This window comes from Vombatus ursinus, unplaced genomic scaffold (genome assembly GCF_900497805.2).
Source record: "Vombatus ursinus unplaced genomic scaffold, bare-nosed wombat genome assembly UNPS02014825.1, whole genome shotgun sequence".
Classification (NCBI taxonomy): Eukaryota; Metazoa; Chordata; class Mammalia; order Diprotodontia; family Vombatidae; genus Vombatus; species Vombatus ursinus.
Genome location: NW_020954603.1, coordinates 4,914,703 through 5,037,600, shown reverse-complemented (window position 1 = coordinate 5,037,600; position 122,898 = coordinate 4,914,703). Strand labels below are relative to the sequence as shown.

General features: G+C 41.2%; 2 protein-coding genes across 5 annotated transcripts in view; one reads left to right on the top strand and one right to left on the bottom strand.

Moving 5' to 3' along the window:
- Positions 1-3,557, top strand: part of TTC39A (tetratricopeptide repeat domain 39A) — a 73,428-nt gene extending 69,871 nt beyond the window's left edge. For 3 of the 4 annotated variants that reach the window (XM_027838138.1, XM_027838142.1, XM_027838140.1), the window contains one exon: positions 2,485-3,557. In XM_027838138.1, coding sequence (XP_027693939.1) covers positions 2,485-2,605 — 121 coding nt within the window. In that variant the 3' untranslated portion in view covers positions 2,606-3,557. The other variant, XM_027838141.1, reaches the window with a different exon arrangement.
- A 21,886-nt stretch (positions 3,558-25,443) lies between these two features.
- On the bottom strand, positions 25,444-102,596 carry RNF11 (ring finger protein 11). Its single transcript, XM_027838090.1, has 3 exons — positions 102,374-102,596; positions 30,785-30,954; positions 25,444-28,065 (listed from the first exon to the last, which is right to left on the bottom strand). Exons 1-3 carry the CDS (start codon positions 102,494-102,496, stop codon positions 27,894-27,896), a joined length of 465 nt encoding a protein of 154 aa, XP_027693891.1. The 5' UTR covers positions 102,497-102,596; the 3' UTR covers positions 25,444-27,893.
- Between the last annotated feature and the right edge of the window lie 20,302 nt (positions 102,597-122,898).

Here is a 122,898-nt window from a genome sequence, read left to right as displayed (position 1 = left end):
CAGGGCTGGGAGGGGCCTGAGGACAGGGGATGTCAGAGCTGGGTGGGACAACCTAGAACCTCAGGGTTGGGCAGGGCTTTACAATCAGAATCTCAGAGTCCTGGAGCTTCAGTTGGGGGGGATGTGGGCAGGCACGGAGCCCAGGTCATATCTGACCAAACAGCCCCCAGAGTGGACGCCCAGCACCCAGCGTCGCTCTGGGAAGGGCCCTCCCTTTGGGAAGGTTTTCCAGACATCTGTTGTGTGCCGCCCCCTCGCTCCTGGTTGGGCTCTCCTGGGCCATGCTGAACGCACTTCGTCCCCTTCTAGGCTGCGGCTCTTCTCATACTTTGAGTCTACATCCTGACCAAACAGTCTCAGTTCTTTCAGTTGGTTTGCATCAGGCACGGGTTCCAGGTGCTTCCCCACCCCAGCCTCCCTCTCCTAGAAGCTCCTCCTCGATGTCCTTCCTTCAGGCGGGGTGTGACCGGGGCTGAGGACAAGAGGGACTCCCGCCCCTCCTTCCTGGGGCAGCCCGAGAGCACGTGAGCTCTCGGCCACATCATGCTGTAGACGCCTGCTGGGCTTGCGGTCCATCAAGCATCAAGACTCCCTCCCTTTGATCTTTTTCAGATGAATTGCTGTCTAGTCATACCTTGGCCACCTTATACTTAGGACAAAACACTTTGAACCCACATATTCCTATTCAATTTCATTTTATTCTACTTGGCCAACATTCTACCCCAATCTTTGGTGTGTTAGCTGTGCCTCAGCTCTGTGTCACTGGCAGATTTGATGAGCCTTGACCTGAGTGACTGGTACAATGTTAGAGGCGGGGTTGGCGACAGATCCCTGGGGCACGCCACTGTAGACCTTCCAGTTGTCATTGAACCAGTGACGACCTTTGTTCTGATTCCACCCAAGGCTTCAGCTTCAGCTCTTTATCTCCTCCACAAGAACATCACGAGTGTCCCCCCCTGCCCCCGCTCTCCAGTGCTCTGCCTCAAGTCCAGATAAACAGTTTGGTAGCCCCCGCAACCAAGGAAACAGTGCCAGCCTGGCTCCCGGCGCTCACTGCTTCCTTCCCTGGTCACAAGCATCCCTTTAATGTGCTGTTCTAGAATTTTGCCAGGAGTCGAAGTCAAGTGCCCTGCCTGGTCTGAAGACTGTTCTCTTCTCTCCTTTGAAAATTGGGACATTTGCCTTGTGCCAACCCTGTAGTATGGCGACCTCCCCTCCGCCATCCTTGGATGCCCTCACCTAAGCGTCACCCCTCCCTGCTTCCATCCACTCCGCTCTCCGCCCCACCCCGACTTTATGCATTTCGCTGATTCTGAATGAAGGCTCCCCCTCCCCTGGCCACGAGCCACATTCCAGGCCCTGGTCTCCTTCCCGCACTGGGAGGTCTGCCTTGCCTGCTGGCATCAGGTGAGCTGGAGCAGACGCTGCTGGCTCCCCCCAGGTTCTAAGCTCGGGTGCAGACACGAGAGGCCTGGGATGGTTCTCATTCCTGGCCACTTCCTGTGCGTCTCCAGTGAATCACCGAGGGTCTCTAGGGTCAGTTTTCCTCTTGCATCTATTGATTGTCTAACCCATGGGTGTGTCTGGAGGTGATTCTCCTCCCTGTGCCACGATCATGTTAAAGATGAGATCTGTACAAGTCCAGGCAAATAGGATTTTCGCCAAGCCCTCCTAACGTTCCCTCCATCCCTGACAAAGAACCTCTCCCTTCTGTAGGGTCCAGAACCCCCAAGCCCCTCCTCAGACGCCACCTTCTGTCCAGATGCCTTTGCATCTGAGGGCCAGAGAAGAGGGAGATGCCACCCATGCCCAAGACTTCCTCATCCTTAGCAATCCCTTCAGAATTCCTCTCGGTGACATCATCTGTTCCCGGGACTCACCTGTGAGTGGGTGTGAACCTCGGGGCCTCTGCCGGGGTAGGCCCAGACCTCTCTGTTGTGGTCCCTGGCAGGTGGAACGGGTGATGCTCTGTGAGTCATTACCCCTCTCTCTGGGGGCTGGACTTCAGTGACCTCTGAGGCTGACCTCCTGCTGAAAGTTCGGATTCTGTGATCTTTTCCATCATACACAGCTCTAACATGACCCACTCCTTTTCTCAGGACCTTTCTCCTGAGATCATCCATTGTGGAAATGGGGGAGGTGGGGCTGGGATGGTATCATCTAACCGCAGACTTTCTCTCGCCTGAATTACTCCCGTCCACCAACATTTCTGTGAGATGACGTATATGTAAAGCACTTTTCCACCATAAGGAGCTGTGTAAGTGCCAGCTATGATGACGACTGCAGCTCGGGCACAGGAAGGGGCATTGGGAGGCCTGGGCGGATCACTGACTCAGGCCCTGCCCTCAGACAGTTCCCAGGGCAGGGGCAGCCACGTGAGGAGGGGAGGCCCCTGACAGCTGCCCTCCCTTTGCCCGAACCCACACGCCCTCGTGCCCAGGGGATCTCGCCATTGACCTGGTCTTCTTCTCTGTTTGGTCCCAGACAAAACTACAAGAATTATTCCATGGAGTCCAGGACACACTTCCGGATCCAAGCAGCTGTGCTTCAGGCCAGGGCAGCCCCTGAGAATGGGGGCAGCCCCGAAGTGTCTGGGGGGCTCTAGCTGTGGGGCTTGGGGCTGACCCTGGGATGACCAGAAGGCAGGAAGACGGAACATTTCAGGACAATCAGCTCCTACCCCCTGCCCTCCTGAACCAAGCCCATGGGAAGATGGCCAGGGTGGGGTGGCGTGGATGGTGAAGCACAGCTGGAATTGAGTTAGGCCAGGTAGCTCCCCCTTCTCCTCCTGGTCCAGAGCCTGTGGTCACCCCCAACGGGTCATCACTCTCCACTGTAATGTTTAACAGAATATTTAAAGTTTACATTTTCCTTAGAAATTCAGTGACCGTCTCATGGGGGTCACTCAGCGGCTTAGCCCACATGCCTCTGCCTTGAATCCAAATTAATCGGAAGTGTTGCTCCCTCATCATACGAGGCTGGAGAGGGAGACACTTCTCAGGTTTCCAGTCTCCATTTTCTGTAGCTGGACATGGGTGCCTGTGGCTGGGCGATGGATGTCCCCCCATGTCCACAAAGGGCCTACCTCTTCATGAGACCATCTGTGGTCTTTCACCTTGACAAGCCTCTGGGGAGCAGGATGGCCCAGGGGGCTCAGAGTAGATGCTAGAAACCTCAAGGGGCCTTGGGGCCCTCTCTTGCCTTCAAAACTTCATACTTGACCCCAAGCCCCTGGTGCCTCTGCGACCTCAGAAGCAGAGCAGAAGGCACCAGGCGCTCCGGGAACCTGTCCCTGGGCCCGACGAGGACCAGCGTACCGTCCCGCCCCATCCCATCCCTGGCACCGTGTTTAAAACCAAAGGAATCTGTGAAAGCAGACGCCTTCTTGACTTTGTTCTAAGACACCCAGTTTATTTAATGATGACAGTCTGTTTCCTTGAAAGTCATGGCTGTCCATGGCCTGTTCAGTACATTTGTGATTTTTCATGGTTGAGAGAGAAGATATATTTCAGTAATAAAAACTGACCCATTTAAGAAATAATACAATGGTAATTTCAATAAAAGATGTGTCTTGTCTTCTTTCTCATTCCTTGGCCGGAGAGTGGGGGTGGGGGAGCAGTCTGTCTGCCATCAGCCTCATGGGTGACATTTGGGCTAGGGGAGTGAAGCTGCTTCCATTTTCTGAAAGTCTCTTTGGGGAGAAAAATTGGTCAGATAGTTCTTGGAGAACTTGTTTGCTCCCTGCTCCCATCCCATGGCAGTTGACAAGCATTTATTAAGTACTTACTGTATGCCCAGCACTGCCAGGGATACAGAGACAAAAGGGAAGCAGGCCTTGCCCAAAGGAGCTTGCATTTTATTTTATTTTTTTTAGGCAATTGAGGTTAAGTGACTTGCCCAGGGTCACACAGCTAGTAAGTGTCAAGTGTTTGGCTGGATTTGAACTCAGGTCCTCCTGACTTCAGGGCCAGTGCTGTATCCACTGCACCACCCAGCTGCTCTCGGAGCTTGCATTTTAAAGGTAGAAGGCCATGTGCACAGATCATTCACCGTGAGGGAAGGATAGCCCAGTGGGCATTCCTGCCCACCTCCTTCAAGACAAAGGAAGCCCCCTGGCTCCTTCATGTCAGTGAAAATGGGAAGCCATCAGATCCTCCCCCTTTGGGAGCTGTCCGGGAGTTGTGTTCCGCAGGCAGCATTGCGTCCTGATGTCATGTCTCCTTCCTAATCCGGCTGATAGGAGGGCTTTCTGTAGGGGGCTTGCCCTGGGGTGGCATTCCTATTGTGGCTTCCTCACAAAAAACCCTGTGACATAAATAACGGGCAGAACCAGGAGGGATCCGTGTGAGGGGAGAAAAGAGGTGGTCTGAGAGGGAGGCGGTGGGGGCAGAGGTTAGGAGACCTGGAGAAAGTATTGTCTGACACATTCCCACCTAGACACAGACAAATCTCTCCAGCCCTGACCTCTCCCTAACTGCCTGTAGCTAGAGGTGCCACCAGCCCCTCAATCTCAACATGTCCCAGAATAAAGCTTCCCCTCCTCCAGCTTCACTCCTCCTTTGGAAGTCACCCTTTCTGTCTCTGCCTCCACCATTCCCCCTTGGGCTGCCATGTTTGTGACCCTGGACTTAGGCTGGACCCTTCCCTTTGCATCCCTGTGGATACTATGTCTGTGACATAGAGTCTCCAAGTCATGTATCTAGAAAGGAACTCAGAGGGCATCAATCCCAATCTCTTTATTTCATCTGGGGGTGCTGAATCACCTAAGGCCATACATGTAAGTCTATGAGAGAGGCAGGATTTGAACTCAGGTCTCCTCTGACTTCAAAGCCAAACAACGTCAAATAAGTCCTTTTGCCTCCACTCACGCTCTTTTTTTAGGCAGCTGGGGTTAAGTGACTATCCCAGGGTCACACAGCTAGTACCTGTCAAGTGTTTGGTCTGAGGCCGGTTTTGAACTCGGGTGCTCCTGACTTCAGAGCTGGTGCTCTATCCACTGCGCCACCTAGCTGCCCCCCACTCTCCTATTACCAACATGTTCATCATATCACTGCCAGAATTATCCTTCTTATGCTGAAATTGGAGCCTGTTCTGTTTTGAACAAGACAAAATTACCTTCATTTGCTCCCAATTACCCACTGAGTAGAATTTCAGTCACTACGTGTGGCATTCAGTGCCTTCCACAATTGCAGGTCTGTTCTCATCTCTGTGACGCTGCTCAGGCTGCTGGATGGGATTTCATTCTTGGAATACCTTCTGTCTCTTTCCGCTGACATGCTGTGTGATGCTGGGCAAATTACTTAACCTCTCTGGGCTCCAATTTCCTGGTCTGTAAAATGAGGGCAATGGACAGTATCTGAGGTCTCTTCTAGTTTTAACCTGGGATCTGTTGCCTGTTAAATTCCTGCTCGTTCTTTAAAACCCAAACACTGCCTCCTCCAGGAAGGCCTCTGGCACAGCATGGTCCTAGTCTGTCCTGATCTTCCCCTCAGACTCACGTACAATGCTGTGCACAGTAGGAAGGATGCTTGTGTCTCGTCACCTATTGCTCTGGGAGCTCCAGGTGGGCAGGACCGTCTCTCCCTGCCCCGAGCACAGGGCTCTGTCCAGAGCAGGCACCAAGGAGACATCTGCTGCTCAAAATGAAATGTCCCTCACCCCAGTGTGGCCTGGAAGTGCTTCTCATTGGGGCCAAGGTTGACCTGAGGACATCGAGCCCAACCCTTTCACTTTAACAGAGAAGGAAACTGAGGCCCAGGAGGGGACTCGCCCAGGTTTGCTCAGGTGTAGTGTCAGAGATAGAACTCAGAGACAGTGTCTCTGCAGCCACAGACTCAGCTGGCCTGGGCTGGCGCCCTTTGGGGAGAGCCCTGATTCAGGAGCCCAACCAGCAGATGCCTGGGCCCCACCCAGGGGCCACTGACCTGTCCAGGTGAGGCCAGGGAGCTGCTGTGTGCACGTGGCATCATCCAGGATGTGGCAGAGGGAGGGTGGTTAGACCAGATCAACGAGTCTGAGGTCATTCTAATTCCAGGATTCTGTGAGAAGGAAGAAGGGAGGAAGAAATGTCTCCTAGGGTAGCTGGGTGGTGCAGTGGTTAGAGAATGTGCATTGGACGCAGGGAGGATTGAGTTCAAATCAGACACTGCTAGCCCTGTGACCCTGGGCAAGTCCCTTAACCTCTCTGTCTCAGTTTCCTCATCTGTAAAGTGGTGATACCAGCACATACCTCCCGGGATGGTTGTGAAGATTAAATGAGTTAACATCTGTAAAGTGTTTTGCCAACCTTAAATTTATAATGATCATAATTAGCTAGCGTAATAACCATCTGTGATGATGATAAGCTACATGACATGTAGCTTAGTGTTATTACTAATTATTCTATGTCCAACCTCCAACTGTTTGTCTCCGGGTGAAGGACGGTGACCTAGTTTCAGGAAACAAACAGAAGACCCGGAGTCAGGGAGGTCTCGGGGTTTGAGTCTGAACTTTGCTAACCACAAGTTGAATGCCCCAGGATAAGTCAATTCCCCCTCTTGGGGTCTCAGTTTTCTCCTCTAGAAAGTAGAAACTAGACCGGATGGTCTCTAAGGTGATTGGAATTGAACTAGATAAGATGGTGTCTGAGGCCAAATTTGAACTCGGGTCTTCTTGAGTCCAGACCCAGCACTCTAGGAACTGTGGAGCCATGGAGCTTCCTGTTCTGACATTATTTTCCAACACAACTCCCTCAACACCCTCCTCTCAGCTCTGCCATCCCCTGTTCTAAGGCCCCTCCCAGCCCTGCTATCCCCTGTTCTAAGGCACCCCCACTCCCCACCCCAGCTCTAACATTCCATGATTTTGCAGGGGTGGAGTCAGGCTGCTCTCTCTGGCCTTTCACTCTCTCCATTTTACCGCCCACTTTTCTGTGGCACCCCTCGGTGCTTGGCCCGATGGCTGCAGCCCTGGCCGTCCCCGATAAGGGGCATGTGCCAGGGTTGTCTCCTGGGTCACAGCTGGCGGCTGCAGATAGCTTATCAGAAGCGGGCCGGCATCTGGCCTCAGAGAGGATGGAGAATTAGCTGGATGGGACTGGATATGCAGAGCCTGACGTGGTTAATCATTTTTTGCTCAACTCTTTTTTTGTTCTATGGGAAGATTTTACTCTGCAGTTAAGGGTGGGGATTATACCCAGAAAAAATCTGTAGTTGAAAGCTATCAATTAAACTTATTTGAAGACAGCCTCCTGTGCATGTTTAAGGTCATGCGAGATCCCTGGACAAATGCAGCCCAGAGAGAATTCAGCTTCAAGGCATAAATCAGGGACATAAGGTCCAACGACCAAAGCTGTCCGTGATCGTCAGGGCTCACAGGCTTGGAGCTCAGAAGGACCTAAGAGGCCCTCCAGTGATGGACGAGGAGGGTGGCACCCAGAGAGGGTGACTTGGGAAGGTCGCCCATTCACTCTGCCATGATGTGCGCGTAGAGGCCTAAAGAGAAGGAAAGGTTCCCCGTGGACAGCGTGGCCCTCCAGACTCTCCTGACTGTGAATGACACTGGCCACTGCAAGGCTTCATCAGGGACATCTATGATCGCTCCCCCAGCTGAGCCATCCAAACAGGAAAACCCACCGGGATGACAAAGCTTGCCTGGCTGCCTCTAGGGAGAGGGTGAAACTCAGAGCAAGGCTGGAGGCTGCAGACGCATGCGGGTGTGAGCCTGACACATGGAAAAACGTGCCCCCTGACCCCGATCCCTGATCCCACTTAGCAGGCTTACAGACCTCCCCGGGGGCCACTGTGGCCGAGGGACCAGCAAATGAAAACGAAGCTGCAAAGATTTAGATGGGTGACCCCCTTGGACCACGAGGAACACCCAAGATGGGAGGGGTGGTGCAGCGGCCAGCGCTGCAGCTGGAGTCAGAGGACCTGGGTTCAAATCCTAGCTCTGCCACTTAGCGCCTGAGTGACTATGGCCAAGTTCCTTAAACTTCCTGGACCTCAGCGTTCTTAGCTATTTAAAAAAAGAGGGGGATTAAGCAGTCTGTTCTCGATCTCAGGTGAATTTGCTAGAACAGGAGTCCCTCAGGAAGGAGAACGCCTCTCTTGTGTCTTCCTATCTATCCCCTGAACCGGGCACCGAGCGGGCTCTTAACACGTTTGCTGATCGACTAACCTAGTCTGACAAGCCTCATTTTACAGATGAGAAAAGTGAGGCCCAGAGAGAAGTGAGCCGCTCCAGGTGGCACAAGTAACAGGTATCAGAGCTGGGGTGTGGCTCCAGCTTCTCTTCCTTCATGCTGTGAGGAATGCTAACAGTTTGGTTCCCACAGAATTGATAAGAAAAGAGGACAGGGGGAGATTATGTTATTGATTAATTGACTTCTTGGTTTATTGGTTTATACAAATATGTAAACAAGATAAGGGACTGAATGGGATAATATAGGGTGAAGACCCCTCAGGGGAATGAACTAACCCCAACCTCAGCTACTTTTCATACTTAGAACTGTTGTGAGACTGCACCCAGATGCCTTGCAGCACATTCTGGCTAAACCAGATGTTCCATGTGGCTAAACTGGATGTTCTGGTTGTGCAAAGAGACCACTCCCCTCTAACTTGTTTTGAACTTCCTTCTGTAGAAGTTAGAAATCCGCGAATAGATTGTGCCCCTAATATACCCAGCCAATGGGTTGAGGGGAAGGGGGTTAGGCCGGGGACATTGCGGATAGGGTCTATATATTCTGCTTTACAAGACACTCAGACGCACACCCTGGCTGGAGCCATCTTGAGCGAATGCTGGGTGTGTCCTTTCTCATGAGAAAGCAATAAAACTCCTTTTTGCCTTTCTTAAGAAAAAGTCTCTGATTTGATTATTTTGGGGGTCACAAACACCCCACACAGTTATGGGTGATTGTCCGGGATCCCCCCTTTTTAGGAGAGATCTCCCACATCAATCCCAGGGCTGGCACCCACCGGTGAATTTCTGGTGGCCCGAGGATTCGGTGTCTGAGATTCCCCTCCTGAGTAGGCAAGGACCCGAAGAGAGCCGATCTCGAGAGGCAAAAACAAATTAATGGAGCTCCGCCGCGCTCGCAAAGGAACCATCAAAGCCACCGAGAAAGTGAAACGGAAGCGGTCAGGTAAGTTTGTGCCCGCAGACCCAGATAAGCAAGATCCAGGAGTCCTTTGTGCCCCTAGGTGGTTAGAGTCCGTAAGGTAGCCAAGGCCAAGACCGGTGAGCCCTGGGTGACCAGGTTCCCCAGAGCCTAGGCAGTTAGAGTCTGTAAGGTGGCTGTGGGAACAAAGCCTTGCTGGGCCCCTAGGTGGTTCCAGTCTGTAAGGCACTTGGTCGGGCGGAAAGGGAAGCTCTAAGCAGTTCAAATCTGTAAGAGTGGTCCCACATTTTCCAGAAAGCTCAGGGTGGCAGAGATCAAGATCCTTTATCAAATATTCCGGAAGATAGCCCCTTAAGGGCTAGGTTTAGCGATCGGGATGAATTACCAAAAATATAGGGAACAGATTGAGTAATTAAGTGCCCTATCAAAATGTAAAAGGATAAAAATACAGCCAGCAAAAGTAGCTTCTAAGAGCTGCAGCTGGATTTATTGCTTGGAAACGGTTTTCTCTTTATCTTCCCTCTCTCTCCCTCCTTGATTACAACAACCTTAGAGGAGAGAGTGGATGAGAGAAAGTAAGAGAAAAGAAATGCTTTGTTTAGGTTATATGATTGGAAAAAGCCAGCTGAGGAGGGTAAGAGAAGTGTCAGGTTAGACTTAGAAAGAAATAAGATGTGCAGTTTTAAAGGGACTTTAATCAAGTCCATCAGAAGGAAAGGTAAGAAAGTTTAAGCATGTAGGAATGAAAGGAGTCTGGGTAGAAAGAAAAGTATAAGCTATTTGCACAAACACTGTGAACAGAGGGTTTGAGAGTAAAAGGGCTGCAAACTTTTGGAAAATTCCTTGGAAAAAAAAATTCTCTCTCTCTCTTTACATTCTAACTCTGGCCAAGTTTTTGAATGTGAAGGGAAAGACAAGAAAGAAAAGGAGAAGTTAGAGCAGGAATTGTCACCACGTGTCTTTTTAAGGGAATATATAAATTTGTGGAAAATATTTCCTTTTAAAGGGCCAAGAGTATTGGATTTAAAACAAAAATGTTTAAAAATGTTTATCATTAGTGATTATAAATTCAGATCTGATTGGATTTAAGTTTACTGTTCTATAAAAAAAATAATGGTTGTTATGAGATGTGGCATTATTAGTTAATGTTAAAAGTTAAAAGTGCTAAGAGTAGTAAGAGCAATCATTTCTATATGTGATAATATGGAAATGCAATTGATGTTATTTGAAGTTTTTTGTTTATTACTGTATTTCTAAATTGTATTGTATTTCTAAAACTCTTAGATTGTAAAATTTGAGGGACCATTATGAGGTAGAAATGGTGTTAAGGTAACTCTTGACCTGCAGTGAGTCTTTTAGTGATAAAGATGAGGTAATTTGAAAACTGTTAAATACCTATTGAGGTGTATTTGGTTATAAGACTATGATAGCAGATTTTATTTAAAATCTTGACTATTATAAAAGTGTATGGTGGTTTAAAGTTATAGTATCAACATATTAATGATGAGATGAATGATTTTCTGTACAAAGTGACTTAGAAGTACATCCATCTAAATTGATAATGGGTCGTTTCAAAGTTTATTGCAATTGTGGAAATAATTTTATAATGTATGCCCTGAGGTAATGATGGGGTTTGGAATCTGGGCCCCAGAAAGGAAAAACCCTAGACTTTCCCATGTGACCAAATCTCTGGCGTTCCCCTGAGGCTATAACCCCATCAACTGGCTTGGTCCCACCTAGGCTCCATTTCCCACCCTTGGTAATTCTATTCCCACATGGCCAGATCTCTGGATAATCCCATCAACTGGCCTTTCATTGTGGCTACCAGTAAAAAGACAATGATGGGCTAGCATAGATAATAGGAAAAAAGCCAGTCTATAGGGGTGGGAATGGTCCCTGGAGGCTGTTGGACCAGGTGAAAGGGTTCAGAAAGAAAAAGATTTTTATTGGGTCTGTTTCAAGTTTTAATATACTGCTTAATTGTTTCTGAATTTTCTTACATGATGTGATCTGGTAAGCAACTGTATTAGTTATGTTGCTGGAAGAGCAATTTCTTTTATAATCTAGAATGTTGTTAATTAATTGTGCCTTCAGAGAAAAGAGAAAAAGGAATGAATCGAGGCTGTTGGGGCATTCTATATGGTCCTGTTTTGTAACATTTCCTTTTAAATATTGTAATTTAAGAAATGAGAACTTCCAAGTTTTGTCTATGTTTAAAGGGAAGTTTTAGCTGGCATTATCTTTCACTTAGGAAGTTTAAAATTGTTAACTAAGCTATTTGGAGTTATTGTTAAGTCAAGCACTGGTAAAAATATTTTGTGTGTGCATGTGAAAAGAAATCTGGTAATTATGCAAAAAAAAAGATTTTGTAAAATCTCATTCTTATAGGCACCTTTTGAATACAGAATTTAGGTAATTAGGAATTTTAGGGTAATTAGGAAATTGTAAGCTGTTTTTGAGAAAGGGAGATACTTTCATAAAAAAAGTTTCGATAAAATCTTTGATATTCTTTTAGACAGCCTACTAAATTTCTATTTGCAAGAAAATTATGTCCAAACCTACTACGAACTTAGAGTTTCATTCCTGGGTTTGTTGTGCCCTTGAACTGGACTTAATTGGGTGCTTTTAGAGAAATAGTCTCAATGGAAGCAGCATCAGAGATCTAAGGCTAGTGATTAATACTAAAGCATATAAGCTGTAAGTAGCAAAGATCTTACTGTTTTGATCTGAATTCATTCCATGGCCTAGCAAGAGTTAAAATCACTGAACTTATCATATATATAGGATTCAAGTCCTAAAAGTGTTTCATTCTTTCAGGCTAAGAATGGTTAGAAAGGAATAAATATGCTTGAGAAACAGAGGAAAATTTATTTAGAATAGCAACTTATGATCTTAATGGAAACTTTGTTTTACTCAGGATGTTATTAGGAATCAGAACCTGTGTAGGAAGTTATGCAAACTACTTAGACCTCACTTTGGAGATGTTCCTGAATTAAATTATATTCCCACCTGAAACACTGATAAGGGGAATTTGCTATCTAAGACCTTGGACTGTTAATGAACTATTATTCTGAGTCTAACTCCAGGTATGGCTAACAAGGAACCCATTGAGCTACTGAGCCATGACGTCAGCAACCTGCAAAGAGGTTTGTGAGCTGCATCTATGAGCTGGCAAGAGGGTGTTCTCACGGGAAGGTCGGTGAACCGACTTTTCTGTGTGGCTGAGGTAGGATTCTCCTGACTCAATTTCCCCACTATGACACCTGGCAGACTTTAAGCCTGGCTCAATGCAGTTGGTCATATATATGTAACTTCTGCCTGGAGTTGACATGACTCTAGGGAAGCATTGTTCCCTTACTTTAGTTATGTTCTTTCATGGCAAATTCCTACAATCATAAGTTTGTAAGCATAAATATCGAATCTAGTAAACAATAGATTGAGGCAGGAACATCTGAGACTATAGGAAGATGTAAGTATGAGATTGAATTATTTGGCCTAGAACTTCAGAATTAAGTATTCAGTCTTGACATCTGTTACTAGTATATTCCTGTATAAGTCAGGATCCTTTAATTTCTCATAATGGTTACGATGAGGTCTGGAGGTTTGGAGGTGCTGGGACTCCAGGGTCACAGCACAAGGGTTCCTCCTGAAGGTCAGCCCAGGTCTTTTGTTGGAAGTTTGTTGGAGATAAACCATATAGGCCAGGTGACACCCATAAGGACAAGCAGGCAGAAGAAAGTCTCACCGTTCAAATGGGGGCCAGGATGATCTTACATACACTAAAGTAACTTTGAGTGGAAGTAGGATATTATTCTGTTACTTAGTTAATGTTAAAGTTGTCTCAGTTTGTTACAAATTAATGTTAAAAGAGGAATAGCTTGTGACTTACCTTGTAAATGCCTTAAAAGAAGCATCCATTTTAATTAAGGATTATTTATTTGTACATGACCAGAAGTTGGGACTGTTTTAGTATTTGATATGTAATGGTTTTAAATTAACTACTATATATTGGAGTGTGTTAGTAGTTTCTTAGTGGAATCTCATCCTCCTGATGGGGAATATGAATAGGAATGAATAATGAACTAGTGCAAGGTATGAAACTAGAAGTAATTCACAGTGTAAGGCTAGGTTCTAATTTTTCTAATTTGAGTTTCTTAAAACATGATGATCAGCCAAGGTTCCAATTTTGACCTTGTAATAGTGGAGACATGGGGGTTGAGTTAACTTTCATTATTTGCCCTGGTTATTGGCAAGATAATTTAAAATTGTGTTAAGATCAATCTTGTAGGAGAGAGAGGACACAAGAAGGAGGATCTCTGCAGGAGGAGAGACAGACACTGTTTGAACGGCACTTGGACTAGAGGACTTCACCAGATGATGTCCAGAATGTCAGACAGCTGTGTGAGAAGAGACTTCTGAAGCTTCAAATGGACAATTTATCGTTACTTTTGGGTCTCTGTATCTGTACTTAATAAGGGGACTGACCCCTTTTTAATCTGTCAATGCATCGTTCACTTTCTCCCATATTATTTTAAGTCCCCAAAATCCCCTGATGCAATGCTGCCCAGTAGCACAGCCCCAGATAGAACCATCACTAAGGCATTGCAAGGTTTAACCACTTTAGCTGAGGAGTTGGCAGAGAACTCTAGGATAGATAATTAATTAAAGGGATTGTTAGAATATTAACTGCTGTAGGATGTTGTATAGTTCCATGCAATAAGGGACTAGTAGAACGATTGATAACCTCACTAAAGATTATTCCAGTAGGACCCACAGTGGGAGTTCAGAGGGCAGGCTCTGGCAATATAAAGATGATGATTCAAAGTACCAATGAGACTTTCCACAATGATGGAGAATTTGAAATCATGTTAAGGAAATTAGAGGATAAGGAAATTGGGAAGGTGTGGGAACCAAATCCTTATTAAAGAAAAAATGGGGGAATTGTGAGGAATGCTAACAGTTTGGTTCCCACAGAATTGATAAGAAAAGAGGACAGGGGGAGATTAGGTTATTGATTAATTGATTTCTTGGTTTATTGGTTTACACAAATATGTAAACAAGATAACGGAGTGAATGGGATAATATAGGGTGAAGACCCCTCAGGGGAATGAACCCCAACCTCAGTTACTTTTCATACTTAGAACTGTTGTGAGACTGCACCCAGATGCCTTGCAGCACATTCTGGCTAAACCAGATGTTCCATGTGGCTAAACTGGATGTTCTGGTTGTGCAAAGAGACCACTCCCCTCTAACTTGTTTTGAACTTCCTTCTGTAGAAGTTAGAATTCCGCCAATAGATTGTGCCCCTAATATACCCAGCCAATGGGTTGAGGGGAAGGGGGTTAGTGCGGGGACATTGCGGATAGGGTCTATATATTCTGCTTTACAAGACACTCAGATGCACACCCTGGCTGGAGTCATCTTGAGTGAATGCTGGGTGTGTCCTTTCTCATGAGAAAGCAATAAAACTCCTTTTTGCCTTTCTTAAGAAAAAGTCTCTGATTTGATTATTTTGGGGGTCACAAACACCCCACACACTGCCAATTTAGCAGCTGGCACGCACCACCGGCAGGCACTAAAGCTCAGCCTTCTACAGTCAGCACACGCTGTAGCCTAATTCTAGACCCTGAAAAGACACCAGAAGCCCATTTCACCAGTCCTGTCTACAGAAGCGCTCCCAGTTTGTCTCCAGGGTACTGGATTTTCTTTTTTAACCACTGACTCAAAGGAGGCAGTTAATCCTGAAGGTACCCCCAGAAACAGCACATATAGGACAGACTGCAGACTCTCTCTGCTCTAGCAGATTCAGGGCTGATCAGTGATTCTGTTTGTCAGTCAACAAACCTTTATTTCTCATTTATTGCTATGTGCCAGGCACTGTGCTAAATGATTGATAGGGATGCAACCAAAGGAAAAGAACCGTCATCCCTGCAGGGGATGACAGTAAATAAGTACTGGTAGAGTGGGTGGAGGGTTGTCTTCAGAGGGAAGGCATAGGCAGGGGGAGCCCAGGAGGGGCAGGTGAGCAGACAGAGCATTCCAGGTGTGGAAGACAGTCAGTCAGGAGAAGGGCAAACAGGTCAGGGAGAAGACTGCCCAGGCAGGAAGGGGCTTGAAATGTCAAATGGGACCGGATTTGATTCTGGAAGCGGCGGGGTCCATCTGTTGTCAAAGAGGACCAATGACATCCTGGGGTGATGTCCTGACTCGTGAGTGAACTGGATTAAAGTAAGGCAGAGCTGCACAAGTTCTCAGCCTCCCTCTCTCCCAGAGTCATCAAAGTCCAGGGGTAAGATGAAAGTCAGGATGACTGGCCACGGCCTGGGATGCAGTGGATGTCCTCGGGGTTGTCGATGTCTGACCAAGCTCTAAGTGCCCCGGAGTGCCTGTGTCAGCCGCCTTCATGGCCACTGAAACATGCTGTCCTTATCTGCCCATTCTGCCGGGGAAAGTCCTCACATGCTTGGTGTAGACACCCCCCTAACTCACCGACAGGTTTGGGACCTGGTGGTTACCCTCACCCTGGCTGAGCCTGTCTGCCAAGACAGTTTTACTGGGGTGTGGTCACTGTGCATGCTCCAGCTTCTTGGAGACACAGGTGAGAAATGGGTGACCAGCGGACACCAAGTGGATGAGCACCCCTGAAAAGGGCTTGACAGCCCTCACCCCAGAGGTGCCAGTTCTCTCTAAGCACCCCATACACCTCCTATAATCTAGAGGCAACGGAGCCATTGGAGTTAGAGTAGTGCGGCGCTATGACCAAACATCAATTAGGCAGCTGTCTGGTGAGTGGAGAGAAGGTGACAGATGGGTGCTGGGGCTGTTGTGGAGGTAAGAAGCAATGAGATTCTGCAACTAAGCCTCCTCAGGCCACAGGACTTCTGGTCTGACTCTGCAAAGGAATCTGGGATTTAGCTCCAGGAAGACTCGGCCTCAGGGTAGGGAAGGAGGAAACAAGATCCTGAATCACTTCATCAAGCGGGCAGGGTAGCCAGATATGGTGTCTTCACAGTAATCCTGAATATCAAGGCCACGAGACAGAAGAGCAGACATGAAGAACATGCCATGTGTTACGGGTGGGGGAAGGGGAGGGTGGAGAATCTATAGGCTACAGACAGTGGGCAGTATAAAGAAAGTAAACATTTAGGGGAAAATTAAAATGTAACCACCCCATGTTAATGAAAACCTCTGTACAAAATAGTCCATATTGGTCACCAGAGTATAATCCTTGACAAGTTAAATGGTCATGATACTATGTTTGGGATCTGAGATCTCATCGAGGTGGACATACCCCTCCAGGCTATATCAGGTACAGTAGTTCTTCTCATCTTCTCATAAGGCCTTCTTAGACGGTCCTCAAGAATGTACTAAAGGAGTGCCTAGAACATGTATTAATATGGAGCAACTGTTTGCAGATGTTTCTGCAAATCTGCATTTTGGTGAAATGAAACTCTACACCTGAGTTCAAGGTTGTCAGCAACATCTGTACTGGACAGACATTCATTCAGTCCATTCTCAGCTACCCAGAGTAACAGGGACAATAGGCAGAAAGTCTGATTTAACAAGTGTCAGCATTGAGACTTTACAGGATAAAATTCACGAATGGAGCGGGGATTTGGACAAGTATACAGTCAATCCTCAACTTCTGCAACCTCAAGCATTCTCATGATTTTATTAGTAACCTCATTTTCACTCTTGGGTGGACAACCACAAACATTTGTACAGTAAAGAAAAGAAACCAAGAGCCCTAAGCAAGTTTGTGGAGCAGCTGGTACCCTACTGGGTGCTTCCCTGGTCCTGTTCACCCAACAGTTGCAGAGAGCTCCGCATACCTGTGCAGCTTATTTTCACTGTTTGCCTTTAAAATTCAAGCTGTGTTGTGGCAAATAGGCCGTCAAAACGTAGTGTGAGTGGGTTCCAACCCCAAGTATGCAAAGTCAGTGAGCTGGCTTGGTGAGAAAAGAAAGGTGTTAGATACACCTCGGGCCAGGATGTCCACAACCACTCTGGGCAGCAAGGTTGGTGTTAACGGATCTGGCACACGTCACTGACAGGTTATTTCAAGCTAGTGCATTCTTCACAATCTCCAACACCACCCACCAGTCATGAAGGACAGAATGTTGGAGGTGGGTCAAGACCTAGCTGGTCTCAGCATCTTCCGATAGCAGCAACGAAGGTCTCAGCAACGTCTGCCTTGGTCTTCAGAGGGCAGTCAAGGTTGAGAGGTTATAGAGAGGAGAGTTTACAGTACAACGCACTCACACCACCATCTGACACAGTGGAAGGTTAAGATTCAGATTAAAAAATGTTTGTTTTAAGAACTTTATTTGCTGTACAGTATTTATGGTACTATAGATTTTATGTGTTACAAAAAGTCAACACTGTCTGAAAACTGTTTTGTTTTGTTTTTTGTTTTTTTTTTACATGTTAGTACAAAAAGGTCACAATTCTAGGGAATTACTAGTGAGAAAAATGTTTTGCATGTTACCAATTTTATTTTGTGAGTTGCATTTTATGGGTTATTTCATGCTTACTGTGTTAGGAAAAGTGCGTATTATCAGATTTAATGTTTTGCTATAAAGAACTGCATGAAGAAAAGTATATTTTCAGTATTCTCTAGGGAAAGACTACAGCTTTGGGGGTCACAAGAACCTAACCTCCTACCATAGGTTTAATGTATCAGTCTTTGTGTTTTTTACTTTCTCACTGTTTTCTAGGAACGTTACCCCTGTGAAAGCTGAGGACTGACTTTATTGTATTCAAAAGAAAAAGGATAGGTAAAAGGGATGGAGAGATGGGGTAGCACTGTAAGTTAAAAAGGTATAATCACAAAGAACAAGAAACAAAGTTGATGCCTATCAGCTGGGGAATGGCTAAACAAACCGGAGTATATCAATGTAATAAAATACTACCGTGGTGTAAGAGATGATAAGTGATGAATACAGAGAATCTTGGGAAGACTTATGTGGACTGATGCAACAAGAAGCAAGCAGAACCAAGAAAACAATATACACAATATACACAAAGACTACAACGACGCAAGCGCGAAGAATCGCCGCCATAAAACACGCTGCAGAATTACAAAGAACAAGCTTGGCCCCAAAGAGAGACATGAGCAGAGATGGCAGTGGGGGGAGGAGGGATGTCAGAGGTCCTTGCATTTATTGTCAGATTTTTTTTCAACATTTTGATCAGTTCTGCTGGTATTTTTCTCTTCTTCTTTTTAAAAAAAAAACTAGCTCTCTGGGAGAGGGGAAGGGAAGAGATACAGGAGACTTAGGTGATAGAAACAAAAGATAAAAGTAAAAAAAATTATTCTTTAAAGAGAAAGTAAACTCCAGTGAGGAAACCAAGGAAACAGAGGGTTGGGAAGCATGAGAGACTATGTAGGTTAAAGTCAAAGAAGGGAGAAAAGAAACTGATTTTATTATTGAAGTATATCAGAGACCACCCAGACAAAAAGAGGAAACAGATGAAGAACTTTGGAAGAGATCACATGCCTGGCACAGAGGCATCACTTAGTAGTGTGGTGGCGTACTTCAACTACCTAGAATTTACTGAAGTGCTTGCTCTCTCTTCCTCCTTCCCTCCCTCCCTCTCTGTCTCTCTCCCGAGCCACACCCTCCCCCTTTCTCTGTTTGCTGAAAGCACAGCAGCTAACTCATTGACTTACCTTAATGCTATATGCAAGACCAGGTAACAGAACACCACTAAGGGTGTGGCACTGTCACAGAAAACCAGTGTCAGGAATAAGAAAGCTCACAATGAGCTAAGGCTGGTGAGGGAAGCTAAGGACAACAAAGTGAGCTTCTAGTAAGCTACACTTCGAGGAAAAGGAAGATCAAAGGGACAGGACCTTGGCTTGGGCTGATCAAAGACATGATCAAAGACAGGAGAGAAGGCAGGGCTCCTCTCTCCTTATTTTGCTTCTGTTTTCTCTGTCAAGGAGAATGATGTTTGCACCGGAGACGATGGAACAAAAATGGGAAGCTGATACCCCAGATAAGGAAGGTGACAGTAAGAGTACCTCGTTTCCTTGTTGAATTCAGGTCACTTGGCCCAGGTGGGTCCTGAAAGAACTGACAAATGAGACTGCTGAGCCACTGTCAGTGATATCTAATGGACCATGGAAAATGCAAGAGGTACAAGCCTGGAGAAGGGCAAATGTCCTGACTTTCTTAAAAAGGAGAAGAGAACAGCCTGCCAATTCCAGGCCGGCGAGCCTCACTTCAATTCCTAGGAAAATTCTCGAAAGGACCATTGCAGAGATGGTTGGTGACCATAAAGACAAGGGAGTGACAATGATCAAGAGCAAGTCATGCCTGACTCACTTCATTTCCCTCTTTTGGGTCAGGGTCACCAAACTGATAAATGAAGGGAAGCCTATACATAGCTATGGCATGTGTACCTAGATTTTAGCAATGCTGTTTGATACTACTCTTGGGGAGAAGATGGAGATGTGGACAAGGGGAGAAGACAAGATGGATTCAGAAATCGTAGGCTAGTCAGCCTCAACGAGCAGCGGTTAATGGCTCAGCATCAACTAGGCAAGGTCTCAGGGGAATGTCCCAGGGACTGGACTTGTCCCTCTGGAGTCCAACTTCCTTTCCCCCCAAGGACTTCAGCTGCTGTGTCTGGGCCACAAAAACCACAAAGCCCTGGCGCTTCTGTGGAGGCTGACAAGAGCCATGACTTCATCTCATTTTCATCCACATTGAGATTGCCGGTTGTAACACTGCTGGCTTTGGGACGTCTGTGGCCACTTGTGCTTGGAGAGATGTATCAACATCTGTTCTGCAGTCGGGGCCATCTTCCAGATCTACACGTTTTTAATTTCATTTTTATTCCTGCTGGGACAGTAAACGGGTCTCAAGAACATCAGAGTTTAGGAGGTCCTGGGTGTCTTTTACCTGTCCTGTCATCAAAAATAGAAACTGAACTGTCTCACTGTCACACCCTGCAGATACTTGAGCTCTGGTGGGCTAGGCTGCTGGCTGTGATCTTTCCAAAGGAATAACAATCCACACCTATGAGAGGGGGATGTCATCTAGAACACTGTGGGTAGTACTGAGCTGCTCAAGCTGCACACGGACCGTCTTCATCCAAGTGAAGTCTGTTGTCTTTTTCGGTGTCAGGCTGAGGCCATGGCCTGGCCTAAGTTGATCAGGAAGCAGCCCTGGATTTACTAACTTCAGGGGTCATGTCCACTGTTTCAGCAACAGTCATCCAGAGTGTGTAGCATCCTCATATTCCACAGACCCAGGGCTACATCAGTTGTGTCGGCCAGGCTACCAGGAAAATGTTTCCTTCCCCTCAACACTGTGTTTTACGTGATGGAACAAAGGCCCACCTTTAAGTTACTGGCACGGTCATCGACGTACTGCTAGAAGCTTGCTGCCTCCTCAACCTTTTAAACGTCTGTCAGTGTCTGTACAAGAGTGCAATATGGAGGCACCACCTAAGATTCAGCGTGCTCTCACAAGGTCTACACAACCTGTGGTCCTGCTGTCCCATTGTTTCCTGGTGTCTCTGACAAGTTCTGCCTGCCACGTGGGAAAAATCACCAACTTGTGGAGAAAGAGAAAATACAATTCAGACAGAATGAGGTCAACTGTAAAGTCTAGTGGGTCCAAAGCTTTAATGTCCTCTAGGTCATTCGTGTCTACTGTTAGGTCAAGTGAACCTTTGAGAAGATTCAGGAACTCCTGCCTTAAGATCAAGCATGGGAACTGTCTGACACCTGCTGTGACTCATAAGCGTATCTGCTGTGACTGGGGTTTCACCCAATACCCCCTGCTAGTGACACAGAATGAGCGATGGGTCGGACAAGTTCTACAACTATTGGCCAAAAAGATAAGTAGCGCCCCATAGGGAACATCAGGCACGACTCCGAGCAGGAGCCTTTGACACAAACGACCGACATCTCAGCCATGATTAGAAGGAAGCACTCACCATCGGGGAGCGGTCCAAGCAGTCGATCCATTCTCTTGTCTGACAGACGGACATCAAGAACAGCACCAGGTTATCCACAGGAACAGGAATATTGTTCGTCTCCAGGTACAGAATGCTGCCGTAGGCCCATCAATCTCAAACTTGTCTTGGGCATCACTCAGATCTCGACCCACCATTCAGCTGACTGGAGCTGGGGGCAAGGGGCCAACGAGTTGCTTCTCTGGGGCAAGATCTTGGGCATTTCTCCAAGTATCTCATTAATAGAGCTGCCCAAAGTTGCTGTGTTCAGGGATCTATTCTAGTCCACACTTGCCTTTAAATGGCCTGCCCAACCATTTTTCTTAAGCTGAGTGAGCAAAATTGCATTAACTTTTCTAGGTCACTTCTTAGTGTTAATGAGTTTTTGGTGTACTCTCTTGGTCCCACAACCCACATATAAAGAACGTTATCAAGTACAAATCCTTTGTTTGAGGCAGAGAGCACGCTCTACAGCAGGGGCGTCAGACTCAATAGAAACAGGGGGCCCCTAAACTGCACATAAGGATCCCTGCAACCACACGTTGACTTAGGCTTAAAATGTAATCTTATCTATGTTTTATTGTATTTTATTTATTTTGTGAAACACTTCCCCACCACATTTTCATCTGGTTCTACTCACATTTCTGGCGTGTTGTGGGCAGCTAGGGGCACTATGTTTGCACCTCTGCTGAGTGGGGTACTGCTGCCTACAGTGCTTAAACAGTGCTTACCACTAAGGACCAAAGGACCAATGGAGTTCTTTGCTCGAAGAAAGACATGGTTAGACCCATGTTACACCACGGCACATCTTTACCAAAATCTGGAAGATTATTTTGGCATCTACATTGAGAGGAGAGAGACTGGAGGCAGGGAGACCAACTGAGAGGCTACTGAAATAGTCCAAGGAAACACTGATGACAGTCTGAAAGATGGTGGTAGTTTTGAATGGTGAGAAGGAAACAGATTTGCAGGTAGAATTAATACAACCTGACAACTAACTGGAAGAGCCCTTGGAGTCTAAGTACCCAGAACTGTCACGTGGGAAAAGGCTGTGAACACTCTTAGCTTCAGGTTTCAGCATCTACAAAACTAAAGTCTGGACTAAATGATTCCTGAGGTCCTTTCCTGATTCCAATGAAATTCCTCTTTCGAGGCTCAGGGCTGCAGACTACCAGCTAAGAACGATTTTTATATTTTTAAGTATAATTAAATTTCATTTAAAAATGTAAAAACCACTCTTAGCTCATAGGCACACAGTAATGGGGAGCTTGTTGATTCTTGATCTAGACCAATTCACATAGTTCTCTTTTCAGGTGAGTATTTCTTAAATTGTTCTGGGCCATAAAACACTGGAGTTAAAAAGAGATGGATGGAACTTGGAAGCGTATGGTACATCCACTCCTAGAATAACAGAGAGCAGAGGACACTGGGAAGCAAAATGAGGGGAATGAAACCTATTGCTATACTGAAAAAAACTGCCAGTTACATGTTATTGATACATTTCACACTGAATATCTGATAGGGAAAAAATATCCTTAGCATTGACGTTCTTGAAGGAACGCACACATTTCAACTCACTATCAGGAAAACTTTCTAATAATTAGAGCTAGCTGAAGATGGACTGCGATGCCTCTGGAAGAAGTGGGTTTCCTCTGCTCGAAGGGTTCCAAGCAGAGAATGACTGACCACTGGCTGGCCCTGCTTCAGAATCTTGGTCACTAAGGTCTTTTCTGACTCTGGGATTTGGTCATTCCTATTCAGAGCAGGATCCTAAAGAAGTCTGATTCTTTAGATGAACATCCTTTCTCAACAGACACTCTAGAATATAGAGTAAATATATTCATCTTGATGAACAAAGAGGACATAATCAAGGGACACTTTTATGTCAGAAACTTTGTTCCTAGAGGTAGGAAAAATGCACAGTGCCTAGCACATAGTAGGTACTGTATGTTTGACTGACTGATGGATCCAAGTCATCTTGTACTTGTTTTCCCAGACCTTAAATGTAGTACCAAACATCTAGTTAGGTACTTAATAAATGCTTATAGATTGATAACATCAGAAAATGGGGTTTGAAGTACAATCCTATTAAATATTAATGAGAATGGTGGCGAAAGGTATGAATCCTTGGGCAGAGAATTAGGAGGAGAGAAGTTTCAACTGACTGCAGGTAGAGGCTCAAAATTAGCGTCAAGTTGTGCACTATGCCATCAGGAAAGCTCAGGCGACTTGAGGTTGCACTGAGGAACAGTACATGTGTGTATGTACAAGAAAAAGGTGGTGAGAGCTGCGTGCCCCGCTTACTCCACACGGAGAATTGCGCTCCGTTCTGGGCTTCATGTTTCAAGAAGAGAATGGATAAGGTGGGAAGAGAGCAGTGGGTTGACCAGACAGGCGGAAGGTCTCAAGTTCACACTAGATGAAGAGAGGGTGAAGAAACACTGGATTTTCGGTCTATAGGATATAAGATGTGGAAAACAGAATCACTGAATTTACTTATTTGAAGGATGTTCAGGCATTTACTCTGTTTGGGGGGAGGGACAGAAGCAGGATAACAATGGAGCAGGCCGCCAAGAGGCAAATTTACTCTTGCTATCACTTTCTCCTGACAGGCTCACCTCTGCGTGGAATGGACCACTTCAGGGGTAAGAGGTTCATCTTCCTAGAGGTGTTCGAGCAGAGGCTGATGCCCCACTTGGACAGTGGACCGGCCAGCTGGCCCCTCAGGTTTCTTCCAAGTCTCAAGCTCTGTGATTCTGAGCTGGGGTAAGAGAGGGAAGAGCTCTTCAGGACTGATTTGAGTACAGAGCTGCAGAAAACAGCCTCCCACCAGTGAAGCAGTTAAGACAAGTCTTCAGGTCCTCCTGTATGTAGCTAGGGAGCAGGGTTGGGATCCTCAAACCGTTCTTGGGAACTAGCCTATCTATCTTAGGGGAAAATAGGTGTTCAGGAGGTCAGAAGAAAAGGAGAGAACTCTCAGACTTTACCGTCACACAGAATTATAGGATATTTACCAGCAAGGGTTAGCTGAGGGTAATTTTAGGTGCCCTGTTCTCTAAACACCATCTAGATTAGTGTAACAAAAATCAAGGTTTAAAATGCAAATATTGCGCGAGGTAGCAAAATGACTGAAATATTCAAGTGTGTCAGTCAAGAAGTATAAATCACCGATACCAAAATCCTTACTTGTTTTGATGAGGGGCAAAGGGGTGCTTGAATGAAGGTAGAGGCCATCACTACATTCTGTAGATTTCACAATTTGCCCAGGGTCAGTCTTTGCCCTTCACAGGGATTCACATGGATGCTGTATGGTGCTACTTTTGTCAGGTTACTGTACATTTCTGTAAAGGCATTTTGTTCCTAGAGGATTCACTAATTGACATATCCCTATATTCTATAGTCACTTTCTTATACTCAAGGACACCAAAGGCAAGGATAGAAAGTACTGTTATTATTAAGCTGATGACCAACAGAGACTTCATTAGTACACAGTAAGTGGCATGGTGGAGAGAACAGTGAACTGGGAGAAAACCTATGGCTTCCTAGGCTGATTTCATGTTTGGATTCTCCACCATTCTAACTGGCCTCTTTGTTGTTTCCCATAGATGGCATCACCTCTCCCACCTCCATGCCTCTACACAAGTTATCCCTGAGGGACGCCTGGAATGGCCTCTGCTCACCTGGGCCGCTCAGGATGCCACCTCTTCCACCAGACCTTTTCTAATCCTCCCATTCCTAACCTACTTTGTACAGATTTATCTGTGTACATATTATTCTCCCCAAGGGCTGTTTTGTTGTTGTCTTTGTATCTGTATACTTCCTGGCACACAGTAGGCACTGTATCATTGCAGTAGGAGGTCCTGCCATTTCCAATGCCTGTCTCACCAGAAAAGTAGGGAGGAAGGCACTTTGTAAGCAATACAATAAATGTGATGTTATTATAGCAAGAACATTTGGAGTCATTTGAATTCTAGCCCTAGTTCAAACAGTAGCTAACTATGAGTCCCCTGGGCAATTCATTTTGCTGGATCTGAATTTCCTCTTCTATAAAATGAGTGTGAATGGACTGGCTATATGACCTCTGCAATCCCCACCAAGTCCAGCCTGTTCAAAACCAGATTTATTTACAAGACAGAGGAAGGTATATATGGCCCAAATTATAGGTACCTAAAGCATTTCTGGGTTTAATCACAGATCTGGAGGGGCTCTCAGCCTCAGGAGTCCTCTGAGTCCCATCTCCCACATAGGACCCTTCCAGATTAAGTTTCATTCCATGAAAATGCTGGCTTATTGGCCTGGATTAAGTATCTGCTGATTTTACTGTCATGTATCAAGCTTTTTTTTTTCCCCTCCCAAGACCTTTTTAAATGCAACAGTTCATATGGAGTTAATTTTAATTAAGTTTCTCAAATATATCAAAGATAACAACAATTTAGATTTGGCTACAGAAATCTACACCTATCTATAGGTTCTACATTCTGGAGACATCCAGTGGCCCCATAATCCACGCCACATAAATGGAATGGCTACTATACAACAGCATTTCACCTAGGGTTTCGAAAGCAATTAATTTATTTGTTAAATTGACATACCACTGTTTGAAATTGAAGGTTGCTTTTTTTGAGGGGGAGGGAGATATTCTTATGGAATCAATTCTAACTTTAGCCCTTTATAACTGTTATAACTTTATTTAACAACTTAGTAAAAGCAGAGATTTATGGTTCTTAACATGGTATAAGGAGACCAAAATAAAGTTTAACAATACAAAGTGCCTAAAAAAAAAAAAAAAGCATTCAACTCAGGAATCAGTCACTTCAATAGGACTTCCAAACTTTTTCTAATCAAGCCTTAGAATAAATAAAGACTAAGAGCAACATAAAAGACGTTTAAAAAAATGAGAGTTCATTTTTGCCAATTTTAACAATCAAGAAAAAGAAAGTCTGGCTATAATACTTAATGACATGGGTATCACGTTTATATAGAAAAACACACAATGACAAAAAAAAAGTAACATCACTGAAAATATTGCACAACTTCAGCTGTTTCTTCTCAGATTTGCTTTAGGTAATTGGGTGTATTTGAATTAATAAATAAAAAATTCGACCTAGAGACACGGCTAACAATTTAAATGGACCTGATACTAGAATTTCCTTTAAATTTTTCTCAAATTCATCATCATGTCTTTCCATTATGGATTAATAGGAAAAAAAATAATCACGTGGAGACCCTCCTGCATTCAAATGACAAACCCTTTAAAAAACTACTTATGATATATTTCACTCCTCTAATAAGCACAGAGGCTCCTTCAAGTCTGTGTGTTTGACAATATAAAAATGTTAGCTAAAGGACTCAATTCCAAACAAAATAGTCAGAAATACTTCCTGATTCCTTTGGGTTAAGTTGAGACTGCATCTCTTTCTGCTCATCTAGGATGGGTAACTGCAGGGCCAGCGTGGAGCCGAACGTCTAAAAGTCACAGTAGCGTACAATAAGGAAAAACAAACACATGCTAACTGGAGCAAAAGATGACGACCACATCTTTACGAGACTGTCTCTACTAGAAACACTTCAGGAGCTCAGAGATTTCTTGCATTCTTACATCAGCTGCAAGAAACAGATGAAGGAGAAATTCCTTCTTTCTTGAGATCACAACTATGAAGTCATGTGGTTATACAAACTCGGCATTGGTGTGCAAAAAAACATGAGAAACATCTACCTTATTATTTCCACCTGCTGGTCGGCCAGCAGGACTAAACAGATACCTTCCAAAAAGAGATCCAGATACGGTTTATTTAACTTCAATAACCTCAGAACTACAGTAATTCGAGATGCAGTATCCTTTTGCTAAAGTCCAAGACACAAGTCTTTGTGGGAGAAGGAGGAAGCAATGACTCAAGTCACAATTGGGAATCTTTTTTCTTTTTAATACTCATCCCTATGGGGTCTCCTTTCATGTTTGCACAGTGGTCTAATCTGAGCTCAAAAGCCTTAACATTTTAAGTCTGCTCAAAATTTTAATTCTTACCATGCAAATAGTCATACGAACTAAGCAAAACCCTGGACTGAGTAAATATTAAAATCATTTTCCTTGGGTTGATGTCTGTCTTCATAGTAAGTCACTTTCTTTTTTCAAAAAATACAAAAGGGATAGTGCATCTCAGTTTGCTTAAGAGCTAGGAGATCACTTTTAAGTTCTGCATAATCCTAACTGCAAACAGAACATAGCACTTTTAACAGGTTATAAATAAACTGGTTTTCAAGCATAGAGGCAGCCCCAACAATAACAATACACTATTTAAAAAGACCTAAGGCAATGGATTCCATCTCCAATGGAAAAAAGAACTGTGCAAACAAGCTTCAAACTACTTCTTTGTGCCAGTGTTATAAAATGTAGCTTTTAAGAAAACCTTGACCCAAATGCTAGCAACTTGTGAAAAGAATGGGGGGAGGGAATGAAAGTTATTTCATTTAGGAAAAATAACCCCTACCTTGCTCCTAATAAAATCTTCAACACACAATTTAAACATCTACAGCTGCTGTAACACTTTACACAATTCCTATGCACTGGAATAATAACAAGACTAAGTACAATTATAGTTTAAACACTGGGTCAAGGCTTTATGTAAAAATACCTTCCTACTTGTTCCTCTGGACTCTAAAATATCATGGACTTTTTCCAACATCTGCAGCCATTCAGGAATTTTTAGGAAATGACTTTTGTGCATGATCTTAATTCCTGCTCCCTGGCTCTGTGGGCTCAGTGACAAAAGATCAAAACCATCCAAAGCCGTGGCTCCCTTGACGCGTCAGAAGAGAAAGCCGAGGCTCAGTTAGTCTCATAAGAGGAGAGCAGTGCTGCATCCACTGGCTCCATGCAGGACGGGCACGTGAAGGACCTCATCAGCCAGTTGTCTATACAGTCCAGGTGATAAATGTGCATGCACGGCAGAAACCGGATCGGGTCTCCATAAACAAAGTCCATCATACAGATCACACACCTAGCAGGAAAAATAAGAAAGAAGGTTGGAGAATGAAGCTAATTTAGGATGCTCTTCATGTGTCTGCAGATGAAAATGACGACATTTAATGACAGAATCTTAAAAGTTGGCACAGTCCCTCTAAGGCTCAGTTTCCTCATCTCTAAAATATTACATGCGATAACCTACTTCACAGAGGAACTATGGCACTCAAATGAGATAATGGGTTTAAAGTACTTAAAATTCTATGCAAATGATCTTCAGTTACAGGGAACTTACTGCCTTCCAAGATAGCCAATTTCATTTCTGGACAGCTCTAACAATTATTATTATTTACAATATTGAGCCTACTTCGTCTCTTTGTTATATCCATCCAATATTGCTATCTATGGGGTTACTTATCTCTATGGACTTTAATTTCCTTATTTCTAAGAGGATTCTTCCAGTTCTAAAATTTGTTAAGTCATAAAATCATTTCCTGTCCCTGTGGATTTCTGAATGATCACACATCAAGCTATTTTTCTAATGTCAACACATTACTATTTTTCAGCCAATCTGTCACTCAAGAGGTGGGTCAGAAGGACCCCTTAAACAAACTAAACTAAGTTAAGCAGCAACCATATGAAAAGAGAACTGAGAACACTGAAAGACTTAAAGGAATATCTTAATTCAGTAATTTGATTAAATTTAACCAACAACACTCACTAGTAAATTAAACTCTGTAAGATAACTAAAGCACAGCATAAAGAGCACTAGACAAAACCAATAGAGGGCAGGATTCAAATTTGCCTCCAAAATTTATTAGCTGTGACCACAGTGAACTTGCTTCTTCTCTTTGATTTCCAATCAAATGAAGATAATATCACCTTTGGTGCCTATTTCAGAGTTCATATGAGAATCCAATGAGCTATGGTGCATAAAAGTGCTTCATGAACCTTAAAATATCAAATGAGACAGTATTTTTTAAAAAGCACTGAGCATAATGCTTGGTATATAGTAGGTACCATGTAAATGTTTACTCCCTTCCCTTCCCTCCCCCTTAAAATACTAGAAACACATTTGTTACTATTATTTATCTTACTGTATCGAGCCTAAGGCAAAAAGGAAGGGCTAGACTGGAAGAAAACCTAAGTCTTACTCAGCTGCGTGACTGTGTAAGAATCATTTTTAAAAATGATCCGTAAAAACAGGGCTGCTAATTTTAACCTACTTACCTGGGGGGTACTTTATGGATTAAATCCGTCAAGCCCCACTAACCTTCTGAGTCTTTACTTTCTAGGCCTGATTAATGAAGCAGTGCATATAACCCCAGTGTATCTGAGGAACATGAGAAGAGGAGAATTTTCTTGGATTAGAGACACCCAAAAGTCCTCTGGTAAATAAATGGACAAAGGGTTGGGCTAGGTGTACTATAGGACACACAGACCAGCTGGTCCATGAAGATCCTCTCTGACCTGACAGTCCTATATTCTCAGTACATTTTTTAAAAATAGGTTTCACGTGGCTCAAGTAAATAGACCAATGTCCTGCTTCAGAAACCAATGACATTAGGCCTCTGCTGACAAATGTGTTCTCAACAAATCTGTCTAGTCAAGTCAAGCCAAGCCAAGTCAAGTCAAGTCAAGTCTATTGAATAGATTCTGGTAGCTGTCCTTATTAGGAGCTCCTAGATTAAAGCAAAAGGGTTTTTGAGGGTATATGGTGGTTCATTTTCTTTTTTTAATCAACCTTGAGAACAAAAAAAAAAAAAAAACTCCAGCAAGTATAACTTATTAATGATTTGCCTTATCTATAAATTTTTCCATCATTGAAAGTATCAGATAAAGCTCTCTTCTTTAAGGGATTCCAGGACTATGATACAGCAGATCCCAAACCCATTTCTTAATCTGAAAATAACCTGAGTTCCTTTTTTTCCCCCTGACAATACTATGACTCTCATTTCTTCCACAAGAACTATAGTAGTCATAGCAATGGGGAAAAGAAATTAATAAGGAATTAAATATCAACAAGTATTTATTAAACACCTGGTATGTGCCAGGCACCAGGTATGTAAGCACTGAGAATGAAACAATCCCTACTTTCAAGCACCTTCCATTCTAGGATGGAAACGTGTGTGTGTGTGCATGTGCGTACATTCTCTATGTATCTGTATGTATATCTCTTCATCTATTTATCTACTAAGTAAAAGGTAATTAGGAAAGAAGAACACTAGGAGTTGGAGGGCTCTGATAAGATGAGGAAGCAGTACCCTACTTTAAGTAGGGGGTCAACCAATACAAAGTCACGAGGACAGGAGATAAAACACTATTCTCGGTCTTGTCTTTATGTAAGGTTTGTGAGGCAGCGTGCCACAACAGATAGCATTAAATCTGGTGTCAGAAGACCTGGGTTCAAATCCAATCTCTAATACTTACTAGCTGTATGCCTATGGCCAAGTCACTGAAGCTTTCTAAGCCTCAGTATCCTGACCTATAGAATGGGAATAATACCCATGATACTTTGTTCTGAGGTTCAAATGGGATACATGTAAAATGCTACATAAATTCTAGTCATTTTTATAAAAGATTTTAAGCACCCAATCCACGTACCCTTATACAAGGAATACTTTTTAGTGTGACAATCCATACCTGACTTTCCAAAACATGTGAGAGTCTGTACAAGCTAGACCATTCCTGGAAACCAGGAGCTGAAGGGAGAGCTTTCCCATTCATCTACTCTAGAAAAACAAACAACAACTCACTCCCGGATCTTTTTCTCTGACCCATCTCTCCCAGGGTCATACACTCCTTTAGGCAGATGCTGGATCAGGCCTATCCTCTGGGCTATCCGGATTTGCTCTTCTTCTGTCAGCTGGGTTGCCAGCCGGCTTTGGCTTGGAGTTGGATGATAAACCGGCACAGGGACTTGCTCCTGAATTTAAAGAGAAAAAGGACTAGTCATTTGCCTATGATAAGTCATTATTTTTGCTGAGGTAGTACTCTTCCCTCCAACCTAAACCTGAAAGCCAGGAAATGATTCCCTGGTCAGATCTCTGACCTACTTATGAAGCACAAAACAAACTCCTAACAAAAACTGGCAAGGATTTTTACTGAAGTAATTCCCTATAAGAACCATCTCTGTAACTCAGACATTTGTTTCTGGGGCTCAAACAAATCAATGATAAAAATGAATTAATACCTAGAGCTTACACGAACCTAATTAGCAGGTCTGCATTCCATTTAAATTAGTTTACTATTCTACAAATTCTCAGGTGCTTGAAAATTGCAGAAGCCCATCACGTACACCACCAATCCTTCTGGTGATGTTACCTATGTGCAAATGAAACACAGACCCCTCAGAAGAGTTACAATCCCAAACTAAAAAAGCACCAGAAAAAGCAGGGATATTTCAATCTACAAACAAAAAAGGGGCCTGCACATAAAGCTTCAAACCTGTGTTGTATACAGCATTTAAAAAAAAATAAAGATGTTTAAAAGGCAACAGAAAGCTACATCAGTGTATGAAGGAGAGGAAGAGAGACCATTCCCTTGAATCCAGGCCCCAGCTGGACAGACTGAACACAAATTCCCTGGACAACACCCCTGAAAGGGGCGGTGGGGAAGGTTTCTACTCCCACCAGGGAGGAGGATTCATCACTTCCTGAGGAAACCCAGTCTACTTTGGGATTGTTAAGTCATTTCAGTCGTGTCTTATTCCTCCTGACCCCATTTGGGGTTTTCTTGGCAAAGGTACTAGAGTGATTCTCCAGCTCATTTTACAGATGAGGAAACTGAGGCAAACAGGGTGAAGTGATTTGTCCAGAGTCACACAGCTAATCAGTGTCTGAGGTCAGATCTGAACTCAGGAAGATGAGTCTTCCTGCCTCCAGGCTCAGAACTCTGTCCACTGAGCCACCTAGCTGCCCCCACTTTGGGGGTTCTCCTTGAAATCAAGCCCAAATTTGCCTCTCTGTGGCTTCCAAAACCACTGTCCATAGTTTTTTCCTGTGGGGCCAAGCAGAACAAGTCTCAGGGCAGACTTCTGAATACAAGAAAACTGCTATGGTGCTAACGAAGTCTTCACTCCCTCAGGCTAAAACAACAGTTCTGACCACTGATAATATAAGCGATGACCTTGTTTGCCCCTGAGTGTTCTCCAGCTTACCACTGTCCTTCCTAAAATGTGCCACACAGTACCCCAGATGTGTTCTGATCAGGGGGCAGAACAGAGCAAAGGGATTACCACTTGTTCAGTCCTGTTAAGCCTCTTAATGCAGTTTAATACTGCACTACCTCTTTTGGTTTCCATAAAACCCCAAGACCCCAAACCCAAAGTCTAGCCACACCTCCCATTCTACAGTTGTGAAGCTGATATTTTCTATATAAGGGTAAGACCTGAAGTTTGATGTGGGAGATAGATGTAAAAGACATACAATATCTTTTCATACCATGACCCTGTCATTCAACGTGTCATACATCTCCCCTTTGTGTCATCTCCAAGTATGCCATCTAGGTTTTATTCAATTGATAAAACATTTTGACAAAAATGTTCAATAGCTTGGAGCCAAGCACAGACCTCTGTGGCACTTTAGCTCCAAAGACCTCCTTTCAAGTTAACAATAGACAAGTAATGAAAAATCTTTTGGGTCTGGCCATTCAACAAGGTCTCAATCCACCTAACTGTCCTATCTGTATAGCCTACATCTCTTCACCTTATTCACAAAAATAATGTAAAATTTTTCCAAATTCTTTGATAAATTTAGGTAGGTAGGTGGATAGAGCGTAGGCCTTGGAGTGAGAAAGATCAAACCAGGTGTTCAAATTCTGTCTCAGATACTTATTACCTTGCATGGTTGTTGTCCAGATCAAATGAGATAACCTGGAAGGTACTTTGTAAAGCTAAAAGCAGGAAAAACTGCCTTCAAAGATGGCCGATTATAGGCAACCCAGCTGAACTCTCTCAACATTCCATTTCAGACAACTTTAAAAATAACACCTCAAATCAAATTTTGGAGCAGCAGAGCCAACAAAAAGTTAGGATGAGACATTTTTCTGGCCTAAGAAAACTTAGGAGGTCGGCAGGAGAAGTTTGTGATGCCAGAGTGGAAGCTTGTCTGTAGCCTACACATGCAAGCAGAAGCAATAGCGGCCACAGCAGCTTCAGGAGCTTTCAGCCCAGTACAGTAAAGGAACAGGACAACCAGTCAGCAAGAAATGACAAGGGAACTTCTGCTGGCACTGGGTACAACTGGTGCTGACTGGCAACTCTATTGCCCAAGTGCAGATCTGGGTCTTAGTTCTAGGGCGGAGAGGAGTGCTAAAGGTCAATCACAAGGGAGCAGGGACCCTTCCTGGGTAATGACCAGAGTGCAGACTATGAGATCGGTGACCATATCTCTTGAAGGATCACATCACCTCGGATGCACGAAAAACTTGTGGACCCTAGAACTAGCTCTGAAAACAGTAGCAAGAAAAAGCCTGGGAAAGTGCACCTCCAAGTGCAAGAGCTCAACTTTAACATAAAATCCAAAGTCAAGAAATAGGCTGGAAAAATGAGCAAACAACAACAACAAAAAAAAAGAATGACCATAAAAAGCTACTACAGTGGCAGGAAAGACCAAGACATAAACTCAAAAGAAGATAATAATATGAAAACAGCCACAAAAGAAAAGCCTCAAAGAAAAATGCTAATTGGATCGAAGCTCAACAAGAATTCCTGGGATGAGTTAAAGAAAGAGGTAAGAGTGGTAGAGGAAAAATTGGAAAAAGAAACGAGTGATGCAAAAAAATTATGAACAGAAAATTAACAGTTTGGTAAATGAAGCACACCAAAAATACTGAAGAAAATAACTCCTTAAAAAACAAAATTGGTCTAATGGTAAAAGAGGTGTTAAAAAAAATCAAAAGAACTCCTTAAAAAAGGAGAATAGGTCAAATGGTAAAGGAGGTACAAAAATTCACTGAAGAAAAGAACTACTTGAAAAACAGAAATGGCCAAATGGAAAAAGAGGTGCAAAATCTCACTGAAAAAAACAATTCCTTAAAAATTAGAATTGGGCAAGTGGAAGCTAATGACTCCATGAGACATCAAGAAACAATAAAACAAAGTCAAAAGAACAAAAAAAAAAAATAGAAAAAAATATGAAATATCTCATTGGAAAAACAACCAACCTGGAAAACAGATCAAGGAGAGATAATTTAAGAATACTAGACTACCTGAAAGCCAAGATCAAAGGAAGTACCTAAACATCATATTTCAAGAAATTGTTAAGGAAAACTGCCTTGATATCTTAGATCTAGAGGGTAAATAGAAATTGAAAGAATCCAGCGATCACCTCCTGAAAGAGATCCCAGAATGAAAACTTCCAGGAATATTATAGCCAAATTCCAGAGCTCCAAGGCCAAAAAGATTTCAAACACCCAAAAAGAAACAATTCAAATATTGTGGAGCCACAGTCAGGATCATATAAGATTTAACAGCTACCACATTAAAGGAGCAGAGGGTTTAGGATATGATATTCCAGAAGGCAAAGGTGCTAGAATTATAATCATAAATAACCTACCCAGCAAAACTGAGTATAATCTTTTAAGGGGAAAAACAGATATTTAGTGAAAGAGCATTTTCAGGCATTCCTGATGAAAAGACCAGAGCTGAAGAGAAAATCTGATATTCAAACACAAGATTCAAGAGAAGCATAAAAAGGTAAACACGAAAGAGTAATCATAAGGGTCTCAATAAAGTCAAACCGTTTATATTCTTATATGGGAAGATAGATGATACATAGAACTCCTCAGAACTTTATCATTACTAGGGCAGTTAAAAGGATTTTACTTTGACAGAGAGCACGGATATAAGTTATGTTGGAATGATCTTTAAAAAAAATAAATAAAGAGGTGAGAAAGAGGTATGCACTGGGAGAAGAGGGAAGGAAGAGGCAGAATGGAGAAAATTTTCTTACATAAAAGAGGGGTGCAAGGAAGAGCTTTTACAGTGGAGGGGAAAACGGAGGGAGGGTGGCAGACAACGCCTGAACCTCCTCAGAACTGGTTCAAAGAGGTAAGAATATAGAAGTACACGCAACTCAAGTTGTGTATAAAAATATAACTTACCCAATAGGGAAAAAGGAAAGAAAGGGGATAAAAGAAAGGGGGGGTAGTGATAAAAGGGAGGACAGAGTAAAAGAGGCAGTGGTTAGATGTTAAATAGATGTTTAAGGAGGAACAGGATGAAAAGAGAGAGAAAGAAGAAGAAACAGAAGAAAAAGACGGAGGGAAAAACATAGTAATCATCAATGTGAATGCAAATGGAATGAGCTCACACATAAAATGGAAAGATAACAGAATAGATTAGAAATTAGATCCAACAATATGTTATTTACAAGAGACATGCTTGAAACAGAAAGACACATACACAGAGTTGAATAAAAGGCTGGAACAGAATCTAATAATGCTTCAGCTAAACTAAAAAAAAAAAGGCAGAGTTAGCAATCATGATCTCAGACAAAGCAAAAGTAAAAACAGACTTAATTAAAAGTGATAATCAAGGAAACTACAATTTGCCAAAAGGTACCACAGACAATGAAATAGTATCAAAATTTTTTACAGCAAGTTTCTCTAAGAGCCTCATTTCTAAAATACAAACTGAATATAGAACCAAGTCAAATTTATAAAAATAAGAGCCATTCTCCAATTAATAAATGATCAAAGGATATAAACAGGCAATTTTCCGAAGAAGAAATCAAAGCTATCTATAGTCATATGAAAAAATACTCTATATCACTAATGATTAGAGAAATGCAAATTAAAACAACTCTGTACCATCTCATGTTTATCAGAAATGACAAATGCTGGAGGGGATGACAGAAAAATAGGTACACTAATGAACTGCAGGAGTAGTGAAATGGTCCAACTGTTCTGAAGAACAATTTGGAACTGTGACCAAAGGCCTATAAAACTGTACATACCCTTTGACCCAGCAATACCACTACTAGGTCCACATCCCAAAGAGATTAAAGAAAAAGGAAAAGGACCTATGTGTACAAAAATATTTATAGCAGCTCTTTCTGTGGTGGCATATGATTCTTATGTGCTATGAGAAGTGAAGAGGAGGGCGGTTTCAGAAAACCATGGCAAGCCTTACATGAACTGATGCATACAGCAATGTTGTAATGATGATCAGCTTTGAACTACTTGGTTACTCTGGTCAATACAATGACCCAAGAAAATTCCAAAGGACTCAAAATGAAAAAATACTATCTACCTCCAGAGAGAAAAGTGATGAACCAAATACAAAGTGAAGTATAACTTTTTTACTTTAAAAAAAAAAAAAGGCTAATATGGAAACATGTTTTGCATGATTTCACATGTATAATTGATATCATGTTGCTCTTCTTCAGTAGGTAGGAGGAAGAGTTTGGAATTCAAAAATTTTAAAGGAAAAAATGCTAAAAATAAATTATAAATTTAAAAGCAGTTTTTGAAAAGCTTATAGTATCATATAAATGCTAATTATTGAGGTGGTGGTGGAAGTAAATAGTAAACTACATAGATAGCATTTTCTTGATTTGCTAGTCTAGTAACTTGTCAAAAGAAGAAACTGAGTTCTTTCAAGCCATGTTGGATCTTTATAATCACTGTTTCCTTTCCGTGGTGTTCACAACACCCATTTAATACTATGTTCTGAAATTTGACCAGGAATCAGAATTCAGCTCACTGCCCTAGGGTGGGGTCAGGGGAAGGTATGATGGGAGTGGGGAGAAGACTGGGATAACTTGGGCCCTCTCCAGGTCTGTGGTACTTCTCCCACTGTCCTCCCACCGAGTGCCTGGGATCCCTCCTGGCTTCTCCAGGTTGACTGCCCCCACTATTCATCTTCACTCACTTTTTCCTACCTGCTTGCTATCACCCTATATCTCTCCTCCTTTTTCAACTAAACTTGAGAGGGTTCTATTTGTTTTTTCCACCACTTCCTCTCACTTTGTTCTAAACCTCTGGCAATATGGTTTCCAACCTCATCATTCAACTGAAATTGCTTTCTCTTAATAGCAAAATACAATTAATGGACTTTTTCTCAATCCTCCCATAGCACTTGACACTGATGGGATGACCTTCTCATTGACACTCTCCTTTCTGGTTTTTTGTGATAGTGTTCCTCCTGATTCTCTTCTCATCTGTTGGACTGCTATTTCTCAGTCTTCTTGGACGGAGGCACTGTATTGGGCCCTCTTTTCTCTCTATACTATCTCCCCAGCTCCCACTGGTTAAATTCTCTATGCAAATGATTCTCAGATGTACATATAACCAGTCCAAGCTTCTCTCTCGAACTACATAGTCATGCATCACAAACTGCCTCTTGGATATCTAAAACTATCTCACATGAATCTCAAACTCAACATGCTCAAAATGGAATTCACTACCTTTCACCCAAAACTCCCCTCTTCCAAGTTTCCCTATTACTATTAAGAGCTTCCAGTCACAAATCCTCCATTCCAACATTGGATTCTTCATTCTCACTCACCTTACATATTCAATCAGTTATCAAATCTTGTCATTTCTACCTCCATAACATCTCTTTTTATTAAGTCCTTTTGTTTCCACTCACACAATCACTACCCTAATTACGGGCTCTCAGGATCGCTTCTCTCCGCACTATTTTTGTTGTTTTTCATTTTTAAATAAAATTCTGAACTTAACAAATATCAAATAAAGTGTGCATTTTCATAAACAAAGGAGGTCAGAAAAAAGGACTGCACAAGAAATTATGAATCATTACATACAATTTGCCTGTTTTTAAGTATACAGTAAATTCAACATGTAACTTTTAAGGCTAGCTTACTTGCGTTTCTTTCTGACTTCATTCAGTCTTCACTTTATTCCCAACCTGAGTATCTACAGCAATCCTAACTCTTTCTTTGTCTTCTATGCATTTAAAAAAATGCTTCAGTGATCCTCTTTTCTGTTTTTTATGGGCAACCCTACTGCTAACCAACTCCTCTCTTTTCTCCACTCAGCCTTGCCCCCAGAAACAAAAGGAAAAACAAAACTTTTTTTTTTAAACAAATAAACAAAGTCAAGCAAAATAAATCCCCACATTATCCACGTTTGAAAACGTATGTCTCATTCTGCCAAATAACTCCATCACTTTCTTCAGGAGGTAGGAAGCATGCTTCATCACGGATCCTTTGGAATTATGGCTGTTCACAGATAAAGTTGTAAAGTTTTTTTTTTTAAGTTTCTTTTCTGTACAAAATTGTTATTAACTGTTCTCTGGCTTCTGCTCACTTCATTCTGCATTAGTTCACAGAAGTCTTTCTTGGTTTCTCTGAAGCCATCCCTTTCATTATTTCTTACAGCACAATAATATTCCATTGCACTCATATACCATACCGTGTTCAGTCATTTTCCAGTTGATGGACCCTCCTTTAGTTTCTAGTTCTTTACTATAACCAAAAACAAACAAAAAAGCCCTGCTATAAATATTTCTGTACACGTGGGTATTTTTCTTCTGGGTGACTCTGGGCAAGTCACTTTCCCTTGTTTGCCTCAGTTTCCTCATCTGTAACTGAAGAAGGTAATGGCAAACCATTCCAGTATCTCTGCCAAGAAAAGCCCAAATGGGGTCATGAAGAGTTGGACACAACTGAACAACAATAACAATAAAAATAAGTGTGGCCCTGTGCTATTTCAGATTTTTATCAATGACTTTGAAAAAGGCATAGACAGCCTGCTCAACAAATCTGCAGGTGACACAAATATGGGAGGGATATCAAAAGCAGTGGGTGACAAAGTGAGGATCCAGAAAGATACTGACAGTCTAACTGGCTTGAATCCAGTAAGATTAAATTAAATAGATGTTAAATGTAAAGTTTTAAATTTTGGTTCAAAAAACGCAACTTCAGAAACAGAAGAAGGGAAAGGCTTGTTTAGATAGTAGTTTGCAAAAGAGCTGAGGGCCTTGGTGGACTGCAATGTGTCCCCAGGTGAAGTTCAGCCCCAAAAGCTGGTTCAACCTTAGGCTGAAAGGAGAGGCAGTTTCCAGGAATAAGCAAGTGACAGTCTCTCTGTACTCTGCACTCAACAGACCATACAAAATGTATTGTTAAGAGAATTGGAAGGGGCAGGTAGGTGGCGCAGTGGATAGAGCACCGGCCCTAGAGTCAGGAGGACCTGAGATCAAATCCAGCCTCAGACCAAACACTTGACACTTACTAGCTGTGTGACCCTGGGCAAGTCACTTAACCCCGATTGCCTCACCAAAAAAAAAAAAGAGAGAGAGAGAGAGAGAATGGGAAGCCATAACTTAATAAAGACATTAATAAGCTGGAAATGATAAAAGGATTACATCCTAGAGTAATGCATAGAATTGAAAAGAGACAAACTGAGGCTTGATGTCAAGTACCTTCTATGGAGAGCTGCCTAAAAGTGGAATGTGGTAGGTTCCACATCCTTAGAAATCTTCAAATAGTGTCTGGATGATTTGTCAGGTACCTTATAGAAGAAACTTTTTTAGAACTTGGTTGGTCTAGATGGCCACTGAGGTCCCTTCCAACTCTCAAATTCTGTAATTTCACTTTTTATAGTTCAATGAGTTCATGGCCTCAGACATGGCACTCTATTCAATGGTACAGATCACAAGCCACCGATGCCTTCTCGTCTTGTGCACCTCTTATCCACATCTTCCTAAAAATCTTCTGCAGAGAAGAATGCATCCAATGTACATCTCAATCGCTTGACATTGTAGAATGACCAATGCAGCAAATGAGTTTTTGATCTTTCATCTCAGTTTACTCTTGTCACATGACCAGCCCATCTCCTTTTCTGGTCATGCGTCTCTGTAAATATATTTTTTAATGCTGCTTTGTGCATATGAATCACATTCATAATATACTGTAGGGTATTTTATGCCTACCATGTCTTTGCCCTTTGAGTAATCTGCAATTTTAATTCCTTACAGTATTCATTGCCATTATTCACTGCCCTGATGGGAGAAAAAATGGTATTAAAAGCTGCAGTTTTGTTTCAGAGAAAGTTAAAAGTCACAAAAAATGCTATGACTTTGTGTGTCATTTAGGAAACAGTGCAATGTTCCCAGGCTTGATGCAAATAAAAGCATCTACAGGACTTTAACATCTATAAGAAACCTCCCTTCCATCTGGACTCTCCATTGATCAGCTATCCATCAGGACAGCTGGAATTCCTAACTCTCAGTTCTTTGTGTTTGCTACTACATCTTGCTTGGGTTCTAGATTATAACCAGGAGACCCAGAAAGAAAGCATTCAGGTTTTGTCCATTTGTATTTTGGAGGAAACAGTGAATTAAAAATAATCAGCAAAAAGAGTCACAAAATATGTCAATAAATATCAAGTTGTCTTGATATAAATTATAGACTGTATCTAGAACTTTAAATGAATTAATTTCATTTGAATTCAATTAACCTACTTTTACTAAGTGACCACTATGTTATTTGGTAGAGCAAAACACAACATTAGGGGTTACCCTCCAACAATGACAATCACGCATATAATGAAAACCATACAAGATGTCTTAAAAGGTGCAACAGAGATAACTTTATTTGATACCTTCTGCTTATTTCTATCAAGTGAGGCAACAAAATATAGTGGTTACCTGCACCATGTATAAAAAGACATAGGTGACCCTGGTTAAGATCAAAAAGGCAGATCACTCTACCTAAAAATACAGGCATGGGCAGAGCCTGGCTTTGGGACAAAATTCCAATTTAGGAACTAAGGCTTGAGAAATGAACAAATTGAAAAAGACGATGACCACTATAAAGAGTTATTATAAAGAGATGTAGAACTGGAAAGAAGGTGGGTTGGTCAAAACTCCAATCTAAAAGGAGAGTTATTCCATCACAACTGAAAGCAGAAACTCAAAGGAAAAAAATGGATTTTCCATAAGGACTTCAAGAATATCTATAAAGGGATTTAAAAAAAAGCTCTGTGGAAAAAATTGGAAAAATAGCTTTAAAGAGAAAGTGGTTCACTTTACCCAAATAATGAAATCCTTAAAAATCAATGACGCCATATAACAAACAATAAGAAATACTATAATGAAACCAAAAGATTAAATCATGATTAAAAAAAAAACCAACAAAACATAAAACAACGGACACTGTATTTCAAGATACATGAAGATTATTAAATGTGATCTATTTAATGTGAAGATAAAGTAAAGACAGAATCTACTGAATGATTCTAGAAAGAAACCCCAAACTGAAGACACCCAGGAATGTTACAGCTAAATTACTGCCCTTGTGACTAGAGGTTGAGACTTTAGATGGTCACAAAAGGCCCTCAGAGTTATAAACTGAAGAGGGATTTCCCAACAGATGACAAGTTACTACAGCTGCAAGCATCTGGAGGCACAGTGGGTAGAGAAATGGACTTGCAGTAACGAAGACCTGAGTTTGAATGCTGCCCAAGTCCTTTCTTGGTTGTGTGATGGTGAGCAAGTCACTTAACCTCTATCAACTTCAGTTTCCTCATCTGTAAAATGGGGATAATAATAACAGCTACCTTACGTGTTTGTTGTGAGGATCAAATTTGAACACACGCAAAGCAATGTGTAAACCTTCAGGTGCTAAATAAATGCTGGGTATTACTGTTCTGGACTGCCATGCTAACTGAATCAAGCTTTAAATGATTCCAAATTTCTTTCTTAAACAAAGATCACCTTTATAAAAATAACAATAATAACCCAAAACCAATCAATATTCTTACAGTGAGGCTATACGGCTATGAGTCATGGAATATCAAAGACTCTAAGGAATTAAAACTGAGGGTCATTCAAAGAACAATGGAAAGGTAGATGGGAGGCATTTTCTAAATTAAACTAAAATTTATACAGAAGAAGTATAAATAAGTCCTTGGAGAGAGGCAGAACTGGACAGAAGGTGGGCGAGTCACATGACAAGTTCGAGGGGTAACTGGCAGACAGCCTGCCCGCTTCCCTGGCAATCCATGAAGTGGCAGAAGCCAGCTGGAAGGTTCACAGCACAGCCTGCGATGTGCCCTCGAGGGACGGAGGGGAAGAGGCAGATCAGAGCTACACGGACTGGCTGCAAAGTGTGTCATGGACAGAGCGCCTGAATAGGTGAAATCATTCATTCAAACAGACTCTTGTTAAGCATTCGCTGCATGCCAAAGAAATAATATAGACCCTGTTCTTAGCTTACATTCTAAACATTTCATCATCTAAAACTCAGTAATTCAACAAATATTTAACACTAAAAAGACTGGAATTTAAGAATACCTTGAAAATGAAGCAGCATTAATAGACATAGTGCAAGGAGAAAAAAAAAGACAGCAAGATGAACATTGTTATTTCAAAGAAAATATGAAATTACTTTCTTTGCATCAACTGACATGCCTGCTCCTTGCAGTGTTAATGCGACTCAAATCACATAGCTACTGTTTATATTATGTTTTAGAAAGAAATGAGACGAGTTGTTGTTACTGTATAAACTACCCTGGTTCTGTTTATTTCATTCTGTTCAAACAAGTCTACTCAGGTTTCTCTGAAACCATTTCTTTTGTTATTTTTCCTGATACTGTAAATAGTACTCTATCACATGCATATACCGTAATTTGTGCAGCCAAGGTGGGAATTTGTTTTGTTTAACCGTGAATATTTTTTACAAGGCCCCCCTCCTCCATGGGGGAAGGTAAGAGGAAAAGAAAATAAGTACTTAATCGAAATTAAAAAAAAATTTTTTAAAGACTAAAATTTTAAAAAGTAATCCCAGATCCTCTGCCTCTGCTCTAGCAGGATTAAAACCAGCTTCTTAGATGCCTTCTTCCCCAGTGCTTCTTTTTTTTGGCTAGGCAATGGGGTTAAGTGACTTACCCAGGGTCACACAGCTAGTAAGTGTTATGAGTCTCAGGCCACATTTGAACTCAGGACCTCCTGAATCCAGGGCCGGTGCTCTAATCACTTCAGTGCTGACTTTTCCACCTCCACACAGCTGTGGGACCAAAGTTACCCACACTCAAGAGGAAGTCTAAGAGGCCACAAGGAAATACAAACAGGCCCCATCCCAATTGGATAGAGAGTGAGCCTTTATTTTACTATTTCTGTTCTCTGATGCCACTATTTCTAACTACCTGATCTCAATTCTGGACCTCTGAGAGAGATTCCAAAGTTGAATGCGCTGCCCCAGAGGACTATGGGTTCCCCTCTTTCAAGGTCTTAAAGTAAATGAGAGATGACCATTTGCTGGAAATGTCATAGAGGGGACACGGGTTCAAGTAGGGAATCACAGGATTACAGCTGGAAGATACTTCGGAGGTTATTATAATTCCCTAATTTTACAGATAAGGAAGCTGAGGCCCATGGAGGTTATGTGACTTGTCCAAACTCATGCAGTCAGCAAGCATCAGAGGTGGAATTAAAATCCAGGGCTTCTAATTCCAGGGACAGTACTCAGTTCCATTGTACCACACAACCTCCCAGCCAGTCCCTTCCAATTCAAAATAGATAGTGATCTATTTTCACTATCAGTTTCAAGGCTGAATCTCTGGCTTTTAAACTGTTTGCCGTGACCACTGAGAAAATAAAACAAAACGACCATCTTGATACTGTGGTTTCTGGGCCCCAGCTGGCCTCTCACTACCAAACAAAGTCAAATTCCCTGGTCTCTTGTTCTGACTTCTTCCACTTTAGACCACCAAAGGTCATGGTTATCCTGACTTCTACCTCCACTGGTGGAATATGATGGTGGATGTAACATATTCAAGTCTTAATTAGCCTGTAATTTTCCAGTCCTATCACCTGGCTTTTTTCAGTCTCATCTTGACTAACTAGTCCACCCTACTAAAGGGCTGGCTGACACCCCAAAAAGACACATTAAAAAGTCACACTGGTAATGGAACTTAGGAAAGACTTTTTTTTTTTGCTTTTTGGTGAGGCAATTGGGGTTAAGTGACTTGCCCAGGGTCACACAGCTAGTAAGTGTCTGGGGCTGGATTTGAACTCAGGTCCTCCTGACTCCAAAGCCGGAGCTCTAAACACTGTGCCACCTAGCTTGCCCCTGAAAGAAACAATTTCTAATCCTTCAAATGTGTCTACCTAATAGTCCTCCTCCCAAAAGAAAACTAAACTGATAGTAAATAGCATATCAAAAATGGCTTTATTAGAAATGATGGCAAGTCAATTAAATTTTAAAAGCTAAAACTGAAAGTCTAGAAAAAGAGGTCCTCTTTAAAAATGTCTTTATTGATGTCTTGTGTGTTTTTACACCACCAGTTTCCTTCCCCTAGCAAGTCATCCCACCTAACAAAGTGTGTTTAAGACAAAAAAAAAGTGAGAAAAATCAACGTAACTGATCAGTATATCAAAAAGTCTAAAAATATATGCAATATGCAACATTTGTGGCCATGTACGCAAATAGGGAGAGTGTGAATGTCTTCTCACATCTTTTCTTTCGATCCCTGCTTGCTATAACAGGGATTCTTAACCTTTTTTTAATATATCATGGACCCCCTTTGACAGTCTGGTGAAGTTTATGGATCTTTTCTCAGAATGTTTTTAAATATAGACAATACATAGGACTACAAAGAAAATCAATTATAATGACAGTTATTTTTAAAACATGTATGACCCCCAGACTAAAAACCTCCAGTCTAGAATGAAGGAACTGAGAGTTCTACTTTATTCTCCTCTACTCTGACCACATCTAGAATATTGTGGTTTAGTTGTGGGAGAACAATGGGACAAAGAGGAAGCCGGGCCACAAAAGGACTGGATGAAGGAGTTGAGAGCGGCCTGGGGGGCACAAACCATAGTGTCTGGCATATGGCAGGACACATGACACAATACCTGTTGGTTAATTCAGGTATATGACTGGCTGTCGTATTAATGAGTATCTAAACTTGGTCCGCTTGAACCCAAGGACAGAAGGAGGAACAACAGTGGGAGTTGAAGAAAGGTGGATTTTGTCTCAATATAATGAAAAACTCCCTAACAATTGGAGCTATTCAAAAGTAGAGTGGGCCCTTAGTAGGTAGAGTTTCTTTATCTCAAACGGTTTTCTACAATCAGGTAACAAGGCCTTATTAAACATCTATGATGTGCTGGACTCTGAGGATGTATTAGGGATATATTAAGACAAAAAAAGAAACTCTTGTAAACCTCTGTGTCCCTCTCTCATTGGAGAACTCTGTCTCATGTTTTACAGAAAAAAATCGAGGCTGTTTGTTGTGAGATCCCTCTTCTTCCCTTTCTCATCCTCCATCATTCAGATGTGGCGCTCTCCTCCTTCACCCCACTCTCTTGTGAAAAGGAGGCCTTTTCCCTTGCCAAGACAAGTCCCTTTCTCTGCACAAGTGACCTCATGCTATCCTGTCTCCTCCAGCAGACCGCCCCCTCTGTCATCTCCACTCTTTCCCCTAATGTCAATCTCTCCCTATCTACTGGCTCCTTCCCTACTGCTCACAAACATGTCCAAGTCTCCTCTATCCTGAAAAAACCCTCATTTATTCCTTCCATCCTTAACTATTGTCCTATATGTTTTCTGTCCCCTGTAGCGAAAATCCTTGAAAAAAAAATCTATAATAGATGACTTCACTGCCTCTTCTCTCCCTTTCTTCTTAAAATTTTTTTTTGTGAATAGTACTTTTTTTTCCCCAATTACATGTAAATACAGTTTTCATCATTTTTAAAATAAGATTTTGAGTTCCAAATTTTTTGTGGGGGGGGGTAGGCAATGGGGTTAAGTGACTTGCCCAGGGTCACATAGCTACTAAGTGTCAAGTGTGTGAGGCCAGATTTAAACTCAGGTCCTCCTGACTCCAGGGTTGGTGCTCTATCTACTGTGCCATCTAGCTGCCCCATCTAGCTGCCCCGAGTTCCAAATTTTTTCTTCCTCGCTCCCATCCTCCCTCCCCAAGACGGCAAGCAATCTGATATAAGTTGTATACGTGCAATCTTGTAAAATACAAGTCATGTTGTGAAAGAAGAAACAGAACAAAAGGGAAAAGCCACAAAAAAAACAAACAAAAAAAAGTGAAAACAGTATGCTTCAATTTGCATTAAGACTGCATAGTTCTTTCTCTGGAGGTGGTTAGCATTTTCCATGATGAGTTTTTTGGAATTGTCTTGCATCACTGTACCACTGAGAAGAACTAAGTCAATCATAGCTGATCATCGCACAATGTTTCTGTTACTGTATACAATGTTCTCCTGCTTCTGCTCACTTCACTCAGCATCAGTTCATATAAGTCTTTCCAGGTTTTTCAGAAGTCTGCCTGTTCATCATTTCTTAAAGCACAATAATATTATTTAATCACATTTATATACCACACAACTTGTTCAGCCATTCCTCAATTGATGGGCATTCCCTCAATTTCCAATTCTTCACCACCACAAAAAGAGTTGCTATAAATATTTTTGTACATGTGGGTCCTTTTCCCTAAAAGATCATCAAAGATCTCTTTGGGATACAGACCTAGTAGTGTTATTGCTGGGTCAAAGAGTATGCACAGTTTTATAGCCCTGTGGGCACAGTTCCAAACTGCTCTCCACAATGGTTGGATCAGTTCACAACTCTACCAACAATGTATTAGTGTTCCAATTTTCCCACATCTTCTCCAACAGCTATCATTTTCCTTTTCTGTCATATTAGCCAATTGGTTAGGTGTGAAGTGGTACATCTCAGAGTTGTACTGATTTGCATTTTTCTAACCAACCGTGATTTACAGCATTTTTTCATATGACTATAGATAGCTTTTAATTTCTTCATCTGAAAACTGCCTGTTCATATCCTTTGACCATTTAACAAATCTCTCTTTCTTCTTAACTCCTTTTAAATGCAGCTTCTGACGTTATCGTTCCCCACAATGGCTCTGCCTAAAGTTTCCAATGCTCTCTTAACTGCTAAATCCAATGGGCTTTTCTCAATCCTCATTCTCCTTGACCTCTCCGCAGCCTCTGACACTATTAATCACTCTCTCCTCTCTTCAGGTTTTTAGGATACCTCTCCCCACCCCTGCCCTGGTTCTCCTCCTCCTCCCTCTCTGCTCATTCTCTCTCCCCTCTGCTGGAGCTCTTCCAGATCACGGCCTCTAACCACAGGTGTCCCTCAGGGCTCTGTCCTGGGCCCTCCTCTTTTCTCCCTCTATACCACTTCCCTTGGGATCTCATTAGCTCCCATGGATTTAATCACCATCTCTGCTGACAACTCTCAAATCTCCGAATCCTGCCCCAAGTTCTCTGGTGACATCTAATCTTACATTTTCAATTGCCTTTCAGACATCTCAAACTGGATGTCCAGTAGACATCTTAAACTCCGCATGTTCAAAACCTTATTCGTTACCTTTCCCCTAAATCCTCTCCACTTCCTACCTGCAGTATTACGGTAGAGGGCAACACCATCTTTCCAGGCCTTCAGGTTCACAACCTAAGAGCTATCCTGGATTCCTCCAAGCTGCTGCCAACACCCGTCGACGTCACCTTGCAGCATCTCTGAATACACCCCCTTTTCTCGTCTGACACTGCCCCCACCCTGGTGCAGGAATCTCCTCACCTCACACCTGGACTATTCCAACAGCTTGCTGGTGGGTCTGCCTGACTCAGGTCATTCTTCACTCCAATCCATCCCACACACACACACACACACACACACACACACACACACACACTCCATCCCCCCTCCCCAGCCCCCTTATTCAGTAAGTTCCAGTGGCTCCCTATTACCTCCAGGAGCAAATATAAAATGCTCTGTTTGGCATTCAAAGCCCTTCATAAGTTAGTCCCTCCTATCTGTCCAGTCTTCTTACACCTTACCCCCGACAGGCCTCCGATCTATTCCATGAACAAGACACCGTCTTTCAGGTCTGAGTATTTTCTCCTCCATATTCTTCCTCCTCTGCTCAGACTACTAACTTCCCTGGCTTCTTTAAAGTCCCAAGTAAAATCCTACCTTCTACAGAAAGCCTTTCCCAAACCCTCTTAATTCCAGTGCTTTTTTCTTTCTTTTCTTTTTTTTTTTTTGGTGAGGCAATCAGGGTTAAGTGACTTGCCCAGGGTCACACAGCTAGTGAGTATCATGTGTCTGAGGCCAGATTTGAACTCAGGTCCTCCTGACTTCAGGGCCGGTGCTCCATCTACTGCCCCTGCTTTCCTTCTTTGAATTATTTCCTATTTATCTTATATATAGCTTACTTGCCCGTATTTGTTTGCATGTTATCTCCCTCATAAGACTGCATTACGTTCCTTGAAGGCAAAACTGTCTTTTGTCTCTTTTTGTAACTCCAATGGATGGCACATTGCCTGGCACATAGTAGTACTTGATAAGTGTTGATTTTCTTTTTTTGGTCCACAACTGTGATTTTATCAGAATGCCAAAATCTTAATACCCAAGTTCCCCTTGCTGATGTAGTAGATAGGCAATACACCTGTAACTTGAAGAGTTACATTGGCTAAATCTAGAGTTGCCTGCTCAAAGTATCACCTTGATTTTATAAGTGAGTAAAGTATGGACAAATAGGTGAAGTGACCTGCCTGGTATCACACAGCTAGCAACACACCCTGGATTTGAAACCAGATTTCTTGACTACAAGTCCAGTGCTCTTTCTATTGTGCTATATCACTATAATTTGGAATCTTTAGCCTTGAATATAAGTTAAGATATAAGAAATGTAGGAAATACTACCTAAGATATAAGATACACCTAATCAAGGAACAAACATTTATTAAGTGCCTACTATGTGTCAGATATTGTGCTAAGCCCTAAAGACCCCCCTCAAAAAAATCCCTACTCTGAAGGAACTTATATCTGGGGAGACAATGTATATATATTAAGTATATACAGAATAAAATTAATAAAGTATGAAACAAAATAGTTTAAGTTAAGGAGAGAGGTTTCTAATAGTTGGGTCAGATTAGGAAAGGCTTTGTGCAGAATAAGGGTTTTAAATTTTTTCATGTGTCATGGACCTCTTTGGCATTCTAGAGATGCCTCTTTTCAAGAAGTTCAAAAAAAAAATCCTAATTGAATTCATTTCAGTAAGAAGTCGGTAAAAAAATAAATATATACTTTTCCTACCCAAGTTTATAGACTGCCCCTGCCCCTTAAGATCTATCCTTAGACTTTAGTCTAAGGATACAGGAGGTGGTGTTGAGCTGAATCTTGAAGATTCTTTGAGTCTACGTAGAGCCAGGTGTGAGGAACACAGAGAAATTCAGTTAAGCCAGACAAGAGTTTTTTATCGTTGTTTGGTTATTTCAGTTGTGTCCAACTCTTGGTGACCCCATCTGGGGTTTTCCTCACAAAGATACTGCAGAGGTTAGCCATTTCCTTCTCCAGCTCACTTTACAGATGAGGTAACTGAGGCACATGGACAAAAGTACAGGAAGAAGAGTAATGTATAATGAGGCTGAGGTCAGGTTGTGAGGGGCTTTTAATAGGCAAACAGAGGCACTTTGAGTTGAGCCTAGAAGCAATAGGGACCTACTGGAATTTATAGAGTAAAGAAATAAAATAACATGGTCAGATCTGCATTTTAGATAAATCACCTTGCAGGTTGAGTAGAGGATAGAATGGAGTGAGGAGTTAATGAATGTCTGAACTAGGATGGTGGCTGTCTGAGTACAGAAAAGAGGTCAGATGTGACATGTTATGGAGGAAGAAAAGGCAAAATTTGGTAACTAAATGGATATGTGGGGTGAAAAAGAGTTAAAGATAGTGTTGAGGTTACAAACTTGGGAACCTGGAATAATGACTGTGCCTTCAACAGCAAAGTTTGAAAGAGAAATAGATTTTGGGATAAAGATAATGAGTTCTGTTTTAGACATGGTGAATTTCAGATGACTCTGAGATACCCAACTGGAAATGTCTACTAGGCAGCTGGTGGTACATGACTAAAGATCTGGTGGAGAAACATCAGTAAGTCATCTGCATGGAGATAATTAAACCCAAAGAAGCTATTAAGGTCCTAAATAGAGAAAAGAGAAGAAAGCCTAGAACAGAGCCTTGGGGAACCCCCACAGTTAGGAGGTAGATGGATGATGAGGCAGCAAAGAAATTCAGACCTATATAGATACATCTTAGGTATCCATCTAGACACCCTGCTCATATAACAAAGTAAGAACATGAGACTCCCCAAAACATAAACAGTCACATATTTTAATGGCAAAATCGGGACAAGAACCAATGTAATCTGACTTCTCCTTACCCTTTTCCCCTTATTTATAGAAATCTAAACATTATCATTTCCTAACAAGCAGTAACAACTTAGGAAGTCAAAATGTCCTTTTTTTTTTTTTTTTGTAAAGTGCTTAGCACTGCGCTCAGCATGTTGTTATTATTTTATTAAGTTAGAATTAATTTATAATTAAATATATTTATTAATACATAGTAGGCGTTTTATAATGCTTGTTTATTTCTTCCTTCTTTCTTCCCCCTCCCTTCTTCCTTCCTTCCTCCCCCCTTCTTCCTTCCTTCCTTCCTTCCTTCCCCCCTCCCTTCATCTCTGCCTTTCCCCGGATTGTCCTCAGGTTGTGAAACACACTCCACAAAATCACAGAATTTGAGCACTAGAAGGGACCTTAAGGTCCAGCTAGTCTAACAGATACACCAAAGGAATCCCCACTATAACATGTCAAAAAACTGATCATTCAGCCTCTGCTTAAAGACCTCCAAGGACGGAGAACTCCCTGCCTCTGCAAGTAGCCTCTCTCTGTGTAGGGCAGCTTCTACTGTTAGGAAATTCTTTTTTCTTTTTTTCTTTTTAACATGTGTTTTTAAAACCTTGGGTTACAAATTTTCTCCCTTCCTCCCTCCCCACCCACCCTCATTGAGAAGGCAAGCATCTCAATACAGGTTACAGATGTGTAGTCGTGCAAAACACTTCCACAGTAGTCCTGTTGTGAAAAACTAAGTATATTTCCCTTCATCCTATCCTATCCCCCATTTATTCTATTCTCTCTTTTGACCCTGTCCCTCCTCAGAAGTGTTTGCTTTTGATTATCCCCTCCTCCAATCTGCCCTCCCCTCTGTCAACCCCCTGCTTTCTTCTCCCCTTCCCTCCTATTTTCCTGTAGGGTAAGACAGATTTCCACACCATTTGTGTATGTTATTCCCTCCTTAAGCCAAATCCTATGAGAATAAGATTCACTCATTCCCTCTCACCTTCCCCCATTTCCCCTGCACTGTAAAAGCCTTTTCTTGTCTGTTTCATGTGAGATAATTTACCCCATTCTACTTCTCCCTTTCTCCTTCTCCTAGTATAATCCTCTCTCACCCCTTAATTTTATTTTCCAGATATCACCCCTTCACCTTCAACTCACCCTGTGCAATCTATCTATCTATCTATCTATCTATCTATACATATAATTTTTTTCCCTCCCACTAGTCTAATACTAACAAAGGACTCATGAGTTACAAATATCATCTTTCCCTGCAGGAATGTAAACAGTTCAACCTCAATAAGTCTCTTATGATTTCTCTTTCCTGTTTACCTCTTCCATGTTTCACTTGAGTCATGTATTTGAAAGTCAAATTTTATATTCAGCTCTGGTGTTATCCTCAGGAATGCTTGAAAGTTCCCTATTTCATTGAATGACCATTTTTGACCCTGAAGGATTATACTCAGTTTTTCGGGGTAGGTGATTCTTGGTTGTAATCCCATCTCCTTTGCCCTCTGGAATATCATACTCCATGCCCTCCGGTCCCTTAATGTAGAAGCTGCTAAATCTTGTGTTATCCTGATTGTGTTTTCACAATACTTGAATTGTTTCTTTCTGGCTGCCTGCAATATTTTCTCCTTGACCTGGGAACTCTGGAATTTGGCTACAATATTCCTAGGAGTTTTCCTTTGGAGATCTCTTTCAGGAGGTGATCGGTGGATTCTTTCAATTTCTATTTTGCGCTCTGGTTCTAAAATATCAGGGCAGTTTTCCTTGATAATTTCTTGAAAGATGATGTCCAGGCTCTTTTTGAGATCATGGCTTTCAGACAGTCCAATAATTTTTAAGTTCTCTCTCCTGGATCTATTTTCCAAGTCAGTTGTTTTTCCAATGAGATATTTCACATTCTCTTGGATTAGTTTTACAGTACCTTGATTTCTCAAATTGTCCGTAGCTTCCAATTGCTCCATTCTAATTTTTAAGGAAGTATTTTCTTCAGTAAGCTTTTGGACTTCCTTTTTCATTTGGCCAATTTTGCTTTTTAGGGCATTCTTCTCCTCATTGGCTTTTTGGACCTCTTTTGCCATTTGGGTTAGGCTATTTTTTAAGGTGTTATTTTCTTCAGTATTTTTTGGGGTCTCCTTTAGCATCACTCTCAGTTTTTCCTCTACTTCTCTTACTTGCTTCTCAAAATCCTTTCTGAGCTCTTCCATGGCCTGGGACCAATTCAAATTTTTCTTGGAGGCTTTGGAAGTAGGAGCTTTGGCTTCGTTGTCTTCTTCTGGTTGTGTGTTTTGATCATCTTTGTCACCAAAGTAAGATATTATAGTCTGACTCTTTGCGCTGCTTGCTCATGATCCTGGCCAATTACCTGAGTTATAAACTCTTTGTTAAGGTAGGGGTCTGTTTCCAGTGTGGAGAATGTACTGTCCCAAGCTTCAGGGGTTTTGTGCAGCTGTTTTCAGAGATATCTCTAGGGAACTGTAAATTTTCAGTTCTTCCAAGGTGCTATGATTAAAGGTGAGGTGTTAACACCTTTCCTGGCCTGTGCTCTGGTCTATGAGTGATCACAAGCACTCTTTTCCGTCTTGGAACTGTGAGGAGGATTTCCTCTCCACAGATACTACAAGCTCCACCACGCCAGCGCTCCTCCTGGCCCCAGGACTGCCACCCAGAACTGTGACCCAGATCCAAGCGCAGGCAAAGCAAGAGAATTCTGCACCAGCAGAAAAATCCCTGCAATCCCCCTCTGATCGGCTACTCGATTCCCCTCAGTCTGTGAGCTGGAAGCTCAGGAAGCAGCCTCCACCCCAGGGCGAGCTTGGGGAATAGGGCTGGGACCCTGCGCTTCTCTCTCACTGAGGTCACAGACTTTTCCCACTGACCTTCTAAACTGTCTTTGGCGTTCATGGGTTGATAAGTCTGGAAACAGCCACAGCTGCCTGTGATTCCGTCCTCTGAGGCCTGCACACCACGCCGAACTGCATTCCTCTCCCAGCCTGGCATGATATACTTTTCTCATCAACCATCCAGGTTGTCTTGGGCTGGAAATTGTTTCACTCTGTCTTTTTGTGGGTTCTGCTGCTTTAGAATTTGTTTAGAGCCATTTTTATAGGTATTTGGAGGGGTTTGGGGGAGAGCTCAAGCAAGTCACTGATTTTACTCTGCCATCTTGGCTCAAAATGTAGTATTTTAAACTGACTGAAATTGATCACAAAAGCACAGTACAGGGAATTTTAAAAATGTTCTTCCTTAGGTAATTTTAAGAGTTTAGAGTTACAAAATAGCCATAAATATGAGAAAAAATTTCCCCTTAGAAAGTTATGAAAAATGAATTGAAATCTCTTAGTATTCATAAGTAATTACTATATAAACCACCTGAGTTCTAAAATTTTGGAAAATATTTCATGCCATACGTACTCAGCGCCATTCTGGCTGAATCAATTTGGATGAAATTCACTGATCAAACTTAATTGTGGTCCACAACAAACAATTTAGAATATCACTTCATGTGAAATGCCAAGACTAGAATGCACACTCAGATTTATTGATCATAATGAATTTTGGTTGAACAAGGGAGCATGCCCTATGGCATGCTGGACATTGTAACTTGCCAAGAGTGGTACGCACCTGCCAAGATTTGTCATCTTTACCTAGCCTCTACAAATAATTTATTCTCAGATTTCTGTGAAGCATTTTCCCTTCTTGGAACTGGCCTATGAGAGAATGTGACCAGTATCAATCCAGACACTATAGTTTGGAAAATAAACCTGAAGAAGCTGCCTAGATAAAGTCTATGGCAGTCTACTTTCCACCTCTTATATTTATTTTAAATGAATCTACAATATATCATTCTAATTCAGTTCAACAAACATCAAGGGTGGGTTTATTTTGTATAAAGCACTTCACTAGGGATACAACACCTAAACAAGACAGATTGCTGACAATCTAGTAGGGGTTAATGGAGAAAGAAAATGAGATACACACAAATGGTATAAGAGATCATAATGACTTTAAAGATTAAAGGATGCAGGTGCAACTTCTAACTTCAGGAAAGGAGGAAAATGGGTTAGAAGAAGTATTAGTATTATGGACAGGCTGCACTTGAGCTAGGAGATAAACACAAGAAGCTCATCAGGCAGAGACTGAATCCATTCCAGTGATGTTGAATTATGTGTGTAATTGTACCTTATCTAATGATAAAGACTTTGTTGTAATATTAACTCTTGTCCTCAACAAAACTGGAATTCCCTATCATGTCTTAGGGTGCCCCACAATGAGGAAATTTTTTTCCTTTTTAAGATTACAAAAAAAAACCTTAGCAGATATAATTGTTGAGGGACTATTAATAATCTTTGCAAAACTGAAGAAAAAAGGAGGTACTGCAGGAGGGGAGGGAGAGTGAAGGGGGAGAGAAGGAAAGGGAAAAGAGAAGGGGTGGGAAGAGTGGAGGAAGAAAAGCAGGGAGGGAGAATACAAACTACAGGGCAGGAAGCTTGATGTCAATACCTGGCAAAATTCTAGAACATAATATTAAAGCAACGGTGAGTAAATATTTAGAAAAGAAAATGGTGCTAAGAAAGGGCTAGAATGTCTTTATCACAAACAAGTCATTCTAGCCTAGGAACTTTGTCAAAAAAAGAAATTAAGGTTTGAATGAAAGACTAAGGGAATGCTATAGATATAGTTTACCTGATTTTAGCAAATCTTTAATGAAGTATCTTATATTCTTTTTTTTTTTTGTGGAAAAGAGGGAGAGACATGGGTTATACCATCGTACATATGGGAATTTGGAACTGGTTGAATGGTTGGAACTAAAGAGATCATCACCACTCATTGTCAATCTGGAAGAGGTCTCCAACAAAATGCCCCAGGGATCTTCTTGGCCTTACATTGTTTAACATTTTTATCAGATTTGGTATAAAGGCACAGAAGGTATGCTTATTAAAGTTTCAAATGACACAAGCTGGGAAGGATAGTCAAAGAGAAGGTCAAGATTCAGAAAAAATCTTAACAGGCTAAGACACTGAAGAGAATCTAATGAAGTAAAATTTGAGAAAGAGAAATAATCTTACATTTGGGTCTAGTCAGCCCTTTGTCCTAAAGAAATTTCAGCAAAGAACATGACTAGTAATTGAGAAGAGGGCAGTGACCTTGATGTGAAAGCATCTGGTGTGCTTACCCAGCCTACTGGATCTGCAGACAAGAGAATCCAGGTTTAAATCCCAGCCCTGACACTTACTATCTGTATGACCCTTGGCAAGAGAGCTCCAGGAAAGAGCAGTGGCATAGAAGCTAAGGAAAAGGAAAGCTTTCAGAGTGATGGGTCTTCAACAGTATTAATGCTACAGAATAGTCAAAAGAAGGGGAGGAAACCACTAGATTTGTCAAGTAAGAGATCCCCTAGAGTCCTTGAAGGGGACAGTTTCCGAAATGGTGGTGGGAAGAGAAGCCATATTGGATGCAGGATTGTGAAAAGTGACTGAGCGGTTACTTTCATAAGTGAAAGGTGTATTTTGTTTTTAATTTAGAAAATTAAGAAAGTTTATAGCGTTTGACAAGAAGTGATAAAATATTTTGTTCACCTTATTTCCAATATTTTTTTCCTTCTTTAAACAGATCTTATCCAACTGGATATAAAACGTAAATATAAAAGGTCACATCATAGAAAAATTAGAGAAAAATGGAAGGAGGTATACTTTTCACAACTATGGCTAGAGGGGAACTTTTTAATGAAGCAATGAACAGAGGTGAACACATAAGAGAAGAAAGACAATTTCTTCTATCTTAAATTAAAAAATGTTTTGTACAAACAAAATAAATGCAGATAGTTATAATAAAAATCTGATATCCAAGATCTACAGGTAGCTGACACAAATAAATAAGCTGCCATTCATTCCTAATAAGCAAAGGATATGAACAGTTTTCAAACGAACTACAAATGATCCAACCATATGAAAACTGTTCCCCAAATGACTAGAGAGAAAAATGAAAATGAAAATAACACTTAAGTTTTGCCTCAAGGAAAGCAAATTCACAGAAATAGTTAATGTTGAAGAGGCAGAAAGGCAGACACGTTAATATGTTGGCAGAACTGTGAACTAGAATTATGTAAAAAGTGACTAAATTATTCATACCTTTTGACTCAAAGATTCATTCCATAACTGGGCTTATTTACATGCCAAAATGTTCATAGCAACACTTTCTATGGTAGCAAACAACTAGAAACAAAATTGTTGTCTATTAATTGGGAAGTGGCTAAACAAATTGTGGTATATGAATTATAATGGAATATTACTGTGCCCAAAGAAATAACAAACATGAAGAACTGAGAAAAATATGGCAAAGTTTGTAGAAATTGATGCAGAGCTATGCAGAAACAGGAAAATATATGTAATGATTACAATGGTTAATGAAAAGAACTTTAAAACAAAGTCTAATCCTATGTAATTTTTATGGTCCATCTTGGTCCCACAGAAGAGAGGGAAAAATAGACCTTTTTTTCCCTTGGAAAGGTGAGGTAGTACGGGTGCAGAGTAGTAAATACTACATACTATCAGATATTGTTTCTGTGTTATTTGTTTTTGCTTAACTGTTATAACCAAAGACTCAGCACTTTAGGAGAGAGGAATCTGTGGGGCATAATAAAAAATGGCTAAATTAAAAGTAAAAGCATCAATAAATTTTAAAATACAACAGACTTCTGATCATCCGGGAATATCTAAAGACAATAGCCCTTCAATCAAAAACAGAAGGCATCAAGCTAAGAAAACAAATGTCAACACTGGCAGAACCTGACTGGCTGGCTGCTGAAAGACATCAGATCCCATATATGTCATGGCTCAAGTACATGAACCAAACACAGTGTTGGTCTAGAATTTCTTGAGGGATCAGTCATCAGCTAAAGTTGACTGCCAAAATGTAGCCTCTTATCAACTAGCTACAGCCAGTCTTTTAATTTAAAATAGTCAACTCTGCCAAAGTCTTGATTATTATTAAGCAATACACCCCACATATGAAAACTTATAGAAGAAAGTACTTGTAGAAATGACAAAAAAATCACCTCCATCACCATAACTGACATCTACAAAACTCACTAAAGCTAATGTTCTGAAACACACTGAACTTAAGGGCACTAAATGTTCAATGCAAAGCAAAACACCAGAAAATTGTACCTTCCATTTCAGTGATTATCTTCAACGACTGACCTGGGAAGACAAACAGCTCACATTTATAAAGTGAGTGTTGTCCTCACAACAACCCCCAACGCCATGAAATAGGTGGCACAACTATTATTAAATCCATTTTACAGATAAGAGGATTGAGACCTAAGCAGATGATAAAAAAACATAAATGACCTCTAAGGTTCTCACAGATCTGAATTCTATATCCCTGTGACATTCCATGGCCACACAAACCCTGTAGTTTTAGAACCAGGTTAGGGTCCACTGTGATCGTGCCTGAAGGCAGGGAGACTAGTGCTCCAGCTTACCCAGTCTCTCAGAACTAATTATACTCCCAAAGAGCCCCTTATTGAATCCAACTCTGTTGGTCTGGCTATGATACAAATTCAGACATGTTGCTGGGTAATGAAATCAAAAGCAAAGACCCTGCACTGGCAGCCCACTGAGCAGAAATCCCCTTCCAACAGAGGCCAGGCCTGTAGGATGTATCATCTTTTCCAAGGAGCTAGTGAGATCCACGGCAGATGATTTGTTATGTAACAGGGAAAGTCAGACAAGCAGCTTCCAGGAAAAACATTCCTTCACCTGCTAATAAGCTCTGAAGTCTTTGGAGATTACCCAAAGTCTAAATGAACACAATTAACTTCCTAACCTAATGCCAAAAGTACAATCGTTTTTATTTTTTTGGTAAGTTAAAATTTTTTCACAATCTTTCAAACACAGATCCTTAGGACATATTAAGATTTTCTTTTTTAAAAAGTGAACTAGTACCACTTCAGAAGCTGGCTCAGTTTTTAAAATATCTAGTTTAACTCTCCTTACCACACCTCTTTGTAGAGTCATTCCTAGCTGCCTTCAAAGCTCAGGCCACATGTGCTCTTTCCTCATTTTCCCTGTTGTTAATACTTTCCCCTACTCCTTAAAATTACTTTATACCTACTGTATATGATATATGTATGTGTTTATCTGCATTTTTCAGATAAATGGGCTATTTTCCCCCAGTAAAATGTAAGCTCTTTTTAGGATAGGTGCTATCTCATTTTTGCATATTTTTCCCTGCACCTAGCTCACAGTAGGTGCTCAATAAATGCTTGTGAATTCAGCTGTTTAACATGAGGGGTTATTTTTGAGAGGGAGAAAAACACTATCTCAGCTTAAACATAAACATTAGGTGAAACAAATTTCTTATGACAATCTCTGGGCTTGGGAATAAGAAAAGATCCTTGTCAATAGAAGGGAATTTCTCCGAAGGGAATTTCTCTAGTGCCAAAGTCAGCCCTCAACTGCCAGCCTTGTGTTCTTCAGTAACAGGTAAATCCCTCTGGGAACAATCACAGGCAGCAGCTATGAGTCTATGTTTCTCCTCAAAGAGAAGGACTTGGTGAGCTGTTTTTTTTACATGGCTTATTTTCACAGCATTTTACAGCTTACAATGTGCTTTCCTCACCAACAACCTTGAAGTGTAGTGGGTAATAGAAGTATGGCCCCATTTTACTGAAGAAGACTCAGAAGGACAGGAGGGCAAGGACTCAGATTCAAATATAATTCTAAATCCAGTCTCTTTTCACTAAAGCACGTTGGCTCTTCTAGATGACTAAGCCTGGTAAAAGGCCAAGTCAAAAGAAGTGCCAGGGCTTCAGATTTCTGTTTTGAGAAAAGCAAAGCCTCCATACTCCTTCAATTCAGATTCAGTTGACATAGAGCCATAGACTGAAAGCTGGAAGGGATCTCAGAGAGCCAGTCCAACCTGCCCTCACTTTACAGATGAGAAAACTGAGGCCCAGAGAGGGGAAGAGACTTGGCCAAGGTCATATGTATGGGAGCCAGGATTCAAAACTAAGCCCCACACAGACTTTTCAGTCCTTGCCACTACTCTTTTTGCAACAACACATCAGAACAGCACTTGTAGAACACACGTAGGTTTGTGAGCACTTTACAACAACCCAAAGTAGAATCCTGCCAGGTGTGACTATCCCACTTTTACAGATGAAGACATATACTGAGGCTCAAACAAGTGTTGAGAATGACTTGCCCCAACTCACAGAGCTTACAATTGTCAGAGGCAAGAATTGAACCCAGGGCTCACTCCTTCTATCCAATGTTCTTTTCCACTACACCACGCTGATTTTGGCCAAGGATGTGCTAAGATTTTCAGGGCTTAAAATAAAATTTTAAAAATGTTAATTCATATTTCAGGCTGCCATTTTCTCCAGCATCCCAAAGAACAACAGCACACCCAGAGAAAGTTGGTTATATCCTGACATCCTTCAATGGGAAGTAAGTGACATCCTTCAAAGTGAAGTAAGAAAGAATGATTCTTCTCTCAAATATGACTTTACCATCATTTCCACTCACGGGCCAAATCGTGTACCATTATTAAACTACACTTGCCAAGTGTCTCCAGAAGCTTGAAAATATTACATATTAGACAACTATTTTCTGAGGAAGATGGAGTTGAGACAAGAGACTGAGTTACTTAGAATGAATGGCAAAATTATATTTTCTTATATTTTATATATACCTGGTTCAGAAACAGGTACATATGCAACTGTACATACAGGTGTACCTTATGGAAGACATCTGTTCCCGAAAAGTTGTAAAGCAAAATGTTTGTAAACCGAAACCTTTCTAAATGCACTAAATATAGGCTAGATGTGACCTTAGATATTATGTAATTTTACCACCACAATTTACTGATGATGACACTGAAGTCCAGAAAAGTTAAATAACTTGCCTAAGATCACCCAGTTAGGGACAGAACCAAAGCAAACACCTAGGTTCCATCTCCAAGTCGGTATTCTTTCCATTATACCAACTTTTCCCTTTATAAACACTTCACAGAATTACAGAATTTCATAGGTAGAATAAGCCACAGTGGTCATTTAGTTGAATACCCAAAATGGAATATTCCCTACAGCAAACTGGACAACTGGTCATCCAATCTTTGCTTTAAGTCCTTCCATGAGGAAGAACTCTCTACCTCTCCAAGGAGCCCACCCCCCTTCCTGTCTTCTAATGTCTTGCTAGCCCACCATTTTGCCTAATTTGTATCCCCAGAATTCAGCACAGTACCTGGCACATCCTGGGTGCTTAAATGTTTCCTGACTGATCCACCTCTATAGTTGGTGATCCAGTGACACTTATCTCCCTACTTTCTCACAAAGGTCACTCTATCTCCTGACTCCAGGTATTTGCCCTGGTTGGTTGTCCCTCATGACTTCCTTCTTGTGTCCCAGCTAAAACTCCACCTTTTGCGAGACTTTCCCTACCCCTCTTAGTTCTCATGTCTTCCCTCTGTCTCTGTCTTTGAGACCCACTTGTCTGCACGTTGTCTCCCCCATCAGACTGAGAGCTCCTTGAGAGCAGGCACTAACTGATTGTCTTTTTCTTTTCTGTCTCCTTATCACCTGTGCAAAAGCACAGACACAGAAGCAGAACGATATTTATGAGGAATGTCAAGTTGCTCGATTCAATTGGAATACAGTGTGTGTGAAGGAATAATGTGTAGTCAGCCTGGAAACATAGGCTTGATGAGAATGGCTTTCCAGGCTGAACAAGAGAGTGTCTATTCTGTCACAGATGTGATGAGGAGCACTGAAGTTTTTGAAGAGGGGAGTGACATAGTCATTCCTGCATATGATTAGGAAAATAGTTCTGACAACTGTGCAGATAAAGCACCGAAAGAAGAGACTTGGGATCTCAGGGCACAAATGAGGAGGCTATGGCAATTGTCAAAGAAAGAGCGTGGGAATGAGGAGCAGAACTGGGATGAGAGGGATGGTCTTGGGAGGGGGAAATACATCGTGGAGATAGAATTAGTAAGACTTGGAGACTGACTAGAATATGGGAAGGTAAGGAAGAGTGAGCAATCCAGAGGGACTCCAAAGTCAGTCAGCTGGGTGACTGGAAGGATGGTTATGCCCTCAACAGAAAAGGGTTAGGGGACAGGCCGAGGAGGAAAGGTACTTTGTTCTGGTTTGGAAATAATGAGTTTGAGGTGCCTATAGGATAGCTACTTGGAAAAGTTCAGTCTCACAATGAAACAGAAATGGGAAATTCTATATAAACTATCTCTTCTCCTCCAGTCAGTGATTAAGTAGCCTAGTGTGCTAATGGCTTAGGGTAAGAGTTTCTAAATTTTATTTTTATTAACAGTATTGCTTTTTTCTCCTGTATACCAAATCAATAACACATTTACTGCTCCGGAAGAGGCCCTAACATAGCAAAGGAAGAAAGGACTTAGTTGTTTTGTTTTTTTTTTTAATTGCAAGAACTAGAAGCAGAAGGAAACTGAAAGCAAGGATAATACCCCAAACATAAAGAGTATTTAATAAACAAAATAAACCACAAGCAAATGAGTAAGCAAAACATTAATGTTAAATGAACATTAAGAACAGAATTATAATTCTGTTGGACTTTCTGTAAATATAGTTTGATGGAGAGAAAAACAATATAAAGATTGTGACCCTCCAAGATAATAAGATGACTGTCATGCCTCCAAGCAGCAAAATGCTTCTCTCCATTTTCATATCATCTATTACATAATGACTGAGCAGGAAAACTTAAGTGAGGGTTATGGGTTGGGAGTTGGAAGGGACTTGAGTCCAATCTCTTTCTTTTACTGAGAAAGAAAAGACCCAGGAAGGCTGAATCACTTGTCCAATGTTATGTGGATAGTAAATAGAACTGGCTAACGCCAGGAACTGCTTGCCTTCCCTAAACTTCATCAGGGCCTCCTGGGCACCAGGCTGACTAAAATCTTTGAGAAGGATCTTCCAAATGCAATTGCAGAGCTATCATATGGAAAATACAACTAAGGGAGCTGAGTTAGTGATTGGCTTGTACCTGGAAAGTGGGTTTTTCTTCTAATTAGGGATTGGGATAGGGATTAGACCTGTGATTTCATCAAACTCTCCCTACCAATACAAGCAGGTATCTTCTCTGAAAGTCATAGTCTTAAATAAGTGCCTGGGGATAATGACAGGTCAAGTGACTTGCACAGGGTCACACAACCAGTAGATGTCAGAAGCAGGACTTGAACCCAAGTGTTCCTGGCTCCAAGGCCAGCTCTCTAGGCCTTATACCACACTGCCTCAAAATTGAAATTTCTATTACCTAGCTAGCTTCTCTTAAGTTGGTAAGTGAAATGTTGGGTTCCTCTATTTTGAGAAATTCTGCAACATCTCTGAGGGGGAGAAAAATGAATCCCCTATTTGATTTACACAAAATTGTCCATGTTAGAGAGCTCTTGTTTTGAATCTCAGCTCCAACACTCCTTAAAATGATGACTGTGAGCAAGTCCTTTACCTTTCTGATGGTTTTCCATTTATAAAAAATGGAGAATATAATATTAGCACTATCTACACCACAGAGTTGTTATGAGAAAAGCACCTGATAAACCCTAATTAGGTAAATAAAAGAATTATTTAAAGGGAGGAAAATCAACATAGTGTTCCCAATACAGTAGTTCCACTAAACTAGCTTGCGGAGAGATTTCTAGTCCAGTTTTATAGAAAAGGAAGGTACAGAGAAAATAGTTCCAAAGTGGTGAATTGAAGGTGATCAAATCCAGGCATGAAATTTAATCCACTCCTCTACTGGTAGGTATGCAGGCAGATCCAATGGAGCACAACAAGAAAATCAAAACTTCAACTTCTAATTTTTTTCATCTTAAAAAATAAGAAATGAAGCTTAACTAATCTTGATTAGTCAGAAGGGCTCTTGCACTGAGGCTGGATGCATGTCAGAGCCCCAGTGTCTCATTCAGTAAGAGCAAAGGTATGCAACCCCCAAATTGTGGAAATTACTGTACCAGGCCACACTGCCTGAACCTAATAGTGAAAGCTTTAGAGTTGGAAAATCTATTCTCATTGGGTAATTTTCATAATAACCTTAAATTAGCATTTAGAAGACAGGCAATGAAAACTCAAAACCACAAGAGTTCAGATCCATTACAAGTATACATTCAGAGTCTTGCCAAAACAATTACTCATTCTGTAATTAATCTAACCACTGTAAATGTGACAAGTCCATATATAAGATACCAAGGTCCTTGCACTATGAAATTGAATTTTAGGAGGAGGGAGGGAATTGACACAGCAGGAAAACAAATCTCACACACGAATCAAACTGCTTTTCGTTCACATTAACCTGCCTCCATTTTTCAGACCCTATTTTTTCTTTCCCCATTCACAACTTCACAGGATCCCAGTGCTTAAAGCTGGAAGGATGTAGATCAGCTAGTCTAAGCCCTCATTTTGCAGATGATGAAATAGCCTCACAGAAGAGAAGGGAAGAACCCAAAGCTACTAGGGCAGTTAAGTAACAGGTCCAGGTCTACTGATTCTAAATCTAAGACTTGCCACTATATTAGAATGGAAGACTTCTCAAGAAGCTGAGTAGGAGGGCAGCTAGGTGGCACAGTGGATAAAGCTCTCACCTTAGAGTCAAGAGGACCTGAGCTCAAATCTGGTCTCAGACACTTGACACTTACTAGCTGTGTCACCTTGGGCAAGTCACTTAACCCTGATAGCCACACCAAAAAAAAAAAAAAAAAAAAAAAAGTTGAGTAGGGAACTCACAGGAAACACAGGGCTTGAAAGTGAAAAAAAAAAGTCTAAAATTAAAATTTTCCAATGAAAAAACTTTCTGCATCCTAGAAAGGTGGTGAAGTAGGAAGGAAACAAAGAGAACTAAGAGCTATGCTGAGGCAGCTTAATGAAGGAAAAAAAGAGATAGCCAAAGGAAAAGAAAAGCTAAATTCTGGCCTTCTGCCAATCTACTTAACATCAATTAAGCCCCTATCAAGTAATAGGCAATATGAGTACAGGCAGAAGAATCTCAAGAAAAAAAATGAAGCAGTAAAAAAACTCCATGTCAAAGGGCTCTGCAGTCACAGTTGAATATAATTTCAGAAAGAGGATAGTACCATTTCAGAATTACAATACGAAACATTGGAAGAATCTTAATAATGAGCTGAGGTCCTAATTGTGGTATAGGAAAGCTCAAGCCTGTCACTTTGAAAAACTGATTGTTGCCTCCCTTAACTGGCAATCGTCTACTCTTCCTACACCCTTCCCTGTAGTTTCTCCAGTCCTTCTCAACTACCCTTCCCATGGTTTAAGTTGCTTGGAATCATACCATCTTCATTTCACCAAAATAAATATTAAAACTGAAATTCAAAGCATGTAAGGAAGGAAGGAATTGTGGGGGATGAAGATCAGTAGCAGTCCTGTTGCATTAAGTAGCATTTAATTACACCAGATGTAAATCTATGGCCATCCCATCACCTTTATATCCAGTAACGGAATAAAATGATGTTACAATTCATTGAAAAACATAAAAATCAAAGGGGAGTCCCACAATACATAACGGGGAGTGGAGCCTGCTGATTCTGTAGAAAAAAATCTGGTTCTCAGGTTGTATTAGCTCTAGTGACCTCAGGAAGACAAGAGAACATGGAAGAGAAAATTTTGAATTCAATTCAATGTCTGTGGTACTGAATTTTTGAAGCAACATGATGGGGTTTCATTTCAGATATTCAAGACATCTTGCAGAAGCCTCAGGCAACTCCAGCCCTGCAGGATCTAGAGCCACCTCCAGACAATCCAAGGAACTCATGTTCTAGCTCTCTCTCCCAAGGTTGGCCAAACAGCTCCAGCCTTCATCCCTCATTCCAATGTTCCTGCAGTAGTAGAGGTTGGCCCAGGGTGCCTCTGAGATCCTTCTAACTGAGATTTTGTAATTCTGTCAGGGTGGGTTGTCTGCATGTGTACATGGTCAGTGCTAAAAACCTATTATTAACCCTCGGAACATGATTTTACATTAATAGAACGATAAAAAGCTGAGGAGGCAATGGGGTGGGCAGGAGACCTTCCTTTAGGTCAAGGTAACCTTTTTCCTCATGTGTCTAGCTCCAGCTGCTTTGAGCAGCCCTGACACTTCCCCTCCCCCAGATCCTGAGACTTCTCAGTGAAAGGAGACACAAAACCTGAACAGGTGGTGTTTTGGCAAGTTGAGCATCTACTCAGACTCGGTGAATTCAGCTGCTTCTCAGGGCAACTGAAGATCTTTATAAAACAAGTTAAACCGGCCTTAAAGGTCAACAGGATGTTAAATGTTGTAACAGACTTCTGGAGGGGCTCCTGGTAAACTGCTCCAAAGCTAACACCTGGAGACTTCTAGCATTCACAGCACCTGGAATGGGTGTGACCTCAGGGCAGCTCTAGTCCTCAGGTGCACCTGAAGAGTCATTTCTAAAACACTTCCAATTCTGGTCATTCAGCCTCTCACCACCTCTGGGTGGTCAAAGCCCATCCATCACTTGGGCAGGCAGGTCTCATTGTAAAGAAGCTTTCCCTTAGGGTAAACCAAAATCTGCCCCTTTGCAACTTGTACCTACTGCTCTAGTTCTGCCTTCTGAAGCAAAACCGAACATTTTTTGTTGTTGTTTAGTTGTGTCCTGCTCTCCATCTGCTGTTTTCTTGGCAAAGATACTGGAGTGGTTTGACATTTCCTTCTCCAGCTCATTTTACAGAAGAGGAAATTGAGGCAAACAGGGTTCAGTGACCTGCCCAGGGTCACAAAGCTACTAAGGGTCTGAGGCCAGATTTGAATCAGGAAGATGAGTCTTCCTGACTCCAGGCCCAGCAATCTAATCCCTAGCAAATATGATCTCATTTAGCTAAGTGATAATATTTGTAAAGCACTTAGCACAGTGCCTAGCACATAGTAAGTACTTAATAAATGCTTGTTCCCTTTTCTGGCACATAGTAGGCTTGCTGACTTAATAAATACTTGCTGACATGAATGGATTCTTGCCTGTGATAGTCCTTCATATCATCAAGACAGTTATCATTTCACCCTGTCTTTGTTTCTAGTCTAAGTAGAGGACCGTAGACTTCCAGCTGGAAGGGCTGTTACAAGTTACCTGCTTGTTTGCACATAGCTGTTTGCATGTTGTTCCTCATGAGACAGTGAGCTCCTGGAGAGCAGAGACCACAGCATCTAGGAACAGGGCCTGGTGGGTGTCTAATGACTGAATGGATACCTCATTTTGTTGATGAGAAAAAGGAACTACAGACAGGTGAAATGCTTTGCCCAAAATCACGTAAGTTGTAAGAGGCAGGAGAGGATTTGAACTCAGGTCCTCTTATTCCCTTGCTAGTGTTCTTCCCCCTGCACTATGTTGCCCTTTATCATCCTGAATACCTTCCTCTGGCCCCTATCCAGCATTTCAATGTCCTTCCAAAAATCTGGCACCCAGAACTAAATGAAACGAAGACAGATGTTGTCTGATCAAAATAGCCCCTAACAAAAAATGTGACAGGTGCTTACAAATGTTTTAATAAATGAACTTAACACTGGAATGTCACTCTGGACCCACTAAAGAGAAAACCCAATACATGAGTGCAACTTTACACTGTACATAATGAAGTATCTCATTTGGATTATCCCCATTTTATAGATAGAAAAACTGAGGCTCAGAAGTTAAATGACTTACCTATGGTCACACAGGTAACAGTACCAAAATGTTAGACAAGATTTGCTCCAAGTTTAGCATTTTTTTTTTAAATTTTTTTCTAGCATTCTTTCCATACAGAAGAGTTTCTCAATATATTTAAGAACTCTCTTCTTAAATGAGAAAAGTACATATTGATGAAATTATGAAACTGATGGATTTTGGAAACAATAATTCACATTTCTCTATAGCTTTAAAGTTTACCAAATATTCTCATCACAAGCCTGTGAAGGAGGCAGTGGAAGTATTGTTATCCTTATTTTACAAACAAGGAAACTGAGGCTCAGACTGTCTTGCTCTGGTCACCTAGCTATTAAGGGTGAGAGACAGGATTTGGACTGGGAACTACTGACTTGTAAGTTCAAAGTTCTTTCCATGATATCTCGCTGTCTGCCTCCCTGAAAGATAAGGATCTGACTCATTTAAAGTTACCTAAGGAAAGGACATCACCTCTCTTCTTTCATTCCCTAACCCAGGTACCACTCACTACCTGCACAATCCTTGATTCCTGTTTCCCTACCCCCTAAAGTGAACCTAAAATTCTCTTATTTTCCCTTATATACTTCCCTCTATTATACTGTAACCTCTTCAAAGGGAAAGGCTAGTGTGTTAAGGACAATGCCTTGGCATCTGGTAGGCACTTGATAAATATTTCAATGGAATCAGCAATTCCTACGAAAGCACAGGAAGTTGACACCCTCCTGGCAATACTAAAGTAGAGCAGTAATGATTGACAGGAGGGGAGTTATAAAAAGGTGACTTTCTCACATAGTGCCAAGTACCTAATTCTTCTAAAAGTCCATGAGGGTTAGAGAAGCAAAGTAGACTGGAATAAACTGTCTGTCACTTGTTTTTATTCCTACCAATGAGACTGAACTATCAACAAGCATTTGTTAAATGCTCAGGTGCCAGCACTGTGCTCAACACACTGAAGGACCACATTATAACACAAACTTTATGGCATGGTGGGGTTCAACAGTGAAATGGAGAAATGATTTCCCCTTTCAGCAGAAGAGCTCTGTTTCATTCAACAAGTTAATTCTTCTCTATCTTTACCCATATGTCGCCTTCTCATCATTTGTCCACCTACACAGCCTAGTCCAGCCAAGACTTTTACAAGACCCTCCAGATTGGTCTCCTAGACTTCATACTCCACACAGTTACCTGTCTGAGATAATCCTTAACCACAGGTGTGACCACATCACTCTCTGTCTCAAAAGCATCTAGAGACTCCTATTATATTTGACAATACAAACAACTGCTATTTGACACTTTAAGCCCTACACAATCTGGCTCCCATCTTCTTTCCAGCCTTATTATACATTATTTCTCTTCACAATCTCTTCTTCCTGTGAAACTGGCCTACTTGCTGTCTCTCACAAAAAAAAAAAAAAAACATGGCTTTTCACATACCAGGCTTTGGACAGCCTGTCCCCCAGGCCTCTCGCTGCTTAGAATCTTGATGTTGCCCTCCTCTTCTAGGAATTTCCTAATGCTTCCAACCACTGCTGTCTCCTCCTCACACTCCTGAATGACCGTATATTTGCTCTGTGTGTGTGTACACACACACATTCCTTAAACGTAGACATGTTATTTCCCCAAGACAATGCAAGATTTGTAAGAACAGGGATGGTTTCTTTTAAATGTTCAGTGACTGACAGGATCCTTGCAAAGTAAAGGACCACCCCTCCCCCCAATCTGAGAGAAGACAGCTGAGGCTTGGTTACAGTGACTTGCTCAAAGTCACACAAATCTTAAGTAGCAAAGCACCAAATGAGATTATATGTGAAGGGTTTTGCAAACCTTTAATATAAATGCTAGCAATTATTACAAGACAAAGCTGGAATTCGAAACCAAGTCAACTACAAATTCAGGAGTTTTTTTCTAGCATAGATTCATCTCATCAGTTGATTCAATTCCTGAATCTGACTTCAGATTTGATGAAGGAGGGTATGAGAGACAAGGATTCCATGTAGAATTTCTCCTTCTGATACATCAAGCAAGCATTATTTTTATGCTTAAGTAATAGGCTAATTTTATCCTGTTCTCAGAAAAAAACAATCACACCCTAGGGGCCTAGGAACTCTTTTCAAAGAAGACAGTCCTTTTTTTCTTTTTAAATGCCCAGCTTTACAACCTGATTGGTTTTAATAATGGTTGTTTGTTTTTGGTTTTTTTTTGGTGAAGCATGGGATTAAGTGACTTGTCCAGAGTCACACAGCTAGTAAGTGTTATGTGCCTGAGGCCACATTGGAACTCAGGTCCTCCTGACTCTAGGGCCAGTGCTTTACCCACTGTGCCACCTAGCTGCCTCGGTTTTAACAAACCAAGCTCATTTATACTAAATGGCTTTTTTGGTCATCTTGAGAAATGAACTGTTAATGGCCTTTAATTAAAAGATGAGTAATAGCTGGTATCTTCATACAGCTTTAAGATTTTCAAAGCATTTAAAACACATCCTCATTTGATTCTCATGACAACCCTGTGAGGTAGGTGCTTTTATTATCCCCATTTCATAGACGAGGAAAATGAGGTTGGGAGAAGTCAGGCCACTTGCCTATGGTCACATAGCTACTGTGTCTGAGGCTAGCAACTGAGAAGAGAAGTGATCTGTTTCATTTACTTCAAAGTCCTGGTCAGAGGTGTCAAACACAGGGCACAACACTCCTGTTGGAACCAGACTGAAATGTAATTGGGAAATAATTAACAAAACAAATCAAAAATAGAATAGACATGCTAATATGTGGTTTTTCTAAGTCAATATGCTGCCCACAGGGATCCTTATGTTTAGTGACTCCTGTTTTCATCTGAGCTTGACACTAAGGATCCAAGCCACCAAAGCAAAGTCTCCTTTGGTACCTTATCCTGGTAGGAAGGTGACCCTGGCTTACAAACTGGCTTCAAGGAATGAATGCTATGCCTGCCACTTGAGGGCCAGCTTCGCTAAGTATGCAGAGGGTGTGATACTAGTAAGCTGGCTAAGCTATGCAAGGTTTCGGCCACAGTAATTAAGAAAAAGTTTCCTCAACTACACGAGGGGCCAATTCAAACTGAATCAAAGAGGGCTGAACAGAACCGACGATCCTCTGAAGCAATCGCCAAAGGAAAAGGCATGAGCTTCACTCGCTGCATTCATATACATGGAAAATCTGTCACTGACTATACTTAATACAGACTTGACACTGATGGTTTTGCTCAACTGCTTCTTTTTATCACTTTTTAAATTCTATGTTAAAAAGGATGGCTTGAAGGGAGAGGAGGGAAATATTTAGAAATGAAAGTGATAAAGCACATGCACACACACACACAGAGACACAGACACCCCCTCCCCACCCCCACCCCCCGGAGTTAGTGGTATACTGAAAAGAACTGAACTTTGAGACTGAAGACTTAAATTCCATTCTTGGCTATAGTACCTACTAGCTATGTGTATGGAGAAGCTGCTTAAATCTTTAGCCTCATTCTTTTCATCTGTAAAATGGGGGTAAGATTGGCACTAATTATCCCACAGGACTTTTTGTGACAAAAGTACTTATGTCAATATTTCTTCACAGTTTACTAAGGAAGTTGCTAGTTGTATAATGCCCACATTTTATGCAAATGTGTCTGAAGAAAGCTACTTTTCTCCAGAAACAAGTAGGAAGGAGTTCATTAAGTCTGAAACAGTATAAATTATCAATGGAAAGGTAAGCTGGTGGACTTGATGCTGATTTTGAGCCTGGTGAATACAGATTCTTTACGTATCCCAATTCTCTGTGGGAAAGATGGGTTTTGGATAACATTTTAAAGTGGTTTTCAGAAAGTAATGCTGATAGTTAAGAAACTGCCTTCAACCAGTTTGCACAGAGACTTCTCTGACCTAATTCAACAGCTTGGTAGGAGTCTGTCTGACCTATTTTCTGTGCAGTTAGTGGCAGATTTAGTACAAGCATCACTTCATTATATCTAGCATTGTATGAAATGTTCTAAATGAGTGGATTTTCCAGAGAGCCACAGTTTACCTTTTTAAATAACAACAAAACTTATTTTAAATTTTAATCACTTAATGGAAAACTTTCTAAAATGTAAAACAATCACAGAATTGGAGAACTGGAAGGGATCTCAGTGGACAACTCATCCAATTCACATATGAAGGAACCCTCACTATCACATACCTGACAAGTGTTTGTCCAGCCTTTGCTTGAAAAGCCCACCACCTCTCGAGATAGCCCATCCTACTTTGGGAGAGCTCTCTCTGTTAGGAAGGGTTTCCTGACATCAAACCTAAATTTTACTTCTCTGCAACTCCACCCCCATGGCTCCTGGTCCTGCCCACTGGAGCCAAACAGGAGGAGGCTAATTCCTCATATTCATGAGAACCTTTCCAACACTTGAAGGCAGCTATCATGTCCCCTCCTGAGTCTTCTCTTCTCCTGGGTAAAAATCCCCAGTTCCTTTCACCGATCCTCATGTCATGGACTCAATCAAGGCCCTTCACCATCCTGGTTGCCCTCCTCTGGACACTCTCCAGCTTGTCAATGTCCTTCATAAATTGCTGTTCCCAGAACTGAACACAACTCTCCAAATGAGTCTGGAGATTTCCCTGCCTTCTTACATACCAAACATCATATTTTCTTGATGACTAACACAGTGATGCCCTCAGGACCTCTTGACATATGTAGGACTGTTTACCACGAACCTGGAAGAAAGCAGAAAGGCCTCTGAGCAACCCAAAGTGAAGCCCCAAAGTCCATTCGTAAGTGTTTTACTGATGGGGAGAGCTTACAGACCTCATGCAGACTATTTACTCTAAAAAGAATTCAATGCCCCATCTGACCTTTACAGACTTCTCAGCCAGGCATGGTGGTACATGCCTATAATCCCTGCCTGGTGGATGGCTTAAGCCAGGGAGCTCACAACCGTGGGGAACTGAGCCAAGGTGTCACCCTAAATCCAGCCCCAATAGAATGAGGAGCAGGGAGTCCCCAGGCTGCCCAAGGAGGGGGCAAACCAGCCCAGGTCAGAAAGGAAACTGGTCCAAGCTCCTATAGCCATCAGTAGCAGGGTGAGTAGAATAAGCAAGGGAGGGAGTCTGTCTCAAAAAAGGAATTCTCACTGGACTGGTTCCCATGTACTTGGTGTTCACTGTCCCCAGAACATGTCCCTTCCTCTCTCACTTTTGTGCCTTTACTTCCATCACTGCCTAGGCCTGGAATGCCTACCCTCCCCTTAATCTTGGCCCACTGAAATCCTATGGGTCCTTTCAGAACCAGCTCAAACAGCACCTTCAGGCCTGTGCTGCTTTCCTGATGTTCTCATCCAGAAGTATTGTCTCCCACCTCAGAAAGTTTAGAGAATTCCCTACCTTTCTGATGTATTTCCCATATTCCACTACTTGTAGAAACCTGTATCTGTATACAGGTCTTATCTCCCCCTGTTAGACTGTTAACCTGAAGGTAGGGACCCTGTTTTCCTTATCTGTGTTTCTCCCTAGTGAGTGTTTAATAAACATTTGCATGAATTCATGATAGTTCAGGCTGCCGCCAGATAAAGAAACCTTAGGACCTAAGATATCTTGATCCAGTGCCCACTACATGCTAAGCACCAAAAGACAGACAATATGTGGATAATGATTTCCAAACCTTTTCTTTAATTTTTTGATTTTTGTAGATTTTGTTTCTCAAAATGTTAAATATAAAATATATTTTTTATAAATTTAGGACTTCTATAAAGGAGGACTTCTATAAAGCCTCACGTGCTCCAGAGTTCTTGCCTAATCAAAGAGAAACTTGTAGGCTCCAGGTCAGTAGCTCCCATCAACACTGCTAGAGACCACAAAACCTTTGGGGCCTGAACCAGAGTAGTAATAGGTGTGGAGGAGAGGAAGTCTGCCGAATTTCTGCTACTACACCACCATTCTAGGAAACTGTCAGGGCCTCAATTAAAATTACATTAGGTTAAATACAGTCAGGAGCTCTTCCCCAACTTGAAGTTGAGAAAAACTGGAAATTCAATGAGTTGTTGGTAGAAGATATTACAAGAAATAATGAGGCAACATGATTTTCACAAAAGAAATGCCAAGGTACAAAGTCAAAAATAAAAACCAGATTTTCATATCCCTTTAAATATTTAGGATTTGGCATCACTAATAATCTCTCTTAAAAATCCAAAATTGTCTCTATGATATTGAACATTTCAAGTAGGTGTGTGTATATGTATGTAGCTGGAAAAGACATTAAGATGCTTGTCAATTTAACTACCCAAACCTGGAATTTAAGATTAATATTAGCCTGCTCTTAAAATTTTAACTTTGTGTAGTCAGTAGGAGGAATCTAAGAAAATTTTTTCTAATGGATCTTATGTAGCAATCTGACAATTTTTAAAGAAATAGATTTCAACTTTTAAAAATGTTATTTTAAAGTTCACAACATAGCACAATAGTCTGCACATGAAAGATGATGTGGAAGTAATTTTAAATTGACATATTTTGTTTTTACATCACTTATATTTCCTATTACATCCCTTCCAACAACTCCCAAAACATCAACCCTTTACAATAAAGAACGGAAAAAGAGGAAGGAAATAAAAAGTTCTGTAAAACTAATCAATGTATTGCAAAAGTCTGATGTTATATGCAATGTTCCACACCCATGCTTTTCCCACCTCTGCAAAGAAAGAGGGGGATGTCTTCTCATATCTCTTCTTTGGGACCACATTATAATTTTGCAGCATTCAATTTCATTTATTTTGTTGCCAATGTTCTTTCATTTACACTGTTGTAATTGGTTCTGCTTAGTTCACTTTGGATCAGTTCACATAAGTCTTTCCATGCTTCTCTATTTATCATATTCATTATTTCTTACGGTACAATATTATTCCATTACATTCATTCACCATAATTTATTTAGTTATTTTTGATAGATGGGTATCTACTTTGTTATGCCCGGAAGTGACATTTCTGGAAGCAAAGGGTATAGATATTCTGGTTATCCTTTGCTGATTTCCAAATTGCTTTCCAGAATGGTTGGACAGTGTTTTTAAATTCCCAAGACATTAATCTTTGGGATTCAGAAACGAGAAATCAGAATTTTAGGGAATTCTGGAACTTATGAGTTGTTCTGTATTTTTCATAATGTTTTATTTATGTGTTCTTAAATAAGTGATCATCATAATAATAAACAGTAAATTATTTTTCTGTGATAGGGTTATATTAAAACTTTCTGTTAAAAACTATGACAAATGCATGGCTTGTTATTATTATAAATCAATATACTGTAGCAATGATTAACTGTTCCTGTCACCAAAGTCCTTGGCACTGTTAAATGATTTAACATCAGAAATGGATATCATTTTATCAGTGGAGATAGAACATTAAAGAGGGAGCATTAACATGTGCTTTGACATGACACCCTCATTTGAATGTGAGCTCCTTAAGAAGGAATTGTCTTATTTTTCTATTTGTATGCCTAAAACTTAGTATAGAGCTTTGATAATAGTAAGTACTTAGTAAATGCTTTACTTATCCATTCTTTTAAACCATGTAAGGCAAAGAACTGGCTGATTTTCTATACTGTTCTCAAAATATTTTCAACATTATTCATACTCTACTCATTCTTATAGGTATCTAAAAACTTTTTAATAAATAAAAAATTCAGTTTAGTATTATTTATAAAGAACTGTAATCTATAACAAATATTCAAACACTGGAAAATACTTTTTAAAGTGTATTTTAAAATTTACAACATAGCACAATAACCTGCATATGAAAGGTGACACAGCAGTAACAGAGCTACACAGAATCACACAATGAAATTGTCAATATAAGACCTTACTCTGTTTCCAAAACTTGTTATTTCTTGGAATGTCATTCATAGGATTTGTGTAAAGTACACTATACATAAACATAATCTTTACTTGCAAGAACTCATCATTTGCTCATGACAGGGCCACAAACCCAGACTGACAACATGACAACAGTTACAACCAACACCACCTGATTTGACCCTGCCTGCTCCAGGCCCAGTGCTAGGATACGAGGCCCCTGCTCATTCACTTTAGAGTGGGTGCCATTAGGTAGTGTTTTACACAGCTTTTGCTTTTTCTGGACATGCACAGGATCACAGGATCAGAGATGGAAGGCTAGAAGACATCTTAGAGATTATGTAATAGAACCCCTTCATTTTACAGAAAAACAAAGTGGCAGAAAAAAGAGAAAGGGCTTTCCCACAATCTCTACATTGGCCTACTCTGAACTTCAACTGGTATCTAGGTATAGAGATATGACACACAGGGAGGGTTTCTTCCTCCCCTGTTGGGAGGAAGGTGGGACCAAATAATACCTATGGTCCATCCTTTGTAGCTCTAAATCTTCAATCATACCATTTTCCTATGGGACAAAGGCCAAACTTCTTGACCCGGTATTCAAGCAACCATTCAATTAATAAAGCATTTATTAATGCCTGCTGGGTGCCAGGCATACAATACAAAGTACAAAAAAATGAAACAATCCTTAAAGAAGCTTATGTTCTGATGGAGGAGAGACAAGTACATGTACATTGTAGAAACATTTTAAAAAAGCACCCTTGTTTATAAAACTAAAAATATGAAATATTTCTGTACTAATAAAGGGCTTTTTTCTTACTTTTCTGTTTGAAGGTGTGATAGATCAGGACAAAAGGGGAAAAAAAAGGCCTTTTATTACATGAATGGATTAAAGGTAGTAACCAGAAATTTAACAAAGAGGGCCTCTAGTCTAGATAAAATCATTGCTTACTCTACCCCAGAAATGATCGAGCAAGCAATAAACATTTATTAAGTACCTACTATGTGCTAGGCACTGCACTAAGTGCTTGGGGATACAAAAAAGGGGAAAAAATAGCCCCAGCTCTCAAGAAACTTACAATCTAATGAGAGGGAGAACATACAAATACATACAAAGCAAGCTATATACAAGGTGAATGGGAAATAATTAATAAATGGAAGTACTAAAATTAAGAAATGTTGAGAAAGGCTTCCAGTAAAAGATAAGATGTTAGCTGGAATTTAAAGGAAGCCAGGAAAGAGAGCAGGCAGAACTGAAGGAGAGAAAATACCTTGTTTGAGGAACAGCCAGGAGGCCAGTTGTCCCTAGCTCAATAAGTACGTGGCAAGGAGTAAGTTGTAAGAAGACTGGAAAGGTGGGCTACAGCTAGGTTATGAAGGGCTTTGAATGTCAAACAGAGATTTTGTATTTGATCCAGGAGGCAACAGGGGATCACTGGAGTTTTTCTAAGCAGGGGGAGTGAAATAATTGGACCTCTGCTTTAGAAAAATCACTTTGGTGGCTGAATGGATGATCAGAATGGAGTGAGGAGAGATTTGAGGCAGACAGACTCTGCACTAGCAGGCGACTACAACAATCCAGGTATGAGATGATAAGGGCCTGGACCCGAGTGCTGGCAGTGTCAACACTCTCATTTGAGAGATATTGCAAAGGTGAAGCTGACAGGCCTTGGCAACATATTGGAAATGGCGGGGGGGGGGGGGGGGGAGAGGTGAGAGATAACCAGTCAAGGATAATTCCTAGGTTGAGAGCCTGAAGGATTGGGAGGAAGGTGTTGCCCTCTACAGTAATACTGAAGGTAGGAGTAATATTCAAGGTAAGAAGTGGGCGAGGTTTAAGAGGGAAGATAATGAGTTCTGTTTTGGACATGTGGAGTTTAAGATGTCTACTATTCAGTTTGAGATGTCCGAAAAGCAGCTGGGGATTGGTGGTCAGGAGAAAGGCTGGGGCAGCAAAGGAAGATTTGAGAATCAACATGGAGATAGTAATTAAATCCATGAGAGCTGATGAAATCACCAAGTGAAGTAGTATAGAGGGAGAAGAGAAGAGGGCCCAGGACAGAACCCTAAGGGACACCTATAGTTAGAAGATAATGTAAGGGTAAGATCAGAGGATAAGTTAGAGGGTTAAGGATGAAGATGCAGCAAAGGAGACAGGGGAGGGAGTGGTCAGATAGGGAGGAAGAGAACAAAAACAGAGTGGTGTCCCAAAAACCTAGAGAGAAGAGAGTATCAAGGAGGACATGGCAGTCACCAGTGACAGAGGCCACAGAGAGATCAAAGAGTGGTAAAATGTGGTGGATTAAAACTGCTGATCTCCTGTCTTAGAATAGTTGTTTTTTTTCCCTACTATATAATACCTCTTCTACCTCCTCCCCCTCCCCCCATCTCTACTGTGCTCTTTCTAACAAATCTAGTGATTGCTTTAGAAGGACAGGGAGGAAAAAGCATCAAACTGAATTTCTGGAACTCAAACCCCACCTTTAGCTTTTCACTGGGGGTAGATACTATCTTTTAAACGCCAGGTAGGAGGAGATCTTTTGTATGTACATTGGGTCACTTCTCATAATGAGTATATCTATGTATATATATTCATACTGAGTATATCTATGAAAGCATCACAAGATCCGGGTGGAGCTCACTGGCCAGAGTCAGAGCACAAGGCTCCACGGCCCAGTCCCCTTCTCCTGAATGACCTTCGTCTCTCACCTCTGAGTCTTATTCTTTCCTGATTGATAATGAGAAGTTTGGACCAGATGCACCAAATCAGATGGTATTTGTAAAAAGGGCTTAGCACAATGCCTGACAAACAGAAGGTGCTACGTAAGCCCTTGATCCTATCCCACTCACAATGGCTCCATCAGCTAAAAGTCCATGTTCCTTCCTATGGACTGACTAGCTGAAGACCACAGAGCCAGTTAGATATTGGCTGCTTGCAAAGAAAGTGACACCTAAATGTATTTTTTTAAAGTCCTTCTCTGCTTAGTTTGTTTTAAAAATGTTTAAGAAAAAAATCTGGCTCCATTAAAAAACAGGGAGCCTAGTTGTAAAATGCAGATGCAGGATAAACACCAGGAGGAAGAAGGAGCCAGGTGCAAATAAGAGCAGCAGTGTCCTTCCACTTGGTGAAAGAGGGGCTGTGCCAAGGAGCAAACAGTGTAAAAACAACAGCCTGGAGTCTATAGATTGGGAGGAAAAGTGGTCTCTTTCTATCTGATAGAGACCACAAACAACTGGGTATATTGTCCAAGAGTAACAGGGAGTGTCAGAGAATACACATAAGCTAAGGAGGTACCTGGAATCTGAGAGGCTACAGAAGCAGAAAGAGACAACACATTTCCTTCCTTGGACTACAGAAGTGAAAGAAGGTGTGCATGTCAGACACTGCTGCTGGGTTGGTTGGTTTTGCTTATATTTTTTCTATGCTTGGGGGGGGGTTCAACAGGTGTGGGGGGTGGGGAGGGGATGTATATCAAGAAAGAATTAAGATATAAAAACAAAAGGCAGCAATAAAATAAAAGCTGTGTGTGTGTAAGAGGAACAGAGAGAGAAGGGGGGGGTGTCCACACAGTGAGAGCTATGTCCCAATTATTCCCTATTTGGCTTTGTTTTCTATCCCTTGGTTTAACTGTGGCATCAGATACTAGAAAGTAAGCAGAAGGCAATGACTGTGTGCTACTCTGAAAATAAAACAGGATATTTACACTTTTTAAAAAGAAAAAGTAGCTGCACATTTGTTATATGTTATCTTTGCCCTCAAATCCTCTCTTCCAAACTTTCCTATGATTGTCAGGGGCACCACTGCTCAGCCAAGCTCAGAAGCTTGGCTTCATCTTTCTTCTGACACTGCTACCACCTTGGTCCAGGCACTCATACCTGAACTCTATAGCCTGCTGCGTGGTCTTCCTAACTCAAATCTCTCCCCATTCCAGTTGATCCTCCCTCCACTTGGCTGTGAAATTGATCTTGCTTCAGCATCAGTTCGACCACGTCACCCCAACTCAATAAATCCCAGTGGTTCCCTATCACTTCCAGGATCAAATATAAAATCCTCCGCTCAGCATTCAACCTGCCCCCTTTTTGTCTTTCCAATCTTCTTACATTTTATTCCCCTCCACATGCTCTGGTATACGATGACACTGGCTTCTTGCCATTCTTTACACAAGGCACTCCATCTCTCACCCCTGTGCATTTTCACTGGCTGTCTCCATGCCTGGTTGTCTGAAACTTTCTCCTTCCTCATCCCATAAAGTCCCCCACTTCTGCAACAAGTCTTTCCCGGTTCTCCTTAATCTTAGTGCTTTCCCTCTGGGGACTATCTCTGATTTATGCTCTATTTATTTATCTTGTTTGTGTATTGTCTCCCTCATTCTCTGTGAGGAGTTCCTCTACCATGACCCAGCTCTCCATACTGAAGCTTACTCCAGGTCTCGCACACAGAAAATACCCTCCACACCTGAGACCTCTCCTTCCCAACCGATGACTCTTTCCAGAACTTCCATTTAAGGAGGGTGCTCAGGCTAGCCAGGACTTATGCTTGACTTCCCCCAGATTCTCTCCTCCAACCCTAATAATTTTATTTGTATTCCTAGGTCTTAGCACAGTAAGTGCTAAGTAAGTGTAGGCACATAGTAAGTGCTTAATAAATGCCCAATGGCTGACATTCTCAGTGATTCATTTTAGAAGTAAGTCTACAGGGGGTTGGAGCCAAGATGGCAGCGAGAAACCAGTAAATTGCCTGAGCTCTTCCCAGTTCCCCTTGGATACAATGTTAAATCAAGCTTCTAAGACCAATTTCCCTAATGAATATTGATGAAAACAATTTTAAATAAAATATTAGCAAAGAGATTACAGCAATTTATTACAAGGATAATACACTATGACCAGGTGGGATTTATGCCAGGAATGCAGGGATGATTCAATATTAGGAAAACTACTAACATAACTGACCATATCAATAATAAAAACAATAGAAATTATATGATCATCTCAATAGATGCAGAAAAAGCTTTTGACAAAATACAGCATCTATTCTTATTAAAAACACTTATTAAAAACAAATCCTGCCTCAGACCACAAACACTTGTCACTAACTAGCTGTGTGACCCTGGGCAAGCCACTTAACCCCAACTGCCTCAAAACAAAACAAAAAACACCACAGAGTACAGGAATAAATGGAGCTTTCCTTAAAATAATAAGTAGTATCTATCTAAAACCTTCAGCAAGCATTACCTATAATGGGGATAAGCTAGAAGCTTTCCCAATGAGATCAGAGGTGTGAAACAAGGATGCCCCTTATCACCACTATTATTCAATATTGTACTAGAAACATTAGCTTTAGCAAAAGAAAACTGAAGGAATCACACTAGGCAAGGAGGAAACAAAACTATCACTCTGTGCAGATGATACAATGGTATACTTAGAGAACCCTAGAGAATTAACTAAAAAACTACTTGAAATAATTAACCACCTTAGCAAAGTTGTAGGATATAAAATAAATCCACATAAATCATCAGCATCTCTATATATTACCAACAAAGCTCAGCAAGAAGAGATAGAAAGAGAAATTCCATTTAAAATAACTATGGACAATATAAGATATTTGGGAGTCTACTTGCCGAGACAAACCCAGGACCTCTAGGAACACAATTACAAAACACTTTTCACACAAATACAGTCAGATCTAAACAACTGGAAAAATACATGGGTGGGCCAAGCTAATACAATAAAAATGACAATTCTACCTAAATTAATTTACTTAGTGCCATACCAATTAAACTACCAAAAATTATTTTATAGAGCTAGAAAAAATAACAAAATTCATCTGGAAGAACAAAAGGTCAAGAATATCAAGGGAATTAATGAAAAAAATGCAAAGGAAAGTGGCTTAGCTGTACCAGATCTAAAACTATATTACAAATACAGCAATCATCAAAGTTATTTGGTACTAGCTAAGAAAAAGAGTGGTACAACATGATTATTATGGATATGTTTTGCATGACAGCACATATGTAACCTATATAGAATTGCTTGCCTTCTCAATGAGGGGAGGGGGTGGAGAGGAAGAATGGAAAAGAATTTGGAACTCAAAGTTATAAAAATGAAGGTTAAAAATTGTTTTTACATGTTAACCGGAGGAAAAAATAAAATACTTAAAAAAAAAAAAAGAATAGTGGATCAGCAGAATAGATTAGAAGATTAGGTGCACATGACATAGTAGTGAATGATTATAGTAATCTATTGTTTGATAAACCTAACTCTAGCTTCTGGGATAAGAACTCACCGTTAGACAAAAACTGCTGAGAAAGCTGGAAAATAGTATGGCAGAAACTAGACAGAAACCAACATCTCACACTGTATACCAAGATAAGGTTAAAATGGCTGATTTAGACATAAAGGGTGATACCATAAGTAAGTTAGGACAGCAAGGAAGAGTTTACCTGTCAAATCCATGGAGAAGGGAAGAATTTAGGACCAAACAAGAGATAGAGAACATTATGAAATACAAAATGGATAATTTTGACTACATTAAATTAAAAAGTTTTTGCACAACAAACCAATGCAACCAAGATTAGAAGGAAAGCAGAAAGATGGGAAACAATTTTTACAGTCAATGTTTCTGGCCTCATTTCTCAAATATATAGAGAACTGAGTCGAATTTAAATGGTCAAAAGATATGAACAGGCAGTTTTCAGATAAAGAAATCAAAGCTGTCTATAGTCACATGAAAAAATGTTCTAAATCACTATTGATTAGAGAAATGCAAATTACAACAACTCTGAGGTACTACCTCATACTTAACAGATTGGCTAACATAACAGAAAAGGAAAATGATAAATGTTGGAGAAGATGTGAGAAAATTGAGATACTAATGCATTGCTGGTGTCGTTGTGAACTGATCCAACCAATCTAGAGAACAATTTGGACCTATGCTCAAAGAGTAATCAAATTGTATACCCTTTGCTCCAGCAATACCACTACTAGGTCTGTATCCCAGAGAGATCACAAAAAAGGGAAAAGGACCTACATGCACAAAAATATTTATAGCAGCTCTTTTTGTTGTGGCAAAGAATTGGAAACTAAGTGGGATGCCCATCATTTTGGGAATGGCTGAACAAGTTGTGGTATATGAATGTGATGGAATACTGCTATGCTATAAGAAATGATGAGTGGGAGGATTTCAGAAAAACCTGGAAAGACTTACATGAACTGATGCTGAGTGAAGTAAGGAAAACATTATACACAGTAACATCAACATTGTGACTGACTTAGCTCTTCTCAGCAATACAATGATCCAAGACAATTCCAAGACTCATGATGGAAAATGTTATTCACATCCAGAGAAAGAACTATGGAGTCTGAATGCAGATCAAAGCATACTATTTTCACTTTTTGGTGCCTTTTCCCTTTTGTTCTGTTTCTTCTTTTACAACATGACTAATGTGGAAATGTTTACATGACTACACATGTGAAACCTCTATCAGATTGCCTACTGTCTTGGGGAGGGGGGATGGGAGGGAGGAAGAAAAATTTGAAACTCAAAATCTTATAAAAAATGAATGTTGAAAACTATCTTTACATGTAATTGGAAAAAATTAAATACTATTTGCCAAAAAGAAAAAAAAGAAGACCCCAGAACAGGTATCTTTTAGGGTACCTTATGGCAGCTACCCTAAATATGACATGATGCCCAGGCAGTAGAAGTTGTCTTGCATCCAATATGCCTCCTTCATTCTGGCTCTCCACCCCTCTGTACATGTCTTTAGTATCAACAGATGTGAACATTTCAAACTGCCCTGTTTGTATTTCCTTCTAAATTTCCCTTGGCTCTTTTCTGTACATCTTTAAAGATGTTTCAACGATTTTTCTCTTTATTATTTTTTCTCTCACTGTCATTACCCAACTCCTCCCTCCCCTAAACCCCTTCCCTTATAACAAGTATATTGAAGCTAAACAAATAGACATGTTGACTGTATGCATGAAAACATATATCTCACGCTGCACCTCTGGGAAGCAAACTTCATATGAACATTAGTTTTCTGAAGTCATGCTTGGTCACTGCATTGATTAGGGTTCTGAAAGTGTTTCAAAGTTGTTTTCCTTTATGTTATCATAGCTACTGCATAAACTGTACTCCTGGTTCTGCTCACTTCCCTCAAGTCATCCTAAGTCTCTTTGAATATGTCCCTTTTGTCATTTCTGATAATGTAATAATATTCCACTGGATTTATATACCATACTTTGTTGAACTGTTCCCCAACTACTGACACCCACTTGTTTCCAGTTGTTGTTTTTTTCTATGACAAAAAGAGCTGCTATTAATATGATCATTCAGGTCCTTTTCCTGTCTGCCAATCTGGGGTGGAGAGGAGGTGGAATCTTAGGTTTTTTCATTTTTATTTCTTTTCCTCTTTTTAAAAAAACTCACCATAATATATAGCTAGATCAATTACTTTGATGTGCACAACACTTTTCTCACAACTACCATGTTAGATAGGAACTCTAAGTATTTTCCCTATATTATATCTGAGGTTTAAGTAAGTTCAGAAGGTTTAAGCTGCTTGCCTGTGGTCACAACTAAAGTGTCAGATCTGGAAAGAGGCCTTATTCCCCCATTTTATACATGAGGAGACTGATTTCAGCAGCCAATAGTTGTATTGCCTGCTACTGCCCATATCATATAGTTCCTCAAACACTTGGCAAATATGGTTATTTATGTTTGTGTCTTATTGCTCTATTAGACTAGAATCAAAGAGAGCAGTATCTATTTCTTATCTAACATGTATCTTCCCCAGCAACTTAGCTCAGTGCTCTTCACATAGGAAGTAACTTTGTTGACAAGTGGATGACTAGCATAGAGCCTCGAACAAAGAAAATACCCAACAAAAACAGCTGAAAAATGCAATGTTCTTGCAGGTACATTTGATATATTATCAACTGATTCTCTATAATTATCCAATTAACAATGGGCATTAATATACTACTTCAAACTTTTTAAAAGTGCTTTATATCCGTTATCACATTTGAGCCTTAAAAATCAACCTGGAAGATTAAATAGGGTATTATTAGCCCCATTTTATAGATGAGGAAACTAAGGCACTAAGAGATTAAATGACTTGCCCATGGTCACACAGCTAGGAAGGTGGGGTTTGAATTCAGGTCTTTCTGACATCAAGTCCATTACCATCCACCACACCACCCTGATTCTCTACAGTTCAATAAACAATTCTGCTTTAAGTGCTGCCATGTTCACCATTGGCTCCTTTGGGGTTATGACCTCAAGTACTTTAAAAGTAAACTGCTTAAAAATCTCCCTTTGGCTAGTGCTTTTCTAGGATTACTTCTGATATCTTCAGTAACATATCTATGTCAAATGAGATTTTGTTTTAAAGGTATGCAGATCGTAAAGTACCATATAAATGTGAGCTATCTAAAAATTTTTTAAAGGTCCATATATATTTTTTGGGGTGACTAGGCAATGGGGTTAAGTGACTTGCCCAAGGTCACACAGCTAGTAAGCAGTATATGTCTGAGGCCGGATTTTAACTCAAGTCCTCCTGAATCCAGGGCCGGTGCTCTATCCACTGTGTCACCTAGCTGCCCCTAAAGGTCCATTTTTGTTGACCCTTATGTCCCACAAGAAAATCTCCAATTATAAGTAGTTGGCTCTAGATTTGTTCTATAATCTTAGCCAATTAATATGACAGAAAATAAAAGTGACAAATATTGTAGGGGATGTGGGAAAACTGGGGCACAGAAGCACTGTTGGTGGAGTTATAAACTGATCCAATCATTCTGGAGAGCAATTTGGAACTATGCCCAAAGGGCTACAAAACCATGCATACCCTTTGACCCAACAATACCACTCCTAGATCTGTATCCCAAAGAGATTTTTAAAAGGGGAGGAAGGAAAGACCTATTTTTACAAACATTTATAGCAGCTCTTTTTGTGGTGGCAAAGAATTGGAAATTGAGAGGATACCCATCAATTGCAGAGTGGCTGAACAAATTGTAGAATATGGATTGTAATATAATGCCATTGTGCTATGAGAAATGATGAGCAGAAAAATCTGGAAAGACTTACATAAACTGATGCAAAGTGAAATGAGCAGAACCAGACATTATAAATAGTAACAAGCAACACTGTACAAGAATCAACTGTGAATGACTAAGTTATTTTCAGCAATACTGAACCAAGACAATTCCAAACGACTCATGATGAAAAATGTTATCTATCTCCAGGGAAGGAATTGATAGAATCTGAATGCAGATCAAAGCACTACTGTTTTTCACTTTCTTTACTTTTTTCATGGGTTTTATTCCTGGTATTTTCTTTCACAACACGACTAAAATGGAAATGTTTTATATGACTGCACATGTATAACTTACATCAAATTGCTTACCACCTCAGGGAGGGTGAAGAAAGGAAGAGAAGGACAGAATTTGAAACTCAAATAAAAAAAAAAAAACAAATGTTAAAAGAAAAATTAAATATTAAAAAATTTTTAGCCAACCCTTTAGCTAACCTAAATTAGCCAAATACACTCCAGCAGTAACATAGTAATGCTTGTTCCAATGAAGAGGTTGCAGTCCCTCAACATAAGACTACCCACAGGGATCAAGGATCGGCACACTGAGGAGTCAAGCGAGGGAGAGGCACGGCTCACACACAGACTTTATTCAAAGGACAATCACTGCTCCTCCCAGAGAAGATTTGAGACCAAACTATCACCTGCCTAAGGAGGCTGCCTAAGCCTCCTGAAGAGAGAATGCCTGCTTCCCAATTTTGAGCTGACTCAAGGCTTTGAACCATCTCTTTTGCCTGATTCCCTGAGACTTGGTCACTCATGAGCTTTGGCTTGACTTGACAGGGATCCCCACTTATTCTCATGAATGATGGCTCAGCCCAAGCCTTGTTCGTTCCCAGAGACAGTGTGGCAACCAGAGGAAGGATCACGGACATGGGATCCAGAGAGTCCAGAGTGACCCCTGTGGCCTTGTCAGCCAGGGCTGTCTGACCATGGGTGAGTTACACTTCATTCTGACAGGCCTCCGATTTTGGGGGGAGTAGGAGGAACACCCCAGGGCTAGTGTGACCAGATGGTACCATTTTTTAAAAATGGGAAAAGAAGAGAGCCTGCAAACTATTGGCCAATGAACCTGAATTTGATTTTTTAGTGTATTATTGAAGGGATGGGTGAACATTTAGAAAGAAAAGGAAGCACTAATCAGGAAGAGCCCACATGGTTTCTCACGAACAGGTCATGGGAGACTCATCTACTTCATTTATTTTTGACAGGGTCACGAAACTGACAGTACTAGAGGTCTACAGCATACCTTGAGAGCTCAGCAAGACAATATGTTTCTTTAGCTATTATGAAGACAAAACAGAGATGTAGAGTAGACAGCATAATTAGGGGAATTTGAAACTGGCTGAACTCATACTCATTAACGTTGTGATGTCAAACTGGAAGGTCTCCAGTGGTATGCCCTGAGAATCTAAACTTGGACAGGTGGCATGCCTACCAAAATCTCAGATGATATAAAGCTAGGAGGGACAACTAACACATTGGATGAGAGGGTCAGGAGCCAGAAAGATGACAAGTTATTTAACTTCTATGAGCCTTAATTTCTTCATCTCACAAATGGAGATAATGCCACCTATAGAATCTCCCTCACAGGATCACATGAGATAATGCAGATGGTAACACTCTATATAAAGCTACACATTATTATTTCCAAAGGATAACTAATAACCAAGCAATGCACTGCTCTGCTCCTTTTCCTACCTAACTCCTCACGTATTTCCCACCTTCCTCTATACCCAATTCTACTCTCTTCTAGTTGGAAACGTCCCACTGAAAATGGGCTCTAAAGTCCTCCTGAGCTTCTAGAGTCCAGACAAATCCAAGGACTTTTCCCTCAAGTTCTCACTTTTTCTCTAAACTACTTCTCAAAACCGTTCTATTTTGGCTACTGATACACAGAACTATCCCATGCTTCTAACGGCCCCTTGCTGCTCTCATTAGCGCTCTATTCTCACAGACATCTCTCTCTTCCCATCTCTCTCTTCTCTCAATTGCTACGAGACACATTCTTCACCACACAATTTAGCAACTGATTATATATTATCCTATGTGTACAGTCTAACTGAACACTTTCTAAATTCATTTGGCCACTTTGGGTTTTGAAATGTACAGACAGAATCCATAAAAGCTGGTCTGGAATGAAAGAAAATTTAAAGGTAAAGGGAGAGAGGGAAAGGGGAAGAGAATTAGTATTTTGCATAGCACCTAATACATGCCAGGCACTGTGCTAAGCTCTTTACAAACATTATTTCATTTGATCTTCACAACAACCCTGAGAGGTAGATGCTGTTTTAATCCACATTTTAGAGTTGAGGAAACTGAGGCAAACAGAAGTTAAGTGATTTGCCCAGGGTGACACAGCATCTGAGGCCAGATTTGAACTCAATTCTTCCTGAATCCAGGCCCAGCGCTCTACCCATTATGCTGCTTAGTGGCTGCCTCTGCAGGAAGGAAATGAAGACTTTTTCCATGCAGAAAAAAAGAACCTTTGACACATATTATTTCATATTCAATATTATAGAGGGAAACTTACTGCCAGTATCAACATTTTCTCAGAAAATCTCTACTCACACAGGCTGTGGAAACCCAAGGTTCCATAAAAAACACTAGTTTAATTGTTCCACAAACATATTTAAGCCTTGTCTCCTCCAAAGTTTATGGGTAAAACCATGTCTTCTTTCCTTCTCTGTATCTATCTCACATCTAACAAATATCTCCTGACTGACAGGAATCCTCTAGGAACCTGGGATCCAGAGTTATCACTGTTGTTCTGCACCTTCTCGTTTGGGTAAAATGAATATCTGCTTCTTCCTTTTCAGAATTCATTTATGATTACACGATTATATACTGCCAAACATGCACTGTTAATCACTGTGGTCTTGTCTGAAGACCTCGTCCTGCTGAAAACAGCTGTGCTGTGCAATGCAACATTAGCTTTCTGCAACAAAAACTGAGATCTATCTGGAGGGCCATTTGCTCTCCCTCATGCTACTTCAATACCTTCCTTATATTATTATATGCCCGCCTGGGGCCCTTAGCCACGGTTAAGTTGGTACGTTAAGTACCAACATAATTATCTCCCTGGCCCAAGGACTTGGCTCCTTAATGAAAAGTTTCACCTTGAAGCACATTCTCAGGTTATTTTAAGATAAGGAGGCTTTCCACATGGCATATCATGAAACATTTATTAAAGCTGGTTCCCCAAGTAAGGCCCAATAATAACACTCACATTTATACAGGAATTTAAGATTTACAAAGAACTTTCCTTACTTTGGTAAGGTAAATGATGTAACTATTAATATCATCTTGGTGGGAGAGTGAAGAGGAAGTTCTCTACAATTCCATCATGGACTTGTGATTTTATTATTTTATTTATTATATTTATTATTCCCAACATTTACTGCTCCTCAAACTACTTTCAATAACAAAAAAAGTTTAGTGAATCTCCAGGGTACATTAATATAATATCTTTTAGATCCATTAAGTGCTTACAATAACTAAAATAACTTCTCTAAAAAATAAAATCCACTCTAAATGAAAACTTATATCACATAATTATAAATTATAAAATCTTATTCTACCTATAATTATGAAAACTGAATACCAAGTTATAAACTCAATTATAATTATGGGACATTCTGTATGAATGGAAAGTAATCTAGCAAGACTTATATCATGTAAAATTTCTTATTTTGTTTTTGTTGAAATTTTAATAAAAATAAAATAAGCTGCAAGTCAGAACATGTTTAATATAATAACCATATATAAACTTAATTTAAATATTAGACTTTATTTGAACAAAGGTTTTCAATACTTGTCTCAGACCAGGAAAATGCTGTCTTAAAACTGGTTCTGCACAGTATTCATTTCTGTGTTTTGATTTAAAATAAGAATAAAGGAAAAATTCTTGCTCACAGAAATATATGAAATAATAGAATTTTACAAGCTTTCTTGCTGAGAGGTAAATTTTTTAAATTTTTAGTCACCTAACCAATTGATAAAAATGACTAGCTAGTTAAGATACAAAATATTTTCCTCCTTAAGTGTTATATTTATTAAATGATAAATGTACTTCAAGTACAATTGCATATACTACTTGTTTCTAACAATGTTCATATATAAACTAACCTTAGGAAGGAAAGAATCTCTTCAGCATGAATTTCTTCTCTTCTACCACTGGCATACTCTGGGTACACTTTCACAGAAACTCTACTGACCAGTCTTGTCAAGTGGTCCATTTGAAAATCCGCCACAGAGAATAGTGACATAAGCAGAGGATAAATCTAAATTGGTAAATAGCCTTAATATTATAATGAGTTATATTAGCTTGGTTTCTGCAACCATACCTAATGCTTTCAAGATGGCTTGTAAAGGGGATGCCCAACCACCATGATTTTCAAACAGCCTAACATTTGTGCTGCAAGAACAGAAACATTCATAACATACTTGGTCATATGAGGTATAACTACAGAGTAACAGAGTAGAATGAGGGAGCTACTCGGGTGAGTGTACAGAACACAAATGAAGGTATGTGCATACATGTGACAATTCACTGGAAATAAATCTGCACTTTGATGTCAAATCCTTGTGTTGGTTTGGAAATAATTTGACGACAGATTGAGAAACCACAAAAATATGTTGTGCTTAGAAGTGGTTAGAGTTTAATGTAATCACTGTACAAAAACACTAAAATTATTTTGCACATAATCATGACAGCTTTGACTCAATGTGGAAACAAACCTATAATGCTTCAAACACATGCCTGTTGTCACAGAGGGGGAAAAAATACACACACGTAACATAACCAGGCAATTGTTTACTGCTTTAGGTACCATTAAAAGATTCTTTACTGAAAACCCCTTAGCCCATCATCATGAACAACTAAATGGAAACGTCTGTTGAAGGTAAATCTCACAAAGGCAACTCCCTCTGCAGATGCACATAAGCAACTTTTAGTCTTTTTTTTAAAGTGCTTTAAGATTTTTTTTATTATGAACTAATAATACCAGCTAACGTATCTATAATACGTTAAGGTTTGCAAAGCGCTTTACACAAATCTCATTTTATGATCACAACAACAATAGGAGGAAGTAGCTATTATTGCTCCTATTTTATTGGTGAGGAAACTGGAGCAGTGGTTAACAGGGTCACACAGGTATGAGTAGCAGAGACAGTATTCTAATTTAGTTCTTTCCAATTCTAGGTCCAACACTCTAAACACAGGCCACCTAGTTGCCCCAAATCATCAGCTAACACGAATATTTCCTTACACAAAAATGGCCAGAAAATGAGAGCTGTACATGAACTGCAAAAATGCACTAAAACATCTACCATTTTAAAGGCTTACCTGGGGCACAGAGAGGTTCGATGAATAGCCCAAGGTTATGTAACTAGTATGTATGATATATGACTTGAAGCCTCTAAGTCTTCCTGACTCCAAAACTGACCCCTTTAGCTCAATTCCCTATATTACGCTGTTTCTCATCTATAATTTATAATGTAAATTGAACCTCGGAGGTTAAGCTACTTGTCCATGATAAACTTTGAACCTGATCTCTTCTAACTCCAATTCCAGGCCTCAATTCACTACATGTGCTGCTTCTCCAAGAACTTATGAGGTGAAGTTCAATAAGATCTATGGGGCCTCAAGAACAGAGGAGACTACACTTCTGATCAATTTCCTCTTACTCATTTCAGAGGCAGCCAAGCTGCAAAGTGGACAGAGTACTAACTTGGGGTCAGGCTGTGGTCTGACCTTGGGCAAGTCACTTAACCTGCCCGTCTAAGGTTTCTCACTCCAGAACTCTCTGTAAGTAGATAGCATTTCACGTCACAAATCCTTTCGAGTTCTAGAGAATCACTGTATTGATCAGAGTTACCCAGTCTTTCAAAGTTGATTATCTTTATAATATTGCTGTTGTGTATATTCTTCTCCTGGTTCTGCTCATTTCACTTTGTACTATTTCAGTGTAAGTCTTCCCAGATTTTTCTGAAACCATCCCTTTCATTATTTCTGACAGCACAATTGTATTCCATCATATTCACATACCGTAACTTGTCCAGCCATTCTCCAACTAATAGGTATCCTCTCAGTTTCTAACTCTTTGCCACCACAGAAAGAACTGCTATAAATAATTTTGTACATGAGTACTTTTCCTTTCTTTCATCTCCTCGGGGAATAGAGCACTAGCCTTTTGGGCATAGTTCCAAATTGTTCTCCAGAATGGTTGGACTTGTTCACAGTTCCATCAACAGCGCATTAATGTACCTATTTTTCCACAAACCCTCCAGCATTCTTCATTCTCCTTTTCTGTCATCTTAGACAATCAGATGGGTATGAGATGGTACCTCAGAGTTCTCTGAATTTGGATTTCTCTCATTTTTCATTTTAATTAATTTTAATTTAATTAATTTTAATTTTTCTAAGTATACCATCATGTCCCTCTGTAAATATGTTTCCTCATTCCTATGCTTATTCTTTGACATTTGGCATTTCAGTACAATATTAAATAATAATGGTGATAATCCAGATCTTACTGGAAAGGTTTCTAGTTTATCCCCATTACAGGTAACTCTTGCCAGTGGTTTTCGACAGATACTGCTTATCTTTCTGTGCATTTTGACTGACTGACCCCATGGCTAGAATCCTCTCTTTCCTTATCTCTGCCTCCTCACTTTTCTAGCTTCTTTTAAGTCCCACATAAAATCTCATCTTCTACAAGAAGTCTTTCTTAATAACCCTCAATTTTGGTGCTTTCTCTCTACTGAATATCTCCAATTTATTCTGCACATATGTTGTTTGTACTTAGTTGTTTGACTGTTGTCTCTTCTGTTAAGACTGTGAGTTCCTTGAGAACCGGGGCTGTTTTTTGCCTTTCTTTGTATCCCTAGCACTTAGCAGAGTGCCTGTAACATAGCAGTCACTTAATAAATGCTTATCAACTGATTGATTCCTCCTATTGATATCCTCACTCTGAGGCAAGGCCTAACTCAAAGGCTACATCACATCAGACCAATCAGCTAGAAAGGATCACTCTCCTACCCTTAACCTATCTCATACCATCTTCTATTCCCACTTAACATATATAATTTGGGTTGTCAGTAAACATTTATTAAGCCCATGTTTTGTGAATAAGAACTGTGCTAAGGGATACAAAGAAAGGCAGAAGACAGTCCCCACTCCCAAAGATCTCAGTCTAACAGAGCAGAAAATAAGCAAACAACTAAGTACAAACAAGACATATACAGCATAAATTGGAGAGAAGATTAAGATTAAGATTAAGACGACTGGGAAAGGCTTCTTGCAGAAAGTAGGATTTTAGCTAAGATTTACAGGAAGCCAGGAAAACCAGGAGGCTAACTCCCAATACTTAAAAATCTTTCTAAGGTGAAATGGGCTACCTTAGAAGAATAAAGTTCTCCACTAACTAAAGATTTTGCTGGACTACTAGTCAGTGATGGAGTAGAGCCCATGAATTCTATGATTCTGCAAAGGGTAAGGAAGTCACCAAAGGATTCTGAGGGAAGAGGTAATATGATTAGATCTATGCATCAGGAGGGGCAGCCAGGTGGCACAGTAAATAAGAGTGCCAGGCCTGCAGTTAGGAAGCCCTCAGATTACTAGCTGTGTGACCCTGGGCAAGTTACTCAATTTCCTCATCTGTCAATCAGCTGGAGAAGGAAATGGTAAAGTACTTCAGTATCTTTGCCAAGAAAACCCCAAAAGGGTCAAGAAGAGCCTGGCTAACTGAATATAACTCAACAATAATGTATGAAGAAGATGAGACTTTTATTGTATAAGCCTTTTGTATGGACTGGATATGGAAGACAGAGAACCAGAAAGACCCGTAGGAAGCTAGGTGACCTCTAAAGTATTTTTCTCATCTTCCGTTTTCCATTCATTTCCTTTCTTGCATGTAAAGGTGAACATTCCAAACAATGATGCTCCAAAGCAAATTCTCTACCACTCTTTCCTTTTCACCTTAGTGGACAAGAATAACACCATTCATAGTCTTAAATTCTCCCCTCTGCCTAAATTCAAATCAATAATAATATTATGAAAATGAAACTGTCCTCAAAATTTGCCCCCTAATTCCAAATTCGCTTTAAAATCCCATTTTGCCTTAGTCTTTCAGTGAAATGCAGGACACAAATCTGGATTCTCTATGATGAATACATCATACACTCCTCCTCCTTTGGCATCCTGGCCCTTAGTATCTATCTTGCCTCAAATTCTCACACCAATCTCTCTCAGATAATCAAAAAGAAAACTGCCAAAATCATATTTCTCTGGACACAACTTAAAGATTCCATTCTTCTAATATCCAACCAAGTCACCAAGGCCCATAGAACCAACCCCCTTTCATAGAAGACATAAAGCAAGATTTGAACTAGGCCTTGGAAAGGTGAGAGAAAGGAAGAAGGGGAATCCAGGGACAAAGTCAGAAGCAGAAATGACCTCAGTGAATTTTGGGGGCAGTCAGGAGATTTGACTGGAGCAGGGGGAATAATGGGAAATTTGGAAACAATTATTTAATTTATACCATATAATGAAATATTAAATTCCTGCAGTACATTTAAAATGGTTCAATTAACAAAAAAATTGATTTACAAACACCTTACAAGAAAGTGCATTGGTCTAAAGCCAGGAGGCCCTTGGTTCTTAACCCTAGCTCTGTTACTATCTTTATGACCTTGGGCAAGTCACTGCTAAATAATGAAAGCTTTAAAAGTCAAACAGATGATTTTATATTTGATACTGGAGGTAATGGGGTACCACTTGAATTTACTGAATAGGCCATAACATACCATACTGAAAAGTGTTAATCCTTTAATAATAATAGCTAGCATTTATACAGTACTTTAAGGTTTACAAAGTGTTTTATAAATATTATCTTAATTTATCCTCACAACAACTATGGGAGGTAGGTGCTATTACCTCCATTTTACAGATGTGGAAACTAAGAGAGACAGAGGTTAAGTGACTTACCCAGGGTAACACAACCAGTAAGTGCAGGCAGGGTTTGAACTAAGACCCTGCTTCCAAATTCAGTGCTTTATCTATTGTACAACCAGCTGCCCCTTCATTTTACAAATAATTATAATAGCTAATATTTATATAAGTGCTTCAAGTGCTCCAGTGCCAAATGCTTCATATACATTATCTTGTTTAGTTCTCACAATGACCCTATGAGGCAGGTACTTTTAATCTTTCCATTTTACAATGAAGAAAACAGGGCCCAGAGAAGATAAGGGACTCCGTCCTCCACCCCAAACCCAGGCTCCTTCCATAGCACCACTTCCATAGGAACTTCTTGACCAAAGCACTCCAATTCACAGATCACCACTCTCATCCCAAGCTTCCTCTAGGGCAGAGAGGACTGTCTTTGCTTTTGTATTTGTTATCCCCAAGAAACTGCTTGGCACGGAATAAGAACTTAAACTCTCTTTTCTTTCTTTCTTCAACCTCTTCCTATACCCTCCTCCTAAGTGGTTTCCTTCACTTAGAGTAGTTAATACTATAGTTTAATTTGGCATTAAGCTCTCTACTCCCTATTCTTCACCCAGTATCCTATAGTTTTTAATCACCATTCATACCTTTCCAAATTCCAACCCTAGATTACCCTAGTATACTTTCTTCACTGCAGACTGCAAGCTGCCACACTCCAATAACTCAAGAAGTAATCAATGCAAACTGACTAGGTCCACAGGCAATCTGTTACCTCACCTCAACTTTCTACTCTTTACTAAGCCCTCCCTATTTCACTCCTCAAATCTTCTCCATGGCACAAAGACTTTCTTTACTCCAGGCTGCAGATCATGAGCTCTCTTCTCTATGCCTTCAGTGCCCTCAATTTCACCCTCCACTGTCTGCCCTCCTTTGCAGTCTCAGAACAAGAGGAAGCTCTTCTCCTCCATCTCCAATTTCTGGGCCTGTGCACTCGCTCTTCCCTATGGCTGGAATGAACTGCCTCCTCACCTCTGCCTCCTGAAAAATCTCTCCTTCACTTCAAAGCTCATGAGGTTCAAGCAACATCTTCTAGACTGAGGTTCTCAACCTTTTTTGTGTCATGGATCCCTTCTGCAAACAAGGAGGAGATGGAAGGTAGTGTATAGGGGGCCATCAAGTCAGACTTTTTTTTTAGATTTTTTTTTTATTCTGATTTATCAACAATCACTTTCATAATCTTTAGAGTTTTAAATTTTTCTCCCCCTTCCTCCCCACCACCCTCCCTAAGACAGCACACAATCTGATATAGGCTATACATATACATTCCTATTAAACATTTTTACATTAGTCATGTTGTAAGAAAGAATTAGAACCAACAGGAGGAACCACCAGAAAGAGGAAACAAAACTCAACAGAAGAAAAAAAAATAGCAAATAGTATGCTTCGATCTGCATTCAAACTCCACAGTTCTTTCTTTGGATGTGGATAGCATTTACCATCATGAGGCCTTTGGAGATGTCAGATCCTTATATTGCTGAGAAGGGTTGTCTATCAATATTAGTCATTGCACAACGTGGCTGTTATTGTGTACAATGTTCTCCTGATTCTGCTCACTTCACTCAGCATCAGACCATACAAGTCTTTCCAGGTTTTTCTGAAGTCTGCCTGTTCATCACTTCTTATAGCACAGTAGTATTCCATTACATTCATATACCACAACTTATTCAGTCATTCCCCAATTGACGGGCATCCTCTCAATTCCCAATTCTATGCCACCCTAAAAAGAGCCACTATAAATATTTTTGTACGTGTGGGTCCTTTTCCCATTTGTGTGATCTCTTTGGGATACAGCCCTATAAGTGCTATTGCTGGGTCAAAGGGTATGCACATTTTTATAGCCCTTTGGGCATAGTTCCAAATTGCTCTCCAAAATGGTTGGATCATTTCACAACTCCACCAACAATACATTAGTGTTACAATTTTCCCACATCATCTCCCACATTTATCATTTTCTTGTTTTGTCATCTTGGCCAATCTGATAGGTGTGATGTGGTACCTCACTGCTGTTTTGATTTGCATTTCTCTAATCAATAGTGATTTAGAGCATTTTTTCATATGAAGTCTGACAATTTGACTGGAACCTAGAATATATGACAGTGAATAATGGGAAATAAGTCTAGAAAGACAGGTTCCATCTCTTCCTTTGGCTCCTTCACTGTGTGGTTGAGTATACCCCAAGGTTCTGTCCAAGGCCCTATTTTCTTCTCTTGGTGATCTCATCAATTTCCTTATCTTCATGTAGATAATCTAAATATCCACGCCTCATCTCCCTCCAGAGCAACTGCCAGCTGGATATTGCCAAGTGGATGTCCCAAGAGCATCACAAACTCAAGATGTTCAAAACAAAACTCATTATCTTTATTCCTTAAAACCACCTCTCTTTCTGATTTCCTACGTTCAGGCAGCTGGGTATTGCAGTGCATGGAGTGGTGGATTTGAAGTCAGGGAGACCTGAGTTCAAATCTTGCCTCAGACAACTAATTACCTCTCCCTGCCTTAGTTTTCTCATTTATAAAATGGGGGTAATAAAAGCACCTCCCAAGGTTGTTAGGAGAATCAAATGAGATAACACATGCAAGGTGCTTTATAAATCTTAAAGCATATATAAATGCTTATTATTATTATTGATGACACCACCATTCTTCCAGTCCCTCAGTTCTGCCACTCTGTAGTTTTCATTGACTCTCCTCCCTCACCTCCCACACCAATCATTTCCTGAATCTTGTCAGATCTTCTCTCCACTCACATAGCTACCACCCTAGTGCAGGCCCTCATCATCCTTGGCCTGGACTATCACAACAGCTTCTTAATTGGTTTCCCAGCATCTATTCTCCAGCATCTCCTCCATCCTCCACACAGCTGCCAAAGTGATATTTCTAAGGCACAGGATTGACCACGTCCAGTTGCTAGCTCTCTACTGACTCTAGGATGAAATACAAATTCATCTGTTTGGCATTTAAAGCCACTCACAATCTCTCTCTGAACTATTTTTCCAGGCTAATCATCTATTCTTCATTCCAGTCAAACTGGACTTTACTGTTTATTCCCTGTATGTGACATCCCTTCCCATCTCCAAGCCCTTTCATTTTACAGTCCCCTAAGGCTGAAATGTTCTCCCCTTCTCACCCTCTCTTCCTGGAATCCTTAGCTCCCTTTAAAGGCCAGATCAGCTCTTTCTACAATAGACAATAATACTGCCTACAAAAGAGCTTTTTTGCTCCCCCAACTTGTAGTGTTTTCCCCTCTTCAACACAACTACTTTGTATACATTTCCTACTTATTTGGGTGCACATTATATTTCTACTAAGTAAAATGTAAATTCTTTGATGAAGGTATCATCCTGGGTTGGTCTTTGTTTCCGTGGTCCCCCAAACAATGCTGGACTATAGTAAGCACTTAATAAATTCTAGTTAGATTGAAGTGAATTCAGGCCCTCAGGCAGCAAACAACTCTCTGTTCTTGCCTTCTGGTACCCTACAGTTAGATCTAGAACAAAACTCAGACATATTCTACAGGGAGAAAGCATCTTCATCACTCAAAAATCAAAGGGATGACAGGCAATGAAAGCAATGTTTTAATATGACTGGAATAGACAATAATATCCCACTTGCCCAGAAATCAGGCTTTCAACCACCCTAGTCATCTAGAACATAGCTACAAAAGCAGCTGTCACAAAAGCCCACAAGACTTTGTTCTATGCTTTTTGCCCAAACAAATGTGTGTAAAATATGGAATCATATTAGAAGCAGGATAATACACTGACAGGGAAGGAAAGAAGCACAACAATTAACAGAGGGTTTTTCAAGCTCAGCAATCTGAGCTCTCTCCCCTCCCCCCCATTCCTTTAGTAATAGGGGCAAAATAGTGCCTGTGGGCATCATTGTATTGCTCAAGGTACAATAACAAAAATTCATTATGGATACACTGGGTCAAACAACATGACTGAGCTCCTATCTCATATAAGGCATTGTGGTAAGTAAGCAGTGTATAAGGGGTGACAGGGAGGTTAAGAGAAAAGCCAAAGACCCAGTGGAGCAGATAAGAGATAAACCAAACCAGGCAGTAGGTGAACGTCAAACAAATAGGAGTCAGTAAGTGCTGTTAGAACAAGATGAGAGAAAGGTTTCATAGAGGACAGTGGGTGTCTTGAAGAAGAGGTAGGCTTATGGCAGGTAGGAATGGAGTTAGCAGGTGTTCTGGCCATAAGAAACATTAAGAAAAAGTTGATTGAAGTAGGTTCATTCTCCTGTTTAATTAGCATGGAAAGGTTTAATATACTTGAGAAAGATCTGACAAAAAGTTAACATGAAACTGATGACTAAAGGGGTAAATTTCAGTTAGCTGGATTTTTCACTTATGGGGAATTCATCATTCTCTAAATATGCAGGCTAAAGGAGGCATTCCTGTATTACTATTTAAGCTCTGAATAATTATAGCCTTAATAACAATATGCATGCTTACTGGATACACTAGAGATCTGAAAGGGAAAAAGATTACCTTCAAAGACTTCTGCAGTGCAGAGATGTTAAAAAAAATGTCCTTGAAAAAGGCTGAAGGAAGTAATAGTTTTTAAAACATTCAAAATGTGATATTTTGTTATTTACTTAAAAAAAAAAATTCCTAAAACCTTGGAAGAGTGGTAAGAATGCTTTGTGCTCCGGAGTCAAGGACCTGGGTTTAAATCTTGCCTGCTGATAACTGCATGGACCTGGACAAGTCATTTCACCTCCATGAGCCTCAGTTTCCTCATCTGGAGAATGAGAGCACTGGGCTAGATGGCTTCTGAGGCCCTTTTCTGCCTCTAGATATAAGACCCTTATTTTTAAAAACAGCTTCAATTTTTTTTTTCCCTGAGGTGGGGATGGGGGATGGGGGATGGGAAGATACTTCTAAATATAGTTTGAAGAAGAGACTTAAATTCTACTTCACCATTGAAACCCAGTATCTAAATCTGGTGAACTCCGGACCACTCATTATCTGAACAGTGTTTTTAAACCAAAATTTTTTTTCTTCTTCCACCATTATGAGCAATACAGTATTTAAAACAAACAAACCAAAAAAATCTTCCCCCTGATGTCCCAGAATAAAGCTTAAAAGTTTTTTACCCAAGTCATATTAAGAAAGAGACAGCATGGTGTTGCGATTGGAGTCAGGAAAATGTGTAACACTTAGTAGCCTTGTAACTGTGGACAAGTCACATAATCTCCCTGTAGATTATAAAACATATATGGTCTTCCAGGTTGAGAGGATTATAGCTCTTTCACAAATCACAAAATGTTTAACACTTATTTTTACTCCTTAAGAAAAACTGATTAAAGAACAAAAGGCAATGTTGTGATTGAACACAAATTCAAAGTTCTACTCCCCAAAGCTTTTATCTTCATTAAAGGGCACGACATGGCTAGGTGCTGTAGCAAAAACATAAGAGAATTTCTATTTCTAAGGTACATCTGTCTCTGCCACAATCTTACTTGAACACAAACTAGTCAGAGAAATTTTTATAGTAAATTTATATTATTGTAATGTTGCAAAACCCAAATGGGCAGACTGTGAATGTTCACAAGCAAATGATCCAAGCACCATTCATTCCTATATAAATATTCATTACCAAGCTCTCATTCCGGTGACTGGGTGAAACAAACCTTCCTGGAAATGCTTTCTTCCTTCAACTGATCTCATTGCACTTTAGCTCTTTAGCATGACTAAAATATGAAATGAAATAGAATCTCTGTTTAAATGTGCAGTCTCCCTCTACTAGACTGTATAAGGTCCTAGAAAAGAGGAGCTTCTTAATCACTATACAGTGTTTAAATAAATGTTTGTCAAATGAATGCATTGTGTCTTGCGAGTAGAGAGAGGGGATAAAGCAGTTGTAGGTTTAAATATTCAGAGTAAAACTGTCTATACAGACAGGGTCTCAGGAAAAAAGGACTGGAAGACAGTAAATGCAATTATATGACCAAAAACATTCAAATCTTGGGAAAACACATAAGAATACAATTGGGATTTGATCTTTAGGTTGGTTTCCATAAAAGATTAATAATGTAAAAGAAAAAAAGAATTGTAAATAGACATGGTTCTTATAAGATATACAACTACATTCATCTTCAAATAGCCTACATGGCATAGGGGCAAGAGTGCCAGATGGATTTCAAAGTCAGTGGGTCTGGGTTCAAATACTGGCTCCACCACTTAACTATTTGTGTAAAGTAGGGCAAGTCAATCACCTTCTCTGGGCCTGGACTGTTTATTCTATCAAATGAGGGGGTTGAACTAAATAACCTCTCCTATCCCTTTCCAGCTCTAAATCTACGACCCTATAATATTTACTAATTTTAAAGAATGTCTATCCTGCAAACTTAAAAAAATGGCATAGGCTTATTTTAAGTTGTATATATATTAAATAATAACTCTAACAAAATTATGTTTTGTCTCAATGAGTTTAATGGAAGTAACTGTAAATTTTATTAAGTTTATTCTACAGAGAACTTGGTGTGTATGTACATTGTGCAATAGAAACAAAACTTAAAGGCTACATCCTAACTAATCCATAAGGTGTAATACCATGTTTGTCTCTGTATAATTGGTTAAGCCCTGAAATAAAATAATTCTTACTTCATCTATCACTCATGGCAAGCCTAAATTAAAAATTTCCTGTGGTTTTGTGTTAATTATCTATCATTTCTTTAAAAAAAAAAACAACAAAGCTACTTCCCCACTTCATTACATTAACAAAGGAAAAAAAATCATCATGAAGATGGGTGTTTCAGATCACCTGGAATAATGAATCTGAGCAAATTTCCTATCCCTTTAAGAAAAAACACACAAACATGGCTGAAGTCCCAGGCTTCAACACTTCCTAGGTATGTGACAGTGACAGGCAAGCCACTAAATTTGTGAGCCTGTTTCCTCAAATGTAAAATGAGGATAATACCTGGATTGCTTACATCACAGGGTGTTGAAAGATAAACGTGGTAGTGATGTATATAACACATATTTGTGTACTTTTTTTCTCTTAAAGAAAGAGTCCTCTTTTTGAAACTATGATATCAAAAAGTCTTCCAGTTGACAACAAATTATCAATAGGTGGCTATCCACTTATTGTTTGCAAGTTCTTATTTAATTCATTAGGATTTAAGTTCCTTCAGAGAATGATGTAGCAGTGGATGGAGCAATGGTCTGGGTCAAAAAAAGTTGGGTTCTAATTTCACCACAAACATTTAAAGTATCTCACCCTGAACCTTTCTATGCCTGGATTTCCTCATCTCTAAAATGAGGGACTGATTGAACTTGATGGCCTTGAACGTCCCCCTGCAAGCTCCAAATCTACGCTCCTATTACTGTTCTGCCTTTGTCCTTCTATCCTCAGCACCTCAAACACAGTAGGGCCTTAATAAATGTCTGTTAATTATTTCCTGTTGTGACAAAGTTCAAAAGCTAAAGAAGGTGCTATTACTAATATCAGGCAAAATTTCAAGGAAGGATTTCATGGTTCAATGAAATTCTCAGAGTAGAATCTTGAGAAATTTCACCCAGGGTCTTCATTTTCCTTAACAAAGAAGTCCTCTCTAAGCCCCCAGTCACTAAAATATCAGAGAAATCCAGCACTTTTGGGGAAGGGGGGCATTTGAAAGAGAAGCATACCTTAAAAACAAATCATGGAACCAACACCAGCCTTGCTTTGCTTCACTCACTGCAATTTGGAAAGAGGAACACATTTGGGCCTAATGTTAAGAGATTTTCTAAAAGTCCTACCTTTTCTGCAAAGGATGCTCAGGGAGTGTAAATGTAACATTAAACACTTAAAGCTTCATCACCTCCTACCTCCCGGGCAAACAAAAGCAAACCACAGGTTTTTCCGGTGTGAGAAGGCCACTGATTTAAACCCAGTCATGAGAAAAGAACAACCCTAGACAGTGATGTCACCACATGAATCAACAAAGGAGGCACCCACTCCGGCCAAAAGAACTAACCTCCCTACGGTTCAAATGAAGGGATCCCCAACTACAATTCCCCCCAACCCCCATATACACAAAGTACTATGACTGAGCAATGTTTACATTTTTTAGAGCAAGATTAGGCAACATCAGGAGGCCTGGGCATCCTGGACTGTGACACTCGAGCCTGCTTCGCTCTCGGTTTCCTCCAAGGGGTTTTAATTCTGCACCTGTAACATTAAATCTCTAACGCAGGGGGAGGGAGGCGGCCTGCATGAAGCGTCCCCTCCCCAGGCCGGGCAGCTTCGGAAGGAAGAAAACCTTAGGTGGCTACGAAGGAAGGCCGACCCCGGGGCAGGTTTTCCAAAGCGCATCCGCACGACCAAGCTCCCCTTCCAAAATGGGGGGGGGGCGTGGTGGGGGACTCGAGATGTTCCAGTTCCATCGAGTCATCTCGTGTTAAGAGAGGAGTGGAGAAGAAGCAGAAGCGAGGAGGGGCTCTGCCGAGGTTTCGGAGACCGGAGCCTCGCTCCTCCCCTCTGACCCGATCCCTGCCCCAAGCTGGGCAGGAGGACGACGGTGACAGCTGGGCCCTCCGCGACCCCAACCCCTGCCACCAGTCACTTCCCACCTCCCCGCACTTGGCCTCCAGCCGCTGCCTCCCCTACCTGATATGGCGGCGGCGGCTCCTGATCCGGCTCCGTGCCCTCCCCAAAGCTGGCCGGGTCCGACTGAGACTCGTGGAGCAGGGAGATGTCATCCGAGGTGGGGGACTTCAGGCAGTTCCCCATCTTCCGGGAGTGCGTGCGAGGGTGGGGGAGGGAGCGTATGGGGACGGAGGTGGGGTAGAGGGCCCCTAGGAGAGCCGGCGGGGTGGGGGGTCACTCGAGGGGGAGGGTCTGCGGCTGTCGCCGGGAGGGGGGGGAAACTGGCGAGGGGGTCCCGGGGCTCCGCTGCCTCCCTCCCAGGCGGCCGCTCTCGCTGCTCCGGCCGGGCTCAGGCTGGCCAGCGGCGGCGGTTCATCCCCCTCGGCGGCCCCGGGAGGCGGCTCCGGGTTCCGGGCTCAGGGCTCAGGGCTCAGGGCTCGGGCTGGGCCCCGCGGCAGCGGCCTGGCAAGGAGGCCGGGCTCGGGATCGGGCGGCGCTGGGGGCGGGGGAGGGGCCGGAGCGGCCGCGGCTGCCCCGGGGCCCCGCCCCCCGCGAGGGCGGCGGCTCAGGGCCGGGCCGGCTGAGGCCGGAGGGGGCCCGGGGCCGCCGACACGGACAGCGCGGACACGGCGGGCACCAGCGCCGCCGGCCAGGCCCGCATCCTAGCCGATCCACGCGAGAACGGGCGAGGCGAGGCGCCACCACAGCCGAGCTACCGCCGCCCCCTCAGCGCCGGCCGCCACAACGAGGCCCGGCGCGACGCGGCGTGGAGCGGGACCGCCCAGCGGCGTGGCGTCACCCCGCTTGCGTGCTCAGGCCCCGCCCCTCGTGCGCCCCATCCCGCGGCCCCCGGGACGCTGATGCGCTCCTCCGCTTCCCTTCCCTCCCACCTCGCAGGCCTCTCCCGCAACCGTCCCCTCCCCCCCATCCCTCAATCCCTCCATCCCTCCTTCCTCCTCTCCTTCCCCCCTTCCCCATTCCCCCACTCCTCCCTCCCTCTTTCCCTCTTACCCCTTCTCTTTCCTCTTTTCAAAGTTAACTAATCTTATTTTAAAAAGAGAAAGGAAATCCAAATTGTATTAAAAATGGAAAAGGAGAATTCACAAATGAAGAAATAAAATGATCAAAAACTATTTTGTTTCGGTATATCTTAATCAAACTTATAAAAGAAATGGATGAATAACTTACAAAAATATAAGGTGCCCAAATTAACAAAAGAAGAACTATTTAAATAATCTAATATCGGAAAAAGTAATTGAACAAGACATAAAAGAACTGCAAAAGAAAAAAAAACAGCCTCTTAGCTATTCCTTGAATAGGATATTCTGTCTATTGACTCTAAGCATTTTCTCTGCCTTTCAATCATACCTGGAACACTCTCCCTCTTCCAGTCTGACAGCTGACCTTCCCCAACCCTTCTCAATTTCAGTACCTTCCCTCTTTTAAGTATTTCCTATTTATTCTGTGTAAAGCTTGCTTTGCCTATATTTGTTTGCATGTTTTCTCTCCCATTAGATTGTAAGCTCCTTGAGGGCAGGAACTGTATTTTGACTCTTTTTGAATCCTCAGTGCTTAGCGCAGTGCCTAGCACTTAGTAGGTGCTTAATAAATGTTTATTGATCAACTTCTACTTGTCCATCCCGATTATGTGAGATCATTTTTCTGAATCTCCCTTTCTCCTCTCCCCACCCTTCAGTGCATTCTTCTTGCCCTCCCTTTCCATTCTTCTTTGAAGATCATGAAGACATAATAGAAATACTCCTAGGCCTTGTATCTAATCAGTGTCCCTGTATGACCCCTGATGACAATAAGGTTTGGACAGAATACATGTAACATCTCTCTGTGTTAGAATGTTTATCCTTGTGTCGTTCCTTATGATTGTTCATTGAGTTTTAACTTTTAATGTTCCTCTTGACTCCTGTGTTTGAACTTCAAAGTTTCTACTGAGCTCTAGTCTTTTTATCAGGAAAGCTTAGAAGTCCTCTATTTCATTAAAGATCCATCCTCCCACCCCTATCAGGATTATATTCCATTTTACTGGATAAGTTATTTTTCATTGTATACCTATATCCTTTGTCTTCTGGAATATATATATTCCAAGCTCTTCACTCCTTTTGAGTGGTGGCTGCTAATCATGTATGATTCTGACTATGGCTTCCTTAGTACTTGAATTCTTTCTTTCTGGATGCTTGTAGTATTTTTTTTTTAACCTGGAAATCCTGGATTTTGGCTATAATGTACCTGGGACTTTCAGGGGGTAATAGAGGCTACTTCTACTTTGCCTTCTGGTCCTAAGAGATCTGGGCAGTTTGATGATTTCTTGAAAAATGATCTCTAGCTTCCTCCCCTCTTTTTTTTTTTTTGATCATGACATTCAGATAGTTCAATAATTCTTAAATTTCTTTACTCAATCTGCTTTTCTGTTGTTTTTGCAATGAAATACCTTCATCTTCTATTCTTTCAGCCTTTTGACTTTGCTTGAATATTTTTTATTGTCTGGTGGAGTTATTGGCTTCTGTATTTGGTCCATTCTGATTTTAAAGGATTTTTTTTTGCTTGGGCAAGCTTTTGTATATCTTCCAATTCTTTCTTCTATAGCTCTTCTCCCCTCCCCCCCCACAATTTTTTCTCTAGAACTCTCATTTTATCTAGAAAAAAATTTTTTTTAACTCTTCTCTTCCTAAAAGTCTAGTTAAATTTATGCCAAAACTATGTTTTTCTTTGTGACTTTTCTTGTACATGTTTTGGAATAAATCTCTTCTGTATTTGTGTCTTGATTGTCCCCATCACCGTAACAGCTTTTTATAATGGCATTCTTTTTGTTTATTTGTTTGCCCATTCCTCCAGCCTGCCTCCTGACTTCAAACTTTATGTTAGTGTTGGGCTCAGCATACATCTGGAGGGAATGTCCAGGCTGGTCTTCTTGTTTCTTTCTTGTGGTATTCAGTGTTGTGTTATTCAGAATCTCAGGACAGCTCAAGTTGAGGACCCACGAGCTTTCAGTGCACTCACTGTGGGAGGGCATAGTGATCCAGGACAAAATCTGATAACTGGCCCCCTGATCTGAGCTCTGCAAGTTCCTGACCTGGATTTGGGTCTGACCAGCATGTTTGTGAGCTTGCCCTGTTTGGAGTTTCAGTAGACTGCTGTTGAACTCATTTAATAATCAGCCAGCTGAAAAGTTCTGCTATTTCAGAGTGATAGAAATGCAAGCTTCCCTGTGGCCTGGCATTCCTGCCTGGGTCATTTTTTGCCACTAGATCATACTGTTGTGGTTGCATATATGTTAAGTTTGCATTCCATTCAACTCCCTATATTCTTTTTGGATGAACTGCTGTCTAGTTATGTATGGCAAGGGCAATGTAGGTTACTAATGTATTCAGGAACCATAATGGCAAGCCCTTTGGCATAGCTAGAAAATCATGTACACCCTAAACTTCTTTAAAAGACAGTAAGACCATCTTGGTGATTTGATTGGTCCAGGGAACTAAGGTTTGAACCACCAATCTAACTTCCAGGCCTCCTAAAGCATAAAATCTCAGCCCACAAGTAATCAGGGTTCCTCAGTCTTGACTAACTTTCCACTGCCGTACAAGTAAAAAAATTCTTCTGATTGTGTCCCCTTGGGGAATTGGGAGGGGCTGGGGGTGAGGGGAGTGCCAAGGTGAATTGCAGCTAATTGAACCAACAATGTGTCATTGTTGAGTAGCCTTTTTGTGATATTGTTGAATAAACTTTTGATAGATGTTATGTGGTCCACAAGTGTCTCATTTCATTCCAGGCCTGAACCGGGGCCACCAGATTGACCTGAGTTAGGCCTGGCCCTGAGTACCATGTTTCGTACTGGTGAAATGGATTTTTAAAAAATAAATGGAAAACTTTACACTTATGACTATTAAGTTTCATCTTTTTCAGTTCAATCTGATGTCCTCTTGATCATTTCAGGATATTTTAGAATCCTTACTCTCTACAGAAACAGACACATATGCTTGAATATTCTAAGCAGCATTTGTACTCAACATGGAGTCAATAAGCAAATAATCAGTGCATGATAACAAGAGAACAAGGCATTAAAACATCTCCTAGGTAGTTGCAAGTTCTGTCGCTCTTCTAGTACCTGGAAGTCCCCCAGACATGGGATCTATCCAAAGTTCTAAAAACTACACAATTTGAGTCCTCCATTGAGTGGGCAAAGGAGTACAAATAATACATCATAGCTCAAAATTCAATGTAGGCTATTCATGCATCGAGTAGGACTGGTGAAGATGGTGATGAAGAAGGCAGATGAAGAAATTCTGGAGCAATGGGGAATGAACTCAGAGTCTGGGTGGACTTGAGAAAAAACAGAGTTTTTCTTGGTCTGGGTTGTTCTGTTTTGGTCAGTGATCTAGAATGTACTTTGGCTCCAACTCGCTCATTGCTAGTCAAGTAGCATAGGTGGACCCAATAGTTTGCCCTAGCAATTAAAAAAAAAAAAAAGCTGTCTGTCAACTATGTGTCCTAATGTCCCTGGCCTTCAGCATCACTGATTTCCTGTGACCACCACCTCCCTTGTTCTCTAGCCTGAGACCCAGATGTTCTGAAGGGCATGGGGAGAGGGGCAGCTGTAAACTAAGGGATGCCATATTCTGGTTTGTTAATCCTGTCAAAAAAGAAAATAAGATTAGTCTTGTACGGCCTGTTCTTGATGAAGCCAGGCTGGCTCTTTGTGGTCTACTTGTTTACTATTTCTTCCAGATTTTCCCAGGAATTGAAGATAATTGAAGGTGTATACTTTGCAGAGTCCCTTAAAAACTGGGACACCATATGCCTTCTCCAACCGCTGTGGTTAGGGTTGTGTTGGTAAACACCCCCCACCCCCAAATACCCAAGAAACATTTAAGTTTAATTGGCATTATTAATATTTTTCATCACTTTTGTATGTCTAGAAATCAACCAAACAATAAATCAAGCCCTGATCTGTATTGATTTCTGAGATGTAAATGCTCACATTAAAACTGGCTTTTGGAAGCTGGTTTGAGCTAGCTCCAGCACAAACCTGTCACTGACAGTTGACAATGGCTCAGCAATGACATCTGCTGGTTCTTTCAGCACCAGAGAACACAGTTCATTGGCAGGGGACTTGAGTTCCTCAAGGATGCCTATCTACTTTTTCTTTATGAGCCATAGTATTTCCACCCTTTCTAGTTCAAAGATTGTTTTTCTTTGAAGAGCAAAGCCAAATAAGCTTTGGACGATGCTGTCTCGTTTTGGTCAAAAGTTGTCACCCTCCCATCCACCATAATAGACTTATTCTTTATCTGATGCTCCTCTTTTCACCAAAAGAATCAACTTCTGTTGTTCTTTCCTAGCCAGGCTCAGCTCAGAATAAATGCTTGTTTCTTTCCTCTCTCTATTCTAATGGAGGTAGACAACACACAAAAGGAAATTAAGAAGCAGGGTGTGGGACAGAGGGGAAGGTATGCACTAGAAGACATGATTTGGACCAAGTAACTTCATTATGTAAGGACCTTTAAGGCACCATTTTGCTCTATCAAATCAAAGACTTTTTTTTTTTTTACAACTAATAAACAATAAACTCAGAAGGATCTTAGATCCTCTGTGTCTTTCAAGCAATTGTGTGGCTGTAAAGATGTGGTCTGCTGAGAAAGTTTGCCTTTCATCAAGGATGCCTTAAATGTGTATGGAGATCATTGTCATAAAATTTTGTTGAGATGGGGAAGTAGGCATATGGATCAGTAGTTCACCACTATTCTCTTGGTCGTATTTTTCTAGGTCAAGTCAACAGGCATTTATTAAGCACCAGTTATGGGCCAGGCATTGTACGAAGTATTGGGGACCCAAAGAAAGGCAAAAATGGCCCCTGCCTGAAGGAGCACATATTCTAATGGGAGAGATAACACATAAATATATCTGAGTTGATCTATCTATCGATAAATCAATAGAGTATATAGATGTATAGATATAGATACAGAGAGGATAAATTACAGGAAACCTCAGTGGGAAGGCACAGGGCTTTGGTATACTCCATTCTTTTATATATCTTGGAGTTTGATCCCTCGGTGTCCACAAAATTGTGTCTCCTCCTCTGTGAATAAGTTAGTCTATTCCAGCTGTTCTTCCCATCTTTAATTCTGGCTTTACTAATAAATGGTAAAGCTAGGGTTGGAACGCGGACATCCTAGGGCTGGGCTCAGACCGAATAACATACAAACCTGTGGCTAAGAATTCAGACCAGCTGCATTGGCCTGGCACCAAGCATCACAATGAAATCTAACAAATGGGCCTAAATGGCTAAAAGTTTCCAAGTAACTCAACCTTTGCCCCTGGATCAAATAAGCCTCCAAGTGCTCAAAGGGGGCTGAGAACTCATTGAATCTAATTTTCCAAAGGAGGAAATTGAGACCCAGAGATGGGAGAAGTCTTGCTTAAGGTCACAAGGCAAGGTAATAAAACATCAAAAGGTCTGGGTGAAATTTCTACTTGTCATGGGACATTTGTTATCTTAAAAATATTGCTGAAGGACAAAGTCATTGAGAAGGCCAGTCACCTGGAGACTTGCCCTAGATAGCTCTTGAAGCTTGATGGCAATGCCGAAAGAGCCCAGGAGGAATGGGGACTTTCAGGATCTGATAGCAGTGTCCTGAAAGGTACTGGTTGTCAGGGCTTTCAATGAATAAATGAAGGAAATGAAAGCATTTATTAAGTACTGTTTATGTGCCAGGCACAGTGCTAAAGCACTGAGAATACAAAAAGAAGTGAATACAAAAAAGAGCTCAAGGAGCTTACATTTTAGAGAGGAGTGGTGGCCTTAGAATCCTGCCTCAAAAACTTAGCTAGCTATGCAGTGCTGGCCAAGTCACCTAACCTCTCCAGGCTCAATTTCCTCATCTGTAATGGGGATATTAATAGCACCAATTTCCCTGGGGTTGTTATGAGGATCACATCTCTCTCTGTCTCTCTGTCTCTGTCTCTCTCCAAACATATACACATACAACATATATAGAAATATATACACACTCATACTATAAATACATATGTAAACCTTAAGATACTTTAAATGTTAGCTGTTAAGGTCAGATTCTGGAATCACACCTGCCTAAGGATTAAGAAAACAAGAACAACCGAACTCTTTCCTCCACGACTTTGGAATTCACCAACATCGTCCGTGACCTCCCATCTCAAGGAGAGTGGGCAGGAACATGCCTGCATCTGCCATGGGCAAGGAATTGATGAGGGCTTGGTTGTTGTCATCTTGGGCTCTTTCTTCTCAGGTCTCCTGCAGCACCTGCTGCTCTTACACGCAGGTTCCCTTTCCCTCAGGACCAGGTCTGCCTGGCTGCATACCAGTCCCTCTTCTGAACAGGGTAAGGCAAAAAAGAAGTCTAAGAGCCCAAACAGATATTTTATAGATCACAGAGGGGAGGCTTCTCCAGTCAGAGTCCCACCTCCTGAGTCCCAGTCAGTCAATCATCTTGGAAGCACCCCTAATCCTTGGAACCTCACCAATCGGGAGTTTTGTGTCGTTTCAACAGGATGCAATGAGTGTGCCCACACTTTCCATGAGGAGGTGACTCTCAGATGCCTCCAGACAAAGGCCCATGCCCTTTAATTTAATCAAGTTGATTGAAAACTGATCTAGTTGATCAAGGGATCAATTGATCCTGAGATTACCCTTTTACCCCCAACCACTCTTCCCCCCACTTACATATCCATTATGGGCCAGAAATTCCCCAACTTTGGGGCCAAACCCACCATCAATCAAAGTAGGCCTATGGTCAGAATGGTGCCAAGGGTTCAGTGAAGCAAATGGTTGCCAAGGATCTATGCCAAGAAGAGCAAACTGTCTAATGACTCATAGCAACAGGGAGAGGAATCTATATTACTACAATGGGATACAATTCAGCAAGTCAATTGGTCCTAGTTTCTTCATCTGTAAAAGGAGAGAATTAGACTAGATAAGCTCTGGGGTTCCTTCCAGGCCCTTTCGGGACCTGACAGTCGATAACCCTGTTGTCCCCTCCTTTCAGCCACCATGGTGACAGTTCTCTAGCCCTCAAGCAGCTACTATCCCCACCTCTACCCTCAAACCCCCAATTGGATGTCCTGGTTTTTAACCATAGGGCCATAGAATTATGCAACTAGAAGGCATGTCTGAGATAATGTGAGAACCTCATTTTAACATTTCTCCATCTGTAAAAAATAGAGATAATGATACCCTCTATACCTCATAGGGCTGTTATAAGGAACACCCTTTGTAAACATTAAAGCATTACAGCAATGAGATCTATTTTACAGATGAGTAAACTGAGGCCAAGAGACAAGAAGTTACTTGCTCAAGGTCATGTACCTAATTAGTGATCAAACAGAGACTGTAGGCCAGAACTCTTGACTCATAGTTCAGATTTTTTTTCTTTTTTCAACATTTCATGTACCCTCCTTATATTTGCAGTATAAATGGAGAAGAGTTTCCCACATGTTCTAATTCACCCTGTATCTTGTATCATTCTAAACATTTAGATCAAAAGCCAGTTTTCCAGCACTGGATTGGATACAAAATTATGAAGGAGGGAACACATTTTTCTCTAAGTTGACATATATTTGGGGGCGGGGGAATCCTTTGGATAGAGTGCTAGATTTGGAATCAGAAAGAACTCAATTCAAATTTTGTCCAAGTCACTTACTAGCTGTGTGACCCTGGGCAAGTTTATTACTCTCTGCAAGCCTCAGTTTCCTTCTCTGTAAAATGGGGATGATCATAGCACCTTCTCAAGGGTTGCTATGAAAGTTGCAGAGAGGCAGATTCAGGCATGGTATAAGTATGACATGGATATAAGAGGCATAGATGGGTTGTAATGTAAATTACTGGAGGTAATACCCATCTTGAAGAGATTATTGATCTGGTAGAATATTATAGCATAAATGTAACACTTAGGCCCCCACCCCATAGAACCTCCCAAATGCACCACTCTTTGAGGCAAAGTGTATGTTAGCATCCACTTGAACAATGGCTTTCAAGCCTCCACGGATCTTCAAAAACAGCGAGCTAGTTCAGAATCCAGCAGTCCATTGGCAAATTTGCCTAGTATTGGAGAAGTTCCAGTGAAACTCCTGAGAAGGAATTACTTTGGGGAAGAAGAAAGCACCTCTGTCTCTATCCCCTCTTGACCAGAGGATAACCTTGTGAACTTGGAAAGATAGGAAGAGTAGGACTTCCAATCGGCATCCTAGCAGGGGCCCCGGAACAGCAGTAGCTGATGTCAGGGTCTGCATCAGGACCTGAAGACAAACCAGACAGGCTAAATAAAGGAGCTTCCAAACTCTATAGGGAGCCCAACATACCATCCCTGAGGGGTACACCATGAGGACTCCCTAAAAGGAGAAAAGGACTTCTGCCCAATGAGTTACCCCTTTGCCCCATGTGCTCTAAGCCTGAGCACAGTTTCTCTTGGATTCTGCATGTCAATTTTGGGAAGATGTTTTCAAACTCATTTTTCTTACTATACCACCTTAGCAAATACCCTTAACTAAAAGCTAATTAGGCCTGATATTTGTATTGATATCAACTGATAATGGAGGGAGCACGCTGTTGGGGGCTCATGTTCTCTAGTATCCCTAGAACCCTGAGGTGAAAAGCTGTCTTCTGCCAGTGCAAGTGGGCATTAGAGGTCAGTCCCTAGAACTCTCACTACATACATAAGACACACATAAGAGAAAGCTCAGGAGAGACCTAAAGGGGGAAGAATTTTCTTGGAGTATCAGGAATGGCATCCTGGAGAGGATACTTGGGCTGAGTATTAATGGATGGGTAGGGTAGATGAAGGAGGGGCCATGCCAGGTATAAGCACAGACAAGACATAGGAGATAGTGAATAATCCAATTTAGCAAGAGTTCAACAAGTGTGGAAGAAAGTAGTGTGAGATGAGGCTAGAAAGGTGAGATGGTTCCAGACTGTCAAGGGGCCCTGATGAAGGAGCCTTGCCTTTATTTACTAGGCAAGAGGGAGCTACCAAAAGGGACTGAGCAGAGTTTTCAACTGGTTCTGGGAAGATATATTAGGCCATGGTGCGATTGGAAGAGTAAAGAAGGAAGAGAAGGAGACGCTGTAGGGAGTAGGAAGAAATGAAAAGACTTGTTAGGAGGGAATTATAATGCGTCACGTAACGCAGGTGGTCGTGAGAGCCTGACCTAGAGTTGGGAGGTAAGAGAACAAAGGGGAGTGCACCAAAGGGGTAGAAGCAAACAGAGCTTTTGAGAGGCAAAGGAAAGAGGGAAAGATAACACCAGAACGTCAGAGCTGGGAAAGGTAAACAGCTGAGCCAGGGATGTGAGTTTAAGGATCACTGGCTCAGCAGGAAGGGACCTCTAAGGTGTGAGTGTGTGTGTGTGTGTGTGTGTGTGTGTGTGTGTGTGTGTGTGTGTGGTGGGACCTCCAGCTAGGAATATACCATGGGAAATATGGGTTTGAAACACAGGAGAAAAGTCAGGGATGAAAATAAGAGATTAAGAAACTGTCAGCATCGAGATCTTTGAAATCACTAGAATGAACAGGACTGGCCAAAGGGAGAGAACACAGAGGGGGACGAGGAGAGGGCTAGGGTGGAATCTTGGAGAATTAATAAACCAATCAATCAGCAAACATTTATTAAGTGCTCACTAATGTGCCAGGCACTGTGCTAAGTTCTGTAATTAGACACTGAAGGGTTAGGAAGAGGAAGAATAACCAGAAGGAGTGATCAGGCAGAGAGGAGGAGAAATTCCATGCTTAGGAATGTCTGAAGCCAGGAGGCATTTCATAAAATCTGAGTTGTATCACGGTATATTGTACCTGGAAGAGGGCATCCCAGGGAGAAGAGAGTATCTAGCGGGGTTAGTTATGTTAATTACAGAAACTGACACTATACATGTCTGTGTACATATGTATACGTATACACACACATACACTCTACTGATCCTTGAGACTTTCCATGGATATTATGGGTCCAGGCTGTAGCGGACTTGGGGCCTCTGTGATTTGGACCAGTCCTGTACACTGAGCCTCTTCAGGTCTGATCTGAGCAGGGAGATATTATTACAAAGGTACTTAGCCTAAAAACAACACTCTGCCCATTTCCCTATTGTCCTGTGTATGGATTGGCTGGCGTTGCCTAATCCAGAAACCACCAGTTTCTGGTGTTCCATCTGTGCATTCCTCCATGCTCCACCTAGGGGAGGCTCCACTGGGTGAACTCCATCTTTCCCAAGGGCCTGGCCCTGCAGCAGGCCACTAGTAGCAGTTCAAGGCCTTGCCTTGCCTCACACCTGGTCATTATAGAATTGGTGGCTCAACCCGACCCAATCCTGGCCAGAATATCCAGGTGTGCTTAGCACAGGACAGGGTGAGTGGGCAGAGGGCAAGACCCATCAGGAAGGTCCATTGGACAGGATTTAGCAACTAATTCAATGTGAAGAGTGATGGAGAGGGACAGGGAAAGCTGACTGTGAGGTTTCAAGTCTGGGAAAGAGGCTGTATTTTTTTCCAACAGGGTCTTAACTAACCTGGAAGTGGAAAGTGCAGCAACAGCAGAGAAACTTGCAAGTGTGGAGGCCTATGTAAATGCTTATTAAAAATAAGTGATAATAAAGTAATTTGTATGAATGTGGTTCAAAAGAGGAACCGGATGCCTAGGTAATTCTGGCATGCAATTCAAGTACCTGGGAAGCTTGATGAATATTAACTCTTTTAAAGGAGAAATGGACCTAATTCAGTGAAAATAAACCTTGCAAGCATGAAACCTCTGATCTGACTTGGTCAGCTCAGGACAAATAGACATGAAAAGACCACAGGCCCCAGAGTTAGGAGTCCTAGGTTCAAGTTTGGGTTCCGCCATTTTCTAGCTTCATGACCGAAGGCAACCCCTCCTCCTCTGTAGGCCTCAGCAGCCTTCTTTGCAGAATGAGGATAATAGTACCAACACAGCCATGCTCACTGGGTTTTTTTTATGGGTCTCAGGATCACTGCGGGCAAAGAATTCTTCCCCTAGTGGCCATCCTGTGGATCCTTGGAAAGCACCGTCATTTGTCTGGTCCTGCCCAAAGCCCTGCTGATTTGGGAGAACGAGCCAGGACTAGAACTTGATTGGCAAGGCCTTTGGTGAGCCTAGCAGCTGTTAATAGCTATTGTAAGGTAGAAAAGTAAATCGTTTTCTGAATTTCTCAATGACAAAATTCTAATAAATGTGGGTGATATTTCTACGTGTATATAGTACGTATAGCACATATACAGGTTATCCATATGTATATATGTAACACGGGTTTGCTCTGGTCCACTAGGAGGGCCAGCTCTGTCACATTTTGCCACCCCTCCTCTTCTCTGGCACCCCGAGAGAGTTGAGGGAGTCTCTCTTCCCTTGCTTGAGCCTTCACCCAGTGTAGGTCTGCTTTTTTTGCCTAGTGCTAGGACCCTTTTCCACTTAACCACTCAACACTGGATTAGCTTTTACATAGGGATATTTACTTCAAAGATAAAGCAAGAACAAACATAGACACATTCCTTTCAACTCCTCAAGGACATAATCCCTCCTACATTTGCTCTCTGGGGAGAGCAGAGGGATTAGGCCCACAGTTTAGCCCGGTTTATACATAGCATTAGTACCACCAAGTTTGAGTCCATAGTTCCAAGGCTGGGCTTGCGTCCTGGACTGTTGCTCTTCAGGGCTTCACTACTGGGCTGGATTCCTAGAGTCCTGGATCCTTGTGGCTTGAGCTCCTGGGGCGTGGACTCTACTTCTCGTACCTAGAAATGAAAAGAACAAATGAATTAAAACTAAAACCCCAAGCCCATTTCTTGGGGCCACTTGGCCTAAGTGAAACATGGTGTCACCTACTGTGAGGGAAGGAATCCTTCCTGAAGGAATCCAAATGCTGGAGAAGGGCAGGCTTAAGTAGCTTTAACAATGCAGACAGTTCCAACTCTGTAGTAATGACTCACCCCAAACTCACCCCAAACACAGTGTCTGTATATGCACCAGTTCTCTGGTCTCCCAGAAGCGTGTGTCCCTCATGTGGGTGACTCCATTTTAGGTTATCTGAGCATGCACCAAGCTCCCATTACATATGTATATAATCAAGTTAAGTCAACATTGAGGTGCATACTATGTGCCAGGCACTGTGCTAACTGCTAGAGATACAAAGAAAGGCAGAAACAGTCCTTGCCCTCAAGGAAGTCATAGTCTAATGGGGGAGACAGTATGCAAACAACGATGTACAAACAAAATCTAGAGAGGATGGATAGATAGGAGGGAAGGCCTTGTCATTAAGGGGATCAGGAAAGGTTTTTTGCAGAAGGTGGGGTTTCAGCTGAGACTTGGAGGGAGCCAGGAGAGCCAGGAGGCAGAGAGAAGGTAGGAGAAGTTTGTTATCTTTCTATTTATCTATCTTTCTATCACCTATCAATCTGGTTTTTTTTTTGTCCTTTTGCCTTTTCTTATGTTTCTGTTTCTTCATTTTTCTATTTCTTCCTATCATCTTTATATTTCTATATTGTCTTTATATCTATATCTATATATATCTACCTTTCTACCTTTCTGTCTAACTACTTATATATCTGTATATCTATCTGTTTATCTAACATTTGTCTGTCTTTCTATATATCTCTTCCTATGTCTGTCTTTCTATTTATATATATATATCCATTTCTCTATCTTTCTTTTGTTTTTGTTTTTTGTTTTTGCAAGGCAGTTGGGGTTAAGTGACTTGCCCAGAGTCACACAGCTAGTTAGTGTTATGTGTCTGAGGCCATATTTGAACTTAGGTCCTCCTGACTCCAGGGCTGGTGCTCTATCCACTGCGCCACCTAGCTGCCCCTCCATCTTTCTATCAATCTATTTATCTATCTGTATATCTATCTATCTATCATCTATCTGTCTTTCTATATATCTATGTATCCATCTCTCCATCTTTTTATCAGTCTACTTATCTACCATCTTTCTCTTTCTCTGTCTCTGTCTTTCTATCTATCCATTCTTCTTTTCATCAGTCTACTATCTATCTTTATCTATCATCTATTAATATATCTGCCTCTCTCTCTCTGTCTGTCTCTGTCTCTGTCTCTCTCTGTCTCTGTCTGTCTGTCTGTCTCTCTCTCTCTGCCAATCCAGTGCCTCTCCATGACAGACTACTTGTTGTCTTGACCCCACAGGTCCAACAGAGGGGGCTCACGTTACAATAGCTACAAACCCAATCTCTCGGTAGGACCATGCATTTGGTACAAAGGCCAAACAAAGACTCAATTTGCTGGGTGTAGTTTAATTTTCAACCTATTCAGCAAGTGAAGTGCACTCTTACAGAACTTTAAACAACAACAAAAAGTGTCTGCTTTGACTGGTTTTCTTTTTTCACTTGCATTCTATGAACCCAGAACTGCTGATTGGTCAGGGCTCCCAACACTGGGCCATGCTGGATTTCCCCCTGCCTCTGGAGGAGGAGGACAAACTGGCTGGGATGATGTCAATAGCAACAGTTTTGGAAAAGGCTTAAGGAGGACACCAGAGGTGTCTTCAGATATCTGCAGGGCTGTCATGGCAAAAAGAAAAAAGGACTTCTGGGTTGCCTCATGGGACAGAAGTAGGACCAATGGGCAGAAATCGGGGGAAACCAGGCAAAGGCTCCACCTAAGTGTGGAAAGACCAGCATTTTTATTTTGGATGGAATGCAGAATAAAAGGCCATGATTTGGGGCTTTGGGGGGGGTGACAGGGCAGCATGGGTGAAGAGGAATAAAAGTCATCCATCCTTTTCAGTCTTTTCCATCCAGGCTAGTCCCATGTGATTTGCACGAACAGTAGAGACATGATGTGACGTTGAAAACAATCCATCCACCAGCGGCCCTCTTTTCAGTTTGCTAAATAGAATCAATAATAATAAACACATTAACCAATTTATTAAGTGTTTTCTACATGCCAGGCACTGTCCTAGGTGCTGGGGGTCCAAAGACAAAAGTGAAATCATCCCTGCCCTCACTAGCTTACATTCTATCATGGAAGACAACATGGACATACAAGACATATATACCCAATAAATACAAGATCTGGTGATGGGGGAAAGGGCACCAATAGCTGGAGAGGGATCGGGGAAGGCTTCCTGGAGAAGGTGGCATTTGAGCTATGTTTTGAAAGAAACAAGGTATTCTACGAGGCAGAGGTGAGGAAAGGGTGTGTTCTAATTGTGGGAGATTTAAAAGGCACAGAACCAAGAGATAGAACGTCATGTGTGAAGAACAGTAGGAAGACCAGTACGGCTCGATAACAGAGGGCAGAAAAGGGAATGATATATATGAGATGGTCAGAAAGGTAGATTGGGTCAAGTTGGATCTGTTTAAAAGCAGTTTATATTTTATTTGGAGGTAATAGGGAGTCACTGCTGTTTATTGAGTAGGGGAGTGGCACGGTCAGATCTGGGCTTTGTACAAATCACTTTGCTCGTTGTGTGAAAGACATGAGGCAAGGTCTCTACTTGTGAGGCTGCCGTTATGCTTCAAGTGAGAGCTGATGAGGACCTGAACTAGGCCAGTGACTGCACGAGGAGAGAGAAGGGGACATATATGAAAGATATTAGGGGAGAATCAATAAGACTTAGCACCTGTTTGACTACGGGGGATGAATGGTAGTGAGGAGTCAAGAATGACATGGAGGTTACAAGCCTGGGTGACCGGAGTTGTAATATTAAAAGTAGCATAAGTGACTCCTTTCTTTTCTTTTTTTTTCCTGAGGCAATTGGGGTTAAGTGACTTGCCCAGGGTCACACAGCTAGTAAGTGTCAAGTGCCTGAGGTCACATTTGAAGTCAGGTTGTCCTGACTCTAAGGCCTGAACTCTATCCACTGAGCCACCTAGCTGCCCCTCCACTTTGTTTTTTAACCACCATTTAGTGAAGCTAAGTTTCAGCCCCTTGTTTGTCCCCTGATTTTAAATTACAAGTTTACTCCCTTTCCCCATTGTCACCTGACCATAAGAATACCCCTCTACTCCTCACCTGACTGTCTCCCTATATCCTTCATCAATAAGAAACCTTGTATCATAATCACTTCATCCCATTTTTTTTTTCCTGTTTTTCACTCCCTCCAAATCATATATTAGCTGGGTAGAAACCAATGGTCAATGTCCTTGGCTATCAAGAGCCTTGGTCCTAGTTTGTCATGCAACTGGCATGCATTGCTTAATAAATTGTTGTCTGGATATAACTACTTGGTATCTTTATTCTACTCTAAGCGTCCTAGGCAATGATTTTCTGGAACAAGGAGTGTTATAGAACTGAAAGGAATGCTCTGAAAATAACTCGTACTTGGATAAGTTAAACAGAAGATGTCAGAGAAGACAGCAAAGGAAAAATGTGAATGCAAAAGAGAGACATAATATGCCTTGGAGCTTTCCCGAGCTAGCTGGTTAGGTCTAGCTGACCCAAGTCTAATTCTGGCTGTGAGACATTCCTAAGATCCTGGCAGCTGCCATCCAGGCAGAGCAATGTATCTTGGTCAAGAACAGCAGATGGTAGCGGAGAACAGCAAGGGTGCACAACAGAGACATTATGGATCATAGGTTGTGTGTGTGTGGTTTTTGTATTTTGTTTTTGCTTTTTGGTGAGGCAATCAGGGTTAAGTGACCTGCCCAGGGTCACACAGCTAGTATGTGTCAAGTGTCTGAGGCCTAATTTGAACTCAGGTCCTGCTGTCTCCAAGGTCGGAGCTCTATCCAGTGCATCACCTAGCTGCCCTGGGGATCAGAGGTTTTTAAGAGTTGGAAAGGACCTTAGTGGTCCAGTCCAGGGCTTCTAAAACTTTTTCCATTTGTGACCTCTTTTCACCCGAGAAATTTTTATGTGATCCTGGATATATAGGTATATAAAACAGATATACAGATCAAACATTTACTGATAATAAATCATAAAGAAATTTATTTTTAAAACAATCCTTTGGTATACGTATAATTTTTACCATTTATTAAAGATGAAAGCAAATTTGCATACTAATGAGATGGATGTGCTTGTTTATTTTTATATGCAGAATTAAATCTTGGTGGAATATTTAATACTGTAGGACATAGAGCATCTTCAACACTTTTCAGAGTTGATCCATATTTTGATTTTATAATCGTCAATGCTGAGAATGCCGCTTCACATAAATATGTAGTACAAAATGGCAGAAGTACGTTTAGGGCTGTTTCAGAAATTGTTAAAAATTTTGTCCTATTCCCAAGCCAAAATTCGTTTAACGATTTTGTACGTACAGTAAAAACACTGCAATCCATGACACACAATAGTCTCGAGTCTGAGCCAAAGTGTTTCTGGCAGCGTTAGTTGGCATTGTGTGGCATGACAGCATGTGTAGTATAAAGCGTGCATGTTGTGTGTTCAGAACCGAGGCTGCAATGAAGTTGCGCAATGAGACATGGGTAAGTGCTGCCTGAAGCACCTCAGTTTCATTACGCTTTTAATTTTGAATTAATTTTTGGTTGTTGTGAGGCCAGAAACCTTTTACTGTTGCCAAATTTTTCATGACCCTCACGTTTAGTTACATGATTCCATATGGGGTCGCAACCCACAGTTTAAGAAGTACTGGTCTAGTCCAATCCATACCCCTATTATAACCTATCTGACAAGTGGTCATCTACCCTCCACTCAAAGACATTCAATAAGGCAGAACTCACCAGCTCCTGAGACAACTCAATCAATCAATCCACGTTTATTAAGCACCTGTTGTATGCGAGGCACTGTACTAAACACTGGGGATACAAAAAGAGGCAAAAGACAGTCAATTTTTAAATTTTTTCCCCCAAAATCAAGTCTAAATTTACCTATTTGCCTCTTCCCTCCCCCACTTCTTTTCCTGCTTCTTTCCCTTGAATCCAAACAGAACAAAAATAATTCCTTTCCCCATGATAGTCCTTGAATAAAGACGGTGTCATACCTCCTCTGAATATTCCCTTCAGGCTAAACATGCCCATTTCCTTCAACTTATTTGTATTTGGAACACACCCAAGGCCCTTCACCATCCTGGCCACCATCCTCTGGATAATCTCCATAATTAAAACATTTCCTAAACTGAAATACTCAGAACAGATGTGGTCTGACCAGAACAGAGGATGGAAAGACTTTCACCTTCTTATTCTGGAAGCTCTGCCTCTCTTAAAACGAGCCTATTCTTGCATTAATTTTGGGGGCTGACTGCATATGACACTGTTGACTTGTGCTTGAGGTTATTGCCCAGTAAAACTCCCAGATTTCTTTCAGACCAATTGCTTTCTGTCCATGCCTCCCTATCCTGTTCTTGTGAAATTAATATTTGAGCCCGTGTACCACTTTACATTTATTCCTTCTAAATTTAATCTTACTAGTTTCAGTAATTCATGTATTTAGTCTTTTGAGATCTTTTTGGGTCCTGACCCTCCCACACAGTATTTTAGCTGTTCCTTCCAGCTTCATGTCATCTACAGATCTGATGAGCATGTCATCCATGCCTTTATCCTAGTCATTGGTGATAGTTTTATTTTTTAAAATTTATGTATTTATATTTAGTTTTCAACAATCACTTTTATAAAATTTTGAGTTCTAAAATTTTCCCTCTCTCTTCCCTCCCTCCTCTCTAAGACAGCATGTAATCTAATACAGGTTATACATGTACAATCATATTAAACATATTTCCACATTGGTCATGTTATGTAAGAAGAATCAGAACAAAAGGGGAAAATCATGAGAAAGAAAGAAAAAAAGAGAGAAAATAATATGCTTTGATCTGCATTCAGACTCCATAGTTCTTTCTCTGGCTGCAGATAATATTTTCCATCAAGAGTCTTTTGGAATTATCTTAGATCATTGCATTGCTGAGAAGAGCTAAGTCTATCAAAGCTGGTCATCACACAAAGTGGCTGTTATTGTGTGCAACGATCTCTTGGTTCTGCTCACTTCACTCAGCATCAGATCATACAAGTCTTTCCAGGTTTTTCTGAAGTCAACGTGTTCATCATTTCTTATAGCACAATAGTATTCCATCACACTCATATACCACAACTTGCTCAGCCATTCCCCGATTGATGGGCATCCTCTCAATTTCCAATTCTTTGTCACCACAAAAAGAGCTACTATGAATATTTTTGTACATGTGGGTCCTTTTCCCATTTGTATGATCTCTTTGGGATATAGCCCTAGTAGTGCTAGGTCAAAGGGCGTGCACATTTTTATAGCCCTTTGGGCATAGTTCCAAATTGCTCTCCTGAATGGTTGGATCATTTCACAACTCCACCAACAATGCATTAGTGTTCCAGTTTTCCCACGTCTTCTCCAACATTTATCAACGACCTCTCTCAATGACCAAAGACCTCAAGCTAGGACTCACCAGCCTTAATATAGTTTTGGGGAGTGCGGAGTTGGGTAGGTGAGACAGACAACATGATTGGTTACAGAGTAAATAGCATCATGCAAGGTTGAGGACAATAGAATTGGTTATTTTAAAGAAAGGGAGCTTGCATGCCCACGTGGGGCTAGTGACCACCCATTTCTGACGATTAAGGAATGTTAATTGTTTTTTGGGACCCATGTGCATCTTATAGGCTTGTTAGTAGACCTGAGTCAGCAGATTTCCTGGCACCTAGAAGAGTTTAGAAGGACAGGCAAGGATAGACAATATACCTTTAGGGGATACTAACAAGTTAACTTTAAACTACCTCAAGGGGGGAGTTGCATTCCTGAGCTTAACTCAGGGATGGAGAAATGTGGCTTGAGCAATTATACAAAATGGGTCAGTAATACAGAATAGGGTCAATTACAGAATAGATTTAATTATTAAATGATACAGAATAATTTTAATTTTTTTCACAGTTATAAGAGGGCGCAAGGTATGAGGGAGCCCTTGGTTTTACATCTAGAAAAACCTCTGTATTAATCAGAGCTGTTCAAGAGTATGATGATAGGAAGTGATAGGAAATAATACCTGTCTAGGAAGTGATCTCCCCATCACTGGAGAAGTTCAAGAAGTGATTGGATGCTTCTCTATCATGTATGTTGCAGAGATGTTTCTGGTTTGAGTGGGAGGTTAGAGCAGATACATCTGTAGCTCAGGATCTGGGCTCACTCTTCCAATTCACCCCGGGACATGCAGATCAGATTCTTACAGAATGGCGGACTCTTTCTTCACTCTGGGTTCTAGGGGTAACCCTGTGAGGCTGGGATTATCTAATTTTGTTGCTCACAAGACCCCATCCAATGTGCTACCCAAGATTTAAGCCGTTAACATCAATTTGCTTTCATAAACAAATATTTACTGAGAGAGTGTATCAAAGATCAAGGTATAACAACATCCTCCCACACTAGGGAAATTCTGTCTGTCCCCTCTATGTATTGATTTGGTCCCTGGGGAGAATGGATTCGAATTTAAAGTAATTGATACAAAATAGCATATGCCATACACTCTCCCACCTGCACATACAGAAGGTTTCTGAGTTGGATCACAAAGGTTCATGCATATAGGGAACACTGGAGACCAGTAGGTACCTCCTGGCCCCAGGAGGCTTTTTTTTTT

What these genes read in the sequence shown, in the direction of transcription:
- RNF11 (XM_027838090.1), bottom strand. Translation starts at nt 102,496, where the DNA reads ATGGGGAACTGCCTGAAGTCCCCCACCTCGGATGACATCTCCCTGCTC. An exon ending in AGCCGCCGCCGCCATATCAG is followed by an intron (nt 30,955 to 102,373) that starts GTAGGGGAGGCA and finishes CTTTAAATTCAG; the next exon opens with GAGCAAGTCCCTGTGCCGGT. An exon ending in TCAGAGAAAAAGATCCGGGA is followed by an intron (nt 28,066 to 30,784) that starts GTGAGTTGTTGT and finishes TTTTCCTGCTAG; the next exon opens with GTGTGTGATCTGTATGATGG.